Here is a 142,584-nt window from a genome sequence, read left to right on the forward strand (position 1 = left end):
TGGTGTAAAAATTCCTTAATAATCTCAATTATGTATGTACGTATTTAAATCCAAACTAATTATTCAATAAATGTTGACAAAAGTCTTTATTTATGAAAAGTCATTGAATTTGTCATAATTCTACACTGAACAAGTTTCAAAGTTGGAAAATAAAGACTTAATATTCACATTATTTTTGTAATTTGTACATTATTCACTTCAGAGATCTATTGTTAGTTAACATAGTTTGTTGCGACACTAATGCAAGGTAAATTCTCCCATACAAACTGAAAGCCCAATGGCAACACCTAGAAATGCCACTGGCTTCTGTGGTCATTCGTTTGAGATGGAAAGTTATAAAGTGTGCTGTGGTCTGATGAGTCCACATTGGTAATGGCGTTCAGGAAAAGGACCTTAAGTACGAAGTTCCAAAAGCCAGCATCTACGAAGTTATTGGCTTATGTTTGTGCTCATGGCATGGGTATCTTTCCCATCTGTAAAGACACCAGAAATGCAGAAAAGTAGCAAGACATCCAAGCAACGGCTTTTTCACAGATGCCACTGCTTATTTCAGCAAGATAAACAACATGTAACAATATTGTGCCTTTGTAGTTGTGTTTTTTTCTGTTTTTTTTTTTTTTTTTGGGGGGGGGGGTTAGCATTTTTATCCCCTTCCATACAAAGTGTCAATTTCAATGGCCTTCATTTTTGGTGGACCTTTGTATTTGTGTGCTGGCATAGTACCAATGGTCTCTGAAAGGTATATTCTGTTTCTACTCACTGTGCAATTCAGTTTGTACTTGATAGAGTGATTAAGAATAACAAAAACCTTTGTTTGCAACAAAGAAGGTTGTCTTTAATGAATTAAGTTCTTCCAGCGTATTACTTAATAATTTTAGGATTATGATCATTTCTTTCCCTCGGGAAAAGTCACATGATCCTACTGTGGTAGTGAGGCATGCACCATCCACCAAACCCCATTCCTTATGCTCGTATACTAGTATCTTTTTTTTGAAGACATATGCAGGCCACTAAAATGAGTCAAAACGTTGTTAGGAATTTAGTTGATTTCTTTTCTTCTATGTTGTTTATCCAGTGTCTCAGCAGGAACAGACAAGGAAATTTGATGTCTGAGCTGCATTTAAACACAAATGGAGTTTAGTATGTGTGTGTACTTGTGCCATCAAATTCTCACTATCCAACGCTTTTGAGGTTGCTCCTTTTTGAGTATAAGGTGGTTGCTATGTAATTATTTTTATGTGTCTCTGACTCATTACCACGTTGCTGTGCAGGGAGTCAGTGCATGTTGCACGAGTCTGAATCAAATTTGCTCTGCGCCTTTGCTTGATTGTGTGGATGTGAATGCTTTGACTTAGACAAGGGAGCAGTGTAGAACATTAGAATACCAAAAAAAGGTAAAAACATTGTGTGGCAAAAAAAAAAAAAAACCTCTCAAAGTGAATAAAAATAGCTGAAGATATGACGGAGAGTACACATATTCAAGGGTAAACATAAAAACTACTCATCAACATGCAGGGTTCTTTGTGTCTTCTTTCTGCAACACCTGCACCTATAAACCAGCTGATTAGTAATTAGAAAGCAGATGCACAACAACGACACAAAATACAAACACAGACAAACGGATCAACCAATGTAGGTTTTGAGATGGACCACCTCCTCCGTGGCGTTTTTGTTAGGATGGACCCACTAGACTAGACTGTGAGTAGGATCTTACTCGATGGTCTCGCTTGCTGTCAAGGCATCTTTGCACTGGACATTTTTCCAGCCTAATATGGCACAATATGTTATTTTTAGCACTCAGCATCAAGTGTAATCTGTTGAGCCTAGAAGGGGGCTCCTCCCACCAGCAGTCCCTTCTGAAGGTTTCTTAGTTTCTCAAATGGGTTTTTTTCCTTGCCCTTCTGATAATTTTGTTCAGGGGATGTCACTGTGTATTTATGATGTTCTGTAAAGCTTATTTTTCACCTGTGAAGCCCTTTGAGACAGCGGTGATTCAGGGCTATACAAATAAACTTGAATTGACTTGACTTAATGAAGTGCACTTGTGACCACCAGGGAGCAGTGTAATACATATTGGTAAGTAAAGAAGACAGTCTCTTTTAAACTCATAGAGATTCAATTATATCAATAATTCTTCCCAGAAGACAAAGAAAATATCCATGTTCTGTCAAAACTCAACATTGTTGTCAAAACTCAACATTTCGTTGCAGATTGTGGTAGTTCTTTCAATTATGACCTTTAAGTTGCCCTTCAGGCATGAATACCATATGTGGCTTTAAAAAAAAAAGAAAGAAAAAGATTGTGGTCATTTTGACAGTTGAATAAAGTGGATTAAAACATAGCACATTTTTTACATGAAAACATATTCACTTCATGCATAAAAACATCTTCAATAAGATCAGTTTTATTTTCGATATGTGTTTAGTTACCTCCATTAGCCTATTACTAATTGAAAAAGTATTTGAACAATGTGGAGTATGTGAACCAAGAGGGACATAAGCTGTCTAGACAATAGTTTAAATTTTGCAATGATTACATTTCAACACCATGCTGTTTTGAAAAGGCTCAGTTTGCATTTTTTCACATCTTGATGAGAATCGGGAATCCTGATTTAAAGCACTGAGTCATAAAAGGAGTACAAGTACAAACGTGTACTAAGGCTCTACCTTATGGCAGAGCGGATATAAAATAGGGTCTTAGTTTTACAGAAATATAATTATAACATTACATAAACTAAGTTGTATAATTACAAGACTGCTTTTTCAGGGGCGGCTCGATGGGAGACCCGAGTTGAAATCCACCTCGCTCCGGCCGTCATGTGTGGAGTTTGCATGTTCTCCCCAAGCCTGCGTGCATTCGTAAACCATTCGTGGCAAGTGTATAGGACTATTTGACATACTTAATTGTGGTTACGTGTGATTGTGTACATGAATGGTTGTTCGTCTCTGCAACTGGCTAGCAATCAGTTCATGATGTCCCCGGACGACTGCCCAAATTCAGCTGGGATAGGCACCTGCAAGCCAGCGTCACTTGTGTGGATAAGCGCCTATATGCTATATACTATACACGTGATACTACAAGACAAAAGACACACTATTACTAAAGATGTAACATTCTGAGCAAAACTTCAAAACATGACAAGAGTTCAGTTTTTATATTACAAGAACATTTTCATTTTACATTTTTGACAAATCAAACACTAATCAGAATGTCATGGTTAAACTAATGGGGGTGCATAAATCATTATTGTTATGAAAATGTTGGCGGTGACTTCTCTCTAAGACATACTTTCGAGGAAAGTTGAAATTTTACAAAAAATTGGTTGTAGACAGAGTTTCGGATAACATTGGGGGGGATAAAATTATATTATCTCAAACCACATAATATGAGAATTAAATCATACTTTGCCATCCATAATTTGGAGAAAAAAATGACAGAATATTAGCATACTATAAATATTATGACAACAATTCATCATTTCCTGAACATTTAATATAAGGAAAAACTTTGAAAATAAAGTCAGAATTTTTGGACACATACACTTTTAGTTTGCAATTTTGACAGAAATAAATACACACATTTAAAATGGAACATTACATTATAAGATATTTAAGTGGTGATACCGGGCCACTAAATTTGGAATAGTGTGACAAAGACATCTCAATATAGTTCAAAAATATTATATATTTGCTGCAATATTAGGAGAAACGTTCTTTAATAAGATTAAACGTGGCACAAATGACATATTTTCTTGGGTTCAATTCATCCCCAATCAGCATCTAATTTGACTCTGCATCAGAATTTCCTTAAACCTTAAAGAATAAGGTTAGATAAAGTCTTCCGAAAGCAGCTCGAGCTGTGCCAAAGGCGAACAATCCACTCTCTGGTTTGTGTGTTAATGTGTGCGTGTGTGTATGTTGGCACGAGATACAGAGGTGGCAGCTGCAGGCTCATGTGTTCCCCAGCTGTCCTTCGCAGCCTTGCAGCTCAGCGTGTGCATAACATACGCCCCCATGTACGTTGGCCACCTCCTTCCCGCCTTGATACAGCCTCATCTTCACCGCGAGAACCTTCCAGGGAAATCAGATGAAGTCTTTTGAAAGCGTATGACGGCACGTAAAGATAAACTGAAGCCCTTTCTTCTGTCTTGATCTAATGATCGCACACATTTTATTGTATTCTTACTCATTGATAATAAAGCTACTTCACCTTTTTCTGTTTGATTATAATGTATATTTTGATATCGGGTGAATGAAATGAATAATTCAAATTTGTAAGATTGAGGCTTTTTACTCACAATGGATGTCAGACCTTTGTCAAAAATAAGTAAAAACATGTTCTCTCCAAAACTCTAGCAGAATTTTGAATAATGGCGCAAGGCCTTGAAACACAAGGTTAATTCAAGAAATGTAGCACTTTGTTTAGTTTTCAGAAGAAAAAAAGAACTTTGGAATATTGTAGTGAAAGACTTATCACAACAACATTATGAAACCAAATGCAAAGAATTCAAATGTTTCTACATTCTAATTTATTGCGATTTTACAGATTATTCTGGTGAGCTCAACTGTGGGCTATGGGGCCACCGGCCACCACAAAATTCAGGCAAATCCTGAACTATTTGATCAATGAATATAATATACAATATTATTGCACTGCATATTTTTACATACGCTGAAGGATATCAAAGGAAAGCAGACTCAGGAAATAACTCATCATGAGCTCTTTCCCACCAACATACCACAAAGTGCTTTTTGTTTGACTCCTCGCCACACATTCATTTGCTAATATTCAAAGAGAGCTCAGGGTCACTGCACAGAGATTAAGGTCACCCCTAAAGGCATGACAGGGGAAAGTGGGGGGGTGTCAGGGTTAAGGTTGGCAAGGGGGTGATGGGAGATTTCGGGAGAGTCAATGTGTTCGCGATAATAAATTTGTCATTTTTTTCAAATGCTGATTCGATGCTATCTCCTGATGATTTCCAAGCCATTCGTTTTCAGGAAAGAAGATTTGACGAAATGATATCATCGCTCAAAACGAAACATTCTTACAATATCCGATTCATTGATTAATGAACATAATAATGGACAGATTCATTGATATCTCATATAATTGTCAGTTGGAGCCCTAATAAAAATGTGCAGGAGACATTTAAACCCAACTACTGCAGACAGCATGTGTAAGACTTTTATAGTGGCAACCAACAATGCTCCTACTCTGACGTGAACCATTATTCCTGGAAGTTCCATCAAGTTTGTTTAAGAATTGCTGGAGAGCAGTGACATATAACCCAGCTGTGGCTATGAAGGACACCAGACATGTTTCATATTTTCCTTCCACACGCCGGAAATTTGCTGTTCATAATCCTGCCGGACATTTTCGTCAGTGGATCAGTCGACACACGTAGACAGATCAAGAGTAGCGATGCGACAGGGAGGGAAGTGACTGAAAGAGGTGGAATGCGTAGAATGTCTGAACACGCTGACAAGCCTGTCACTAATTTGAATAACACGCACTAGTAACCAATACTCACACACACGCAGAAGGAAATCTCCATGTCACTGAACTGTAGTAACCCTCGGTTAAGGTGAGGCCATGTCTCTCAGCCAATCACAATGCATCAAGAATCAGGCAGCATGCTCTGAGCCAATCAGGTTCATTGTGATTTTTTTCCCCTTCCTCCTCCACTCGTTCACTTTTGTGGCTCCCTTTCATTATGTATGTAATACGCTTTCACAAGCCCCGTGGGCGGAAGTTAGGTTACCGTTGGTGGTGTGTGCTCACTCATCTATTGTGCTCGTTTCCCGTCTACGCTGCACTGCCGCACCATTATGTGGCATTCATTCAGTGCGCAATAATCGGGGACAAATCCCTGCGTCGGCCGGCCCATGTGCGCCACGCCGCGTCACCACCGGTGGCCGTTTATGATCGTCTCAGAAGTTAAAAAAAAAAAAAAAGGTCCCATCAGGCGTGCCGAGATGTATACTTAGATGCCGCATGAGCACAGAGTGTAATTTGAGGTGGGAACACTGACATGTGTGGACAACCGTTGCATAATCCGCATCAAGCTAAGACAGGACCGCGTCTGTTTCGTCCTCGCCTCGCATTCCCAAAGAATCCCATAACACGGCACCGAGACTCAGGTGGTCCGTTCCCATACACGGGCAAGATGGAAAGGTTGAGGGATCAGCTCCTCAAAACATTCATTGTTTGATTTGGAGAGCGTAGTTTGTGGGAAAGTAACAGAAAACGTGCCATGCAGTGTATGTTGCTCATGCCAAACAAAGGTGGTGATGGGAAAGGAGAGTTTATTTTAGTTTGCTTGACTTGACAGCAGGCGGCACGGCGGGGTAGCGATTCGCACTTCTTGTTGGACTTGAACGCATATTCTCTTGTGTGGGTTTCTCGTGGTAGTCTGGCTTTCTCGCTCATTCCGAAAATATGCAAGGTAAGCAGGCCAGCTAAGGTCCCTGGGCCTCGGGTTTGATACAGGACCTGCGAATGGCTACAAAGAGCCATTCCACTTCTCTGCCTGTGGCATATCTTGCACCTATTTCACGTTTGGGTGTTCTTTTGCAGCATGGGAGCTTGTGATGCTTCTTTAAAAAAAAAAAAAACCCAAACAAACAGGTTTTTCAGTGTTTTGATCAAGCCAGAAGAATATTTTAGTCTTTGAAATCACTAACGACGCAAGGAAAACAGTGAGTTTTCATTGGCGGTTAATGTAATGATTCATGCTCAATTTCTTTTTTTGGAGGATTTTTAATTCACTAAGCTTTGCATGTTACGGCACGCTTCAATATCAGCCGACTGCCGAGCAAGTTTCTGCAGATGTTTGGGATGCATTGTAGTATTTATTGGATTTCTTTGCCAAATATCAGCACCGTGTGATGAAAACACACCATATGATTTATTGATGCCTGAAATTCAAACCATTGAAGAAGCCTGACTTTCCAAAAGAGACTGTTACCCAATGGCATATAGCTAACTGTGTGGCATCTACTTGTTCAATTTATCATTTACAGATTGAGGTCAGTGCATAGGGAAGTCAAAGGACTTTGCATGGCATGTATGTCAGTCATTCAACGTAAAGCATATGCCACGTGATGTCCACGGGTCATGGGAGATATGTAATGTCAGTTATCTGCACCCCATGAGAAAATAGCACTCGGGCCACACGAATGGCACGTGTGAAAAAATAGTATTTTTTATTCTGTCTGTCATTCCTGTCTTTCTAAAATGACTTTCTTCCTCTCTATATTTTATGATGGCAAGTCAATTCTTTTTTTCCAATAGGAAAAATTGTTTCCAAATATGAAGAATTTGGCGGCAGTCCATTGTTGCTCTCCCTGTAAAAGTCATCAGTCCTTCATTGACCTCGCTGCACTTCACCACTGTCTTGCTCACACACAACTACAGAACATGTGTTGGCATTAAAAGATTAACAGTAAATCCTCTACTGTAGTCCTGATGAGGGATGAAGTTTGCTTTGAGGTGGGATCTGTCCTTTGCTGACACGCCACTATGTTTTTGATCTTCACATCTTATGAATCCGCCCATGTGATTTTGCAGATTAAATCCCTTCTACTGTATAGATCTGATGGGAAAGCCACACAGCGCAGCACTGGGCTGACCTAAATCCACACCATTAAAATGCCGCTCAATCCATTTGTTAAAACCAGTCATAAGCACGCAGAGAGATTAGTTAAGAAACACAGTGTACATATTATAATATGCAAATGTCATGTCAGGAAGCAGTTTATTGTAGGATGGGGTTACATTAACATTATAGAGCAAATGAGCTATTTATAAGTACTTGATTGTCCAAGTAGTTTAACAAACAGGCGCACGTGTGCGCAATGTAAAAAGGAGCATATCTCCATTTTTGGGGGGCAACAAGTCTAGTTTGCCGTCTTTAGGAATTTGGTGGAAAGTACTTAGCCACACTACATGTGATATTAGGGAGGGGGATCTTTGACTGTCTTACAATTTGCTTCTGATTTTAGGTTTCACGTTTCGATTCAGGGTTTTGATTCGAAATGAATCATTTGACAATTGTTCAATTTCCAACTATAGATGTGCAAAGAATCTGCTTTTTTTTTTTTTACATGTTTTAAGGTGTAAATTGTAACAAAAGTGCCTGTTCCCACAATAACAGCATGTGTACCATAACTGCTATTTTATTCTTTATTTGGATTAATTTACATAAGATCCGCTAGAATGGAAGGCAAAAGCCTTCTTATATGATTAGGTTAACATAAGTGACTTGATGGAACATTTATTGTAATTAACCCTTATGTGTTATATCACAGATGCGGGCCAGATGTGTGCTAACGTAGATCAACCGATAACCCTCATCTGGCACTCAAGAGACAAAAAGGACCAAAATATCACATAATGGTCATGGAAAATGTAATACCTAGCCACTAATACATTATCAGCAAATTTTATCCGTATCACTGATATGTGATGTTTTATAAATTGATGGAAAGCCTCCAGTGTTTAGATATTGGCGGAAATTAACGTTAACTTTTTTGCTTTTGGAAATGTCCGACTACATTTTAATGCAGCACAGTTAGCCACTAGCGCTAACGTTAAAGATTTGTGCCGTATCGTACAATAAGTGAAATTATATTATTACTCAAATTTACAATTTCTCATGTTTGCAGAGTTACATTTGCCTTTAATGATACTATTCCATAGTTTGTCTCCATTAATTTGGTGAAAGCACATGATTTATATTATGGGGGTCCATTTTTAATAACATTTCATCAAACATGGTTACGATTAAGGGTTGAATTCCTAACAGCATTTCAAATCTTTAAGCTACAAAAAGAACAACATTCCTACATCTAAACGCTGCTATTTCTAACTTTGATTTTAAGCTCATTTCAAGGCTTGCGGTAGCCGAAATAAAAACCATTTCAACACGCCTCCTTTCAAACTGAAGTGAGAATTACTGTACACGAATGAAACAGGTTTTTGTGTTTTCTCCCCCCTTCCAAGCTTTCTTTGCATTCCTCATATTTGTTCCCATGAGAAAGTCCCAGCCTTCTCTTCAGAGACCCAAAAAGCAGCGAAAGAGCAAACTGATAATGCTGCAGCCAGCATCTTCTCATGTGTGAACGTGTGTGTGTGTGTGTGTGTGTGTGTGTGTGTATGGTATGCACATTTGTGTGCGCGCCCGTCTTTGAATAAAGCATTGTTTCATTGACTGTGGTGGTAGTCAAATTACTTGGTTTGGAGCAAGTTTTTTTTTTTTTTTTACCCCCAAACAATATCTAAGGGACAAAAAAAAATCTCATCTTTCATAAGAGACCTATTTAGGGAAATCAGCTACAGCTGCCCCAGAATTTAAAACTTTGTCCTTTTGTCTACTTTTACGTATAATCAAGGTGAGGGTTTTAGAAATCTTTTTTTTAATAGGCACTCAGGATAAACTGTTCACAGCATAGTGTGACATTGATGTTTGACAGTTAGTAGACTAATTATTGATTCCATGATGAGTCACCTATTTAGTAAATAAAGTCACCTATTTTGAAAATAAATCCAAATTGTGTTATTAGGATTGTGTGCCCAGCACAGCAGACGCTGATCCGCCTGTCAATCTCCCAATCCATCCTACCCTCACTCGTGAACAAGACCTCAAGATACTTAAAATCCTCCACTTGGGGCAGGACCTCATCCCTGACCCAGAGAGGGCACTCCAACCCTCACTGGAAATGGATTCGACACTGCCGGAAACGTGGACCAAACGCTGACATTGTTGGTACCTACAGGCGCTACCGATTAGAGAAACCCTCCAGACCCCAAATATTTTTTGATGTGAATGGAAAGGGGGACTCAAGCTACCAGGGTACAGCGGAAGAGTTCCTGTGGTGTGAAAGGGGCTCATGGCCCATGAGCTAGCTTCTGTAGCCGGGGATCGGTGATCTCGCCCTTGGCCGCCACCCAGCTGTCTATGCACCCGACCCCTTTGGCCCCTCCCACAGGTAGTCAGACCATGTGAGGGAGGACCCGCATTGTCTCTTCAGGCTTTCCCCGGGCCCCATGGGTGCAGGCCCGGCCACCAGGGATCATGATATCCAACAATTTTACTCATCATCAAGGGTCTGTGAGCCGTGCTTCATCACCTAGGACCTGTTTGCAATGGATGACCCTACCAGGGGATCCCTGGGACACGCGAACCCCTCCACCATGGTCAGGTGACGCCCGGGCGGAGCGGTATCCCCAAATCCAATCTACAATTAATTTCAAAAAATGTTGTCCATTTATGCACAAATTACATTTCTCACCAAATAAATGGGTGTGTGCTGTATCACATGACTGAATAGTTGCATAATTCAAGAGAACTGAGTAGGCTGCTTGGAACTACTGGGCGATCCGGATGAGTAGGAGTCTAACCATTCACCAGACTTGGCCTTTTGCTTCCTTTGTGTGCAGATAAAGCGTCTGTGTTCACATGCTGGGAAAGTCACCTTTAAATCTATTCTAATAACTCAGATTGAATTAACAGATTTTACCAACACTTTCCTGTTAAGAGAATTCAAGATGACTGAAGGTGGCATGAAAAAGGGCAGCTGCAACAAAATAAAACCTGTGTAGCAGATTCCACATCTGATGCACTGCAACAGGGTACAAGGGCAAAAGTGTCCTTGTTAGCATTGCATAGCATGACTTTGTCTTGACGCTGCAATGCATGACTTTGCCTTGACGCTGCAGTAGTAAGTCGCCATTTGAATGAGAAAAGTCAAGAAAAGTCAAGACTGCATGACAAATGCAGTATTTATAAATATAATATATATATATATATATATATATATATATATATATATATATATATATATATATATATATATATATATATATATATATATATATATATATATATATATATATGTACTGTATATATAAAATACTTATAATATAATAACAATGATATGTGTAGGGGGGTTACAGAGCAACATGTGATTGCTCATGTCTTTGACAGGTCATTTGTTTTGACTGCAGTCCAAGATGACGTACAAGTGGCAGCCATAAAAACAAAAGGAAAACAACGTGACAGCACAACACTGACGTCAAGATGTGTTTGAATGCTACCCGCTGTCACGCGTATAGCATTAGCCCCCACCAGAACCAATGTAAACAAACAGGCCTTAGACGCAAGGCCGGACCTCATGGCATACGCTCCCCGATTGGTTGTTCATTGTCCAGTCAATTGTTGCTGCATATTAATAGTTACACTGCTGTTCTGTGCTCATAGCGTCAGAGTGTTCCTGTGAATGAGTGCAACAGGTCGCAGGGAGCAAGGGCATTAAATATGACGATCACACGTCACAAGGGCACAGTTTCCAGTAAACATCATGACTGCGAGGTGACTTTATACATTAAGTTTTCTTCCTTGTCTTTGATGTTGATCGTTGTGGGAATTTCGACAACGTAACATGAGTTTATATGCAAAAGCAGATATCTCGATTTTTTTGTGAATTGAGTGATTTTTTTTTTCTTTTCATTTCAGGTTCCAAGTTAAAGCTAAACGCCTTACATTGAAAGTAATTACATTGATGTAATTTTCATCACAAAACCAAGTTCAAAATTTGTACGTCATATAAAATTTCATTGAAATGGTAAAATTATACATAAAGCTGCCACAACTAAAAAAAAGTTCAATATCATGTAATAACGTGATACATGATCAAACATGGAAAATATGATTGACTTTTTGTGCTGTATTTGTTGCTATAAAGTGAAATACCTTGTTGACTCTGTGGTGACATCCTGTGCTAAAAAAAAGACTTTGTTGATGTTCGGGGTTCCTCGGGATGCTATGTCATGGTCCTATTAGCCATTTACGTGGGCGATCAGAAAGTACTTTCACGGTGTCCATTTACAGCAGCAATCTGTGATCGCCTTGGCCAAGTTTCCTTCATCCACCTTTGGACGTCTGCTCGCCGTTCCCTGGAAACGTATTCTGCGCACTTGAATCTTGCATATGGGCAAATTATAAAGGAAATGAAAGGAGCTGCTTCATTAGCAGGGAAGCAAGCTGGCTGTGATCACACCTGTTTCTAACTGCATTCATCTCGCAAAATACGAAATGAAAAAAGACCCCGCCCATGCGCGTGCTTTGTGCAAGACTTTAACTTTAGAAGACACAAAAGGTAGAAAGGTATGAACATGGTAAAAACATGTACAGTACTTTACATTAGTTTTTAGGACACAAGAGAGAAATTATAACAGTTTACTACATTGGAGTCATATGTAACCAATAATTTCCGGCACTGTGAGAAATAGAGACAGACCTTTGACTAAATTTCAGAGGAATGGCGCCTGTATGTTTCAGCCTTGAGCGAACCCTGCAATCGTCTGGTAGATATTACTATCAATATGTTATTCAGTGCCAAACTCCCCCAAGACATTGTTAACTTATCAGCATCAAGGACACTGGTATGTCATCCCTTGTTCCAAGTCAGTTAAGCATACGCACTTTAAATAAAAGCAATTTGACTGGCGCAAAATCTGACATCTTCAGAATTTCACATCCGAGCTTAATACGATAGTGTATTTGTTTAAGTAAGAGCTTCCCTCTTTCTCAACTTAAATTTCCTCGAAAATCTGTTAGACCTCCTACTTGGAAAGCTAGACTATCCATGTGATTTGAGAGCTTTCAACTCTGGCCAGGATCACACCCTTCGGCATACCACAACCACTCAGGTGGGCGCTCTGAGGTTACCACGACAGCTCGGACTTTCCACTGCGACTGTTGTCACGTTAACCATTTGGGGAAGCTGTTCAGAGTGGCTCCTCACCTGCATCCAAGACTTCCATCACTTTCGGTGTCATGCTACCCAGGTGGCACCAGCTGCTGTGATACTCCGCCCAATCTCTTTTAGGCCAACAGCTGATGCAGATAGCCCAATGAAAGAACATTTCACATACAATACCTACATCATTCTGTGTATGAGATCATAAACAGGTTGATCAGGAAGATTGTCTTTACTAATAATCACCTTTGTGTACAAACACGTCTTAACAAATCTCCTCATAGCTCTTAAATGTATGCTCATGTGAGATTATAGAAAATAGGCGCGTTCGCTGGCAGCACAGTATTAGAGCGGTTAGCACGTCCATCTCACATGCCAAGGTTGTAGGTTCAATTCTGGCTCTGGTTTGCTGTGTGGAGTTTGCATGTTCTTTCTTTCCCCGTCTAAGTTTTCTCGGGGTGCTCCCACATTCCCAACAACATGCATAATAGGTATATTGGGCACTCCGAATTACCCTTAAGTGTGTTTATGACTGCTTCTTCGTCTCTGTGTAGCCTGCTTTTGGCTAGCAACCAGTTCAAGGTGTACCCCGCCTGTTGCCCAAAGACAGCAGAGACAGGCACCAGCAAGTCCGTGACCCCTTTGAGGACGAGCAGTTAAGAAAATGGATGGATGCAAATTTTTGCCTCAGTCTCGAATTCAAATTCAGTGAGCAGTCTGTAGTTTCGCCTTGTCCTCCTCTTGGAATCTTGTTTGGATACAAGCGATCGCTTTCACTGGAATTGAATAGATTGCGCAGGTGTACCTTACGTTATGTGCGGTGAACGTTGTTCTGAAAACATTACACCTTATCTTATTTCAAGTACACAACTGAACCGCGGGATTTGTAATAGTTCATCCAAAAGCCCTTCGGATCATCTGCTTTTCCGCTTGAGGGGATTTGTGGTAACAGTATGGATCCGCTGCAACTCCCCAGCTGAGTAGAAAAATTATCAAGAGAGCAGTAACATGATATTGTGAATACTTTGTTGCCTTGTGTCCGGGTGTGTGTTGACAAAAAGAACAAATGGGCGCATCAATTCCAAAAGTAAAACTCATATACAGTATATGATACACACAGAGAGACTGTAAAATATGTTATGGCTTTATTTTCTCTAATCTTATGGATTATAATTAAGAGCTCATAAAAATGTGAACTTGTCTGCTCTCAACTTGTGTCATCATTTCACAATAAAAATAAATAAAGACTGGGTATATTGGGCCACATTCAGCCAAAGAAACTGTCTTTGGAAAATCACAATAGACGCCACATTGTAATGGAATTGCATCCAAGTGGGTCAAACCAGCACTGGTATATATGTCTATCCTGAAAAGCTTGACGCATATGAAAGTTCCATACAAATTGCAGGCAGTGACTAAAGCGTCTGTGCGGTGTGGCACATGCGAGAGGCAGATGGACTATGAAAATCACCAAAGCAACCAGGCACAACATTAAACTTAAATGTCCTTGCTTACATGGTTTGAGGGTTCCCCAGCTTGTCCCGCTTAGGGAAAATGGGTCACATGCTGCACTGTGGTGAGAATAAAGCCTTAATAATAGGAATTGCCTTGTACATAAGGGGTCTCCCTAAACTCTGTGGACTTGGAGGATCGAGTTCATGTCAATCTTGTAAAGCACATCAAAGTCAAAGTCAAGTCAACTTGTAAAGCACATCAAACTTTGCATCAAAACAATGATCAAAACTGTAGTTATATTCCAGTTGAAATAGGTGAATTGCCTTTTTTTGAAACTACAGGGGCAGTTAGGGAATTGTGAAAATAGGCAAACACTGTTTTCCCTCATTTTTCACTGTTAAGGGGGACGGAAAACCCCGCGCAAAAAGTGAAATCCGTGAAGTAGGCCCACTCCCTTCATCTCAGCATCTCAACAAGTAAACATTTTGCCCCAGACGTTTTTGCCCCGGATGAAACACCACTTTCAGACAAAAAATCTTTTGTAACGTATTACTTTGCTCTCATTTGTAATGAGTACAATATTATTATTTTTGTGTGTGTAATATATAACATTACCGCATAACAGTAAAAGGTAATGTATCAGATAAATGACATTACTTTTGTAATACATTACTCCCAACACTGGCCACCTCCCTAAGGCAAAGTTTTGTGGTTGTTTTATTCTCTTTATTTTATGTTTAGTTTGACAGCAAACTTCAACTGGGGGTGGCATTAAATAGCCTCAAGCTATTTTTAACAGATTATTCTCTACCTACCCAAATGCTGCTCTTTTCGAAGTGAGGTCACCACCATCGTGCGTGCTCGTATTACAAGTTTGCAAAGTTTGTTTGCAAACAAAAATGGGAGATTGATGACTCAGTTGTCAAAAGACTATAAAGTAGAGTCACTAATAATGTACCTCAAAGCACCACTGTGTGTTGGGACAAGTCCATTCCAAACAGTTATGTACAGTATGTGTTTAAAGTGTGAATGCAATGTAGTTCTCGAGTTACCCATGCGGACGTCATGCACTACTTTCTCATTCTAACAAGGAACTTTCCTATTTAAACGAGAAAATGTTTTCATTCTAACGGGACAGTTTCTTGTTAGAATCTAAAAGTTTCTCTGTGAAAGAAGACCTTGAACCTCTCCTTTTTCATCTATTTCATTTCAAACAACTTGGCGTGTGTGGCTCGTCACAGTTTTAGGTTGTGTTGTTTTGTTGTTAAACCTTTGCTTTGTTACAGTTATGAAGTTATATTATTTATAGACCAGGCGGCTCGATGGCGCAGTGACTAGCACGTCTGCCTCCCATTTAAAGGGGCCAGAATTCAAATCCACCTCACTCCGGCCTTCCTGTACTGAGTTTGCATGTTCTCCCCGAGCCTGCACGTGTTCCTTCTGGGCACTCCAGCTTCCTCTTCCACTCCAAAAACATGCATGGCAGGTGTATTGGACATACTTAATTGTGCTTAGGTGTGATTGGGTGTGAGAATAGTTGTTCGTCTCTGTGTACCCTGCGATTGGCTGGCAACCAGTTCAGGGTGTTGCCTGCCTACTGCCTGGAGCCAGCTGGGATAGGCACCAGCAAGCCTGCGACCCTTGTGAGGATAAACTCTGGAAAATGGATGGATGGATGTTTAATAGAGCTACAAGATGGGAAACTGCACAGTTGCATTCGCTCTTAGATCTTCAAATTCCTAATTTCTTTGTATAGTACATTGTACAGTAAAGGCATTCTACATTCCCAGTGTCACATTATTGGCTTCACAGTATAATAATAATAATAAAGGTAAAACAATAATGACAATCATAAGAATAAACATTTCAATGGTATAGTTCTTCATTTATTCAAAACCTCTAACATTAAAAAAGCAGATTAGGGTGACCCAATAAATGAAGTATTTGCACAAGGTAAAGAGAAGCAGGAATGGACACCTGTTGACACACTGAGCGTTGCATAATGTAAAACATTGCGTCATTTGTCTTCTTGGTCTTTTAGTACTTTTTGACAGGTCAAAAGGGGGTGGGGGTTAGGGGGGGTTTGATGGTCCAGTTTTTCTGGCACTGGAAAATGTGTTATAAGCAAGCATGTGGGAATGCTGTTAATTACCATGCAAAGTATAAATGTGTCTGCTGAATTATGGTAATAGACACATGAACAAACTTGAATGGCAACAAAATGCACAATGACAAGTAGATGGGAGTGAGTTAATAGGGACAACATCAATTGGATAAATTCCAACATGCGGTATTCCTTAATAAGATTTTCCTATGGAAATGCAATATTTATATGATTAAAGCTCCATCAGAACCAACATGAAAAATAAGCTTTTGTGTTTTCAGGCAAAAAAATAAATTAAGTGTAACTGAAGCAGACACTTTTGTTGCATCGGTATACATTGTCAGTTATGAGCCTTCTGCAGGTTAAAAAAAAAAAAAGTTGTGGAATTTTGCAACTCTGATTTGTACACAAAAATAACGTCAAGGAGGCAAACTGATAGGAAATTCATTTTATTTCCAAAAGGTTATTTACATTATTTACAGAAACACACCCCACGGAACATACAGTAACACTGCACAAAACAGGCATGTGCAATGAGATTGGGATCTCTTCCAAATGTACAGTGTATCAGTAATCTCACTCAGCAGCAGAAAGGCACACTTGTTGGTCACAATCACCCCACACATACAATTACTGCATCTAGAAAGCCATTCGACACAATGGGATGTGCTATGATAAATAACATTGGTCTTGCAGTGCTTCAATTTTGTTTTCCATAAATTAAAAAAAAAAAAAAACACATTTAAAATGTACAGTACAGAGACTACAAGAGCTGGTGCATTTCCACTGACAGATATTTTACCTCACTTAAAACATTCCCTAACTCTCTTGAGCGATCTTTGACAGACCGCCTTGACCTCAGTCTCCTGCTCTCCCTCTCAACGCCAGAGCAACATCTCCAAGTTTCCAGGAACCAACAATTCAGGTACACGTTAAAATGTCTGACGCCGCTAAATCCTCCCACTGTGCGCTGATCCTTCCTCCTCCGTTTGAAAAAGTGCTCAGATAAAGCGAAGGCAGTGCTTCTCGCTTTGACTTGTTGGGTCCCCGTGGTCATGGTACATCAAGTTGTCAAATGTGTCAGGGCTTTACATAAGCAGCCTGTGGACAATAAACAGAAAAAAATCATTTAAAAATGACAAGTGGTAGAAGCTGGGTTGTTTTCAACTTGAGTCACTTTATAAGATATGATAGGTAACAAAAATTCAATGTTTTGTGGCCAAAGAAGAATTCAGGCAGTGCTGACAAAAAAGAGTCAAGTTGGTGAAGATAGAGCAACACACTGGTCAAAGAAAAGTTTGATTTTGAAATTTACATTTGATTTAAATGAATGTAAAACTACTATAAGAAGCAAAAGAGTTGGTAGGGCGAACTCAGAAGATAAGCTTGTAAGCATTAGCCTTTCGGCAACATAAGTTGGCAGTATTATAAGCACGCTGGTAAAAATAAAAGGACAAAGCAACACTAGTAAATGAAGAAGCAGAATCCGGGCTCCTCATTGGTTTCTTACCGTTTCCTTGGTTTCACTTCCCAGCCGTCTCGACACTTGACAAACATTATCGATTCACCGGGCGAAATTTCTGTTTTCGACGGGTCTTGGGCACAGAAGGTAAACCTGCAAAGCAAGAGTCCATTGGCAAACAGATTTCACAGCAACTGCGTCTTCACCTCTCAACTATCACAACTCACTTCTTTTGTGTTTCCCCAGCTTTCACGCGAATCCGTCGGATTTGCAGCACAGGGTTGGAAGGCTTGGCATTCCAGGCCCAGAAGCTCTTCTTGATGTTCTTCCACACGGAGTATAAGGACTCGCTGTCACCTTCCCAACTCAGGTTGATCCTCAGCAGGTCACCGATGTCTTGCTCGGTGAACACCAAGAAGGTGTTGGTCAGGTTCAGCCCGATGGAGCCGTCGTAGCTAAGCGAGGAAAACGCAGGGAACACAGTTACACCAAGTCTGCTAATGACCAGTTCTGGCTTCGCCCCTGCAACTAAGCAATGTGGTTTTGAAGTATTTTTTTCCACAAAGTACTCACACGTCAACAAAGATGTTTTCCGTGTCGTTATGCTCTCCCATCAACTTGACGTGGAATGTTGGATCTGCGTTGTCTGCCTGCTTCCTGTTGAACACGTGCATCTTCATCTGGTAGTGGTAACCTTTAAGATAATGTCGTTGGGTTAATGATTCAACAAGTCGTTCAGGTGCAATCACGAGACTTAAGGTTAATAATAACAAGAAGCAATAAAAAAAAAAAAAAAAAGTGAGGCGTGTGCATCCTCTTTCTCATGATATTAATCGAAATGTGGTTAAACTATTTTTGTAAGAGCTTCTAGGTCTTTTTAAACCCGCCTATTTTAGCCAAAGTGGAAACAGAAACATTTATTGGTTAAAAAAAGAAAAAAAAAAAAGAAGGGAATGCTAATTTGGTAAAAGTAGGAGTACAAGCGTCTGGCAACACAAGATAAATCTACCCAGCCTGGCAATAGAATTAAAACCAAAGCTAAAGGCAAAGGCTAAAAAACGCTCATTTGCCAAAAGAAAAACAAAAATCTAACTAGTTGTGTTGTAAGTTAATGCCAAGCTGGCAAAAGGGGAGTCTGGCAAAACAAGCCAAAGCTAACCAGGCTATACACATATTAGAATCAATACTGGCACAAGCTAAGCTGTCAAAAGAATAGAAAGTTGAAGCGATGCTGGTGCAGTGATTCAAATCTATGATGGCAAAAGTACAAGCTATGAAGACAAAAGCTGAAAGAAAAAAAAAAAACTTTTCTGGCAAAAACTTGAAAATTAAATCTTTGCTAGCAAAAAATAAGTAGCAAAAACGCTGGCAAAAACATGTCTGTGCTTTTACTTGTTAGACTTGCATTCTTTTCACTTAGCTTTGACTTCAATTGCCAGTATTTGTTGTAATTTCATTTTGTTTTGCCAGTATTCGCATACTAATTATTTTGCCAGCATTGAATACTTTGCTAGCTTTACTGGAAAAAGAGGAAGTTGAGGCATTGTTGGTTTCCCGTTCAAACAAGACGTAATACAGCTATAAGGCGTATTATCAGGTGGTGACTCACCGCCAAATGGAGTGTCGGCACGAGTCTTCAGGTACATTTTGCTGTTACGCCTCTTGCGCATTTTGCGGGCCTCATAACCAATGTTGTTGCAGCGGTTCTTGCGGCAGCTCAAGCAAATGCCCTTCTTGAAGCGACCTGGGTCGGTGCACTGGTACGCGAAGCTCACGTGGTCCCGGTTCATCAAAGAGTCAACAAAAAGGTGCACCGCTCGCTCGTGCTCACATTTCATCACCTCCATGAAGTCTGGAGCAAGGAGGGAGACCGTAATTATCGAAAGTAGATCAACAAAAGGAGTTGCGCTCGCTTAGTCAGGCCACTTACTTCCAGCCATGGTCAGAACGTCGCCTATTGAGCACCCGGGTTGGACTTCGCCTCCGTTGGGGTAAATGTCCACGTCCCCGATTGGCTGCTGGATCCCGATGCTCACGCCCAAAGCTTCCCGATTGTACGTATGGAGGACATCCACAAAGTCGGCATCGTCCGGAGAGAGGCGCTTCCCCTCCTCGACGCCCTCAAACATCGGCCCTGCTGGGTCCAACCCTAAATCGGAATAATCACACGTCAAAATCAGAATAGGCTCGATTGAAATGTGTCTAAAAACATTATACAATTTATGATATAAAATGGAACAGAAGCAATTGTGTTTGTAGTCTAATGTGTTGTTCACTACACACAATTAAGGAGCAGTAAAAACATGGGTGCCCTTTCGTAAATCATGCTTTAAAATCGGAGCAAAGGACAATACCTGTGATTCTCCCGACGGACCCTCGCACATATGTCCCCGCGTAGCCTGCTACGTGAGCTCCTAAACTGTAGCCAATCAAGTGCACCTTCTCCAGAGGCAAATGCAGCTCATCCTGTTAAGAGAATAAAAAAATGACGACATCAGCAGCTGCTTCAACGAACAAACGCTTCTTGTTGGCCAGCCACGCTCAGTTAACTTGGACAAGGCCTTCTTCCACGCTACGCCGCTTTTGCCATCTGTCTTGGCGGAAGACTCTTTGTCCGGCCTTACAGCATGGATGCAGCCAAAAATCTCCTTCTGGCTTCTCATTTTGGACTGATCCCATTTTAATATGGTAGCAAAGCAGAATTTTATTGAGCCAGTATGAGTTGTCATTTCAGGGTACTGATGTGACAGAACCAGTACAGGTTACAGCCATCCATCCAGGTATCCATTTTTTAGATCTAGCCTCATCAGGATGACAGCGTACTCCTATGACTTTGGAAGCCAGGATACACCCTCAGACTGGTCACCAGCAAATGAACAGAACCGGTCAAAAGTTTGGAAACACCCTAGTAAAGCTTTTTCTTTTCATTATAACACCATTGGAATTGTGAATTACTATTTAATACTTAAGTCATTAACATGAAAAATTTGGGATGGAATTATTTGGTGAACAAAATGTTAATCAAAGCAGAATATGCTTTATAGGACTTTCAAAGCAAGCACCTTTGGCCTACAGAAAATCTTTTAACATCTTTGTATTTTTTCAGTTAAACATGCTTTATGAACTAAAAAGACATTCAGTTCAAAGCTGTGCTTTATCAAGCATTAATAAGCTTGACTTTCTTGATCTCAATGTGTTTGAGACCAATTGCCTTTGAAGGCGTTTCCAAATGTTTAACTTGTTGACAATCATACATAATGAAGTTTCCATCCTTGGACAACTTAACATTTTCATAACACATTTGGCAAACGTCTGAGGAAGTGGTGACCCAGACGTACTAACTCCAGCATACAGTGTCCGATCTTTTATTATTATTTTTTTTTTTTTTTTTTTTTTTTTTTTAATCGTGGACCTCATTAGATGCACCAAATGCATCGAGGTCCCTCGGACGTCTGACTTTTGTTATTTGTACCAAAAGCCTTACACATGAGCAGGTCTGCATGAGGCCTTTAGGTGCATTCCCGTTTCAGTTCTTCAAAATGACATTGCATAGTTTCAGATCCAGATATTTGGGACTATTGACATTGCATAGTTTCAGATCCAGATATTTGGGACTATCTCTCTGGACTCTTTACCTGTAGCCAGTCGAGCATGACAGCGATGTCCCGTCCAACGGTGTGCGTGTAGTTAACGGCGTCTGGGTACAGCTGCTGAGCCATGGGGATCCAGTCCACCACAACCACATTGGCTTCGCTCTCACGCTTCATGACAGCTGCCACCAGCTTCTGCATCCAGCTGTCAAACATTCCACTCATCTAGACAAGAAAAGAGGCACCACCTTTAATTCACTACCATTTAAGACCTCTGTTAGACAAATTGCAACAAAGAAATGTTTCAATGTACAGTCCAGCCGTGGATGATGAAGATGGTCTTGGCTGTGGCATTGAAACCGCAGTCCCGCAGACACTCCTTGTTCCCAGCATTCAAGAAGCAGCCCTCCTGGTCAAGATCCAAACTCTTCCTCATGTTGTACTTGATGCTGAGGTCCATGGTGTCACCCTCTGTTGCATACTCATCTGTAAACGTTTCAAGATAAGAGTAAGAACAAACATGCTTTGTAATCCATATTTTTCTTTTATATTCCAAAAACTCTCTTTTTTGGTGGACCTCGGCATGCCCCATGAATCAATTATGTGGATTCTGGTGAGAATAATTTTATTTTATCAGTTGAGGATTGTCAGAATCACCAGTTCCACGACACACCAAAAAAAAAAAAAAAAACAACTTCAAGGACTTATGCCCATGTCCTCTTTTTTGTCTTTCAGCTTCTTGAACAAGCAATACATTTCAGCTGGATGCTTCACAGACATGAAAGAAGCGCTTTGTGATAAAGAGTTTGGGACAACAAAGTCAAGCAGCTAGAACTGTGAAGATCGATTCCATCTAATAAGGGTTGATCATGACAGGAAAGTTTGTTGATTAGTTAAAGATTTAAAAATGGGTGGTGCACAAGTCCATTGATTTGGTCAGATGGATCTAATATTTCCCAGTACATTCATGATCCACTTAAATTTTAAAATCATATTTCTTTAAACTTGGGTACTCTTCGCAGCTGCAGCAGCCTTTATGTTTGGCATAATTACACATCATTATGACACACATGCCTGCTCTGCATTATGATAATTCCAGTTTGCATGGAGAGCGAAAAAAAAGCTATGAAAATGCAAAAAAATAGTGACTCTCCATGCAAATGCATTGAAACAAATGTGGTGCAAATAGAAGTACAGTATTACAGGGTGCTGGTTTGACTATGAAATTGTATGTGTATTTACTAGACAAACCGCTTTGAACTAGCCCAATGAACTCGATTGCCCCGCCGCTGGGAATCGGTCATAAAGAAACAGAAATGAGTTCGTGGTAAAAAGTGGATTCAGCAGGACATCTCATTTCCTCCTTAGTGTGTCAAACGTGGCGTGTCCTCAATGCACTTGTCCCCAAAAGAGACACGTCGCTTTATTAGCATCTGAATGAATCCGTTCCCTTTTTTTCTGCTCTACTCAGCCCGCCACACTTGCTCCGCTTCTAATTAACCATTCGTCCTTGGAACATAACAAAGACGATAAAGAGCTGTTTGACACACTCACTAGAAATATGAATCCACTTGAGAAAAATGAATGATCGAACGTGGAGGGATAAAATGTGCATTTCTTACCGTTTTGTCCGCGCGTAAAGGCAGCAAAGCACAGCAGAAGAAGCCACAGTAGATGTGTTTTAAAACTCATTTTGAAGCCGGCTTTTTCTTTTATTGTAGAAGCGTCTTTGTGTGAGGTGGCAGCGTCCCCGGCGTGACAAAAGACCACCGGCCTTGGTGCGTCCTTTTGTGGGTGGTGTTCGGTGCGATGCGTCCTCACTCAGTTGGCCAACTCTCAAAATGTATGAACGAATATCAAGGCGCTCATTAGTTTTAAATAGTTTCCTCCAGGGTTCAGTCATCTGATCATGGGCTGATCTCCTGCGCGTCTGATTGGTCAAGCCCCCGTTTGTTTACGTCGGGGAGTGGCTTGTGTTGAATGAAGACGTAGTAAGACTTGCGTGCTTCTCACGTTATGCTTAGAGAGGTGAGTAGTGTGTGTAAAACATAAAACTCACGCACACACCCGCGTGCGCGCGCGCTCACACACACAGGCGCACGCACACACACGCAAACACACACACAGAAAGGAAAAAGGTGTTACACTAGAAGGAAGGTCATGTATTTGTTGCCTAACTCAACCACTGTGTGGAATGAACACGCTGCTGTGGGGAGAAGGAGGTGTGACAACGTGCTTTTAACATGAAATCCCATTGGTGACTACAATAGCCGCTTACGCTTTCACTGGAATGTCTTAAAAGCCTCATATGGAAGGAAAGGGACTGGATAGTGGTTGTGGAAGGGGGGGCCTGGAAGGGCGCCCTGGGGCACCAACCCCCATGAAAGCATCAGCCCCCATCCACCATATTCATCCTTTCTTTCCATGGCTCTCTGCCAAACCATCAGCTTAGTTCACTTTCAATTGATGAGGCAGAGAATGGGAGCTACAATAACAACCGGTACTGTGTGTGTGTGTGTGTGTGTGTGTGTGTGTGTGTGTGTGTGTGTGTGTGTGCGTGTGTGTGTGTCAGTGTGTCTGTGTGTGGGTGTGTGCAAATGTATGTATGACTGTACGTGTGCAAGCATCATTTGGCAAGTCACTTGCCACTAAGTCACTACACTGCTCTTAATATGGCCTAATTGTTTGTCCAATTTCTTGTGGGCCAAATGAGGATCAATGATGCTTTATCACTGGCTACATGGGTTGGCACAAACCCTTTGAACACTTACTTGTACATCAAGGGGGAGCATAGTGGATAAAGGGTTGACTTTTATCCAGCTGGCATGAAGTCATTTCACACCCAGTGCCCCGTTTTTAGAAAAGGGATGGAGTCATGTTGTTTCACCAATGGTCAAATCAATGCAATCGTACTTTAATTGGAAAACACTGGCAAGCTGTGTTATGTTTCCTGCTGATATGGTTGCAAAGTTTTGCTGTGCCTAATTTACTAGCTAATTCCTTTGGGGAGTAATTTATTAACTTCTTTCTTGCATTTCTTGGCTAAAAACCAATCAGGGTGAAACTGTCACTTTGCGACGTGCCCATTGGTTACTTGAATGTCATCACCTATTTGCAAGAGATTATTAAATTCAAATCATATCTGAAAGGCAAAACAACACAAAAATCCTTAGTACTAAATTCTAAATATTGCTTTTTACTTTAGGTCTCTACAACAATGAATGTGCTGAGCAAGACTGTGTGCAGTATGCAGTTCAGTTCATGAAACCATGACTCTGAATCACTGCGCACACAACGGCTTCTCAGCGGCTACCTTCAGAGAGAGGAAGGTGATGTTCAGTGCAATAAGTAAAGGACACCTGCTCTCTTACAATTAGCTCCTGCATGGTAATCTTCTACCAATCAGCCAGATATTCCTTGACCCACATGAATATGCTTGCTGCCTATTTAGATTGTGTTTATGCTTCCTTGCTCTTAAGTAATGACTTTTACTGTATTTTCATATAGCTTTTGACTGAGACTGGGGGAAAAAACAGTGCCGTTTTCTGGCAAAAGAAATACAGCATATTATGTAGGCAAACAAAAAGTAATTATAAACTATGCTGGTAAAAGAAGGAATTATGGTTGTGCTTGGAAGTGGAAGAAAAGGAAGCAGTAAGCGCTCAGCTCGTAAAACAAGTTGTACATGATACGGTGGCAAAATAGGGAAAATATAGGACACGGGCAAATATACAGGCAGTACAATCTAAACTGAAAAATAAATAGAAGAAGGCATCCGGACATGAAGTTCTGACTAAAGAATGATAACAGGTGTTATCAAAGGAAAAATGGGCTCTTCTGGCAAAAGAAAGTGTATAAGCTAAGAAAGAAGAAGTACAGTATATAATTGATGCAGGTGAAATAAGTAGAAAGAATGCTAACAAAAGAAGTGGTTAAAACGGTGCTAGCAACAAAAGAGGCTATGCTGGCAAAAGAAGATGTAGAAGCTATGCTGGATTTTTTTTAAAAATGAAGAAAGGAGATGCTGGTAAAAGATGTGCTAGTAAAAGTAAGGTGATTGAATGGATGATTCTAACAACAGAAGATGAGGCTAAGTTAGCAAAAGATGGGGTAGCAGCTGTGGTAACAAAAAAGGAAAACAAAACTAAAAACAATATAAAAAAGATGAGACCTATGCAAGCAAAAGAAAATGTGGAAGCTATACAGGATTTAAAAAGCAAAGGGAAGTAGAGGTTAAAAAGAACAGAGACTGGCAGAAGAAAGCATAACATGTGCTAAAAAAAATGAAGAAATGGAGAGAAAGTAGTCGTAGAAGCGTTGGTGACTAAAAAAAGAGGTTAAAGCTGAGTTGGCTTAAAAAATTGGAAGTAATAGCCATATTGGTAAAATAAGTAGAAGAAGGAATGCTGGAAGAAAAGAACAGGAAGAAAGGTGAGCTACCGAAAGAAGCAATGGAGCGAAACCGGCAAAAGAAATGCAAGCTCTACCGGCCAAATAAGTACAATTTGATGCTCTGCTGGCAAAAGAAGGGGGACTGGAAAGGCTCCGCTGGCTCAAGGCAGAAGCGATTCTGGTTGAGAAGAAGTAGGAGTGACGTTGGCAAAAGAACTGGAAGGGGAAGCTCTGCTGGCAAATAAATATCGTTTTGTCAGTTGACATCATCCCACCATTCAACATTGCACATTTGCGATTTGTTAGGATTCGTTGCATTGTGATAAAACATCTCCCTTTTCCAGACATGGGACAGATGACTCCAAAATAGCATGCCCCAATTACACAAGGGTCAAGTGCGGATGTATTAATAGAATTTATAGCTTGTGAAATGATAGCAGAATGTGCATGCGACTGTATCTCTGCAAGGCATGAGGGTGAGGTGGTGAAATGTAATGTGTCGTGACATTCGAGTCGCTCCACACACTTACAGTAAAAACAAATGAAAGAAGCCGTCTCCAGATGACGCTCACGTTCTATGAAGTGCACACATCCTCTTTCAGTTTGACGTCATGGCACTCATTTGGAAATGTTCCACCATGTTCAAGTGAAAACTCCCCGGGGTCTGATGATCTGATGTCAGAATTTCATTTCTGTCAAGTTGAAATGCTTTTATTGGTTTTTCCAACTGGCCTCTCTGAGTAAGAATTGTACTGAATACTGAATTGAACAATGAGGTCCGGTGAGTCGTTGAGACTCAGACGTGCCAGAAGACAGCGCACACAGGCTTTCATAGGGGGAAAAAAGAATCAAAGCATAATTCATGTCTCTTACTGAATTAGCGCAACATTTCAATTTGTATACCTTAGTTTCAATTGCTATCTTTATCTTTCTGTCTATCTGTATATGGCTATCTGTAAAATTGTCTTTGTCCGTCTGTCTGAAAGAAAATATACTTGAACAACACACAATCAGAGCCAAGATTTGACCACTGAACCTTCTTCAGTTACAGGATGACCTACTGTTGGGCTCATAAATTTACATATCCTTTATGAGTTTAACTGTATTTGTGAAAACATCACATCAGTAATTCTTAAAGTGTGGTATGCAGGCTCCCACAAGTGGTAGGCAAAAGAATTTCTGCCCATATATTTCAGTTGCATTTAGCTTTATGCGATTATTTTCTGAGTAGCTTTACATCATAGGGATAGCAAATGAGCTGGAGCCTTTTAACTGACTTTGGTTGAGAGGGGGTATTATATGATATGATATATGATGTTATAATATTCTGGTGTATTCCATGATTCCTTATTTTATGATATTGTATTAATGTACAAAATAAGTTCAAAGTTCTCTCTCTCTCTCTCTCTCTCTCTCTCTCTCTCTCTCTCTCTCTCTATATATATATATATATATATATATATATATATATATATATATATATATATATATATATATATATATATATATATATATATATATATATATATATATATATGTGTGTGTGTGTGTGTGTATTTATTTATATTATGCATTTCTGTTTCTTTCTATTTCTTTTTTTTTCCACTCCATCCATCCATTATTTGAAGCCGCTTATCCTCACAAGGGTCGCTGGCTTGCTGGGGTCTATCCCATCCGTCTTCAGGCAGTAAGTAGGTGGGGGGCACCCTAGACTGGTGGTCAGCCAATCGCAAGGCACACAGTGACAAACCCCAAGGGAATCCCCCGCAGGATCTGGAAGAACATGCAAACTTCACACAGGGAGGCTGTAGCAAGCTGGATTTGAACTCGGAACCCTAAACTGTGAGACAGACATGCTAACTACTGTTCCATGGAGTCACCCCGCAAAGGAATCTCTTGCATAAAAAAATTGTTTTAGGAAAGCAAACTGCTTAACAGCAAACCAACATGAAATGTAAGAACTCATTTTGTGATGTATTTATTTTTCACAAAAAATAAACAAATCGTCTTACTTTCCTGCGTGTGATCCCAAATTTGCAAACAAATTATTGGGTTTACTCATGTTGAATAGGATATGTTGACCCATTCAATAGGTAAAACCAAGTCATTCCTGCTATCTAGTGGCGAATCGTGATAATGCAATTTAAAACTACAGTTGAACCATAATTGCAGCTCGGCATTCGCAAATTTGCATAATCACAATTTGTTTTCTCACCCTTTCCCCTCATATTTTTTGTCAAATATTTTTTGTTTTATATTTGTGGAAAACATATATTGAATATTTATCAGTTTTTTATTTGGGGGAATTTTGTTTAATTATTTTTATTAATAATAATAATAATAATTTAATTCTCTGCCTGCTATTCTATTCTATATAATACATACTGTAATCTACTATATTCACGGCTGTGAAAGTGAAAGCCTTGAATTTCAAGATTAATTTAACTTTTAAAACTTTAATAAAAATGACAGGTGACTCAGTTTGATTTACATTCTGTGGCAGCTGAAATCAGGTAACATTGTAACCAAACTTAGAAGGGAATGACCGGCGCAAAGACAAAGATGGACACAGTATATGTAGTTTAAAAAAGTTGCTTGAGAGCTCATCGGAAAAAAATAAATAAATCAAAACTTAAAACAATGTGGTCGTCACACCTTTACCTAATTATGAAAACTGAGTCCCGTATAAACTGTTCAAAAGGGGGCTTGGTTACAAAAAATGTGTGCTGTTTCCTCCCCAAAAAACTTGAAATTGAAAAGCAAAGTTGATAGTTTAGTCAGAAACTTGAAGTCATGATTAGCATTTCGCGGGCCACATAAAAGGATGTTGCAAGCCGGATTTGGCCCCCTGGGCCTTGAGTTTGACACCTGTGTTCTAAAAGAAGCCGAAATGCAAGAATTCTAATGAGTATTAATCTGTTTCGTTATTAGATGCATTTACAGGAAAACAATCGTATTCAATGATCAAATAAATCTATCAGCGACAGCATTTGAAAGCAAATCTTATTTTTTAATTGATGACTTTACGTTAATTCCAAGACTTTTACATTACAAGCTTCGTGAATAAGATCTTGAAAAATGCCACTAATCGCTGTTGATTATTGATTTTTTTCCAAAAACGAATCGTTTTAATGCATTAATTTCATTATCTTTTATACCATAACGATGTATTGAACCCGCGGTGGACGGCCGTTAGCGGGGCTGTGATTCCAAAGCAAAGACACCACCGCCACCGTGTGTTCGGATTAGCGATGAGCGGAGCGGTGACACAGCAGGAGGCGGACGCAGGGAGGGCAGCGGCACACCGGATCCTTCATGAGGGAAGAGGCCAGGGACAGCCAGCCAGCCCCGGCTTCTCCTTCTCTCCACTAATATATCTTCCTTTCGGTTTTGCGAGACAGGCCCGAGCAAGGGACCGCTTTGGGCCTAGTAGGATGTCCCGTCATGAAGGTGAGAAACGCGGCGCTGATTTAGCGAGCAAGGTCGGCGTTTGAGTGAAACGTTGACGGCGGCGGTGCTAATCTACAATATCTTACCTAGTAGTCACTGTGGCTAATGTTAGCGGCGCGGCCGCGCGATGACAAACCGGTTAACGGGACTGTCGACAAGTTTAGTGGTTCGATGATGGCTGACGCGCGTGTTATATTGGTAAATGAAGCCCGAGACGGCGCTGTCAAATAGGCGGAAGACGCCCGGGGAACGTCTGCTTAGTGGAGCTAACGCGCTAATGTTAGCATGGCGGCTAACAGAAGTCTGGCTCCGGCTTGGTTATGGTTACCAGGCTGAGCTGCGGCGCGGCGCGGTGGAGGGGTGGAGAGAATAGGCAACTGCGATTGGGGGCGAGGCTGCTCTCGCACGTCGCCGGTTTCGCTTCAGAGCGAGCCGCCTCTCTGCTCTAAAGTTGCCCCCTCAGTACCTTGGGCTTGGTGAGCTAACGTGGGGCAAATATTTTGCGCAAGTATGTCCTTGCGGCCAACCTTGCCCGGGCTTCAAAAAGTCCCTTGTTAATATTTAGACCATGAGGGGACTCGTTGTAAATGATGTTTGAAAAGCTGTACGGAAAAGCACGGTGAAGACTGCATAATCAGGCTAAGCGGCCCTACACAAACCTGCACTCACTTTTAATTCCTCTACAAGTGTCAGTACTACCTTGACAGTTCCCCCTCTACTTTGAGCTAGGATTAGCTTAAAACGAGAACCGTCAAATAAACGTATTCATTTTTGAAGCAGGTAATCTCTAAACCAGGGTTTCTGAAAAGTTTTTGGAGTTAGGGACCCCTTTTAGAAAGCGCATTTTCCAAGCACCCCCATTGCAAATGTTTGTGGAAACAAAAAGAAATTTTAGCCGAATATAAAACAAACATATCAATTACATTACATACATACGTTACAGAAATTACAGACAATATTTGACTACTGAATAACGCTTTGTTCTATACTACCTGTATGTGTTTTATGTCACATCCGAAAGAACAATCGAATGAATGCCATTGTCTAATGTTGCACTGTATACTCCATCACTATTGTTTATTGCACAGATGGGTGACCTTTTTTTCTTGTATCCACCAGCCATTTCTGTTTTAGTCCTTAGGGACATTGTAGTGTTTTGATCAATGCGATACAATGACGAGAGCCCCCGTGCAATGGTGGTTAGGTGCCATATTTCATAAACATGCTTGGTTCATTCAAGACTGAAAGTGAATGTTTGTTTCTGTATATGTATGCGGCCCCCTCCAAGGGTGTGCCTTAGCTTTTATCCAAAGTTAGCCGGGATAGACTGAAGTACCCTAATGCGGGCAAAACCAGTTTTAAATACTTGGATGGATTGATTGTATAGATTTTTAATACTTGATAAGAGGGGTAACCAACTTTTTTGAAAGCAAGAGCTACTTTCTAATGCAAAAGTGCTACCAATTACATACACACCTCTAAAATCACATAAAGGAGCCTCAAAATCTGTTAAAAAAAAAAAAAACCTGCCACCTATGGCTGATGTCCTATCTTGTTTGTGTTTTCAGGCGTGAGCTGCGATGCGTGTTTGAAAGGAAACTTCAGAGGCCGACGTTACAAATGTTTAATCTGCTACGACTACGACTTGTGTGCGTCGTGCTATGAGAGCGGCGCCACCACCACCAGACACACCACAGAGCACCCCATGCAGTGCATTTTGACACGAGTCGACTTTGGTGAGTACCGCTGATGCTAATGTGACTGTGGCTAATTAGGCTCTGACAAAATCTGTCCACTAGTCCTAAGTTTCATGTTTATTTCTCAAGACTGTGAAGCTACTGTATGGTGAGTGTGTCTTGCGTGAGATTGTTGTTTTTAAGGCCGATATCTCATTGAGGGGTGAAGGCTGCTGTGTGTCTGCAAAGGTAGCAGCTCTTTTGATCTCTTCGCCACAAGGTCGCCAGAGGTCACCGGACGTTGCTCTTGTTGCAAGGAAATTTTGAGCGACCTTGGGGCGGCATTCAGACTTCTCTTGTGACAAGAGCAGCATCTAATGACCCCTGCCGGCCTTGTGGTGACCTCTGGCGACATTGTGATTACCTCTGGCGACTTCGAACAACCCTTGAGGAGTTCAAAAGAGCCGCTACGTTCGTGGACACTCGTCAGTGTTCAGCCCTCAGTGGGATAGTGGCCCAAGCATTTCTTCACGCCTTCAGTTTTTGGTCTGCTTTTCTCTGGTTTGGTATCTTCAGAAAATTTAGGTCGAGGTTGTTAACTAGTGCTTCTAAGACTCTTAAATCTAAACTTAGAATTTTTTTTTTGTAAGGATTACTCAACATGAATTATGTGGACGATCTGTCACACTTAATATTCACTTGTTAACTCTCTGTTGGAATTATTCAATTTTTTGGGGGTCATTTTGTCTTACGCAAATGAGCCGTTGCTCACTTTTTTTACCGCTGGACTCCGGTGTGGCTGCTTTCGTTGCCATGACAACTGTGTGAGAGCCATGGAGTTGTAACAAGGTGAAAGCAGCATAAAAGCGGCCATAAAGAAAAAAATGTGTGCAATTTTCGCGTGCAGGGGCATTACTTCATCTCCTCGCTGCCATACTCTTTGCCTAATCACATAGTTCCCTAAGCCATTTTTAACAATTATAAAAGACAGAATTTTACAACCCTGGAGGGGAAATAGTTTAACATTACAAGGGAAATTCACACACTATCAATACATTATTATTATTTGTTAATGAGTCTTCCTTTACAAAAAACGGTTTCATTATAAATATATGGAACAATAAAACAGATAAGAAAAGAAAAAGCAACATTTATATATTTTTTAAATGAAAACAGTGAACTAAGTGAAAACACTTCAGGCGGTGTATTATTCTGCTCATGTCTTATCGGGTTATTAAAATTTATTGTAACAGTGGTTGACTTGTCAACCGTTAAACTCGTCCTTTTCCTTCTCAAATCATTTATTTCCATCTTATCAGTTGAAATCAATACAAATTGATACATTGTTTCAAATACATACATTATATGAAAAAAAACATACATACAATTTATGTCAATTTCTCGGCATGAAGTTAATTTGCCATTTGGTCTTTCTCTAAATCAGTTTTATACCACAACAAATTGTGACAAAAGTAGTCTGGAACTCTGCTGTAGGCACTTAGGGCAATTTGTTCTGCATTTAAGTTTGGTCTGTGTCATCCCAATAGGACACTTTGAGAAACTTTCAGGAACTGTAGACAGGAAGTTATCTCTGTTACCGAGAGAAAATAAAGAGGCCTGTTTAAGGAAACAAATACATTAAATTGAGATGCCAGTGAAAAAAACATATCCTCACAGTTTGGTATTGCACTCTATTTTTCAAAAATGATAATGCTCACTTTTACAAATTAATGTCTATTACTGCCTTCAGAAGATTGGCATAGAGTTCATTTAGAAGCATCATTCCACCTAAATACACCAAACAAGTCAATAGCGACTGCATAATACATTATAGCCCTTATTTATTTATTAGCTTACTTACTTACATGATTGCATGATTGAAAAAGTAGAAACAAGCAAGGCGGCAAGGTGCACCACAGTCCTCTCTCAAGTAGTAATCACTATTTGGCTGAACAGATGAAAGACTGTGGAGCACGCTTTGACGCCCCATCCCTTCTGCCTTCAGACCTGTATTACGGCGGCGAAGCGTTCTCGGTGGAGCAGCCCCAGGCCTTCACGTGTCCCTACTGTGGCAGAATGGGCTACACCGAGATGTCCCTGCAGGAGCACGTGGCCGCCGAGCACACGGAGACCTCCACAGAAGTGGTATGTCGCTCTCAAGATGTATTTCACCAAGTAGAGCATTATCTTTCCCAGCAGTGTAACAACATTAGTCTGAGAACGTCAATTAGATTTGGAAGGTACTGTACGTCCTCAACGTGCGTCACGCTGAGGTACTTCAGCCCCTTGACGTCAACTTGTGACTGACCAGCCAGGACGAAAAGCAGCAAAATGGCACGAGGTCGTGTGGCACCCCCCCCCCCCCCCCCCCCCAACTCCTTTTGATGCAGTTTATGCATCATAGCATTGTTTTACTTTCTGTCAAAGGTAATAAAGAAAGGTTCTACTTAATTTATAACTCAAGCATCCTGCTGACGTTAATTTTCATCAAATTTTTCTTTGAAAAAAAATGGCTTTAAACAGTAGCTTCGATTCCTCTTGAACTTTAATTTTTTAAAAAAAGGAAAACATTGAAACTTTAATTTTCAACAGATTTTTTTTTCCTGAAAAAAATGGCTTTAAACAGTAGCTTTAATTCCACTTGAACTTTAATTTAAAAAAAATAAATAAATACACACACACAAAACAACAATGAATGCAAGCCCTCTTATTAAATTTATCGAAGCACCCAGGTGAAGCCTTGAAATCTAGTAGGCCTACTTGCTCCGTTGTCTTCGGAAAGCGCACTCACAAGATCGTGAATAATGACGCTGGCCAGAATGTGAGGGATTCTGACCAATTGGAGAGCAGGATACTTGTGCAGTGGTATAGCACGTGTAATGCGTGCAGGCATTCCAAGATTTCTCTTGGAGCATGCAAGCTATCGCTCATATATTGCATTTTTTTCTCGTATTAAGAGACACAATTGTGGCCGAATTTTTACTCGTAAAGTGAATATTTCATTTACAGAAGCGTTCGTATCTAGGGGTTCCACTGTATATAGTTAAGGCTCACGGGCTAGTGGTCCCTTATTGGCTAAACCATCTTACATCATCTTGTACCATCCCATCCATTCACTTATCATCGGCATGAGTAACATTCACCAACTTTTACTGTATTTGATATTTAACTGTGGTAGTTAAGCAATTAGTTTCCTCATTCACTTAAGATGAAAGATGTAGTTCTAAGCTAAAGTCCTTTGAAACAAATACCAACCATCACAAAATGAAGCAAAAACAGGTTTCACAACATGTCTCTTTTGTAAAGGCAGCCTGGTGACAGTCAATCCTGCTTTGTCACGATTTTGTGGCAATACACAATTATTACTGCTACCAGTTAGGGAAACCTTATTCCTTTTCTTCACCTCCATCTGTTTTGTGATCATGCAGATCTGCCCCATTTGTGCAGCGCTGCCCGGCGGGGACCCCAATCACGTGACAGATGATTTTGCTGCTCACCTCACACTTGAACACAGAGCACCCAGAGACCTGATATCCTTTGTTTTTATCCCCACAGTCACAGAATTTTGAGGTTTTTGTATCAGTGGTACAACATGTAATATATACTTGTTACAACTGTTACAGCGCCCAAACAATTAATCAAACAACTTAAATAATTTTGTCATCAAAAAAAGTAAAATATTTGCCCATCATTTGGGTAGAAGAACTACGTTGCTGCTATTGCGGCAAGCTAAGAGACAAGATCGAAATGTTTGCATTTCTAACCTTTTACACTTAATAAAGATCAAGGGCAAGGCGATCTTCAGCAAAACTGAAGGAACGACAATGGCACATTCACAACTGCGAACGCTGTTTTAGATCATTTCGATTAAACCCATCATTCGTCAAATTACAGTATATATTGTGAAGCCCCCACAGGTGTTAAAGCCATGGTGGTATTTTCCTCATTGGCTTTAATGAGAGGAAATGTAATGTCAGCCGCGCAGCTGCAAACATGGCTCCGTATCACTTTGAAGGATTGGCTCGTCTGTATCTGTTTTGAATGTGACGTGCTCCGCTCTGGCAATGCTGTTGTGACCGTCTGTTGATAGAAGCATTTTGAAGAAGTGAAACGTGGCAAAACGCTGCCTCTTTTTGTGTCTGGCTATGGTGTCACGTCTTACAACTTGCCACGCTACGTAGCACAAGATGATGATGTTGCTTTCTTCTGAAAATGATGCATCACCTTTTTTGTGATATTTTAATGTTCAGCATTCACAGTAAGATCATTGTGGAAAAAATGCTTGCATGAGTCCTTAACTGCGCTATTCACGATGAGTCCAGCGGCGTGCGGCACGTAAGGCGGATGTTCCACCCTGGCCGCGGATTGGGCGGCCCCCGCGCGCGCAGGTCCAACATGCACTTTACTAGCAACACCACTGGGGGGCTCTCAACAAGTCAGAACTCCACTCAAAGCTCCAATTACAGTCGAGAGGCCATGGACCCCATCGCAGGTACGTCACAACCCAAGCCACGTTGTAAACGGGAGCCCATTTTAGTCGTGGTGAGTAGTTGGAATTTGCCCCATGGGCTCCAGCTGTGCTCTAATGAGGCTGATGGGACTCCTCGCCACAAGCTGGGCCGTTAAGCAGAGTGTATTGTGGAGCTGCCACTTCAAGTCAGTCAAAATGCGGTAGCAAAGTCCGCATGGCCGTAAGACGTCAAAAAATGAAGGCCAGAATCCGGCTGTGCCGAATTCAACGGAGTGCACGAGCCACATACGTAAATCCACATTTGATTTCTTTTTGCGCGTGATCGAGGAATAGCATAGATATTTAAAATCGTTTTCTTCCTGTAAATTCTCGCCCAAGTCAATGAAACGTTTTCGTTTTTTCCTCAGAACTTCTATCGCAACTGTCGGGCGTACGACGCTCTGCCGGCGGCCAGCTGAGCTCGGGTCCGTCGGCCTCGCAGCTTCAGCAGCTCCAGATGCAGCTCCAGCTCGAGCGGCAGCAGGCGCAGGCGGCGCGCCAGCAGCTGGAGACGGCACGCAATGCCACGCGCGGCGGGCGCGCCAACACCATCCTCAACGCCAACTCAGCCGCCGCCGCCACCAACAACCCCAACCTGAGCGCCAACCACAACAGCAACGCCGGCCCTTCGGAGAGCCTTGCCCAGCAATCGCAGCACAGCTCCCACTTTCTACTAAGCAGGTCAGCTTCTTTTTACCAGCTCTATAGTTGGATCAGAACATTCCAGTGCGAATTTCTGATCGCGATGCTTGTAAATTGGAAGGGGCAAAACCTGTCAATTTAGTGGTCGTTCAGTAGGCTAAATTAAAATGATATGTTTTTATTTGTTTATTAGAATAATGTGGAGATAGATTCAGTGGTTGACAACACATTTCTTATATTGAAGTAGTCATCTATGCTTTTTATACACGATACATAAAATTGTTCATATGCCCCTCATATTCAGTGAGCATATCCAGCAAGAGGAAAAATCACAAAAAGTAGACATGTCAAAAATACATACGTTCAAGGACACATATCACTTCAAATTTTCCATTGGCTGCCAAAACGCATTTCAAATTTTTCTTGAAGCCATGCCCTCCATCCACAGGCTGAGCGAAGCGCGGGTGTCCGAGGCGGAGCGTCAGGCGTGCGAAGCGCAGTGGGCGGACAGGAGCTTGTTTGTGACGGAGCTTTTGCTGTCCACGCTTCTGGCGGAGCACCGCCTCGATGACGACGACGACGTCGCCGACCACCACCGTCGCCGGCGCCGTCCCGGCTCGTTGCGCAATTTCTCCGACTTCCAGTCCATGGGCTGCGTGGAGGTGATGACTCTGGACGTGGCGCTGGAGAACCTCAATCTCAAAGAGAGTTCCGCTGCCCCCCCTGCCAAGAAAGAGCCTCCGGCCCCTTCCCTTTGATAGGGCAAAAAGACTGATCCCCACCCTCCACCCACTCCCTTTTTTCCATTTATTTTTACTCGTCACTGATTTTGTCATGGGCGGCTCGGTGGAAGAGTGGTTAGCACGTCCGGCTCACAGTTGAGGATCCGGAGTTCAAATCCACCTTGCTCCGGCCTTCCTGTGTGGAGTTTGCATGTTCTCACCGAGCCTGCGTGGGTTCTCTCCGGGCGCTCCGGTTTCCTCCCACATTCCAAAAAACAAGCATGGAAGGTGAATTGGACACTCTAAATTGTCCTTCGGTGTGATCGGTTGCGCGAATGGTTGTTGGTCTCTGCGTGGCCTGAAAAGGACTGGCAACCAGTTCACAGGGTGTCGCCCGCCTACTGCCCAAAGACAGCTGGGATAGGCACCAGCAGGCCTGCGTCCCTAATGAGGATAAGCGGCTACAGAACATGGATGGATGGATGATTTTGTCCCGTCCCCACATGTCCGTATGTACGTAAAATACGAGTTAGACGAGTGAATGTGTCACAGAACTATATAAATCTATTATAAAAACAAAAGCAAATCTATATGAAAGCTGATAATCACTTAACTCACACGCTGGCCACGTGAGGAGGCCCCCCAACAAACTGCTGTTACGAGCTAATACGCATGATGAAGCTTCATGTACACACGCACATCTCCCTTTCTAGTGACTGGACACACTACCGGACTTTATATCACATGCAACCATTCACTCGGACCTTTTTTTGTGATTGTGTGTGTGTGTGCGCACACGCGCGTGTATGCCGTCTCCACGCCTAGTAAATGCAAAGAGGACCTAGAGGGAGCTGAAGGAAAAAAAAAAAAAGTATGTTCTTTTATTTTTCTCGGCTAACTTCTCTCTGTGCTCCCGTGGATCTGTGAGAGGCCTCGTGAAGAAGACGTGCAATGTAGGAACTTGCCGGCTCACTTGACCTTTCGGTGTGGACCACAATAAACATGTTTTGGATGGAAATCGACTAACAAAATGCTGCTATTGCACTCTTAAGTTTTTGGATGCGTTTACGTGCTTTTGTATGTGTGAAAGTTAGTGCGAGTATGAATATGTGATATGAATGAAGTGGCTGTGAGTGTATCGTACAACAACTTGGTGTTTATTTTCACAGTGCAAATGTGTGACTCAATAAAGAGCGACTTATAAGGACTCCATATCCCAGAAGCCTTTATGCTTCTGACACCAATGGCTGTTGTATGTACAGTGAAACCCCTAGGTACGAATGCTTCTGTACACGAAATATTGAGTTTACAAGTAAACATTGGCCGAATTTTTGCGTCATAATACAAGAAAAAAATCAATACACTCGCTAACTCGCATCCTCCAAGAGAAAAGTTGAAATTCCCGCATGCGTTAAACGTGTCATACCACTGCACCGGTATCCTGCTTTCCCGTTGATCAGAATCTCTCACGTTCAATGTCATGCTCCCCTTTGGATGTGCTGCACAGTACAGCTCGCCAGTCTACAACATTCTAGTCGGCATCTGGTCACTGTTGGCGCTGGCATTTCGATCGAGGGAGTCAGGTGGAGAGAGCGAGAGCAGTTGTGATGTTGCTACGCGTGACTTCGTTTGGGTTTATGACGCGCCAATAAGTTACTTTGATAGTGAAGTTGTGTATTTCCCCAGTGTGCATCCGTCATAGGTGAGTTGGTCCCCCATGGGAGAGTTACTTCAATTTGTTTCCAAACGTGAACGAACGTTAGCATTAGCTCGCGCTAGGTCGTACGCGTTGCGTTTGTTTGGGATAAAAGTCCCAATTTAGTTGGTAATTGTGCCTTGTTTCTCTTTATAGAGAAACCACACCTATTAGCCTTTCACCATAGTGGACTTTTAATTACACTGAGATAAAAAAAGAAATGCCAAACATCGTGTTTTTCGAAAGCTAAGGTACAATATTATAAAATTTGATATGGCATTTACTTCAAGTTTGGAACAAATTAGGCAATTTACATGCAGAATGTGATTCTCTATGATGCAGGAAAGAAACTGCACTCCAGAACGGATTAAATTCGTATCTAGAGGTTCAACTGTACGAGCAAAGAGGTGGCGCATTCGAAGAATTATAAACTCAAATTAGGGCGCAGAAAAGTGTGGATTAAAAAAAAAAACTTGAAGCTGTGTGGGCAGTATAAATCACAAATTTCCTGGAAGTCTTGTTTCTCACATGAATTATGACCCACTAAAACTTTACAAATAATAAATTCATGGGAAAAGTAAATCTCGAGGATATTATATCATGCCCAACGTCCTATACAATTTGTCTTAAGTTGACTTGAGTTGTGGCTTCCTTCCATAAATGATCCTGTAAGGCTTTGCAGTCATTTTTTTATGCCTTCCGATACAAGGTCGTCAACAAAAAAAATTCACCTTGCTGTTCTTGGTCGTTTAAAAATGGCTGTATATACTTGGCCATAATGAGGTGCTTCATTTAAAGTAAGCAAGATTAAAGAAAAATCCTTGCTGTACAGTTCGGCTGTACAAAAGGGTTTGGGGGAAAAACACCTTACTTTTGAGATTAAAAAAAAAAAAGGAATACCAAAGAAAATCCTTCCTGAAACATTTTTTAAATTAATTCTCTCAGGTATGTATTTCTTGCTTCTTTTGATATTCAATCCATTTTTTGAGAGGGGGAGACTTAAGCACTCAAAAGTTATACATTTTAAATCTTAAAGCAAGATATTAGATCTAAAAGTTCGTCAAAATGATACAAAAAAATGTTAAATTCTTAGGACTCGAAATTGTCTATTGGTGTAAAAGTTGTTTGTGTGCACTCCAATTGGTTAATGACCAGTCTGGGATGTATTGCATGTGGGTAATTAATATAAGTCGGAAAGTGTAAGAACGATATGCTTAGCCATGAAGAAAAGACACAACACAGTAGAATGTTGAGTGTTCTTTGTAATTTTAATTCCCATAATTTATAGTTTAATGCAGACAGTTTTCCTCACTAAAATCTTAAATAAAGACATTACAGAACAACAGAAGCAAATCAGAGTAAGATTTTGTTGAAGCAGGCTACAGTTTTCTTTTTTTTTCGTTGTTTGTTAAATCCACACAGTTAGACATGATGCAGCGAGCGGACAGGAAGTAGCGCTAAGCATTCAAAAGACAACACGGAGCTGGAAAAGGCCGCATGTGGGCCGAGGACTGCGATCACTACGTTCAACCACGATAGCCCATATGTCATTCAGACGCAAACTGATAGTTCTGCACACTTATACAGGGGGGAGGGGCTATCACAGCAGGGCGGAGCACAGCAGGGCGGAGCTACGCGCAGAGAGCAACATCGACATTTTTGAGCAGGCAAGAAAAAAAAAACATTCTGTCTCATAAGCATACTCCAATGGCACAGAATGTCGCCCTCTATTGGCGATCACAAGGAGATGAGCGCTAAGTTGTACCTCGCTTTTTTTACGACAGGCAGTGAACACTTGGACCCTTAAAGAAAAAAATTCATAAAGCATCGATTTCTGTCATTAAACTAAAGCATGACTTGAATTCAAATTTAAAAATCCAGAACAGGAAAACATTTTTTGCTCCTTTGTGTTCACATTTGAATGAATGCTCAACTTTTCTCGAGCAAAATTTACATGAAAAATGTGTTGTGTTCCAAGTGTTCACCGGATTTGATTTTCCCCAACTTATTCACTGCTCCAATGTTTTTCCACGAGCGCCATTTATCAAATTTGTTCAACGCACACTCCTGCTAGAGGCTGATGTTTGCTATAGCTCGCGCTATGTGCCTCTGATTTTTGACAAAGACAGGGCGGTGGGAGTTCCCAACAAATGGGTGGGATGGGTGCTAGCATGTTACCAGCCCACGTTGGTTGGTGGTGAACAATCGTCTTTTTAATAGATGCTAACTAATTCCGACCACGCGTCTTTGACAATCCTGTTCCGTTATTGCTGTATTTGAGCCCCCTGCCCCCTCACAAACACGCACAAGCAACCACCAGCAAAGGTTTGTCCTCACAATCCAGTTAAACCTTTACCCATATTGTATAGCTTTTACACTAGCCTCACCATTCTGTTCCATTATTGCTGTAATTCCATAACACCCCCCCCACACACACACACACACACACACAGGCATGTGCGCACACACAAGTGGGTTTTTCTGTCATAGTGGGGACATCCCATTGACATTATGCGTTTCCTCGCCCCTAACATCACAACGGACTGCCTCACCCTTAACCCTAACATCAGCCAAAATTCAATTTAACCTCTAAACGCAAGTGTTGAGATTTAAGAGATTTAAACTTGTGGGATCCACCAAAATGATCCCCACAAATGCAAGAGGTCCCCACAAGGACATTTAAGACCAGGGATTTGGTGAAAACAAAAACAAGGCACACACACGAGTAACCCCAAATAAAATATCGTGTACTATGCCCTATCCATCTTTTACCATCGTGTACTTTTTTTCTCTCTCCATTTATAGCCCACCGACTACGCGGCTAGCGCTAGCAAGATGGGTGCGGTCCTGCACTTACAGTATGCCCCCAAGCAGAAGGGAAACAAAATTACAAAGTATGGCATAGTCCACAAATTCCAAACACAAACATGGGAGATTCTGTTTGAAACTATCGGCAGCCGTCGCATGTCCCCGGTTAAAATATTGTAGAAAAATATATTGTCTTGATGAAAGCTCTCTCGTTAAACCCTTGCAGCGTTCGAGCGACATAGCGGTGGTTAGCGCCGGCCGCTGCAGCTACAAAAATAACACGCAAAACGTCTCTCATCTCTCTCGCTAGACACTTCTGGTTCATGTGTGAAAACGGTCATTGGCATCGTGAGGCGAGTTGACTTTTTTTTTTTCCCCCAGTCATCATGATATGGATACTAGCAATGAGTGTTAGGGCCAAGCTGACAAAAAACAACAACAAAGCAAATCATTATGAAAGCTTTACAAGGGGATACATCAAGAAAAAAAAAATACAATTACAATCTTAAGTTTGATGTCCCTTAAGGTTGTTTATTTTCGGGATAATAATCATAATTTTACAAGTTTAGGGTTTTTTGTTTTTTTTTTAGGGAAAAGTATATTTGAGATAGAACCTGTGATATGGTAAATAGGGAATGCACTCGAATATTTGAGATAAGTCACATTTCTAAAACACAACAGTGTCACAAAATTGCATATTCGTTTTTTTAAACAAATACATTTTTGAGTTTAAAGCTGTATATATTCATTATTGGTCACAATCCTGTGAGAATGAAGTCCTACTTTTTAGATTAGTAGTAATAGTATGAATGCAAAGTTGTGTATTTTTTATTTACATTTTGTTTTTGACATTGTAATATTGTAGTAAAATTAAACAAATATGTCACCCTACTATCTTAAGTTGAATATTAGAAACAGTATTATAAACTTATTGCCTCCTATTTGTAGGAATAATGTTTTGAGAGTAGTAGTGTTTTCATGAGTTAATTGCCTTCTTTTCAAGACGTAATACAAGAGTAAAAGTGTTGCACTTGAAAAAAATCAGTTTATTTTATAATATACATTTAGATTGACAGATTAAAACAGCTGCATATTTTCATGAAAAAAAGTCATATTTCTTAGAGTATTTTTCCAGTCATGGTTCTATAGATTATACATAGAATATCGTTAATTTTTAAAAAGTCTCTTTAAATTGATAGGAAAAATCTGACTTTAAATCTCGAAGCGTGATCTTAACTTCTTAGTTTTCAGTATGGCCCTAATACTCGTTGGTAGTTTACAATGTAAACACCACAGTTTGTAATCACTGAGCATGGAGGAAACACGGCGTGTTACAAAAGGCAAGTGGCTACCATGTAAGTATGGATTTGTTCATGTTCGGAAATAAAGTAGGAAAAAAAAAAGAAGAAAAACAAAAACACCACAAGCAACTTGATTTTGTTCAGCTGAATCAAAATAAGATTAATGCTTTTGTTCAACTACAGGTCACATGACCCAGTCAAAACGCTGGTGATGATCAGTACAGACGACATCATTCTACTTCCTAGGAATCAGACAGCAGGTTTAGATGAGCTACACATGTGATGAGATACAGTAAGCTCTGCATATTAATATTCATACCTATAATAATACTGTACTATCGTTTCGATATGACACATTGAGGCATCTCGTTTGAGCACATTTGTCACGTGAGACCAAACGGAAAAGGAGAAAAAGGCAGATATGAGCATTTTTCTAGTGTTTTGGCTTCTGGCTGCACCTTGCACCTTTTTCAAAGTTGTCACGGCATTGAAAGTATTTGGCTTTGGCACGGTGGGTCTCGGGAGAATCACCTTTTTTTTTCTATTCTTCAAATATAGCCGCCTGATACCCGGCAGCCAATAGGTCCTCGTCTTCTTTTGATTGGATTGGTGGGTGGCAACCGGCTAAGCGGTGCACTACCGCCACCTGTAGGGTCAACTTGTTATAATAGAAGGAGCAAATAGATTGATTTCTCATAAAAATAGCGTAATCAAACATACTCTGAATATGATGAAAAGGTGCAGAGAATAACCCCCTTTCCCGACAGTTTAAAAAAATACAACAAAACACGATTCACCCCCCCCCAAATCCCCTCTCTTCCCCCCCTCCCACCCTCAAACTCTTGAGGTCAGTATTTACAGTACAGATTTACGGTATAATACATCAATTAAAAATCCATACAAACAGACACGCGCACACAAAAAAAAAATCAACTCTGTGATGAATCTTTCTTTTGTGCATTGTATCGTGATCAAAAATAAAGAAGCGGAGACCATCAGATCAGCCCTCTATCATCCTTTCCTCCACTTTGCCGGCTAACGTGAGATGGGTTGGCTGAGCACACAAATTCCCGTATAATATGAAAAATATGTACAGTTGCTTTTTCGGAGTAATAATTGCCATGAACCACGTTTGATATTTTTGCGACGTGCATACAGTACGTGAATTTGAGCTGTATGTACAGTACTGTAGGTTGTGAAGCAACCCTCCTCGCAGCCTTTTTTTTTTCTCCTTTACCTCCAGCAAGCGAGCAACTCTCTGGTCTTCCTGTCTGACTCTCGGGTCCTCCTCTGCGGCAGCGGCGGCGCCTCTCTCCCTTCTCACACGTAGGGCAGGATGCCGTACACGAAGACGGCCATGACGGCGGCGCTGAATAGGCCGGCCACGGGCACGGTGACGAACCACGCCAAAAAGATGTTCCTGAAGAGACGCCAGTCCACCGCCTTCCTGGAGCGGATCCAGCCCACGGCCACCACGGAGCCCACCTGCAGGACGGGGCGATGGAGGCGAGGTGCCGCACAAAATTCCGTCAGGGCTCACCGTATTGGAAGCGCAAAGATGTCACAGCAAAGACACTACAGAGAGCTGCAGGCTGTTTTTTAGTCTCAATAATAATATTTAAATCAGAGACATACACAATATTAGTAGTTATATACTGTATATATATCAATAGCAAATAAAAGTTACCAACAGATTTCTGGAACAGCATGGCTCAGTGCTCCATGGGTCGTATACCAACTCGCTGCAGCTATTGAGTGTTAATGCTATTCGGATACCCTACGGAAAATTTGCATCAATTTTTGGATAACATTTGTTCGTACTCAATTTCAAGTGTGTGCTTAGCAGCACGCTTCTCTCCTCCTCCAAATCTCTCTTTATCAATTTTAATCGACGAGACCAATCGGTCGCCCGAAACAGCACATCTGATTCAGCTGGCTCCGTGAAAAAGGAATCAGCGATAACGGCAAGTGTGTCAGGCTGGGTCATGTTCTGCTCCCAGTTTTTTCGCATCCTTAGTGTCAGTGTCTTGTTAGTTTAATTGCGTCCACCTGTCTTTGTTAACCCGTCCCCTTTCTTCAGCCAATCAGCTCCCTGCACCACTTGCGTCTTGTCCAGGTGTTCATCGTCATTCAGTTCGGATTGTATTTATTTTCCTGTTTCTTCCGGATCATTGTGGTTGTCTCCCACCTTGTCTGTCAAAGTCACTTGCAACGTTTGTTGCCGTCTTGTTTTCCTGAGCCCTGTGCCGGCTTTTTATATGCATTAAGATTATTCTTCCTTTTTGGTATGGTACTTTATTATTTTGGATATGATTGATTTGGTTATTACAAGTTCCTTGTTAGATATTTCCGTTTTTAGTCAATAAATGGCATTTTGGAGAAACTCCCTGACTCTCAGCTTCCATGCACTTGGGTCCTCAAGCCCCATATCCACGCCTTATCTTGACAGGCTGTCATCATCAAAGTGTGCAGACTCAATTACATTTATCACAGCGGCAAGCGCCGCTAGCTAGCCGCTAATTAATGCTAGACACAGCTGTAAAGGAGCCTGAGACGCTGGTTAACATTGGCATCAGGTGCCGTGACTGCCGTCAAAGTCGACGTCTGCATAATTAAATCGTACGTTATCGTTCTGATTGGCGTGTGAACAAAGTTGTGTTGTTTCTATCGGGAGTCGGGAGCACCGGTTGCAGCAGAACGCTGCTGGGAACAACTTTAAAATAAAAGCATGCTGAGCAATTTATGTCGATAATTTGATAGTTGTTTCAGTCCTAAAATACAATAATACTTACAGAACCTTAGATAATGTTTTATAAAAATTAGCAAATACAATTTATTGCAGACTACATTCTTAAACAATTGGCATTTTTAACTATTGTTATATTCAAAATTAAATGAAATCCTTCTTTGGATTTACTGTAGATGCCCAAAGTTGTGCGATACAGTGAAAATTACACGTGTATATTGAAATCTATTTTATTTTGATTAACCTAGATGACTTGGGAAACCTGTTTCCGCCAGCATGAACAAAAGGTGAAAGTCATGTCCTCTACCTGCCAAGTCATGAGTATTTTGGCTGTTTAATTGCCACTCAATTTGGAAAATTATGAATTAAATTGATACCCGTATTTCTGATTTATGTCTTGTAATTACGTAGTATCTTAAGTAACATGCAATCACAAATGCAAATGGACTATCCCTAATTTCATTCTCAGGTTTAATGCATCTGTATTATTCATAAAGCAGCCATGCAAATAGTTTGATTGAATTCATGCTTATTTTCCATCATGTGATAAATTGTAGCCATTCCAGCACTGTTACAACTTTTTAATTTTTCTTTCATGAAAAGAAAGTTTAAAAAACTGTGAGAAAAGGTCCCGACTATGCAACTGATTTCTATGTGTGCTAAGAGTTTAAAAAATGTGTTTTCAACTTAAAATCAGTTCTTTCTTCGAAATCGTTTCATGAAAACACAAGTGCAAAAACATCCTGCAGCCCACATTCAAACTTCAGTTTCTAGCATGCTGGTTAGTTTGAGCAAGCTTACTCAGTAATTTGTCACATGTAAAAACAGAAGGTAGAAGTCTGAAATCGACGCTCTGTTGCATCAAATTCAATGTCTTTGTTGTTTTATTATTATTATCATTGTGATGATTAAATCCAATTTCCACAACAGCGGGCAGCAGCTGACGTCAGACTTCCTTCCAGAGACAATCCCCACTTACCTTTTTCTTTCCGCCGCCACGCAATCAAAAGAGTCAAATTTATCATTTTAAGAGGTCACATGACCAGGATGTGCAATGACCGCAGGTGTGATCGCAAGCCAAGGGAGACGTGTCCGCTTTGTGTTTTAGATCAGTGTTCCAAGGGCGTGTTGATGCAATCAGAGAGGCCAAACAAGACGTGTTTTTATTTGAAGCACATGGCGATGAAGCGTCAACTTTACGTGACCTCTGTGCCGCTGACAGCCTGCCAGCGGTCATTGCACATCATCGCAGCGTGGAGCAGCTCCAGGCCTCTCATCAATCTTGGACCACCTGGGGAACCGCCACTCAAGCTGTCAACACTGCGTGCGTGCGACCATTGGTAAAAATAAAGTTTGATTGCGTGAAAATGAAATGAATTTCTATTTAACTGTAGTAGGTTTTTCCTTCAGTCTGACAACTTCAGCGGGTTCCCCAGACAAAATCATTCAATCGATCAAATCACAGGAATTCCACTCTAAACATCGGAAGAGTGAGGCATTTTGCTGTAAGTGTGTATTAAGGAGTGAGGCGGGAATATTAATGTGAGGGAGGTGATGAGCTTATTCTTAATGAATTGGCATATTAGTTAGTGCTCAATTAAATACCAGTTTTGACGTTTGTGCAGTTTGCCCCTCGCTCATCTAAAATTACAAAAAAAATCTACCAATACACACAAATTATATTAAATATTATTAAATTTCTCTCGCTATCTCTATCTCATAAGTCACATTTTGTTGAATTAAAAAAAAAGTGTACTGTCGGTTCATCCACACGTGGGTGGTGGGTTTTACAAATTATTGACCGATATCGTGTTAAAAACTGCTTTCGAACTTTCACCATGCAACAATAATGGTTAAACAACTCTCCTGAAAAAAGGTATGATATTTGAGGTACAAAGAAGGGGAACGATTTAGATTTTGATTCGGTTCAATAGGATTGGGATTCAATTTGTTATGGTGTAGGCGTAGCTTTAGTCACGTTTAAAGAACTGTGTAAAAGCTTGTCGAAGTCGAGACTATTCATTTTAATTCATTTCAAAGACACATCAAACCATCATCGGCATCAAACTGATTTAAACGGATCTCCAGCTAGACCCAATTTGATACATATGACATTTTTGATACAATTCAATAACGATACCTTTTCAAATACAACACTCTATTTTGGTCTGGCTTCATCAAAAGCAATTTTCCAATTCAAATGGGTTCTTTTTTAACTCCTAAATACAATTAATGCAAAGAAATGAAGCCACTGTAGATTGCGGTTTTTATTTTTGCGTCATTCAATTATACTTTCTATTCGAGATGTAGTCTGCCACCTTGAGAAAAACTGCACAAAGGACCAAAACGGCAACCGTGAAGGCATGATTGGCGACTGTCATCTACGCGTGAAGCCGCGACGCCGAGCTCTGTTTAAGCGCGGCTTCGCGACCAGAGGCTGGGATACCTTGCAGTGGGTGGAGCTTATTGGGATGCCCACATTTGATGCAACAAGCACTGTTAGCGCACTCATTACTTCAATGCAAAATCCGCTGTGAAGACAGATGAGGAAAGAGGGAGGGAGAGAGAGAAAGAGAGAGACAAACATGGAGAGAGATGGTAGAAGGTAAAAAAAAAGTGGAAAACAAGTTGTGACAGGTGGGCAGGGTGGGGTATGCGGAGGGGAGGGGAGGGGGGGTCTTTTGGTGGCAGTGGGGTAGGGTCTGCTTCGCAGCCAAGCACGGGAGGGTGGAGGGCCCACACGCCAAACCATGCGAGCGCTGACAAGGAGAAATGGAAAAGAGGAATGAGACAGGATGAGACACCATGCTGTTTGGGGGAGGGGGCGGGGCTCATCCAGGACGACCCGGGGTGTCCCGTTTGGTCCGCTCTGGAGCCGACATTCCTGTAAAGTGGCGGAGGGGAGGGGCCGCGCGCACCTCTGTGGGGGGCCGCCAGAATCCAGCTGCACGCAAACTTCTCGGGGATGGTCAGTGTCGTTCCTGAGACCAACGTCTGCTCCTCAACATTTCAGGAGTTTGTCATTTTACACCTACACGAATGACCTTGTCCCTTTTCCAATTCAAATTGGTGTTTTTCCTTTTTTTTTTTGTAAGCGATCAAAAATACAAGAAGGTAGTTGCGCTACGTAAAATCACATTTTGGAATGACTTGCGTTCAGCCTGGAAGGTTCAAATTAAATGAGAAGAAAAACCTAGAGTGGAATCCAGGCAAACTTTAATGATGCTCGGGTACTTTGGCCTGCACTTGTGCGCTTTTGAGCCTAATGACTGGTGACCCATTAGGAAGTGCGTGCGCGCCCTCGCCCCTGGACAAATCCTGCAGAAGTACAACGGATTGAGTTGAGGGGCCGGCAAGAGGTTGAGGGGGGGCCCACTGGGTTATCATACCTTGCAATGTGTGGTACTGACAGGGATTCCGATATTGGAAGCCAACACGACAGTGAGTGCGGACGCCAGTTCAATAGTGAATCCACTGTGGAGGGGGGAGGGAGGGGGAGGAGCAAAGAAACATTTTTCATTGAAAGGACCGCAGCGTGTGGTGTCGGGGGGGGCTGCCGATGGCACCGTCTGACCACATTCCAGCGCGAGCACGCTAAACATGGCCAGTCACGCAATTGCTATTTAAAATATGCTGAGCACGCCCACACGCAACATTAAATATTAGCTGAGCTTTCCCTCTCTCTTGGGCCTGATAATGGACGATTCCGTGAGCTCTAATGGGCGAAATATGCTTTTTCACTATGTGAAAAATGAACAAAAAAACCAAAACTATGCCGAGTGCACCATGAGAGATCATCAAGAAATTAGCCTGAAAACAATGACTTTGTTCATTTGTCAGCGGCGTCTAGAATGGCTAACGCGCCTCCTAGTAGTAGAAACAAATGACCTCCGTGTCCACGTGCTGCCATTCATACAATGGAACATAGCTTTGTGTGCATCTAAACCGGCTCAGATTATCTATATTAAAAAAAAAAAAAAAATACCTTCTTGACTATTACCTTCGATCAGTGATTTTGCAAAGCCCGCCCTAGGAAAGAGAAAACCTTTTTTGCCCCTCCACTCACCGTGCCAACTATGAATAAGATTATGTAAGAAAATAAAAAGAAAAAAAACGGTATTTTTTAACATTACCAAAAAAAAACCAATATAAATCAACAAATACTTTTTACAGCGTTTATACAGGTTACATGTTAGTCTAAAACCAAAAAAAAAAATAACCAAGTCAAGTGCATCAAAGTGCCAGAAGAAAAAAAAAAGAATGACATTCCTTTTTTGTTGCAATTACACTTGAGAAGACAAAACCAAAGCCTTTTCCCCGGGGTCGTCCACGCCTCATGCCCCACCCAGTGGGCCTCGCCCCACTGTTTGAGAAGGAATGAAAGAGCTCAAACTTGAAAACTGGCATCTACTGTTTTTTAAAACCTAGACCTGACAGCCAAAACACCAATGACAATGTGATTGTTTGATCTCGCCTGCTTGCATGGGTTTTTGTCCAGCTATTCTCAATTCCTCCCACAATCCAAAAACATGTTTCTTCAGTTAATCGAAGACATGAAATTGTCTGTGTGAAAAGTTGTTGGTCTTGATGTGCCTTACGATTAGCTGCTGGCTGGTCCTGGCTAGTATAGGCTCAAGACCGGGAGCCTATATCAGGCAGTTTACCTGGCTGCTAACCCAATGAGGATAAGTGCTTCACAAAATGGATACAGTAGATAATGAGCTGTTAATGGCCTGTTCAGACCGCCAGCCAAAATCCGATTTTCGGCCCAAGCCTCTTGAAACTGGATGGCTCGTTTATAGTCTCACATGTCCTTGATATGAACAGCAATCATAAGAGACTTGTCAGCTAACGCTTGGAGTTTCCCTGTGAAGTTCCACTGTTGCGAGGCATTCACTCAGAACCTCTGGAGCAAAAGACACAGCTTGCGGTCCTAAACAAGTGAAAAAAGGTGGTACGTGTTTTTTCGAGCACCGCAACATTGGGTAAGAATAAATACAGCCCTTGTAAGGCTCTTGTGGTTCTACTGTAGGAGCGTTGATGCTGAGTGTTTGTTCTTCTCAGCGGCTGGTTGGCAAAGCCATGTGGGAGCGGCAACAGTTGCTGACAATGAAGAAAAGAAATGTTTCCGTCTAGTAAAGTCTTTAAAAGCCGCAACGTGCATCTCCAGTGTCCGCACAAACAAATGTGAAAGCGCATAATGGAGGCACAAGCAGTCAAGCAAATTAACACACCGGCCTGCCCTGGCTCCCACAGCCAGGCATGGAAACAGACAGAGGAGAGGAGGAAGGAGCTCCTTTAAAACACCCAACCAGAGCAAATTTGCCATTGAGCGCTGGCAACACGCCGTGGCAGTGACGGAAATGGGCAGATTAGGGAAGAAAAGGAAGGAAAGAAAGAAGGTGCCAAAGAAAGAGGAGGTATGGAGAAAGAGCTGAAAATGATGAGACGGCGAGGCCGTGAGAAGGACTGGGAGTCCATGTGGGAAGGAATGACATTCAGTGGGGAGATGCGGGGAAAACTAAATGAGACAAACCCACGAGGAGGGGAGTGGGAACAGGGAAGAGGAAAGGAGGAACACCAAGCGCAGATTTAAGACATTTAACGGATCGGGCATGATAGAATGAAGAAAAGAGGAAAGCACAAATGGATGAGTCGGACAGGCATCCTTCGACTGCTACACGGATTGAAGCCGGCGCTTCCGCTGCGACGACCCCCTCCTCCTCCACTTGAACATTTCAGGTCACCCAGAAGACCAAACTACTTCCTGCAGGCCAAAAGAGAATCCTTGAACATTCATCATGACTAACGCTCATAAGGCCTGGGCGTTCAAAGAAATGCCCTTGATGGATGAAAGCGAAAAAATGTACTGACTTATTCATGAGATTTTAAAATCAATTCATGATGGAATCATTACAATGCAGAAAGAACATCTTCCGCAGTAAAACCGCTAGTCCATGATGAAATTATGTTCCGGCAAAAGAAAAAAAAGCTTAGCTGTGAATTAAAAGATAACATGATCATGCTATCTTTTCCATATCATCTTCTTACTTCTGCCTTTAACATCACGAGCAATCTTGACACCCATGGCTAACCAAAGTTGGAACTAAGCACTGAAATGTACAATAAATACGATATTGTAAGCACTCACACGAGATCAAGTTTTTAGCATGTTGGCATCTTGGTGATGCCATGACGCCGACCAATAGCAGACCAGTATCTTGATGACACGTTGCAGCACAGGCTTTTTCACACGACCATAAAATAAGAGAATTTACCTAAAAACGTCTGAAGATGGAGGCAAAACAACACAGCAGACCCCTAAGGTCGTGACAGTTGTTGATGTCGTAAAACCGTGAAAATGCCATAAAGAGGGGATGAAAAAAACCTCGCAGTCCACGTCGTGAAGTGAAAAAAACATAAGGTGGAGACGTCGTAAACCGGGGGTCCACTGTATGGGTCAATCTGGTGACCCAAGGTTGTGCTTTTACGTAAGCTACTGCTCAAAGCTATCTTGGATTACGCTATTCAAATCAAGTGAGTCTCACCATGGCACCATTTTTGCTTGGTCCCAACGTTGTCTCAACGTCGTAAAGTTTGTCAAATAAATACCACAGACTAGTCCGTGCTATTTGGTGCACTGAATGAGTATTTCTCCAGATATTTGACCTAATGGTCAATGAATTAACCTCCAGTCAACTGTGAGAGTACGATACTGGTCTTCTTTTGCTTCTTCACATAATTATCAATCATTCTAAGTTCCGATGCCTGTAAAACCTCGTCGCAATTACTTTCCATCTCTCCGTGTTGAGGCTCAAATTTTACCATCCCGTTTTCTTTTTTTGTTCAGAACGGCCAAGTAATGAAGTCCAAACGCCTATCGATTTTCCCTTCAATAGCAGGTGGGCTGGAGCCTGGAGTGTACGCAGTGTACAAAACACCCCGGACTGATTTTGGGATGTGGGAGGAAGCCGGCGTTTGGAACCGCAAACCTGAAAAAGAGGGAGGCACACGTGCCCAACGCACGGCCATCCTCTACAATATTAATAGAGTTATTGACTGACTACACTGCAGTCGATCATATTACAATGCACATATTTCTGAAGTTACAGCTGTAAATCAATACAAGATATAAGTTTTTTTATGAGTTATAAAGCCCATTAAAGTGAAAGTAATACACGAACAAAACCACATGCGCAACTTTTTACAACTAATAAATAGACAGTGTCTTTACTGAACATGAGGCGGTAAGCTAAAAGCAACCGGACAAGAATGTTCCTTGGGCCGGCACACAATTTACACGCACAACAAACCCACAACCACAAACATGAATAACGGCGAGGGAAAAGCCTAGGTAGGCATCGATCGGGAGCTCGCAGGAACACACGGTCGAGGGTGTGTGTGGACAGGCTGTTTGGGGCTCTGGACAGAGGGAGCCCTTGGGATTTTTCACTTGGGTATGATGTAAGAAGTGGAAAAAAAAACAAAGGCCTGTCACTCCCACATCATTCTCTGTCTAAAGGCCAAACAAATATTACAGATATTAGAAGTCCATTCACAAATCATTGACAATTGGAAATCTGGCTGAGGAGTAAAAATGAGTCATCCTTATTGAATGAAAAAGGATAAAGGTGTTTTTAAAATAAAATGGACTCCAGCTCCGTGTACGTTTAAGTAATGACTCATAGTGAATTCAACTCCGACCTTCAAAGGATGAGTTATACATGTTCAGAGTCATGTTTCTAGTGACTAATGTTTGATTGTCTCTATGTGATGATCTGATCTCAAAAGCAAAGGATGACTTTGAAATTGGCGGGACTGCCGGCCACAAACGAGTTTTCACAAATACAGACGGTCCTTTGTTTACGACAGGATTTCATCCCTGCACCAATATAGACCTCAAGTCTGCACCGTCGTCCATCACTAACTATGCTAACGTAGTCAAAATGACACCTCAAATGAAATGAAAATCAGGAAGAACAGTACATGCGCAGCAGGAAAATGATAGGTAAATGGGAAATTATTAACATAATTACTATATGAAAAATCAAAACATACTTCTCAGCAATAAATATGAGACAAACTAAGACTAAGCACGGTCAACCAGGGCATCTTCTGGACACAGCCACGCATGCTGGCCAATTTGCCCCCGTGCGTCCTCTCTCACCTTGAGGGTGTGATGGGAGTCAGATCCTTGCCCATGGTTTGGATGACCCGCCGGCCCCACACCCAAAGGCCAGCGCAGATGCCGATGCCGCCATAAAAGAGCAGCCAGATGGGAGTGGGCGCATCCTGCATCACACCGCCCTGGTCATAGATCATCCACAGCGCCACCAAAGGTCCGATGGCATTACTGCACAGGAGGGAACTTTGGGTTAGTTTTCCGCTGCTGTATTCACTAGTGCGGCGATTCCCAACTACTGTTAGGGATGACTGGCGCGCTGTGAGAAATTATCCAATTTCACTTGATCGCCCCGAAAATCTCATTTATTTATAATTTTGATTGTGATCAGACGATATTTGCCATCTTGTGCAATATTGGTCATCGGCAGTAATGTCCTAATTTGCCTAGCAATCAATGATGTCATTGAACTTTTTCACATCTTACATGCATTGTGAATGTTTTGAGGGGCAAAATTTCATCTTTTATTTGCACTATAGTGTAACTGTTCATTGTTCGAAGCGTCTTTGCTGTAGCATCGATTCCTTATTTGGTGCAGTAAAGTAATCTAACTCCAGAAGATAATGCATCCAATATCTCTGTCTCAATGTTCCTTTTTTAGACTTGACCGAACTTTCACTATATCAGGCCAGTTCGCGTATGCCTTCTCGGTGCTCTTGATTGCGCCTCATTTTTGCCGGCATACTTTTAAATCACTTTTAAACTACGCGTCCCTCGACCGGCCTACTCGTACTTGATGTAAGAGGCGGGGACGAGGGGCAGGGTGTATGATGTCGGTCAGCTGGCTCAAACGATAGTGAAGTATCTCGGCATGAGTGTATTGATGACTGAAGATCTCCTATTTCACATTCAAGTCAGTGAAGAAATTTTCTATAGGCCAATTTGTAATATAACAGGGGTTATTATATGTGAAAAGAAATATCGACATCTGCCTTTGCTCAATAAAAGTCGGGAAAGACCGCACTAGCGATTCACACGATGGCGATTTGGCACGCGATAAACATCATCGGCACCTGACGTCGTTGCCTCCGTGAGCGAAGGAGCCGAAACAGGCGGTCAGAATCTGCAGGAAGTGGAAAAGCAGAAAGACCTCCGACTTGTCCTTCTCCTCGTGATCCTCCTCAGCGAGGTCGTCCAGAGGCATAGGTGCGGACCCTCCTTCTTCCTCCACCCCCTCCAGCTCGGTAGCCATCTTCATTTCCACGCCGCCCTCATCCGCCTCGATCTCCGCTTCGGCCACGGCGTTGCAGTACGACGAGTAACTGTCGTAGCGGATCCGCTTCTTGGAGTAGGACACGCTGTTGCTGCGGCCGCCGCCGCCCTCCCCGACCAGCTTCTCGCTGTCGTCGCGAGACTCCGTGCGCATGAGCGGCTGCACGGGCATCCCGCAGATGGCCGCCGTGTAGCAGGTGTAGCTGTTGTTGCGACGCAGCAGGCGGTAGTTGTTGTCGGGGGGACCGGCGCCGGCGCTGGGACGCTCGTTGTCGTCCATCCGGCCCAGGTGGATTTTGTGCAGCAGGTCTTTGTACAGCCCCGAGTCCTTATGCACGGTGTGGTACACTTGGCCGTCGCTTCGCACGTGGCCGTCGAAGCTGAAGCTGCCGTTAGAGACGGGCGACTTGAGGCAACCGTTGGTCATTGAGTGGGTGCGACCTGTATGACATTTAACGTAGTTTAGTAGGAATGTAGTAAAGAGTCAAGCGCAGGGGTGTCCCTACTTTTCTGCTTTTCACAGTGTCACAAGTTATAAAGTCAAAAGTTGTACCGTAAACTCGTCCGTTTGGCATGACGCTGCCTCCGTTGGTCAGGTTGGTGAGTTCGCTGTTGGAGGTGCGCGCGTTCCTCTCGCTGCTGCCTCCAGTAAGTGGCACCACAGCCTCGTCTGCGCCCTTGGCCCCAGGCAACTCCTTAAAGACGGGGCCCTCCTCCTCCTCCTCAGGGATCTTGTCCAGGCTCTCGTCGGAGATCCTGGCCAAAGCCTGCTCCTTCTTTAGGCGACCTGGGCAAAAGGAGGGCAACAGAGAATGATACGACCCTGGACATACAATTGATAAAACACTAATAGTGACCTATAAAAAAAAAAGCTGAAATAAAGCAATTGTATATGACAATAATGAGAGACGGAAGTGAAAAACTTCAGAGTAGCCAAGTTTGGCCGTCATTCCAATGTGTCGCTCCGCCAAGCCAACTACCACGGCAAATTAAGAAACACTACTCAATCCAAATGCCATTCATCATTCCATTTGAGGCGGATGTAATAATGAGCTAAAGTCACCTATAATCCTTACGGGCATCCAGGTCATGCTGTGTTTGGTTATTTGGCCTTGTGTGCGGGGGTAAAGGTGAGTCATGAATTCTCAATTGGGAGAAATATTCACTTGAGGTACAAGTTTTGCTCTTTAGTTCAAATACGGGTACCATCTCAGTAAATTTTAGAACGGGTCATTGATTTTAGTCGCTCAAAACAGGGTAACAGCTATCAGGATATTTTGGCATTCAGCTATACTACAGAAAAATCTAATTAAATATCCAGCAGTTGGATGGAAGTAAAGTTTTTTTTTTTTCTTGGTGAAAACCAATTATAAACACAGAATTTCATATACATGTAACACATTTCCACTTAAGAATAACCAACTTTTTTTTGCTTAGCTTTTTTTTCTTTACAAAAATTTTAACTGCTTGGCAGCACACTACTTTTCATTCTTCTAAACAATAAACTTTAATCAAGTGTCTCCCCATAAATTTTAGTCTATTATACGTATTCACCGGCATAGACAATACATTTGAGTCAACATAGTTTCTTCATAAAAGATCAGTTGAAAAAGGAACTGTGTTAAGCTGTTATCATAATGTGCAGTCAGTGACGTCTGTCCTACCAGCCTACATGGTATAATGGCGCCCAAACCGCCAGTAAACACTGGCAACAGGTGCCCAATGCCAATATCAGCATAAATAAGTTGTATATTAGTGCACTGAATTTGCTGTGTTTTTTGTATCGGGAGTTAGGAGCTACACATGCAGTAGAGAGACTAGTAAAGCCGCTACACTGAGACAGGCTGTCAGGAACAATGTCAAAATAAAAGCGCACCAAGACATTCACATGGATCCCACTAATATATGCTGAATGATGGTTTCATTTTGAATTTGGCGAGGCAAGAAAAGCCTCGAGCAAATTTTTTGAATCAACTCGAGGTCTTGTTTCAGCCCTGTTCGAATACAGAACTTCTATGTTATAAATACTTCTTTCTACATGTAGTGAATCTAAAATAATCATAGTAACGCAAAGACTTCGGGGAGGCTTTGGTAAGAAACCAATGAGTCGATAGCGAGTCCAGTACACCTACTTGCTATTTTCCTCTTCATCCAAGGACAAACGAATATCCAGACTAGAGCTGCGCACACCAGGGATCCTGCCAAGGTGATGAGAAAGATGGCCCACACCGGCAGCATCTCTATCCCAAGCACTGCAACCGGTGAGCGTACACCACAGTCATGAGGAAAGAACATGATGCCAACACACGACATATCTTCACCTCTCAATAATTTCGTCACACCCAGAGTAGGAATTTTGAGCGAGCAGATCAAAGTGGCAGCATCGGCTCTTATGCCCGATGTGATAATTTGATTGAATGCTGGTGTCAGACTACATGCGGATCTTACATGGCGCTCCCGTGTACATGATGGAGAAGGTGTTGATTCCAATGGTGGTGGCATAAAAGAGGGGCAGTGCTCGCAGGCCATTGGGAACAGAATCTTCCTAAAGAGATGAAGAAAAGCACATTTTCTGATTAGAAGTGATCATTTGCGTCATATTGTCGTATTAATCGAGGGGTGCTTGATATCACTTTTTTTTCTTTCAGACCGATACCGATGAGTACTCAAGACCTATTGGAAAAAGTGGTTTTGGAACCTGCCTTTTGTTATTCAAAACAGTACCTGTTTTGTTGTTGTTTTTTGTACTTAAGCAAATTCAATGAAAGTATTAATTTGGGGCAATCCTGTGGTATTGGGGGCCAAAGAAATGAGAGGTATTCTAACTATTGAGTGACCCAGTTTACCAGTTTGTCAAGGTACAAGCTCTCGCTTGGCCGTGTCTTTGCTTTGACTTGAAGCAAACTGCATAACAAGAAGCAGTTTGGCAAATCAATCCATTGAAAAAAAAAGTGTCTTATGAATTTTGCAACTCCAAGTAAACGTTTACTGTCAAACTGGAAAAAAAATGAATTACTCATGATGTATTTAAGATACGCCCTAGGAAAGGCTGCTAGCTTTATGCTAACACAATGCAAAATGCTTTTTAAGGAGTAAAAATTTGAACACAATTGTAGCAATATAAAAAATATATACAATACCATCCATCCAACTTTCATCATCTTCTGTGAAGAATGAGCACTGTTACAGCTTACTCTTTTCAAATGTTTCTTCGTCTGTGTCTGTCACAGATTCACATCTCACAACCTTCATGATATCAAAACAGAGCCCAAATCTCTGTCAACTAATCCATTGGCAACACCAGTGGAATCCCACACCGCCCCGCCTCTGCTGACTCAGATCAGCCGATGTCAGAGCTTCTCCGATGTCAGAGTTGTTTAGCAAATAGTTGTCTGACATTACTGCTAGTTGGACTCTTTTAGCCTCCTATTGTTGTTGAAACACAGAACTGATATTCTACCACCGCCATGCGTGTTTCACCACGTGAGAGTCGGTGGTTGCATGTACAGTACCTTCCGTTTCTGCTTTAAAGGAAATGCAGGAGTATGTGCCTTGTGCAATTAACAAAATACCTGTAGCATACTGTAACGTCCAGCCTCCAAAAGGTAAAGAACAAGAACGTCTTTGAAAGGGAGTTTGCTTATCACAGAAGCAGCAAATTTAGTCTCCCACATAAATGCAAAGCACCCAGCTGTCCCTGCAGCCAAAGTTAACGATGGTAACAGAGACTCCGATTTAGCAAGCCATAGCAGACTAAACACAAGAATACTAGCGTTTGAGCAAGTCTGTGATGGGGACAATGTTTCATTTTAATGCTCCTCTCTAATTAATGACTTATTCTTTCTAATAATTTCCAAAAGGTGATTGAAAAGAAAACAGCAACACTTCTCCTGATGGATGAAATTAATGGTTGCAGCCAGCACATGGTACTGGTCTCAAAATCAAAAGGTAAATGCTTATGACAGCATCTGTTCAAGTCTGTAAAAGAAACTACTGTTTTGGTGTTGTACATCAATATTTTGATCTGCCATCATAAAATGTATCGTATGTATCAATGTAACAATGTATCTTATTAAACAGAAAATCTGGTTGACTGTCAGAAATATTTGAGTTAGTTTAAAAAAGAGATAAGGTTACAAATCTTATGAATTAATCTCAATTAATAAAAAAACAAAAACAATAATGAGCCTTTCATGTATAAAAATACTTGTACCGGTATAGAAAAACTGTATTGAAAATCTGTATCGAAAAACACTCAATGTCATGAAGTTTGTCAAATAAAAGACTCTGTAAATAAAAAAAACTGAGTTGGACTAGCTTTGCAAAAACCAAACTGGTTGTGAAATTGTGATAACAATATTTCTAAAAAGAGAAAACACGGCAAATAAAAGCATGAATCACATGCGCACAGCCGGCCGAAAGACAGACAAGTTCATTCTGAATTTGACCCGCCGATGCCGTCTGTCTACACACCGATTGAACCAATCGTGCGGTGAGTCATTCATGCTGCGATCACGCCGTCGTGACCTTACAATGAGCTGCCACACGTTTTCTTTCCTCGCCCGCCAAAGATTGCCTGTTATATAATGCGAGGTGCGTTGATGTTGCCAAAGCAAATGGATTTTTATCTGTGCTGAAGCAAGTTTGTGTGTGCGGTTGTGCATCTGCGTTCCTGTGTGTCAGTGATTTTTATGAAGACTCTAAGCCAGGCTGACAGTTTAAAAAAAGATCTTAAAATCACACACGTTGTGATTTGATTGAGAACACTTTCAGAGAAATAATAGCTTCTCGCCAAAAGCGGTCTTACGTAATTGTCAACATCAATTTCTCAAATTGTTTGTAACAGACCCAATTTGAAATTTATTATGTTGAAATGGCTTTTGTTAAAAGATTTGTCATGTTTTCTGTCCTGGCGGTTTCATGCATAAGATTTAGTCAATTCAATCTGATGTTTTAATAAAAAAAATCACAATGCTGTCCGGTGGGAGCGATCAATTGTTACAGACACTATGTACTACTAGAGTGGTAAAAAAAAAAAAAAAAACCCCCACAAAAACCAGGTCTCGATAATAAAGTCAACTCAAATGAAAAATGTCCCTAACAATTGATAATTGAAGATTTTACATTTTTGTTGCATTCAACCCAAAAGTACTGATCTGGCTGAGATCAGAGCTTGAATGTCATCTCATTTAAGCACGCCTGTGCAGAATTTTGACTGTGCGCTGGAGCGGTCACGCTGGTAAGTGCTCCCACAAAATCGCAAGCACACAAGTACTTATTATGTGCTTATTTCAAAAACCCACCTTGTTGAGAATGGTATTCCTGATTAGAAGGAAGAGAACCCCAGACATGAGTCCGGACAGCAAGGGGGAGATGAACCACGACGATACTGCAAACACGGAGAAGCGATCAAAATAGTAACACACACTCAAAAGTAGCAATCGGAAAATTCTTATTGTGTTTCCGTTCAGCCCGCATTAACTGGGGGATCAACTCATTATGCATGTTCCCCACGCCTCTGTAAACAAACCCGCTAAACCACATGGGGGAGGTAACTCTAGCAACTTGCTTGGCTGTTTGTCAATAGAAAAGGAAATCTTTACAGCGGGGAGTTGCATAAGGCCTAAACCGACAAATTTTAAGAGGATTTATATTACCAATCTTCACCAGCTGCATCCACTGGACACCCTTGGTACCTATGGCGACCATGGAGAACCCGATTGTAGCGCCCACAATGCAATGGGTTCCGGAAATGGGCAGTTTGAGGAAGGAGGCGATGAGCTGCCACACTGCCGAGCCTGTAAACACCGCACAGACGTTCATCAATGGATCTATAGAAAGCGCTAAAGATTTAAAGGGATAGCTTTACGTATGTGTGCCAAATAGCCAATACAGTAGTTCTCACAGTAAGATGAGCTAAAGTGGATGAAATGGAAACATTCACATTCGATATTTCAGGACTTAAGTCATCTGTTTGTGTGTGGCGCTCATGATTTGAAGCAATAATTTATTGCTATTTCCAATGCAGGAAAAAAAAAAGTCCTTAGGGATACGGACTACCTAATTGTAGCATTTAAGCTAATTATGCACGTGCTACAAATAGCTAGTTTTTTTGTATAGGCTACAAATGTTAGGTCATAATTTTATTTCACAAATGATGCATCACACTTCACCTTGTAACTAACTACCTCTCATGTGCTGCTTTGAATTATGTCTGTGCACTTAATGCATGAATGTAATATTACTGCTAATATTCTCATTATTTTGAGTTTATGTAGTTGTTTTGTCGCATGCGATAATCCAAATCACCCTACAGGTAAAATTGAATAAAGTGAAGCTTTCTTGAACATACTAGCAAGTGTTCAGCATGTTATATAGTATTGTCTTGTTTGCGTTTAGCTTGTTAAAACTTTTGTTTGTGCCAGGTATTTCTCTGTTAGTATATGCAAAGTATATGCATTGAAAAGTACTCATTTGCATCTAATTAACGTTTTGGATTGAAATGAATAGCATTTGTAATTTGATTATATGACTGATTTAATCTATGTAATTTGTGAACATTTTTCTACATTTCGAACATGTGGTGATAAAAAGATTGGGGACCCCTGCTGTCTAGTAATGTTCTGCATTACAACAAACTACAATCACAACAATAAACATATTTGTTAAGTGAACAACTCTCTGACGGTGTCATCAATAGGGAACACTGTCTTTGCAGATATACAACATTTTACTGCTTCTATATTACACATAATTCTATTGTAAAATTGACCATTACATTCCAGCTGGTCGGCGTAACTCTAGAATGTCTGAATCAGATTAGATGAGAGTCGCCGCGCACTGACAGAAGAAACCTTTATGGACCCAGCAAGCAATCTGTGCCTATGGTCAGTAAATGGGTACCAAAGTAATTGACTTTCTAATGGCTGCAGCCCTACACCTGAGCTCACTTACCGACCATGGCGCTGACTTCGCCGGCCATGAGCACGGGCACCGTGTCATTGTACAGGTTGACGTCGATGATGCCCTTACGGATGGTCTCGCCCACTTTAGCCCCCAGCAGCATGGAGCCCAGCGTCTCAAAAATGGAGGCGAGGATGCAGGCCTGCTTCAGCGTGACCACGCCGGACCCTACCGCCGTGCCGAATGAGTTTGCCACGTCATTGGCGCCCACCGAAAAGGCCAAAACAAAGGCGATGATGAAGCCGAAAATGACCATCCACAGATACGAATCCAGATCCATTTTGATATGCTTTCACCCGTACGCAAGAAGAGGATACAATCTTAAATACTCTAAAAAGTGACAGTGCTCCGCATATATGTTATTGAAGGAACTTGAAAGGCCCGCTCCTTTTCTTCGCCTCCTGGTCGGAAAGAGCTGGAGGGGTGGCGCACAGCTGTTAACTAAGCTTTTGGATGGAAGTCCAAAGATTGGAGACTAGTGTTGGTGGGTGCAGAGAGCATTCCATAGTTTAATGTGAGACAGCCTGTCCACACGTTCCTTCACCTGCAAGAGAAAGGAGAGATGGGTATTAGAGGAATGAACCATGACGCTTTTTTTGCCAGTCAGATGGCGTAAACTCACAATTCTGACAATACCCCCCCCCTCCCCACACACACACACACACACACACACAAAAAATCAAAGCAAAAAGGAGAAAATGAATGACAGGATTGCATTTGATATGAATTAGCACATCTGACTTGAAATAACCACTGTGGCTCTAATTTGAGAAAGATGATAATAATTTTAAAAAAAAAGTTTTGGAACCACCACGCCAAAGAAAATGCATTTCCTTGGCACTAATGCCAGTGTTAACAACTTGGGGCAGACTTGTCCAACAATATTATAGATCACTTAAAAGTGTACATTTGGTGATCAGAAGGAAAAATATACAGTTCAGGGTTAAAAATTGCATCCTAAAATGTTTTTCGTTTCGCCAGTTGTATTAATGCAAGCCTACAATGGCTCTGACTAATTGTTCACAGACAACATGCGTACAGCCATACTTGCCAGGAAGGGGCGGAGACATGGTACAGCCTTACTGACAGCCATTTGTCCCTCCATTCAAATCTCATAAATGTCCAGTCAGTGCTGACCAAAAATACTTAAAACCATCAGTATTGCAGCATTGACTCTGGAAAAATGTAAGTGTCAGATTCATCGCAATGTGAACAAAAAAAAAAGACACATTAAAAGCGAGATTAATGGAAGGTAAGAAAGCTGCAAATGGGCCCAACTCTCAGCATTTTGACACAGTCTGGAGTCTGGCCCTTTTGGGTTTTTTTTTTTAAATCTGACAGTTGATGGGTCATCGGTTTAAATCTGACAGTTGGTGAAACATCAATTTAAAACTGAGTTTACTTCATGCAACTAATGATTTAAAAGTTTTTTTTAATGAGTCATTCTAAATACTAAATAGAGAAGGTAGCATCAGCAATATTAACTTGGTATTGCCTTGCCATAGATTTAGTGAGAGACTTTCACTTTTGGACTTTCATACAAACGCAGGTACTAGACCATAGTAGGAACAAAGACCAGCATTCACCAAATACCCCATCTAGTATATGCTATTTACTGGACTTATGTGTATCTTGTGTATTTTATTTCTCATATTTTATATCTCGACTTGAGGATACTGCTGGAAATGTGAATTTCCCTACGGGGATGAATAAAGTATCTATCTATCTATCTATCTATCTATCTATCTATCTATCTATCTATCTATCTATCTATCTATCTATCTATCTATCTATCTATCTATCTATCTATCTATCTATCTATCTATCTATCTATCTATCTATCTATCTATCTATCTATCTATCTATCTATCTATCTATCTATCTATCTATCTATCTATCTATCTATCTATCTATCTATCTATCTATCTATCTATCTATCTATCTATCTATCTATCTATCTATCTATCTATCTATCTATCTATCTATCTATCTATCTATCTATCTATCTATCTATCTATCTATCTATCTATCTATCTATCTATCTATCTATCTATCTATCTATCTATCTATCTATCTATCTATCTATCTATCTATCTATCTATCTATCTATCTATCTATCTATCTATCTATCTATCTATCTATCTATCTATCTATCTATCTATCTATCTATCTATCTATCTATCTATCTATCTATCTATCTATCTATCTATCTATCTATCTATCTATCTATCTATCTATCTATCTATCTATCTATCTATCTATCTATCTATCTATCTATCTATCTATCTATCTATCTATCTATCTATCTATCTATCTATCTATCTATCTATCTATCTATCTATCTATCTATCTATCTATCTATCTATCTATCTATCTATCTATCTATCTATCTATCTATCTATCTATCTATCTATCTATCTATCTATCTATCTATCTATCTATCTATCTATCTATCTATCTATCTATCTATCTATCTATCTATCTATCTATCTATCTATCTATCTATCTATCTATCTATCTATCTATCTATCTATCTATCTATCTATCTATCTATCTATCTATCTATCTATCTATCTATCTATCTATCTATCTATCTATCTATCTATCTATCTATCTATCTATCTATCTATCTATCTATCTATCTATCTATCTATCTATCTATCTATCTATCTATCTATCTATCTATCTATCTATCTATCTATCTATCTATCTATCTATCTATCTATCTATCTATCTATCTATCTATCTATCTATCTATCTATCTATCTATCTATCTATCTATCTATCTATCTATCTATCTATCTATCTATCTATCTATCTATCTATCTATCTATCTATCTATCTATCTATCTATCTATCTATCTATCTATCTATCTATCTATCTATCTATCTATCTATCTATCTATCTATCTATCTATCTATCTATCTATCTATCTATCTATCTATCTATCTATCTATCTATCTATCTATCTATCTATCTATCTATCTATCTATCTATCTATCTATCTATCTATCTATCTATCTATCTATCTATCTATCTATCTATCTATCTATCTATCTATCTATTTTGCCTCACCAACCAATTTTACACAATGAAATTTAAATTCCCCATTCATCAACAGGTAAATTGCAAAGCCCAGTCTAAATTAGTAAGATAATGAGAAAGATGCTGAAAATGATTGTGAGCTGATGCGAAATTAGACGCACAAACATAATGCAGCTTTAATGAGGAGGCAAATGCACCATTGCCTTCTACGGTTGTGTCAATTGTTCACAGGGAGCATTCCATGTAAACAAGTTGATTAGCTCAGCATGACTTACCAGCTTCCTCACAGGAGAGCTCCACTTGGAACTACTGAGGTCACACACTATTGTTCATACCCCATTGGACCACAAGGACCACTGCACAAACGCTTAAGTAGGTTTGATTGGGTTCGGGTGAAACCACATTGGATCAGTATGTGCCATCTTCATGGATGCGCATATCGATTTTATTCCTTAGTTAACTTCATATCTGAAGCGTTTAAACCCAACATCTGCGCAGAGGGTTGTTCAAAGCCTGCCTGGGGTTTGCTGTCAAACATCTTAAAAGTCTGGGAATTGAACTGACAAAAGACAGCTACAGTATTATTACCTTTCCCACAGTAGGGATCACGGGAAAGGATCTGTGGACCCACTGGGCGTTAAGAGGCTGCAAATGACAATCTTGTCAGCCAAGGTGATTGCCACTAAACCACATCAAATTGAATAATTTACAAGTAGGTAATAACACAGCTCCCTCGAGAAGGGTACAAACCTTCCTGTTAAATAATGGCGGAGGACAGAATGCTGTTGCTCTCCCTGGGCTCGGAAATGCCAGACATATGCAAAATTGTTATCTTTATTGGATCATGCCGACCGATGCATCCTGACAACACCTGACCGCTCCAATATCGCCGCTTTTTGCTTTTTTCTTGCCTTCTTGTGCTCTGAGCTTCTGTGGCATATTTATCGATTTGACCTTGTTTTTTTATGCTAGCAGCTGTCCTGCAGCTACGCTCTCTATCTTATCATTCCAACTACATTTATGCTCATGTGATACTGACACTGAATTGGATGGAAATTGCATTAGGGGACGTGAAGGCCGCTGCAGTGGAGCTGATCGCTTATAGGGAATTGTACTGTTTACGCCACAGTGATGAAGGCCTGGGCTTGACAATCTTTGAGAACGACTAGAAGACCGTCAATTAGGATAAGTACTGTACGTCAGAGAAAACTGAATCCTCGTATCAACGTGAGAATCATGAGAAGCCCCCCCAACCCTTAAAGAAATGGACTTCAAAGACCTCCATAACAAATAAATTAAAAAACTACTCTATCACCATCTATCAGCTTTCATCAGGGATTGATACTTATGGCCTTATTATATCAACTCAATATTTAAGTTTATTCAATATTATTACAATAATTTTATTTTTTTCTGACATCCTGACTGTGCATGGTAAAATATGATGGACGTCCACATTTTCCGCTGTATGTATATTTTTTGCAGCCTTGGTTTGCCCTAGGGCCTTTTCAATATTACCAAAACAGCAATTCTAAGTAGGAATCAAATAATAATAATAATCAAATTATTATGTCAGGTCCTAAACTGCTACGATGTGTGAAACACTAATCAGTACATTTCAAATTGTTTTGCAAAGACTAAATGCTGCATATAGACTAATAGTCTCTGCTTATAAACCAACAAGCTCCGGATGAGATTCAACATTCCCTCGCTTCTGCATAATCAGAAGAAAAAAGCATGAGACCCATCATCATGCCGCCTTCGTCAGGGTTATGAGATAAAGTGAATATATTCAGCAAATTCCAAAATGGTTTGCCTTGAGCACAATAAGCAGCACCCTCACCAACATAGCAATTTGTGGGGTATGTGAGGTTAAAAACATGTTTTACGTATGCTTTGAAACATCTGAAATATTTATGCACATGTTTAGATAAGTCAACAAATGACGAGGTTTTAGTTAGTCAAGGCTGGGAATACAAATCGCCAATTGGTAATAAAACAAAAACAAACAAAAACCAAAGAGTAAAATTTTAAAAAATAAAATCAAGAAATATTTCACTGTGTGTGCTATGAATAATAACATTTTGAATCAAACTACTGAAATAGATGAAGCCTAGGGATTAGACAAGTTTTATCGAGCAGCACCTGTATATAGACGTTCTGCTGTGTGGCCTCCCTATTCAAAGAAACTTCAGCAAACTGAAGGTCAAGTCGCATGACTGACGACTTGATGAGTCATTGGAAATAGTTGGCTTTTTGAATCATATTTATAAAAATAAAATAAATGAAAAACTTGTGCAACCACCATTAAGGCCATCCTTGCAAAATATAATCCGCAAAATACCAAAAACAGAAATTCAGCCAGCAGCCTGAATAGTTGTGCCTTGATTAAGAATGCAATGTAACGGTTTGGCTGGCACTGAGGCAGAAAACTCAAACATAAAGCAACTAAAATAGAAAACAAGAAAAATTGTCAGCTAAATTATAACATTATGCACTCACTGGGATAAATAGTACATTTACAAAAGAATGAAAGGTTGTTAAATAAAACCTCTCAAACAGTGCCCCGCAACACCCAATATCATTTCATGCACAACCACTGTCCGAGGTGCTGATGCTGACAAAATGCATGTTTACCCAACACAATTGTCATGATTTGGGTGCGGCAGCTGTTACAAAAGGCAAAGCTGATTATCCTGCAACCATTAGCCACTGCATGGTTTTGCTATGATATTCGCCACGTATGATTTTATCATGTGTCGAGTTAAGCGGCAATTGCCGAAAATCAACTTGTCTGTTTGTGAGCCAATGTTTACACAGTGAAGGTCGTAAGGAAGGATTAGCCAAATGTGCAGTTTGGCTAGGTTCACACTGCGGGGCTTAATGCTCAATTCTGATTTTTTGCGAGGTTGTTCACATTTCCAAATAAATGTGACCTGTATGTGACCTGTGCGTGAACTCTAAACAGCAAAAAAACTGCCCCGCTTGCGCATTGAGGACATTGTGACGTCACAGTGTTGAAATGTCTTTCAGAGAGAAACCTGAATATTTTCAATCTGTTAAATTAAAGGAGTGAATTAAGGAAGGGAAGGGTGAGGTTTTCCTTGCTCTCCCATCATTAAGTTCTCTTCACCTCATCAGCTATCGTTGTTTTGGTTTTTCCAATTTGTTGCGGACAATTTTATGCGCAGAGTTGTGATCTTTGTCGCTTTTTTGTTAAGTGCGAATCGGAATAATGTGACCTGGTGGTTAAGACTGGAGTCGCATGTCATAAGATTGAAGATTTATTCACATACCCAAGTGGCCTCTATCACATTTGAAAAAAAAAAAAAAATGTCATCTGTGCCGTTCGCACTGCCATCAACAGATGAGATACGGGTCGGATAGGGGCAAGTTAGACAGAATAAGAACCACTTGAAGTGACAACAAGCTGTTGAGAATTATTTTGGGGAAGAGACAATTCCTTCCTGAAGGTCAAAGAAGAGACAGGCGTTAATACACCCAACCGAATATGATGTGATCTCATTGTTCATCCACTTTTTGCAAGAACATTGACAGGAAAAGGCTCAAAGTTTGGAAAATCAAGTTGTATCTCTGCTTCCTCAATGTTGCAGCTGACAGTTTGGCTGAGAGCTGCCAATCGCACCTTTTGCCCTCAATCACACTGAACCACAAGAACTCAAAGAGCCTCAAAACTCGCTTAATTTGCCCAGTGAGTGTATCCTAACAGAAAATGTTGTCCTGATCCCTGACTAGCACGTTAAGTTACAATGTCAACCTTTGGAAGCATGCGCTGTGTGAACAATGCCGTCCCTCCTTTCACTGTTTGCGGCACAGAACTCATTAATCTGCCTGAGATGCCACTGCAGCACCGCCACTACAGCTGGCGCGAAACACCGTGTCACGAGCTTGGGGCTGCATTGGCACGCGGCGGCATAAACCAGCCCGGCCCCGCCTCCCGTGGCTCGAATGTGGCCGGACGCTGAAAGAACCAGAAGCGGAAGTCGCATGCAGCACGAGATAATGACTCACGGCATCATTGTGATACACCTGACGTCCAAGGACACCGCAACAGATGGCTGAGTTACGACAGGGATGAGCGGGGAATCCTGAAAGTCATCTCCACTCACCTTCATGTCTACCTACGTCTGTGTCATCTCCTACGTCTGTGTCATCTCCGTCACGAGCAAAGACCGCACGGCAGCGTTTGGGGGTAAAAGCCACACTGTGTGGTGGTTGTTTGTAGCGGCTAAGCTGGTAAAATGAAACCCAAAAGGAGGCTGAGCGTGTGACTGACAGAAGAGGAAATGGGCAGAGAGCGCAGCTGATGACAGCAAGAGTGAATGGAGGCAGGACAGAGTGGTGAAGAGAGTCAGACTTCAGCAGGTTGGGGGGGGGGGGGGGGGGGGGGCAGAGGGAGAGCGAGAACGAGAGGTTGAAAGTGGGAGTGAGAAAGAGAAAGGGAGAGAGAGAGAATCGGAACCGAAGCGAGTCTAGACAGCCTTTCCAGAGGATAATCTCTGCGTTGAGAAAAAACACGCTGGCCAATGAGTGGCTGTCGGTGTGCAGAGAGGGTGGACGTGAGAGGAGGCGGCAGCCAATGAGGGCCAAGTCGCGTAAACATGCCAGGTGATTGTCTGTGTGGATAGCGCGAAACGCTCGCTGGATCAAGGACATTGAGAGCCGCAACTTTTCATTCTAAAAATAAAGCTGGATCACTATGAGGATGGTAACATTGTGGCTCGGTTCAAATCTGCAGTTGTTCAAGTACCATTATAGTCAACTTGATGGTGTGGAACAGTGTTCATTCATTCTGTCTCGAAGGAGAAAAGTGAGAGTAGTACTTAGGGTCAAGCAGCACATGCGCTGTACAGTAGTTCACTCAACGAGTTCTCATCTAAAAAACAAAAAACATCTGCAATGGGACGGTGCGCTTCGGCTTGAGTCTGGGTAGCACTATTCTGCTCAGTGAAACAATATACTGTACTGTAATGGAATTGAGAGCTCTGAACATTTTATCTCTCTACAGAAGAATAAAGGGAATTCGCTCATGCTAGCAGCAAAGACACTTGGGTGTCACCCCCATCAAGACTGAACAATGCAAAAATAAATCATTCATTTTCATATATAGCAAGTCCATACAGTTTGTAATTCCCTAAATTTCAGGAAAGTTAAAAAAAAAAGTCAAAACAAAACTTTGAGTCGGCATCTCTGACCTAAGGTCTAAAATTTGACCAAAAATTTCAATCTCTGCCCCGAAGGTTTGCAGTGAACACAGAAAACTATGCACTACTTTGTGAAATTTAAAAAAAAGGTTGCCATGTTTTCGCTGAGCCAGGAGAATCTGTATGCACCCAAGACAGAAAACGTCTAAAGCTACGAACAAAGTCAAATTTGCTTACTGCCAACTCCCATGTCACTCACCAGACCAAACTTCACCTTTAATGCCACAAACACTTATCATGCCACAAATATTATCATGTGGAACGCGAGGATACCAACCCCAAGCAGCCATCAAATGACATGCATCTTCTATATGCACTGTCTTGTTAAATGAAAATAATTCTATTTGATCAAATATACTCAATTTTTCAAAGGAAGAATATGTGGAATATAACAGTCTAAAAAATGTAGAGGTTGCAGCCCAATGGTTTTTCATTTTAACTGTAATTCCGACAGTAGGCAAAACAAAGTCATTGAAGGAGGTGATGATGATGATGTTGCGCCATGCAGTGACATTGTCTTAGTTACACAGCCTCATTGCACACGACCACACACCATCTCCGCCACAATTGTTCCTTTCAATCACACGTTGAGAACAGTGTGCTTCTATGTCGCGCCGTTTTGTCGAGCCGACGGGGCCTGAGTCACAGCGGGATCGACATTGTCCAAACAAAAACAGAGTTTCGCCAAATGCTTGACAATATATAATATAAGAGGAATACTTCACAGCTTCTGTAAGAGCCCGGCATGATTAACTAACCAGGCAGAAGTGTGGGTTTTATCCCCCCTTTTCACACCGCAACTCTGTAATATTTTACAATTCATGACGGAGAAAAATTCATCTAATCAAATGAGTTATCCCCCCCGGCTGATCATTTCACAACTTCCACACAAACGTCATCCCAATTCATCCATGTGATTAAACTCAAATCTGTTACTTACATACACGGCTGAAGCAAAGGTATTCTTAAAAGGTCCGGTCTCGCCTCGCTCCTCTCAGCCGTTATTGATTTGTCAAGTGTTTCTGAGAGTTGTGAGACGGTCTTCCCGTGGCTCCTCTCCCTCTCGGTGCCCCAACTGGCCCTGCCTGCTCAAAAGCCTTTCTGCGTCAGCTGCACCTGCTGACTCTGACTCTGTGCTCCGCAGCGGGGGGGCGCTGTCGCCTACAAGCTAAGTGCGCGCACGCACGCACGCACGCACACACACTGCGTTGTGTTTTGATCAGTCAAGGAGGAGGAGAGGTGCTGGGGGTGGGGTGTTCAAGAATGACAACAACAGCATGCATGACTGCAATGAGCATGTCTGTTTCAACACCACCTCCAAAGCCTGAAGAAAAACACACACACACTCTCAAACACGCAAATGCAAAACTGCCTCAAACTTGAACTCACCACAGCCACTTGACTTTGCCCAGATATTTTGTTGACAACTTTCCTTCTTTATAGCGGTGCAGAAAAGGCTTTTTTTTTTCCATACCTGGTGGACATATTCAACCTTGCAACAAAACTGGGATGCAATTGACAAATTGCAAATTTCATATACAGATGACAGCTCAGTCAGAATTCTACATAAATGGAAAAAAAACTGCTTCCACGTGGATAACTTAATATAAATACCGTTTACTATTGTGACATTTGACACGTGAATGAGATGTTGGCAACTGGTGGAAAGTGAACTGTTCCAGTAAATGTACAAGTTGCTGGAAGGGCAGTTACGCAGTGTCTTTCAACGTTTTTTGAGACAAACCACACTTTTTTTTTTCATTGGAATAATCTCGAGGTAGACCGTCTCCAGATTTTTTTTAAAATTGAAACTCTGTAGCCTATATTAACAGTATAAAGTCATTCTAATCAATGTTTTATCAACGGGAATTAAATAAACACCATTTAACAGCCTTGAGATCTTGTTTCAAAGAACTGTGCTGCTGGTAAAGACTACTTATTATATAATTAAGCTGCAACACACTACTCTCACCGCCATGGCACATTATTTCCCCAAATTAAAATAATATTGTGAAAATGGATAATTTTCCACCGCCCACCTGACTGAATCTCAGCACAGTAGTTGAAAACCACTAAGTTACTCTATTACTGTTTTGACTGTGACGTTCTTGTACATGCCCACGCTGAACATTTTGGAAACTAGAATTAGATACAAATGATAACGCTAGATATTTTATCCTTCAAACTTCAAGATTGCCTTTGTCAAGTAAACAGGTGGCCACACAACATCCAAGTTCACATAATAAGTGTCTTCTGTGAATGTACCCCCAGAATGAATAATTAGCGGTAGATTTTGACAGTCTTTAAAAGGGTAGTCTAAAAAGTTATTTCCAATCGCTAGTCTAAACACAGTATTCTGATTAATACTGGGATCATGGAACAAGATTTCAGCAGCAAAATGCAGCCCTTTTTATCACACAGGGTGGCCATTTCGTCACCTGCTGTTCATTGAAAATGACATCACACTGCCAAAGGTGAATCGGTCACATGACCAAACACACAAAACAAGGTGAGACATGATTGGCTGTTTTTAAGTCGACCTGACCGCAAGTGGCAAAAGTGGCCGCCCCAAAAAATTAATTCAAACACCACCAACATTAATCAGAACACTGTGCTCAGACATTTGGAGTTGCATAAAAACTATTATTGTTAAGACCATTTTTTATATGACTTCCCCTTTAATTATCTGATTGACACACTAACTAGGATTTTAAACTATGCAATCCAGAAGATCCCATAACGCAAAAACTCAATTTTCCCAGCAGTCCCACAGTGAATCACTTTCCATTATCATCTTTCTCAATATCTAGTTCCATTTACAAGCCGGCAGGCATTTTTATGGAGCTGAAAACGCTCTTGCACCAGGACCAGTCCTATTAAGCCCATTAACAAACACATGTGAAAAGCATCCCATCCATATAATGGATAAAACCGAAACGTGGATAATGGTTAGATGGCAGATCATTTTCTCACTACCGCCTTGTTATCACTCTGCAGGTACAACCCCAATTTTATTTTGAATTGAATTCATCCAAACTTCCTGATAGACTCCAACAATACATACATTTTGCGTTTTTACATCTTACATGAAGAATGATATCAAGTTGTCAATGTATATTTCAAGAAAGTACCTCTGGTCCGTCGATTATAAACACAAAGGGAAGAGAAAACATCAAAAATGAAAGTTTGCCGTAGTTTTTATGTGGCCGTATGAACGGTCAGGCACCAAACAATGCGCCAATCCTGACAGCCTTAGCAACGAACGGCGACGCCAACAACAACAAACAATCAACTCGACTCCAAAGTGCTGAGTAAGTTATGTTAAAATAGTGTTTTAAGGTCAGCTCTCTTTGGTTTCACTCGCCGGTTCCGAAATGGCAAAGTGACTTCTCACTTTCGACTGCTTTAAGCGACAGCACTGTCCTGACCCTGCGTGTGTGTATGCGTTTTTTATTTTGTTTTGTTTTTTGTTTTTTGCCACGGTGTTTTAAAGAGCATCCAAAATAAGAGGGTGCACACAGTGAAGTGGAACCTTTAAAGTGGAACACAATCTACTATGGGGCAATGGGTTGACCATCTGTTTGGATTTAGAAGCAGTGTTCAAATACAAATGTAACCATTTAATAAATGTATTTTCATGATTATTAGTCTTAGCCGTATAAGAAAAAAAATGGTACTCCATCAGTTATCAAAACTAAGATTGATAATCTATGTGATAATAAATGTGAAGTTTGGGTTTTTTGAAGTAAGGTCACACGAAATATGCTCAGGTCATGTGATATTTGTTCGCGAGAAATGTGGGGGCCATGCTATGTTCAGTTGGAAATCTGGATTTTTGAGCAGCTTTAGGAGACCTATTTTTCCAGAAAATGCAATTTAGTTTTGGCTTGGGATTGTGAAAACAATGTGTTTTTTGTCTTAGTTACACTGTGCAATCATTTTGCTTACGACACATCACAAAAAAATAAATAAATAAAAATACTGCTCCGTACACAATTCTTATCCTCTGAGAACAAACGCGGCTGACTTTAGGTATTGACCGACACTGCAGGCTCCATTCTGTTCGTGGGGCAACCGGCACAGTTTATACCTACCAATAATTCGGCCTTCTTAAAAAACGAGGGTGTCCACTTTTAATCTCGTTCCCGCTCCTGCTTCCGTGCTCCTGCATGTCGGAGTCATCTTACCCTGCGATCTCTTTTCTGCTTCGCCGGCCTCTGTCGCCACAGTTCGGTAGCACTTGACTTCCAAGAATCAGCAGCCGTACCAACTGGAAAGCTTCACGTCTTCAACCCCTGTCCTCCTCGCTAACCTCTCATGAGTAGGTTTTGTGTGCAACGGAGAAATGTTAATCTGGCTCTGGGCTCACAAGTACAGCAGCGCCAGGAAGTTCAGCATACCAATGTGGTTCTCCGGAGCCGAGACAGGTAATCTAGGATCGGCGAGGCTCAGCGTGAACATGCGTTAGTGGGACAAAGTGGCCTGCGGAGAAAGTGAGGACGTGGCACATGGAAGATGAGGTGCAACGCTGAATAATGATATATCACAGTAATGCTTTGGGGATTGAGGGAATCCCCGTCCACACATAACTGCCAAATGACTTCTTCATGAGAAGGGACTCCTAAATGTCTTTACCGAATGTTAATGTATGGCTGTCATGTTACATAATCCAGACAACTGATCCGCATGAGCAGAGTATTACTTGAAAAACAAATACCAACGGATTGTCAACTTTGAAAGTTAGAGCCACAGTACTCTCCCAAGCATGAGATCCACACACTAGGCATATGTCTTCATTCTAATATCTCTCACAATGCCTACCGTACTTAACATACAAAGAAACTTGCCGTTAATGGATATAACTCATCCACGCATGTAGGGAGGAAATTAATTTGAGTCATTTGACTACCTCAGGTCAAAAAATGCGGCTACAATTGTTAATGCTCTGCATAACAGTAAAAAAGGCCGGAAATGTGGTGAAAAGGCCTACTTCAAATTAAATCTTAGTTTCAGCCAACAAATTCATCGCATAGTTCAAATTTTTTAGGGGAGAGATTCTAAGGAGGAGGGAAGTAGTTAGTAGTGGAGCAGTACAGAGGGAAGTAGGATAAGTTTATGTAAAACAAAAATAGGTTATCAAAAATTTATAAAAGTTGGTCTTTCATAATTAAGTGGAAATGTTTTGTTTTGTCTGTGTTTATGGTTATTTTTCACACAGCAAAAAAGTACCATTTATATTTTAGTCTGAATAATATTTGAATTTTCTGCAGGATATTTGATAAATAACACAAATATCAGCTAGAAAAACAATTGTGACTCTTCGTTTGTCATATTTATTTTCAATTTAGTTTTAATATTTATAATATTTTGAGTTTTTGTATTTTATTTCCCACATTGGGTGAAAAATGTATATTTCATGATTATCAGTGAAGATTTTGTTGGGTTAAATAAATGTTTTAGATTTTTTCCAGTGCATCTTAATGAGTTCCAATCTTCATCAACTGTAGCAATCAGTATATAATTCTCATAAATTCAAACAATTTCCAAGATCTTAGCAAAACTCCCAAAGGATCGAGATTTCCAGTACTTTATAGCGTGCATCACATGCACGTATGTAGGATACCGCCACATGAAGCATACTTAACTTCGTAGCTCGGCATTAGGGGACTCTGATATCTGCATCTACAAACATACGTCGGAGTAAGTGAGAGAGAGAAGGTTCCCTGCTAAGATGGATCTATTGGCCTGTGCCCTCCTGCTCCTAATCCTGGCTTTCAGCACATGACCCAGCTAATGGTATTAGAAGGGGCTTTGATTAGGCCTGCTGCTGTGAGTAGAGAGTGAGAGAGCAGGCAGGGGTAGGCACAACGGGTCCCGTAAAGCGCAGCAATGGCTGCCCTCAGCTCAGACGTAGGCGCACGGCCCATATTAACTATGCATTTAACCTTGGCGGGCAAGGGCCTCCGCGGCCGTTTAGGCACAAGGCCGGTCGGATTAGGTTCGCCAGTCAGTGAGTCAGCGGATTAGCCGCACGCTGTTATTTTAAGTTAAAAAATAAGTGTAATGCTCAGAAACGTGCGGCGAGGACAATATTAGCCAAATTGAACGAGTGGCAGTCACAATAAGGAGGGGAATTTCACAACTGTCGCCGGGAAACTTTTGTCATGTGAAGGGGTCTTCGAAGCGAGCGGTTGAGGATGAGTGTTCATGCTTAAAACACTTTATATGCATGTAATTAATTTAATTCAATTATTTGATCCTGGTTCAAAATGGCATTTGTATGACTGACACATACAAAGCCAGAGCATTTATACAGGATGAAAAGAGGCTATACAAACCTGGTCAAATTAGATATTTTTGGCATATAGAAAAAAATGAGACCAGGATGAATAATTTCAAAACTTTTTTTTTTTTTTTTAATAAACCACACCAGAGACCATTTGCTCTTGAACGGATATGGTTTAAAGAGATGGTCTGAGCCCGAGGGGTCCAAACTAACTCTTACTTGAGCTCACACGTGCTTGCTGCATGGACCAAAGGCACACACTGGTGTTAATATGACAGCAAGGTGGCGATGGCAAAATAAGCCCAGTTCAAAATTTTTGTATTAGATCCTACAGTACATAACACAACATTAACACGAATGTAAACCCTATTGACACGTATGTAAACCCTGAGTGTATTTCTATCTATGGTAAATTTTAGCGGTAAAAGTATGCTCCTTAAATTGACCAGATTCAGGAGGGCTACCGACATTTCCTTTAGTCATTCGTTTTGAACCGAGGATCAATTGAATGACAAAATCAAAGTGAAGGATTTTGAATTGGAGACTTGCGCCCACCCTGGTTGTTATTATTAAGAATTGTGGCCAGGAAATAGCCCCTGAAACTCAACAATTGCAGTCCTTTATAATGACATTATCAGTGTGGCACAATCGCAAAAGAATCCTCAAAGGAATGCACTGCTAATCCTCGCAGGAAAAAAAACAAACAGCAAGCAACCCAATCCTCAGTTGTCATCTCAACACATCCGCACATTGACAGGAAAATAACAGTATTTAATTTCATTTAGTACTATGTGTAAACGTTATGTTGACAGGCTTGAGGCAAAAGCCTCCTCAGCATTAGCAGTTGTGGTCGTTTCCCGGTGAGCGGTGGCACCATAATAATAACGTGTGAAACATTATGAAGATGTCATCAGCTGTTCAACACGGGGGGAATCCTGGAGAACTTGCACGACATTCAATCCTGCTCTCTCACTTCACTTTTACCTCAAAATAGCGCAGTCACAGTCAAAATAAAACTGTTTGCTCTTGCACGCTCTCTGTTAGCCCTGACTACAAATATATTGGTTATCAGTGTATTTTCCAGGATGTGTTCCAAATTGATTCTAATAACTATGTTTGGAGTGTCAATTATGTAAATTAACAGCATTAATTGAGCTAAGTGAGCAAAAGGAAACATGTCATAGTCTACTAATCATACAGTTAGTTCAGTATAAATGTCCTTTTTAATTCTTATTACAGAATTGGCCAATAATAGACTGAGCTATTTAGAGCTTAATCACATGATTCAGTGCTGGCAAACGATCACAATAGTGTTCTCAGCATGCTACCAGTAAGCAGACGGAAAAACAAAATTTCCTTGGAAGCTGAGTGTTTTGGAGCTGCATTTTCTATTGGCAACAATTGATTCATTCCTTTTTCTAGAGCCGCTTATGCTTACAAGGTTCGCAGGCTTGCTGGTGCCTATACCAGCTGACTTCGGGCAGTAGGCGGGGGACACCCTGGACTGGCTGCCAGCCAATTGCAAGGCACACAGAAACAAACAACCATTCACGCACCCAATCACACCTAAGGACAATTTAGTATGTCTAATACACCTGCCATGCAATGTTTTTGCGGTGTGGAATGAAGCCGGAGTGCCCGGAGAGAACCCACGCAGGCTCAGGGAGAACATACAAACTCCACACGGGAAGGCCAGAGCGAGGTGGATTTGAACTCAGGTCTCTGAACTGTAAGACGGATGTGCTAACCACTGCGAGCCGCCCTATTGGCAACAATATTAACCCAAAAACGGTTTACGGAGAATAACCAGACAGACACCGTGAGACCAACAGATAAGAAGAAAACGTGACCGTGTCATGTGTTTTATTGCCACTTGTACTGAATGTTATAAAAAAAGAATCTTCCTTCAGTTTGATCTTATCTTTATGGCACTGTAACATCTCATCTGAGTTCTCGCGGGATTGCATAACAAAACAGAAGTCCCATGTGGCAGCATCTGTTCCACAGGTTTTTTGGGGTTTATGTGTTTCTCAAGCGTACCTTTAAGGGGTTTAGATGATAACACTAGTCATACTCCATGTTTCATGTGTAATATAGGCAGTGACTCATATGCCACAGACGTTCTGTAACATACACGCTATGTGATATATGTGATGTAAGTATGTGTGGACAGTTTAATCATTTGAATAAGGGGGCGATTGAAGTGATCCCTGCTGGCTGTTAGTGTGAAAAACGTTGATTTGTGTACATGTTAAAATTCAACTATACCCGTCATTGCAGACCGCATAGCTTCATTCCTCCCTTATCTTGAGTCATGTGCGATATATTGATCAGTGTGCCACTGGTCTACCATGCAAATCCCCAGCCTTCAAAGTTGACTCTAGCTCCCCAGACAAACTGCCCCACCTTCTAACCCCACCACTGCCTGAGGTGTCGCATGTCTGTCACTTGCGTTGGTTGCTAAAGACGTCGGCGGAAGGAATGATTTGGCTGGAAATAGCAGCGTGACATGAACACTGACCAGCGAGCCAGCTGCTCATCCTTACATGGAGCCCTGCCCTGGCCCCTACAGTCAAATTCAAGCTGGACCAGTACCAACATAGCAGTATGAATCAAAGGAGGCACGTCTCATAGCTCGGGGTATCAAATAAAACAGATTCATTGCAATCCATTGATTACAGTCGTAGATTACATGTAATTTTTATTTATAGTAATCACATTAATCACATGTTTAATCTCTAACTTTATGCTTCCTGTATACTGAGAAGATCTGATTTTATGCATCAGGCTTAGGCTTGAGCTGTTCAGGGTTGGAAAACAAAGGTCAAGCACACTCTGAAATGTACACTGATTGGATGTCATTGTGCTTGGCATGGCCTGATATAACTTTTTGTGGGTGTGAGGGAAAGTTCAGGAGCATAAGAAAGATGTGAAAATGGAAGAGCATGAGAGAATTGTCAGCCTGATGAGTATTAAATTTAGGCTTTAAAATGCACCAGCGGCACCTCCGATAAGGGTAGAGTGATGTGCATTGTTTGTAAGAAGGATTTTGCTTAGCACAGAAGCCTATCACATAAATGGAAAGCACCCAGTTGCAACTGCAGCCATTGCTAATGACAGCAATAAAGATTCTAATATTATAAATAATATAAATAAATTCGAGCCCACCCTGCACTTGAGCAAATCTGAGCAAATTTGAAGGTTTGAGCAAGCAAATGAGACTAATCTCAAATACAAACGGAGATGGTTACAATTGTGTATGTTAAAAGTGTTAAAGGAAATGACTAAAGGCACTGTTTTGTTGTTGCATATCAATCTTTTGATCTGCCACAATAACAAGATGTATCTAAATGTGAAAAAAACAACTGGTTGAGGGTTTTTCACAATTTATTGAGAATAATGGTTCCAATCTTCCGCTTGATGTTTCTAACAATGATTTGCTACTTTCCCCCCTCCCTAAATACTCAAAATAACCTGGAGCCTGAATGATGAAATCATGATTCATCTGAGTCAACCAAGCCCTGGGCGCTCGATAACAAATATACTTTAGAATAAAAAATAAGTCTTCCATACATAAAACTGGATCGGCTTAGGGTTCAGACCGAGGGCTTTTCATTAGCATGGCTAGCAACACATCGGCAGGCTAACAAAAGACGCTCTATGTGAACACGCTTTGATGGGGACCATGCAATTCCCAGAAGGGCAACACTAAACATTGCAACAGAGCTCTCCAGGACCCAGTCAAGCAGTTGAAACCGAGCCAGAGACACAACACGAAAAGATGGCACAAGGGAAAGAAAAAAAAAAATCCTCCTTTCCTTTATTATCTAGATGAGCACAGTAACAAGGAACACAAACAGGAAGCTAACAGTCGCCAGCATGAAGACACATCTACCTGAGTGATTACAGTCATTTATTGTATTAGGCCAGTGAGAGGGACACACACACGTATACACACAGGCACACACACATTTGAATCACCAAGCAAAAACATCAAGAGCGATAGTAGGAACACAAACAGTAGTAATGGACTGTTAACTGGCCACTTAAAAGATTTCCTGGAAGCAACGGTATGTGCAAACCACAAATATTTAACTGTCTTATAAAAAAGCCCATTGGAGCCAATCTAAGTTCACGGCAAAACGGAATAGGGACTTTGAAACAATTGATTTGCGAAGATGGTTTTGATTGCACTGGTGGCCTGACCCTGAAGTCACTGCAATGAAAAAGTTGCGAGTTCTCATTGTTTTCAGCCACTTTCTGTCAGCACTCACACCTCGCGCCTTTCTTGATATGCCATCCTCTCAAGATGCTCTACCAAATCAAAACTTGACTTTTGTGAGGATGACTTTTCCAAAAGTCTGCTGAGAGAAGTTCATTTAAAAGCTTTCTCATCCCATTTGATTGTGGTACGTGCAACCGCAGCTAAAAACAGTAACTTGCTATTTTTTCGGCCTGTTCAACATAAGCAAAATTACAGCATTGGAAATCTGACATTTAGAAAATGTAACCGTTGATTTCAGGATTCAACTGAAAAACTCAAGTTGTGAGTTTTGCAAAGAAAAGGCAACACATTGTTGTTGTACTTTTTCTGAAGAGGACAATTTTTAGGCTTCAGATTGGATGAAATAATCGCATTGTTAAGTGGTCATGATATAAAACCAACTGTTATTAACAATATGTGTATGCCTTTTCACAGATAGACGTTTATGGTTCGAGGTGAAACGACTAATCAATAAATCGACGTCGAATCAACAAACAAACTAATCGATCATTATTTTTATTCATAGTTTAGAGGCTTGAGTGTCCAAATCCTCAGAATTTCAGCCTCTCTATGGTTAATATTATCAAATGTCAATAGTCCTTCATGTAACAGGCTGATTATTATTGTGTTTAATCAAACTGAAACATTTACAAATATTACCTTTTATTTTGAAAAACAATGGTCTACATTTTGGCTATTTTCTGATGTGCTATTCACCAAATCAGTAACGTAATGATAAAAATATAAAAAAATATATGCGTATACAAAAAAAAAAACTATACCAAAAAACCATCTGTGACTTGATAACTAATCCTCGTTTGGAGAAAAAAAAAACGAATGGAAATTAAAATATATATTTCAAATCTGATTAATTCATTAACAAACAATACTCAGATTAATTAAAATAATTTTTAAAAATAATTGTCAGTTGTAGCCCTTCATTTAAAAAACTAAAAACGTTAACAAACGTGCTTAACAGTAGCATGACAAATCTAAAACGACACTTGTTTTGACAGTCTTGTTGCCATTTCCTTCAACTTATAGTAAACCTTCCCTTCTGTCATGTGTTTGTTTGACCTTTGGGGGCAAAAATGCAAAATGCTATCTGATCTAAATGAGCAATGACATCCGGAAACAAAGGAATGTTGTCATACGCATGCACACACATACAGTGTATAAACATACACATAGCATGACAATTTCCTCTCTGCCTACGCTGTCATGTGATGTTGTCATTGTGATGACAGGCAAGGACATAACAGCACGATTGTGCTCCCAGGACAAGGTGGGACGACCAGAGAGACAGACTGTTCCGTGACGCTGCCAGACACGAGCAACAAGAAGCCTGCAAACATCCCGCAGCATTGTCATGGAAACCAGAAGACAAATCCACTGCCTTTTCTATACATCTCCTTTTCTTTCCTGTTCTAGATGTATCAGTCTGCAAGGTCAGCCATGTTTTATCTTATGCTAAGATAGCGCACGACAGCATATAGCAAATGGTCCACACAACCAAAATACAAGATTAAACGAAAACCTCTATGTCAAGGAATCATTCTAAATACAGTGCTATTTCACACCGAGCGAGCAAGTCACTGAGTCGTTGACACTATAATGTGTCCTTGGTGTCCCCAAAAGAATCACGCAGTCATCATGAAAACGTAGCAAAGCGATAAACATATTGTCAAATTATAAGTGGCAGAACAATTTACATATGCACATGGATATAATGGCATTTCTCTCTTTTCTTGTTTTACCATTTACCTGGAAATGGATGAACATTAAAAGACAGCTGGGATAGGCTTCAGCATGCTTGCAACCGTCTTAAGGACAAGCAGTTCAGAAAATGGATGGATGGATGGAAGATTTTACATCCCACGCATTGCTCTACTACAATACTAGCGTTTGTAAGAAGTGAATCAAATTGAAACAGCGTGGGAGGTTGAACAAAACACTTTCTAACAGCATAACAGCTACTTATTACATTGAAGATAGATTTAAATTGAAAATCTCATTATTTTTTTTCTTGTCGGTGAAATGCAGGTCTCAAAGGCAACGTGTTCCTACTGACTCTACTGGTTAATATTCAATGCAAAAAAAAAGTCCAAAAGTAACAAAATGATGACATGGTGCGTTTCAGCATCACAGTTTTGTAATCCCTAAAAAGCAAGGCCAACGTATCCGTTTCACAATCAGAGAGGAAAAGAGCTACAGGTCTATCCGGACAAACAAGACTTGTCAGAGCAAGTAATAAACAGAAGATAACTGTTTTCAAGCACAGAAGTTGAAGTGGCTGAGGTTGTATTTCCACACTTTTCAGATTTGGTTCGGCAAAAACCAACTCTAGTGCGATTGCTCGCGATAGTGTGGTTTGTCTGGTTAATGGGCCTGGCTCATGCTATTTTTCCACTTTCCACAGTTTAATACTGTATATGCACATAAATTCAATTTGGGCAAAATGGTGATTTAATTTCCTATTAAATATGAGATTTATTGTACCGATATTTCTAACCAGGAAGTAAAACACATTTTCCCATGTTGCCGCCAAGCCCCATTCATTTAATGCCGGCCATCCACATAACATGCATCCATCATCTTAAGTGCTCATCCTCACAAGGCTCGCGACTGATGGAGGCTATTCCAACAGCGTGAATAACGAGGCCCAAATCAGGCATTTTGTTGACATTAAAATGAAAAAATGGTGTCAATATGCCGCTCTAACATGCGTTCCGCCTTTCAAATCCGTCCTCACGGGAACCCAGTATTCACAGCAAGAGTTCCTCCCGCGAGTGAATTCTTTACTACTGATGTAGATTGTCCAGCTGTATGCTCCCAAACACACATTTTCACCTCTTTAGCATTTTCTACAGTAAAACATTGTAGCTGATAGATGAAACATTGCTGTTTATTTGGCAGAATCTGTGCAATAGCTCTCCTTCGGGACCGAAACAAAACTAAAAGATGTGGATAAGGTTGATATGTATTTTCTTTGGCACAGGAGGGAAGGGCAGGTGTAGGGAATAGGTACGAGGTACGAAATTCTCCTGTCGTACAGCATTTTCATCTGCACGGGCGGCGTGTGAGATCAAAATATGCAAGAAAGGTTTAGAATGTTCCAATCAACATTGGAACATGGTTAAACGATCTAAAAGGTTGACTTTTCTTGATATGACCCTTTTATGTGTGAATTTTATCATCGATGAACATGAGAAAAAGACAAAGTAGTGTGTTGCTTGACTATGGAGTGTAGGGGAAGTGAACAGAATAAGAATTTTATTGTATGGTATAAAAATACTATACATATGACAAATAAACTCTTGAATCTTAAATATAACCAAATGAAAACACGTATGGTATAAGAATGACATCAGCATGACTCGAAACAGCAATCTCTTTGGAGCGTGTTTTTAAAAGCTTTTTTTAAAATACAGCTGGTGTTTTGTGAAATTTTGGTCGGGCTGCAGATAGCAAACATTTTCAGAACCGAGTAGCCTACTGTACCTATTTTACCAGCCATTCATATCAAACTCAATAAATGATTGATTTTGCATTGTCCTCAAGTTTTGCATTGCAGTATTTGTGACTTTCAGAGCTTACCCCAGCGTATTATAAGCTTGGCGGTCACCAGTCTTTTGTCCCCCACCAGAGTAAGTACCTTCAAAATGGGTAGCGACAGGTAACCAAATAGTAACCGTTCGTCCTCAGCCCCATGTGACCATGATGAATAGCAAATAGTAACTGTAGTTGTAATCGTAACCATCAACATAAATATTCTCCCCAAATGGATAGCAGCAGATGACCACCGCCCATGCTGAGCAAGTTTTCGAAGGGAAACCCTGACTTTGAATGTGCGTTCAAGGGCAGGGTCCCTCCCGGTGGGTGATGCGTGTGTCAAAGTATGAAAGTGTGGTTGATTGTTGTTAGCTCACATTAGCAGCAGGCTATTAACTGGGTAAACACTGGCTAGTCTAGTACGTGTTGAATGGGCCATAGAGGTTTTACTGTATGTGTTTATTTTGTTCGATAAAGTGACTGAAAATTCACCAGAGATTATATGTAGACATCACCAAGACTTTACAATAATAACTAATAAGGCCAGGCTTTGACAAATTAGCAATATTTACATTAACTTGCGTGTGTGATCATTGATGTGCTTTGTGAAAGCAGCTTGGTTTTTAGTAGGACATATTTCAGTATTATTAAGTGAAAATTAATCCTGAACTTTAAACATTCTGTCTTTTATGGACCGCTTCTTCCTGGGACACAGACTTCTCACCAATGTATTGTGTATGAATTAAAAGTAACATTTCATGAGGAAAACTGATCGCTGTGAAGCTTCAGGGCAGAGAATTTGCATCGTTTTTTGTTTTTTTTATATAATTTAATTGTCTGAGCCGTTTTTATTATTAAATTGTCTGAGTTAATTGTTTCAACCATACAGAACACATAAAAACATCTCAGTATTCTATTTCAAGTATACAGTATGTAAACTATCAGACACCATTTATGTTTAATAGATTTGCATATGAAAACTGTCTAAACAGGTGGGGACGAGACTGAGCAAATTTTAGTCCAATTAACAAACAAGTAAATAAAGTCTATGTACTTTGCTAACAAGCAGAGACACAAATCTTGCCTGGAGTTAAAATCAATGTTTGAGCAACCTCAGGAATCAAGCCTTACGAACTGTACTTCCTTGAGTGAGCAGACAATGTGGCACCATGGCGGAAAGTTCCTCCGACGTGCCAGCATGCAGGGTACTGAGAAAGCTCACCTCCATGAAATCTTGTCTGACTCTGCATTCTCAGTGTTGTATTTAACATCAAAACATTACACAATGTGCACTCAGCACCTGGCCCTGCACATGTATTTTTTGTTACCATTCGTAAAAAAATAAAAACTACCAAAAAAAATGACAAAACCATTAAACACATCATTATGTTGTTGGGTCTACCAATAAAACTGCCAATTGAAGCTGTGTGTGAAATATTCAACCTTTTTTGTCTTTACAATACAGTAAGGACAGAGAAGAGTCAAATGTAACTCCAATTAGTCTCTAGCGCCTCTGTGAATCAACTTTGATCTCACAAGATTGGAATTTTGAATAAGTATTAGTGAAAATGAGGCCATCTTGCAGCTCTATTTAGTTGAAAGAGTGTAATTTTAGTGATACTTTATTAGACTGAGATTATAACTTTATCTCTCTGTTCATATACAGTATGAAATGCAGGAACTTTCAAATGAGATGTCATTACAATACGTTAATTTCTACATGTAATACAAAATTAATTATACTTACACTACCTGTCAAACTGGTTCTGGGAACTAATTAAAAAAAATAAAAATCAAGATTCCAAATTAGATTAATTTCCATTTATAAGGGTTTAGGGGTACTGCATATAAAGTAATGATACAGAACAACATTTTCTCATTAAAAAAAAAAAAAACTGAAATGTTACATTGTTAGAAAATAAGCAGTTGCTCATCCATTTGACAAGTTCTTTAGATCCCTGCAATATTTTTGTCATTTAGTGATCCTTTATTTAAAATAATAAATAAATAAATAAATATAAATAAATATATATATACATATATATACATATATATACATATATATATATATATATATACATATATATATATATATATATATATATATATATATATATATATATATATATATATATATATATATATATATATATATATATCACGTACACACACACACAGTTAGAGGTATGAATACACATTGTTAGATATCAATTTCTGTCTAAAAAAATATTTAGGTGAAACCTTTTAAGTCATATCCCCCTGAAATGAAACTAATTATAATTTGAAATAAAAAACAATAAACAATATAAAAAGAGTAAAATATGAAGATAAAGTTCTACAGGTATCCGAGCAACAAAGAATATGTAACTTTACATGTGACGTCAAATAACTTATTTTTACACTTGCGCCATAAAGTCGTAAAGCACATACTTGACAATTGACCTGCAGTTCATAAAGGCTTTATGATGGCTGTAACATATTGTTTACTACCTGAATACTAAAAGAAAACTCCATGCATGAGCACAGGCTTAGAAAGCATCTGGGCAACTACAAACTTTTTACCTGTGCACACAAAGAAAGGATCTGCTCAACAAACACAGGTGGCAGGGTGTGGGTAAATGCAAATACATCCATTATGACTTCATTGCTGTTGAAGAGATTGATGTTTTGCAGGAAATGAAAGGAAAAGGGCAACAGCGTGCCCCTTACATATTAAACTCAGTCACATAAAGCATATGTGTGTGCGTGTGCGCGCGCGTGTGTATATGCATGTGTGCCTATAAAGACGGAAATCATTCATCTTCCTATCTTATCGGAATGCGCTTTCATGTCCGCTTAAAATGTTTACAACTTGCCAAGAAACAACAATCTGTCTCACAGTCCGCTGAAAGTTTCCAAGTAGCCTAAAACATTTCTTTCTTTTCACACACCTTTTCTTTGGTGGAAACAGCAGAAAACTCCCTCTTGTGTTCTTTCTTGCTCTCTTATCATTAGATGATGATTAATTATTAACTCACAAACTTCAAGCTGACCACCACTTCCCTCTGCAATTGCAGAACTATTTTTTTTGTTATTCTGTATATGGACAATAATAATAGGGAATTTTCTCTATTTCATTTGATCAAAACATGACCATACAGTGTGTAGCTTTTATATTATTCAAATAAATAAGGAGTGAACAACTCTAAATACTTGAAATGTTAACTCAGCCATATGACTTGCAACTAACATAGGGTGTGTCTGGAAAAGTTCAATTTTGTTTCAGCCAGTGCGGCACTCTGTGTCTGCTTTGTTTATCCCTATAGAATCGGACAGTAACATAGTACAATAGTTTTGCTATCAATAGGCTGTAATATTTCTCCGTTTTGTGATTTTCAAGCCACTGTTTGATGGACTGTGATGCAGGGTGTTCCTGCTATTCTTTCCACCTCCTGCATACTTGCTCCTTTTGTGTAGTGGAAAATCTATCAAGTTGACAATGGGATTGGCTCCCTCTTTGGTAGGAGCAACATAATGTGTGTCTGGCTTCTCACAGCAAACAGGACTCCATTAAAAAACAAGGGAACATGTAAGCAGCTGTGATTAAGTGATGCATCCCAAAATGTTAGAAGAGCCTATTTCAACAGCACACAACTGTGCCATGCACATCTATTGGACCTGTTCAGAATCAATATTGATCTAATAAAATCACAAAATGTCATAAACGAAAACATTATACGAAGAAGATTGCTGATGTGTGCGTATGTGGACACTACAGGAATTTTTAACTAATTGAATTTAGTTGTAACAAATTTTGCTCTGGCCAAATCAAATGACAAAACATCTAGAAGCGCAGCTGGAAACTGTACACTTGTCGCAGGAACAAGGTCTTCTTGTGTCTTTTACATCCCCGCCTCTTTCATGTCCGTTTCTCTTTTAAATACGTTTCTTTTTTCTTTCATCTGTTTGACCGCTTTAGTATCCATTCACCCATTCATTTCCATAGCCACTAATCTTCATTAAAATGACAGCGTGCTGGTGCCTATCCCAGCTGTCTTCGGGCAGTAGGCGGGAGACACACTGAACTGGTTGCCAGCATCCATCCATTTTCTTAGCCGCTTATCCTCACGAGAGTTGCGGCCGTGCTGGAGCCTACCTTAGCCTTCTATGGGCAGGAGACAGGGTACGCTGAACTTCTCGCCAGCCAATCGCAGGGCACACACGGACAAATAACCATTCATACTCACAAACACACCTAAGGAAGGCTGGAGCCAGAAAATTAAGTGATATTAAGTCATCTCAGTTAAATAAAGTAAGTTACACTGTCACTCACAACTCGCTCATTCCATCTTCTTATACATGTGTGATCACCAAATGAAATGAGCGAGTCGTGAGCGGCAGTTTAAGTAACCGCTTCACTCAAATCATCGCTACAAAAGCAGACAGATAAATGAGAAAAGAAACTGAAGAGAAGATGTGAAAGACATCTTGTTGCTGCTATAAAAAATGCTCATTCAAATATAGTTTCACAATTTTCACATGTGCTATGTATCTACCAAGGGCTTATCGTACATCTTTTTATACAGACAAAAAAGTGATGCTGTGAGAAAACTGGTAACATTTACATTTTTTTTCTGAATGCTGTAAAACATTTTTGGACATTTTTGCAAAACTCGAAAAACAAATCAGAAAGTCTATGACCAAAATAGCCAAACATTTCATTTATCTTGCAAAAACAAATAAACACTGCTTAACTCTTTAAACGTTAGTTTTTGTATCAAACTAACACAGGCCCTCATATTTTGTTTAAATTGTAGTAAACAATTCTTTGAGTCAACCAATCAAATATTAGTAGATTAATTCATGGTTCATATGATCTATTTTTGCATTATCTTAACCTATCTGACCAAGACGTGTATGGCTAACAGATATGAGATTGTTTGTGTTCTAAATGTACCGCTTGTGTTTGTTAAACTCAACATGGGAAGAGGACCTTGAGAAAATAGCATATTAGATAACACTATTGGAAGAAGTGTGTGTGTGTGTGTGGGGGGGGGGGGGGGGTCGCAATTACATATTGTTTTCACGATTGCTCAGCCCTTGTGTTTAGGCCACCAGAAAAGTGGGAAAACGCGACAGTGTGAATTAGCGAATATGCGGGGGGTGAGTGAGTATTGGGCAATGGCTTTGCTATCGTGCATAGTGTCAGAGCGCATGCGCCAAAGTCGACTGCCTCGTAGCGGAATACTCTTGCGGCTGCAACTGGGTAAAAAGAACTCGTGTGATAAATAGTCAAACGAACAGGCGCCCCATGAAAATAGAAAAAAATGCCGAGTGTTCGCCCTTGACTACATCGTCCTTTTGCACGCATGTATTGGGACTGGCGGTCGGCACAAATACCCGAAGCCGGCGTTTTTCTCCCAAATCTGCGCTTTGTGGAAGCACACACGGATTTGGGAAGTCCCGCACGTGCCTGCGGTGGCGTGCTTTACTTGCCACGGGACACGCGGACATTTACTAGCTCGAACGTCTCGAAATAAGCCACCAACGTGTCACTGAGCGGCGAAAAAGCTGCGTGACTTTGAGCCACGGCGGCTGATTTGTAATACACACGGCCCAGGGCCCCGTTGCTCCTTCAACGCAGAGCGGACACACAACAAGCTAGCTCCTTATAAAAGCAACACTCCCCCGAGCAACAATGGCGGGTTCAAGGGAAGCTCGGACAATGTACTTACTGACCAAAGAGATCAACACCTCGAAGTGGAGACTAATTCAATGACGAGTCTCCCTCTCTCGCCGTCCGTATGTTACCCCTGGAGAGGTTTCGTTGGGGAAAAAAAAAATGTCACAGATTCCAGCGGTCGGCCTGTCGGGTCGGTCACCCCCCCACCCGTCCCGTGTCTAGCTCCTGTCTCGGGTTGAGTGATGTCTGTTTGCCCCTTCTCTCTGAGCCTCTCACGCCACCATGTTGCCAACGCCGCTTATGTCGCTCGGCTCTGCGCTTCGACTCTCATCCGGGCGTTCAAGGGACTGAGCCGAGCACACTCGGGATGACAGCTTTGGGATGGATGGAGGAGGAGGAGAGGGTGGGGGCCGAACGTCAGAGGTGGAGACCGAGTGAGGGGTCATTTTACTCTAATGAACGGTTAAATAAATGCACATTCAATGCGTAGTGGGGAGTCGAATCCGATTCGCTGGGGGGGAGAAAAAAAATCACTGTCTTTAATTCCAAGCGCCTCAGAGGCTGCAAAACACGTTGTCACCCAGTGGGTCAGTAATGATCATGATGATGATGTTTAATCCTGCTAAATGTACCGTGCGGCTATTGTAGTAGCAAGCATGTGCACAGGGGCTTCTTGTGTTACGTAACCAGTCCAACCGGCCCACTGTGTGCGTGTGTGTGCGTGTGGTGGTGCGGGGATACTTGCATGGTTAGCAAGCAATTAAAGCAAACATGAAACAGGCTGAACGGACAGCTTCAGCGTGTATTTATGAAATGTACAACTTATGACGGAGGGGTACCGTAGACAGTTTTGCATGAAGTGCATGCCACAATTGCATTTTTGATGCAGGAATAGATCAAAATTTCCACATCAAAACTCTTATATTTTGATTCTTTTTTTTTAGCCAGTTACTGTACAATAATTACTCCCAGTTTATTGAAGCGTTTTTGTTTTCTAAACAAAATGGCAAAACATCATAGCTGATGTCAAATTCTCAACCTAAAAGAGTAAAAATGAGTGATGCGGACTCTTGAAAAATATCCCTCTGCCTTTCAACTGTACAGAGGCAGTATCTTGTTGAGGCATGACTTTGTTCCATTCAAATGTTGGGTGGAACAAATTACTCGCTGAGTTTTCACCCACGCCTGTAGGCCCAGCATGTTCCACACAGGATTCAGGCTCTTAATTTGTCCAACTTGCCAGGGCTACGGCCAAAACACAAGGATCAAAACAGATCCTTGTCCCAAATTGTATTGAATATACTGTAAGTGACAAAACATATTTACTTGGGCTGGAAAGGAATTGAATCCATTACAGGGTCAAACTGACAGGATGTTGAAGCTTATTAACTGTGTTGTTACTTCAAATTTAATTTAACAGCCATTGACTCGTAAAATATTTTAAATTGGATTTGTTTATGTTCCAAAACAAAAAATACCATAAGCAAAACTTACATAAAATAAGGTTCATAAAAAAACATGTTTCTCACCAGTAACGGAGTGTTGTTTTTTTTTCAACTGAATCCTTTCACTTACTCAAGTAGTTATTTTAAGTACTATTTACTTTCGTTATATTAATATGAAGTAACAGTTCTCTTTATTGAGATTGTTTTTGGCCACTTTGCTCAACTCTGACGATTGAATAGTAACACAAAACAGCAGAAAAAGAAGCTGAAACGGTGTCCATTATTTTCATGACACTCCATTTTTATGACGTGTTCTTTTTTGTTGTTCTTCTTTCTTCTCAGCACTACAAGTTACTTTCAAATGAGCGTCACCACTAGTGACTTCACTGATGGATTCAGTCTGGTGGTAAGTCAACATCAGTGACAAGTTGAGTTCATATGGCCTACTGGATGTAATCGTATATGCATGTGGTGCCGAAATGAAGAAGCCACGTGATGTGTCATGATGTCGTGCACCTCCCAACTTTAAAAAACAAGGTCTCACTAATCTGTATCAACATGTCAAAAGGCAAATGTGAGTCACATTCTCAGTGAATTAATGGGTTGCCAAATATACAGTAGGCTAAGCTATTTTTCTTGTAAGCAAGTCTCAGCTTTCCCTGTTTACTTCAGTTGTTATAAAGGAATGTCACGTTTTATTCTGGCCCTAACACTACCATATGAAAAAAATAAAACCACTGGTGAGGTCACTGCAGTGTCTAAATGAAAGGCTGCATGAAACATAAATGCAAGTGCATGCGGTCAAATCATTCGGAATTTAGATATCTGGAAAAATACATGCGTAAAGTTGTACAGATTATGGATTTAAAGTAACATAGATAGCCTGCTAAGATTAGCGCATACTCTTAAATGACTTTTTGCACATCAGTGATGTATGTGGTGCCATTTTCTAGGTTTTTACTTTTAACAGTTTCATTATGAATTGTGACTTACTTTATTTTAAAATTGTCTGAGTGTTGAATCCTGAAAGCATTGCATGTAGACTTAATAAATATTTCAGAGTGGCAACAGTTTTATCCTGAAAGTAATGATTTCTATTTCCGCAATTTCCCTTGAGAGAAAATACCCCAACATACAGGAAATTTACTTCTTTTTGTTAGTCCTGATCACTGTTTTTGAAGGCATATAAAGTTTTGTTGTTGTTGTTTTTCTGGCAACTGTAGGGTCTCATTTGTTATGAAGATAATTCCACAGGCGATTTATCAGCAACTGCATTGCAATGTCTCCCTTTGAAAGAGAAATATGAAGGGTTTTTTTTAATCATGATTGTGATCCTTTACTTGAGCACACGAGGACAAATGCTGCCAGCATCCTGTATTTGAATCTTGTTGAGGCAAGCCCTTGGGGTGTGGTGTTTATCATGGTTTATCAAAACAACCTCCAGCTTCAAACAAACCTCACAATGGACAGTAATCATTTTAAGCAATTTGTTTTCTCTCTGTAGTGAAATTAACATTTTAAAGACCATTTTATGAATTAGGGCAGCAATGCTGGACTAGTGGTCAGCACGCCTGGCATACATACAGTAAGAGGTTCTGGTATTGAATCCGTGTGTCGTATGCATATTTTCCCAGTACTCGCATGAGATTTTTCCCAGTAATCCATCTTTCCTCCACATGAAAAAAAATATGCACTTTATGTGTATTTATAATTCAAATCAGCCAAAGTGAGTGTGAATTGTGTGTTACGGGTGGTATTATAGTACCATCTAGTGGATGTTTGATATAACTGCATGTTATGTCAGTCGAGCAACCTCCCGACATGCATTGCGTGGGCGCCGTTGTCGATTCACTGTACGCTGAGCCGAACAGTAAACGGATGCTCGAACAAGCTATAAGTGTGGTGCTTTATTAATACAACACACACACACAAACATGGTGTCAGAAGTGGACGTACATCGGCGCTGACGGCTACATGGCGCTAGCGTATGAGTTTATTGTGCTTTACAGTGAATTTCTGAGACTCTGGTGCTGAACCAGGAAATAGGCATGGCCGCTAACATTCCCCCTCCAACTCCGATGACACTCAGCGGCAATCTGAGTGCGAACTGGGACATTTTCCGAGCGGAATATGAAGATTATGCTTTAGCAACGGGGCTGGTGAGCAAGCCCGGGGAGGTCCAGGCGGCGACCTTGAGGAGCATTATGGGAGCTGAATGCCGGCATGTCTACAAACACAACCTGACGCTGACGGACGTGGAGCGGGCGGACGTCTCTGTCATTCTGGATTCGCTGGAACAGTACTTTAAACCTGCAAAAAATGTGATCTATGAGCGCTTCATGTTTGGCTGCTGTAAACAGGAGGATGGTGAGCCAATAGACTGTTTTGTGACTCGACTCAGAGAGAGAGCTGCTGCCTGTGATTACGGCGCCTTGAGGGATGAGTTGATCAGAGACAAAATAGTTATTGGCATTGCAAATGAGAGCACACGTAGACGGCTGCTACGGGAAAAGGACTTGACGCTTGCCAGCGCTATCGAAGCATGTCGAGCAGCTGAGTTGAGTGATCTGCAGTTGAGAGCTATTGAGCAGGAAAGATCTCACTTGGACAATGTCAACGCCGTAGGAAAACATACCTTCAAAAGACAATCTAGCACTGCGGAGAGAACGAGTGCTCATCCTAGATTACAGGATGAGAGTCCTTCCGCATGCAAATACTGTGGCACATTGCATGGGAGAGGAAAGGAACATTGCCCAGCATATGGCAAGAATTGTAATGCTTGTGGAACAGCGAATCATTTCGCAAGAGTTTGCAACAAAACGAAAAGAAAGGAGGGAAAACTACACATAGCTGAAGGACTGAACATGGACAAAGATAGTTCCGAGATGGAAACAAATGATGTGTATGCTGTGGAAAGCATTGGAGCTGTGAGGACAAGAGGCAAAAAATGGTTTGTCAAACTTCGGCTGAACGGAGCATTACAGAAATGCCAGATTGATTCGGGAGCTACTTGCAACGTCATGAGTCTCAGAGATAAAAAGAGACTGGCTCCAAAAGAAAAACTAAAGCGGAGCAACACCACCCTCAAGCTGTATTCAGATCATGGACTTCCATCATTAGGAGTTTCTACTATGGACTGTGAGGTGCAGGGCCACACATACAAATTGGAGTTTGAGATTGTGAATGCACGGCAGCTGCCATTGCTGTCAGGCTCTATGTCAGAAAAGATGGGGTTCATACATTTCACCATTCCAGAGGAGCTCAGAGTGGAGGAGCTCAACACAGTCATGCACAGTCTCGCCAAACCTCTCGCCAAGGAGACAGTCATCACAGCATATCAAGATGTTTTCACGGGTAGGGTGGAGGCACTCCCCGGAGAAGTTCACTTTGATCTAGATCCAGCGATTCAGCCAGTGCAGTGCGCGCCACGCAATGTCCCTGTGGCTTTGAAAGACGCTGTGAAGGCCCAGTTGGACAAATATGAAGCAGAAGGACATATCACGTCTGTCAGTGAACCGACAGATTGGATCAGCAACATGGTCATTGTCAGGAGACCAGATAAGTTGCGTATATGCTTACAGCCGTATCACCTCAACCGCGCACTCAAGCGATCGCATTATATCATGCCCACGTTGGAGGATGTGCTTTACAAGCTACCTAAAGCCAGAGTTTTCACACTGGTTGACGCAAGAGATGCCTTCCTGCAGTGTAAGCTGGATGAAGCCAGCAGCTTCATGACCACGTTCTGGACTCCTTGGGGGCGGAAGAGGTGGTTGAAACTTCCGTTTGGCGTGTCGGTGGCTCCGGAGGTCTACCAGAGGAGGCAGCACGAGCTGTTGGCAGGGCTTCAAGGAGTGGAGCCTATAGCGGATGACATCCTGGTGGTGGGCTGCGGTGACAGCGATGAGGAAGCAGACAGGGATCATGATGCGAAGCTAGTAGCCCTTCTTGACCGCTGCCGTCAGGTCAAGTTACGCCTTAGTATCAGGAAGCTTCAATTCAAGGTGTCTGAAGTGCGTTTCCACGGCCACATATTGTCAGCGGTGGGTCTCAAGGTCGACCCAGAGAAAGTAAGGGCTGTTTTGGAAATGCCAGCCCCAACAGATGTCAAGAGTGTGCAGAGACTCATTGGATTTGTTACGTACCTGGCCAAGTTTCTTCCACAGCTATCAGAGGTTTGTGAGCCTCTGAGGAGACTCACTGACAAGGATGCAGTGTGGCACTGGTTGTCAAAACATGAGACAGCTGTCAAGGAAATAAAAAGACTTGTGACTATGACTCCAGTGTTGCGGTACTACGATGTCACGAAACCCGTCACAGTGCAGAGTGACTCCAGTCAACATGGCCTGGGTTGCTGTCTGATGCAGGAGGGTCAGCCCGTCGCATTTGCGTCAAGGGCGCTTACGCCCACGGAACAGAACTATGCGCAGATAGAGAAGGAGTGCCTTAGCATAGTGTTCGCCTGCCAGCGTTTTCATCATTACCTTTACGGTCGAGATATGGTCACGGCGGAGACGGATCACAAGCCCCTTATACCCATCTTCGGCAAGCCTCTTCTGAATGCCCCCAAGCGCTTGCAGAGCATGCTTCTTGCTCTCCAAGGCTACAACTTGCAAGTGGTTTACAAGCCAGGGCCGGACATGTTTATGAGCGACACACTGAGCAGGGCAGTTGTGTCCAGCTCACACCCCAGGATGGTGCGGACGGAGCATACAGTATGCAGTATGGTGGATGAGCAGCGTGCAATTGAGCACATAAATATGGCTGACTATCTCAACGTCACGGACAAAAGATTGGTGCAGATACAGAGGCACACAGACAAGGACGCACAGCTGCAAGCTGTGAAAGCTATCGTTCTGAACGGCTGGCCAACGATTAAGGACGACGCTGAGATGGCGGTGAGAGAATACTGGCCCATCAAAGAGGAGTTGAGTGTTCAAAATGGTGTGTTATTCAGAGGGCAGAGAGTTGTGATCCCTAAATCACTGCGAGCTGAAATGCTGGCCAGAGTGCACTGCAGTCACATTGGGGGCGACGCTTGCTACAGACAGGCACGGGAGACTTTATACTGGCCTGGCATGCAATTTGACATTAAAGACTATGTCAGTAAGTGCACAATATGCAATGAGTACGCTGTAGAGCAACATAAAGAGACAATGCTGAGCCATGAACTGCCTACGCGCCCGTGGCAGATTGTGAGCCTGGATCTGTTTCAGCACGGTGGGAAAGAATTCCTGCTGGTGGTTGATCATTACTCAGATTACTGGGAAATTGATGTACTGCCGGACCTCAGTGCGGAGACGACGATTAAGCGATGCAAGGCTCAGTTTGCCCGGTATGGTCAACCCGACAGGGTCATCACTGATAACGGGCCTCAGTTTGCCTGTTCTCAGTTCCGACGGTTTTCAGTGGAGTGGGAGTTCGAGCATGTCACCTCCTCGCCGAGACATCCTAAGGCCAATGGGAAGGCGGAGGCGGCTGTGAAGATCGCTAAGAATCTGTGCAAGAAAGCCCTTCGTGAAGGAAAAGATGCTTGGAAAGCGATATTACAGTGGAGAAACACCCCGACAGAGGGGATGGACAGCAGTCCTGCCCAACGTCTGATGGCACGGCGCCTGAAGTCGGCTTTGCCGGTGGCTTCCGCGCTGCTCGAACCGCGGGTTATTGTGGGCGTGGTTGACAAGTTGCGCCACAGGAAACAAGTCTCCAAGCTCATATACGACAGATCTGCAAAGGACTTGCCTGAGCTCTCGGTGGGTGAGGCAGTTCGAATGAAGCCGCTGCCGGGTGACAGGACGGGCATTTGGCGCAGGGGGGTGTGTCTGCGGAAAGTCGCTCCACGGTCCTACCTGGTGGAGGTCGAGGGTGCTCTCTATCGTCGCAATCGGGTCGACTTACGGATGGCGGAGCCGGTGTCTTCGCAACACTCGGTGACTGGTGTGGAGGAGTCTGCGTCTGGAGGCATTGGGGTTCGGGCACCGAGTGAAATGACTGAGGATCAGTGGAGGTTTTCTCCTCAGGTGGCTCAGGGCCGGTTTCCCAGCAGTTCGGGTGCGCCAGATTCTCCTAGGGTCTCGGAAACGTCATCTGTTCCATCGTCAGCGCCATCTCTGTCCCCTGCTCTGTCGCGTTATGGCCGCCAGATACGGCCTCCCAGCAGACTGGACCTGTAGGTTCACAGGGCCTACAAGGGCGGCTGGGGGGGGGGCGTTCTGGTTGTGGAGGGGGGGATGGAAGGGGAGCTGTTCTACTGTTGATGTTCTACTGTTACAATGAAAAGTTTATTACTTGTCCGGTTCGTTAATGATATTATAAAAGAGTTTGGAGTTTGGGGTACTTAAAGAAAAGGGAGATGTTACGGGTGGTATTATAGTACCATCTAGTGGATGTTTGATATAACTGCATGTTATGTCAGTCGAGCAACCTCCCGACATGCATTGCGTGGGCGCCGTTGTCGATTCACTGTACGCTGAGCCGAACAGTAAACGGATGCTCGAACAAGCTATAAGTGTGGTGCTTTATTAATACAACACACACACACAAACATTGTGTGTCGACTCTAGTTCACAAGCTACACGAATAAAGAAAATCCATTAAAAGAAAACATGTTTTTTTTTGTATCAGAATACAAGGAAATGAAAAGTCGAAGCAACGCAAGATGTAAAGCCATATCCTTAACATAAAACAGACCGCTACCTTTGTGTAATTGGATGAAGTTTGCACTGAACATTTTTTTTTTTTTTTGTCGTGATCAATAAATCTTCCTGGATTGTTTCAGCCAGATAATTGAATTGTCACTTTGTTGTTCTCCTGGGGAATGAAAGCCAACATAAATATATCCTCTGGGCCATTTGAACTGATAGTGTTGACAAAATTGTGTTCAGAGGGGACACCTGATGCTCCAGGGAGGACTAAGATCGCACTCCGTCGAGACAACATATTTGTTGCCATCTAGTGGGGGGAATATGATTTGTCCAGTATTATACTGAACGAAGATAGATAGCACAGTACTCGTAATCTTTTGAGGCTTTTTTTTTTTTTTTTACTGTACAGTTCGGGGGGGGACACATTGATTTTCATTTTCTGCAAATAAATGGCCTGAATGAATTAAAATGTGTAAACAAATAGTTTACTCAATTTAAAGTGGTTTCTGAAGACAAGTATGTATGTCTCCCAGTCTATTTTATTCGTAATATTGCATGAAATTACAATTTTTACTTAATCTATGGTCACTCGTGTTTGAGTGTTTTTTTTAATAATGATAATAATAAGTAACTTGCCTAAGTCTATTATAGAGGCAATGGCTTATTTTATAATTTATCAACAAATGGCTTAATTTTAATTTAACCATTTGCTTATTTATTTACACCCATGTATTTTTTATTTTACGTCTCATTATATATAATCTTCACCAAAAAAAAGACGAATGCTTGAAAGTTTCAAAATGATTTTTTTTTAATTGTTTTTTTTTTTTTTTCAGCTAGCATGCGTTAGCTTCCCGGTACTATGTCACTATGACAACGCTCACGCGCACATACGCGCGCGCAAACATGGCCGCCTCAGTATCGCCGTTACGCTCTTACTGGGCGCTTTGTAGCAGGCTGGCAGACCCTCACCGCTCCTGCCGAGCCAAGCTGCGGATACACAGAAAATGGGAGAGTCAACGGAGACACCTGCAACAGTCGGCGACGAGGTGAAGCGACTCAAAGAGTCAGCCGTAGTCCAGCTTTTTTAGATAGCATGCGGACGTTACTTTGGAAGCGGAGGGTGTAGTGATGGGAGCGGGGTTGGGGGATGGACCTGCGAATGACATGCGGCATCACCGCGGATACCGCAGGTGCTGTGATTGCAGGCGAGTCTTAACATGATCACCCTTGACAGCCAAACATTACATAAGAGCAGTGAGTCTGACCGCTTGACGCGTGAGAGAATACACCGACCGCGTTCACTGAGCCGCATGGATGCAAACGCTGTCAAAAATGAGTGATTACTGCGGGGGTCTGGATCACAGCAGAAACCGTTCAACGCTGCGAGATAACCTGGGCTAAGTCAAGTCTTCATGCTAATGTCGTTCTGCATCGCTTGACCTTGTATTGTTCTTTTCTCTCAAAAACACGGATAGATGCTTACATGTACAGGAAAAGCTGCTGCGATGTTGGCAATGATGGACACAACACTTTACAAATCATTCAAACGGGTCAGCCTGCTACTCTGTTGTTTCCCAGTTTATCCGAACAAGCAGATAAAAGCAGACAAAAAAGTTTCATAATTTTCAATAACTGTAGATCTGAAGCTTTTTACGCCAAATAGAGCCTCAAAAATATTTAGCACTGCAAGTTAAACCACAATAACAAACATTATATTGCAATAGCAATATAGGCCAAGCGTTGATAAAAAAAAGAGGCATGGATTTTTTTCCCTCAAATTATATTTAATATGTGTTTTAGTCACTGTAACATTTGAACAATAACTGCGTTTAAATGGGAAGTCACGGAGGGGGGGGACGTTTTGCCACTTGCTATCTACTGAAAATTACATCACAGTTGGCCTAGCCACTCATGGCTCACCTGGCTGTCACATGACCACACTTAGACACCCCCCCTTCTCTCCCTCAAAGAGAATCTTTGAAATGTACAGGTATGAACTGTTGTTTTAACTTGTAATATTGTCATTCAGCACTAGATGGCAGACATGGCTAGGTTTATCTTCTTCTAAAACATGAGGTTGAATAATTTTCCCCCAATTTTTAATATGCAGGCAGGACAAATACTGTACAGTACCTCAATAATGTTAACATTTTCAATGAACTGATTGGAAAAAAAAAATCACAAAATGATTTGGTTTGCTGTTCAGCAATTTTGTACCTTTGAACGGTGGTATTTTTGCAAGAAATCCCTTCGCACTTTACAGAAAAGAATCACATTAAATGGTTTGCGTAATAGCTTTTGTTGTTGCGATAGGATAGCGATAAATACATTACATATCATCTTTATACATGCATTGAGAAATGAATTATGAAAAAGAAACTATTTTAGGAGCACGTATTTTGTTGATATTTTAGATCAAATCAAATCAAATTTTATTTGTATAGCCCTAAATCACTCAAGTCTCAAAGGGCTTCACAGATGAAAAGAGGTCATGTGGAGACCTCTTTCGAAAAAAGAAGTCGTACAGAGACATCTTTTCAGTGTAAGGTACACAACAGCATCCCCTGTCAAAGCTCCTGTCAAAGCTCCCAGAAGGGGAAGGAAAAACTCAAAAACCCCAATTAGGGGAAAATCAGAAACCTCCAGAAGGGACCACAGGTGGGAGGAGCCCCCTTCCAGGCCCACAGGTTGAAGTGGATGCTGCATGTACCAAACACAGACATACACATTAACAATATAAATTACAGAAAACATATTGTGCTATATAGTGCAGTGATGTCTTGACAGCAGGCAAAGCCATTGGGCAGGAACCATCCCACATTCCAACCAGGTGGACCGCAGAGGCCCCATCTCCTAACCCGCAATGGTCGATCAGCGCAGGGCCCATTGGAGGCGGTCAAGTCAACCCTTACCATCTAGCTAGCCCCCTCTCTCAGCCGGAAGAGGGGGGCAGGAAAAAAGAAGAAAGCTGCAGACAGGCTCAATTAACTAAATGCTTTTGAATATAAATGTGTTTTTAGTCGGGATTTAAAGATTTCTACTGAGGTGGCTGTGCGAACTTCCATAGGTAGGGCATAGTACTGGCGCGCGAATGGAAAATGCCCTTGATCCCGCGGACTTCTTTTTAGCCCGTGGGGTCGATAGCAAACCGGCATTTTGTGATCGAAGTTGTCGGGACGGAACATATGGTGATACTAAGTCGATGAGATAGGAAGGAGCTAAACCGTGTAAAATTTTCTAAGTAATTAACAGCACCTTAAAATCACATCTCACGTGTATTGGAAGCCAATGCAGGTCAGCTAGAATCGGAGTAATATGATCGAACTTTCTCGTCCTTGTCAACAGTCTCGCTTCTGCATTCTGTACAGACTTCAGGCTTTTAATGTAGGACATGGGAAGTCCAGAAAACAAAACGTTTCAATAGTCTAGGCGCGACGTAACAAATGCATGAATTAATGTTTCTGCATCGCTAAGAGAAAGAATAGGGCGAATTTTAGCTATATTGCGGAGGTGAAAATACGCCGTTCTTGTCATGTTATTAATATGCGTTCGAAAGGAGAGAGCTGAGTCAAATATCACGCCGGGATTTTTTGCAGAACTACTTTGGGAAATAATACAGTTTTCCAGGTTCAACGTGGTATTCTTAAGCAAGTGCTGATGATGAGCAGGGCCAATAAATAACATCTCAGTTTTACTAGGGTTGAGAAGCAGAAAATTGGAAGACATCCATTGTTTAATCTCGGCAAGGCAGGCCTCCAGTTTACTGCACTTGCACGGATCCGTTATTTCTAAGGGCATATAGAGTTGGGTATCATCGGCATAGCAATGAAAACTAATAGCATGTTTACGTATAATATCACCAAGAGGAATCATGTAGATGTTGAACAGTAAGGGACCAAGTACTGACCCCTGCGAGACACCACATGAGACGGAGAAAGATTCAGAGATTGCATCGCCATAAGAGACACTATGCGTCCTTCCCAGGATGTAAGATCTGAACCAAGAAAGTGCTGATCCCGAGATACCAACACATGATCTAAGACGTTCTATAAGAATATGATGATCAATAGTGTCAAATGCGGTGCTAAGATGGAAAGCTTCTTTGTCTTACATCTGAAAATGAAGTGTCTGGTCTTATGTGGTATGAAGGCCCAAAACTGCCAAAATTAAAATCAACAAATAAATGTCACAATAAAAATAAAGATAAAAATAATTAAACAATTAAATACAAAAACAAAATATAAATCGAAATATGTACATTTTATTTTCTATATATATATATATATATATATATATATATATATATATATATGCTTTTATTTACTGGTTCATATTTAATTGTATTTATTTTGTTTTGCCTTTATTTCCACTTTTTAAAAGAAAATTCTTTTGATTTTTGTTATGAATTTTGTGTTGCATAATTTTTATTTAAATAATGTTGACTTATTTCTTATAAATACATCAATGCACAGTTTACATTTTTGTAGTTTTTGTTTCCTTTTGTATTTTTTTTAAATGTTATTATTATTCATTCTTTATTTATTTTGGCAATTGGCCCCCCTCCAAGCATTTAAGTTGCCCATCCCTGCACTACATCCATAACAATGCAGTTCATTTATTATATTGCCAGGAATGCCGCTGTTGTGATTTCCGGCACGGCGTTGGCTCGTCAGCTCCACAGAGAGATCCAACGTGACGTGGAAGAGCTCGTCGCTCAGGGTAACATGCGACCTCATCTAGGAGTGGTCTTCGTGGGGGATGACCCGGCCAGCAGGACTTACGTTAGGAACAAAACACGTGCTGCCAGTACTTTGGGTCAGATGTCACACCTTTCTAAACACTGCATGACTAATGTACAACACTGAGATGAAAAGAATACTGCTGTTGGCATGCTTGGACATGACAAATAGTCATAGATCCTCATGGCTTTTAACAGCAAAGCTAATCCACACCTCGAAAATATTTCCACACGCTTTTTGCAATCTAGGTATTTCCAGTGACACGGTGTTGCGGCCTAGCTCGGTCTCTCAGGAGGAGTTGCTGGAGCTAATAGACAAGATGAACCGAGACTGGCGGGTCAGTGGACTGTTGGTGCAGCTGCCACTTCCTGGTAAACAGACAAAAACGTGTGCTCACACAAAGCTCATTACTTACGTTCAGTATCATGTGTATGTCTTATATGTACCATCCTGTGCTTTATAGCGGTGATTCCTAAGTTGGGGAGCAAAGCGTTAGAACATTTCTGGTATCATTCTTTAAAGTTTTGGATGAATTTACATGGCAAGTTAAGACGAGTAATTTTGTAAATAATAGGCATAAATCTGAACATTTTGTTTTGTCATAAGAAAACAGCCCTTCTATGAACAATAACTTGAGCGGATTCATTTGTAAGTATAACAATCCAGTTTCAATTTATTTCTAGAACCTATTAATTATTAAATGAAGAACACCATGAGTGTTTAGTTAAGTACCATCCTTTCTTTCAAGACATCTACGAAAATCGATCAAAAACTACCAACAGTGCCAGTCAAAATGTAATTTGGAATGCAAGACAATGCTTGGCATTGTTCGAAATAAAACACCAAGACTTAAAAATTAAATAAACAAATACAATATAGCGATGCCTCTTTTTTTAGAGCACATCAATGAAAGAGCAGTGTGTAATGCCATTGCTCCAGAGAAGGATGTGGACGGCTTCCATATCGTGAATATCGGCAAGCTGTGTCTTGGCCAGAGATCCATGGTGCCTGCCACACCTGCAGCTGTCTGGGAAATCATCAAAAGATCAGGTAAATGCACACCTCTCATTTTTCATTCTTTTACAACCTTATCCCTAAATGACATGAGATTCAGATTAAATGTTACACCTATACCCGAGTAGAGTAATTGGCTGATGCCCAGTGTAGGATGTACCCTGTCTCTTGACCAGTCTTTCACCCAGAGTTTTATAAGACAATTGCTACAAAGGATGAATGTCGAAATAAGGTAGAGTGAAAACTTGGCTTCATTCACCCATAGATTTCTTCTATTTTACCACAAGAAGTCCACTAGATGGCGACTAACTACAATTGATCACCCTGCAGTAGGCACTGAATTTTAAGTTGTTGTTTTTTTTCTCTATTTTCTCTATACTCGCAAAAAGGAATATTACACCCTTGATGTCTTAGACGTATCATTATTTTAAAGTTCCAATCCTTTGTAATAATGTGGAATTTAATGTTTTGTATATCGTTTTCGGTTATATATAGATTGATATTATGACCACAGTATGTGCTCCTGATTGGTTGTGAAAGCAATTTGAAATGTGCTATTATCCACAAAAACTGCAGTCAAACCAAAATGACTGAGTATCCATGTGTTTTGCATCTCCAAAATAAGAATAATTTGCCCAATATACACCTGAAGATCTTAAAGTCCATTTAAAAGGTGATTTAGTTGCCAAAGTAATAAGAATTAAGGCCAAAGACTTTGACGAACAAGGGCTGTCAAGCCCATTTTTTCATAGTCATCAAACTTTACGAGCCGACAAATTGCAAGTTTTTGCAAAATTGAGCGAGTCTCCGGGCAAGTTGAAACTGAGACAAGTTTGGTTCATCGAAAGAATAAAATTAAAGAGCGATTCCAAGAGGGCCTGCACAAGTACATGCTTGGGTCCAAATAATGTCTGCCCAATGATTGATTGGCGAATAGTACAATCCAAGGTGTACCGCACCGCTATACCCTGGGATAGACTCTAACCCTTGACCCTGAACAAGATAGAGTATAAAACCATTGAAGAAATATGACAACTTTTTTTTATAGTACAAACTGACAAACCTCTTGCAGACCTAAAAATTGCATGATAGTTATCCAACAGCTTTTTTTTTTAAAGTCTTTGTATGTGTATTTTAAGTACGGAATTATTCAGCATATGCGATGTGCAGCAGTCATTGGATACTTAACATACCCCTCATCTTTCATCCTTGAGAGGAAGGACTAGCAAAAGAGAAACACATTACTTCATCCCATACAAGTTTCGAGTTATTTTCTCCCTGACGTGCTAAGCATAATTCATTCCCAACTATTTTCCCTTGAAATTGTGCTGCGCAGGTATTGAGACTGTGGGGAAGAATGTGCTGGTTGCTGGACGCTCTAAAAATGTCGGGATGCCCATCGCCATGTTGCTGCATACCGATCGTAACCATGAGCGTCCTGGTGGTGAGTGTGTGTGTGTGTGTGTGTGTGTGTTTGTGTGTAATGTGCATGTTGTGTTGATGTAACTCTTATTGTCACTGACAGAGAGCAACATAACATGAACCATCATCCCTGATTTGGTGTAAATCATAGTCTGTGCAAATGTGCCAACGTATTGCAAGCCTTCTTCACACTCAAACCTAAAAAGTCATATAAATTGGAACACAACCCGTTACACACTGAGCGAGGCAGTCAAACATGACTGATCCCATGTCCCTTATCCTTGAATTTGGCAAAACAATAATTTAAAGATATTTAGCTCAGAATATAGGGCTTGAACTCACAACCTTAAATTTAAGAGGCTCACATGCAGCTGTGGTTGTTTTTAAAGTGGTCTTTAGATAAATTTGATTCGTGTTGTGTTAAATTTCACAATGATGCATGGTCCTGACCTTGCTCTTTCCTAACCTGCCACTTTTCGTTCATGGGTGTTACAGCCAGAGCACTGAGTGGAACATGGTAAATGAAAATAGAAGCAAACCACTTTTTCCCCCACCACAAGATGTTAAGCATATCTTTAGTCATTAAGCCCATAAATTGTGCATGAGCATATTTGTCCACTCTGGAGTTAAAGTGCATTAGACACTTGTGTAATTCACTACAATTAATCATACACATTAAATTTAATATTTCAACATTGGCTCTGTTTCATAATTGTACGCTTGCACTTGCGCTGCCGGATGTTTACCAGAAAGAAACACTAGGGAGTGTTTGTGTGTGAGGGGAGACTCAAACGGGTCAGACGACCTTATAAGGTTGCCGGAAGTTGGAAGAGGTTGGAGACGCATTTACAGGAATTAACCTTTGAGTATGAAGCAACAAGGAGATGTGATTTCAAGATATCGCACTGTTACCACTGCTATCATCTAAGACGTTGTCTCTGGGAAACCCAAGACAGAAGCGCTTTGCAACGTACAGGAAGCATCTTAAGATGTTGCGATGATCAATATCCCTGTGAACAACCCATGTTACCAACATGGGTTGGTCGCATGGTAGTTGGTGACATGCGTCATTTTTAGCGACTTAGTTGGACCTGACTGAAGCTCCAGAGAATTTTGCCCTAACACGACAAGGCAACAAAAAGTCTGATGATAGTTAAACAACATTGAAGATTTGAGATCCCCAAAGTATACCCTTAGCCTAAGACCCCTTGAACTTGTGAAATCCAACTGAGACCCGCGCTATAATTAATGGCTTGTAATGTATGTATATATGAAATTGACCACTTTACCAAATTGTAATTCATGAGGTTTTGGCACGATGCCTGCAATATGCATAAAATGGAATAAACACCATGAATGTTCTTTTACTTTTTAAGTTGTTTTCATGTTTTGCATCACTTATTAAAAAAACAAAACAAAGGGAATGACCTCAACAACGACTGTTAATGACTTTGTCTCAATTTTTATCACATTAAAGTCTAAACTGAAAAATCTTTATGTTCAATACCTAACCTGTACACTGATGAAGATTTTATTTTTGCAATAGTCATGCTTGCGAACAACTTCTTCCCTTATTCCTAATGGGGAGCACATTCTTAAATCCGATCTTGTGTTCATTGTTTGTCTTTCCTTTCCACTACAATTTACAGTACCATTGAAATATCTTAGTCCAACATTTGGTTTCCTGCGTTATTATTGCTGTAATGACTGTAGTATACAAATAGCCAGTAATTATAGTTTAACAATGATATGATAGCAATAATAGTATAATAGTAAGTTGTTATTCAGTAAAGCACATACCAGTACCTCTTCCGTGGCCCAAGACATTTGCACAACACAGTACATATGAATAGCAATAGTTCTTTTGTATTTTTACATCTTATGACCCGCCCCCCACTCCCCACACACAGGTATTTGATGTGCTTCAACTTGCCTCTTCCTTCCGCCACATTTTATCAAAGTCTCTCTTGAAATTCTCTTTGTGTTACCGCAGGCATGGCTGCAGGCATGAACTCCAGGTCCCTGCTCAGCTATGACTGAAGAACATGCATACCAATGAGAAAAAAAAAGGCATTGCTTTCACCGCAACCGTTGTGCTATTGTGTAAACGTTTGTTGAGCCGTGTGTACGTAACGATGGATCGGTGCTTTGAGAATAATGAAAACAGTGACATATGTGTGTTTATTTGCAGATAAGAGTTTTCCTTCACTTTCACTCAAACTGTCCTGGTTATGAGTTGGCATGTTGTGCACACCACTGTGGCATCACTTAGGACCATGCATGGCATGGCTTGCGCCCATATAAAGACTTCCCATTTAATTTAGACCGCCTCTTACCGGTTTCCCTCCCACGTCTGTACAAGCAGGACTCATTGTTCTGTTTTGTGCTCTGCATTTCAGGCACTACGTCAATGAACAATCTCTTCGTTTTTTTGAGTCAAAAATAACAGTCTATAGATTTTATTTAGAAAAAACAGTCGCAATAAAGTGAATGAAATGCAATATTCAGATAGTAATAGTGTTTGAAAACTGCTTAAGTGCTGTAACAAAGTTTGTACTCCTTCAGGTTGTGATTGTCAAGAAGTTAATTGATTTTAAAATATCATCAGGATGTCATTGGTTATTTTGATCAATTGTACAATTGAACAACATTTTTATTACACATGAGTGTTGCAACATATTGAAGCAGCCTTATACCACAGCAAACAAAAAACACAATAATATACAGTACTTGTGTAAATTGTTAAATTACATCTCCGACGTACTTGAGCTCAATAGATTTTATTTTTTTCTCTAAGGGATAAGAAAGTATAACCATCTATACCTGGATTCATGTTGTCATAAAGTGATCCTTAGTCATCCAAAACTCATTTTATGTATTCCTTTTCAGGCGACGCTACGGTGACCATCACTCACAGATGTACACCGAGGGAGCGGCTCAAGGAACTAACCAGCCTGGCAGACATCATTGTTTCCGCTGCAGGTAATAGAATGACCACGTTTGCGGAAAATGGTGCTCAACCATTTTTGTGGCGGTGCTCAATAAGTATTATATTTGTGACTTAGTTATATAGTTGAACCCCACCGGTAATTTAAGTGAAGCAGAGAAAGTCAAGATGTTGCTGTGTGAATTGAAAGACTTGAATAAAATACATCGTACAACGTATGTCAGTGCATACGCTGCATATTTCCACCTCAGTGCCATAAGAGACTGAGTGCTTCACGGAACTTCTGCGATGGCGGAAATGAAAACAATCTGATCTTTCATCACTTCATGCTATTGTACCATTGTGTGTGTAGGTGTTCCTGGTCTGATCACAGCAGACATGGTGAAAGAAAGTGCGGCTGTCATTGATGTGGGCATCAACCGCATTGTGGATTCCAAAACGGGGAAACTGAGGCTCATTGGTGATGTGGACTTTGAGGGTAATTGATTCATCTGAGTTGATACTGTTGAACTCACTCACTTACTTGTTATAGTGAGAAACGAAACCGGACCACAAATTGCAAATGATAATTTACGAGGTATTTGATTAATGCAGAGAGCAATTATGTCCTTTCCTAAAACTCAAATGTAAGTCTAAATGTTTTTGTAAAGTTAAATTGTAAAGTTCAATTCCTTCTTTTCCTTTTTAAGCACTATATAACACAAGAATAACTACTAAGAGTATAAAGAATAACCACTCTGTAAATATGACGGGTTCCACGGGATTCTTCTCGTCATTGTCAAATGATGACTGATTGGGCTTCGAGATGACAAATTGTTAAAGAGGGATAATCCTTGGAATGATTAATAGGATAAACAATGACGTAGATATATATATATATAAAAAAAAAAGAAAGTTTGTGACAGCCCTAAAACTGACCAATAAGGGTTTTGAAGTAATTTGGATTTTCTGTCAGTTATATAACAGGGAAGGGCGAGTTCTAATAGCAATTTTTGTTCATGAGACCTACCAGACTTATGTTTAGTTATTGGGCACTCAGCGAGGCTGTCGATACAAGCCACCGATACTTAAGGCAAAGATTCTGTGACCGTTTTGTTTGTTTGTGAAGGGTTTTGTTTGCAGTGGTTAGTCATTGTTATATTACATTTTCAGTATCAAAAGTCGAATCGGTATTTGCATTGATACCTGTATTCATACCAATACAGGGCTAAATAAGGGTTAAAAAAATAAAAGACAGTACAGTATAATCCCTGGGGGTAATTTTTAGCAACTGAGTTGGACCTGATTTAAGCTCCAAATAATGAAAAGGCAGGTCGTCTGGGCTCTCTGAACTGTGGTGTTTGCCGTGTGTTGCAGGCGTAAAAGAGAAGGCTAGCTTCATCACTCCCGTTCCAGGAGGCGTGGGTCCGATGACGGTGGCCATGTTGATGAAGAACACTGTGACGGCTGCCAGAAACGCGTTGATGCATTAGCACGATATGCAGACACGCACACACTTTGCTAAGACCGTTTCACCACGACGTCACATGTACTTCCGGGTGGCAAAAACTCAAGTGATTTCCAATTGCACCGCGAATGAGCAAACCTTGACAAGATTATTTGAGCACGGCAGAGAAGTTGAGAAACCAGGAAAAATTGGCTTCAGGTGTAGCCTAACATCGCAACTTTAACGTGTGGCTTGTCAGTCGAAAATTACATGCGACCTGGGATAAATCGCTTCCAAAGGACAGCGATGGCAGAATTCACTTCAAAAGTAGACATGGTGGACATTCGGAAACATTTAGCATTCATGGGTTCATGAACTTTTCTGTTATTCCGACTAATGCTTCTAACAGTGAAGTAGAAAGACTGTGGTCAAACTCAGTTTAGCAAGCGGACTAGCAATTATCATTTGCTAACATGCGCGACGCAACCTAACATTCTCTACCTACCGCTGCAAAAATGCCAATGATGGTTAGGTTCCAAGTCTGTCCCCTCTTTACTGTTGTTATGACATCTAATAGATCTGCTGGATTGAATTTTTTTTGAGGTAAATCGAAAAAAAACGACCTTTTGGTTATATGTTTTTACTTCAAATCAGTGGCGGCCAATTCTTTTCTGCCACCCGGAAGTACCCTGGTGCCTATTGTTTACAAACACACGAAAAAGCTATACGAGCATCCAGACACCATACCTGCTTACTTGACACATTTCTACCATTCTCCTTTTAGTTCCTTACTTGTATTTACATACAGTATTTATTTCTTCTTACAAGAGTTCATATTTTTTCTACCAAGGACTTTTGGATCACTTGTGGATCACTTGTGGAACGTCGCAGGTTTCACAGGAAAGTGAAAATGAAATAAACCGTGCTTCGGATGCTTTCCAAAAGGAGTCTTATGTGTGTCAAAAGTGGTCCTACAGCGTTGAGACGAGCCTGCGGGCCATTCCGCCCCATTGCCACTTGCATCACTCTCACCCGAATGGACCTGTCCGTGCATGCAAACTACCTGGGAATTAAGGAAGTATGATGCAAGGGTTTTTTTTGAGTGGGGGTTGAGGAAGTCGTCTGAGTTCCTTTTTGTTTTTTTTCCCCCCTGATTACATTGGTATAAAAAAATCCCTGCGTTTGGGCGCACGCTCTATATAAAGTTCAGAAGATGTTCTGTAGCACTGCATTGAAGCAACGATTTTGAGAGTGAGACAAGATGTTTATCCAGAGCCTCAAACAGGGTGAGTTCTTCGTTCCAGCGATTTATTAGTTATGAAAGTGATATATTGTGAAGGATGGAATCTAAGCCATGTTTTTCTTTTTTTCTTTCAGGTGTCCTCTCAGCTTTTCTCCTCCTCCTGGCAGCATCGGGACATGCGGCACAATCCACAACAAATCCCAATCAGCTTCAAAACAGTAACTATCAATCCACCTACATTCCATTTGAATTTCTTATGCTATCACAATAATCAGCATTGTTCAACACATATTTGACCTGACAATGGCAATTAAAGCAAACATCTGTGCCATACTGAGCTTCAACTGTTGTGACTCACGGAGGAAAAAATAGATGACAATAAACCATTTTCAATGAATACCTCTCTGACAGTTTGGATCAGAATGGAGCGATTCTTATACCGCTCTTGAATTGTATCTCATCACTTTGATAATGTGATAATCTTTGAAGTTATTTCAAGACAAATATAATTTGGACTGCCATGGGAGAAGTAGAAGTAAGAAAAGTTGCTACCCCGGTAGTTATATATTTTTTTATTTTTTTTTCTTTCTCATTACTTTTGGTAAACAGAGAAAATGGACCATGTTTCTGATTACATTTGAAACATTTTTTTCACACACTTACTTTTGTACACCAAAGCAAGTTTAGTAAAAGGAAATGTAACTTTACAGTTTACAAATAACCCAAAATGCATTTTACACATATGTAATGCTCACTTTAACGGTATTATTTTAAGAACATTTATTATGTTTCTACAAGCAAATCTTGATTATTTTAAAATCATTATTAGCCATCATTTACATAGATGGTAAGTTGATTAAGACGATCAATGTTTGCTTTTGATTAAGACATTAAACAGTTTAATATGTTAGTGTTATTCACTAAGCAATATTACAACACTATTATAATACAAGCAATATTACTGCCCGAAGCCAGCTAAGATAGGCACCCGCAAGCCCGCGACCCCTGTGGGGATAAGCGGCTCTAGAAAATGGATGGATGGATAATTTACTAGCACCAAGGGAGCGTCACAATATCATTAAAGGCAACAATGACACAATGCAGTAATGTTGAAAACTACAACTTTTATAATACCATATTTGAAATGAATTAGTCACAAAATCACACCGCATCCAGTAATCCTACACTGTGAAAATTAAGTACCAATGTACAAAACATCAGTTTCAGGACGATGTACTGTATCTTGATAGTACGTATATCTTTAGGATGCACTTTTTTTCTCCTCCTCAATAAACTGCCAAGGGACAATATCCAAACTCTGTATCAGCACACCTTCGAAGTCAGCCGACCCGGACTTGAACTCTGGCGCAAAATTAATGTGATCGGGACGTCGCTTCATTTCAGTTAGCTGTCATTCACATGATGTTTAATATACATGTATGGTGGCTAACGTTACAATATTTGCTCTTTGCAGGCAGCATGGAGGATCCCTTACTTCTCAGTTCCCACAGGCCGTGCGGAAGCCAAGACCAGCACTTCTGTCTAAACGGCGGCACATGCATCTACCCCCAGGATAACACCAAACCCTTTTGCATGTGAGATACCAAACACGCACATGAACCAGCACGCCGCGCTCTCCTTCGTGCTGGTTCATGTTTTTGGCGCTTTCTCTTTCTCTCCCTGGAATGCGCTTACCCACATTCTCTTTGTAGTTGCACATCTGGCTTCAGCGGGAGTCGCTGCCACTACGACAGCGAGGTGGACTCCATGTCCTCCCGGAGTCACATAGCTGTGGAGCACCTCATCTCACTCAGTTGCGGGGCGGCCGTCCTCGTTTTCGTTCTTGTCTTCATCACTTTCTGCGTCGCCCGCAGGAGGTGAGTTTCTTCAATTAGTTGACATTTTATCGATTCTTTGATTTATACATGGAGCGTATTCAAAACTTGGTCCCGGTCTTCCAAATGTCCCAACTCATCCAATTGAATGAGACAAAATTGAATGTGTTTCTAAGGAATGTTTACGATTGTTTATTAAGACCATTTTTTAAAGCATCTCCTCCTCATTGGTATGCTGTTCTTTAACTACTTATTTTCAAGACGTAATACTTGTTGTTTTCAGGTGTATGAAATCAGCAAAACAAGTGAAATCGGCACCACCTGAGGTGACAGTCTGACATCCTCCTGACGCAGTCTTCAACCGTCTTCATCGCTGCCAAATTTTAGCATAGACAACAGACATGGAAAGGAACATTTCTTTTCATTTGCACAAAACCGACCATCTGTAATGTTTTGTAGTGTCACAAAACAGCCAAGAGTAACACAACACTGTGCAATAACTCTTTGAATTACATGAAAAATGTCATTATTTATTGTCATAACTTATTTTATGTAGACTTTATTTTTCTAATAAATTAATGGTATTGTAAATGTGTGTATCTTTTTTTCACAGCAAAAAAACATTCATATTACAATTTGACTAGCTGTGTTTTTTTTGTTTGTTTTGTTTTTAACCTTTTCCTCGGTTCTCAATGATAATGAAATTTTTCAATATACAGTATTAGCAATGAATGGGCCAAATTTGTGAAGTACTTTGTAGCCTCTACGCTCCATAAAATCATGATTAGAAATGAGGTTTTCGAAAAAATGTTTTAGTGATTCTTAGGAGGGTCCTCCTGTTGACCTTGAATTGTATAAATCAATATGACTCGATTATTTACAACAACACCATTGCCAATGGCGCATTGAATATTTAGTCACAGTTGAAGGGAAAAACGTATGACAAAGATCTTGCTAATCTCAAACTAGCAACCTAAAAAAAAACTTAAACCGCAATTAGTAGTTACCTGAGCCCTGATCACGTGATCTCTTCACCTTGAAATCTTTTAACGATATTCAAATGTATTGATACGAAATCGTACGTGTTAATTCATTTTTAAAACCTGTCGTTCTTGAGGATATTCAAAATCTGTGTGAAAATTAACTCCAAACATCCAAATGCATAAAACCTGAACAATATAGATATATTAACAATGTAGTTAATGTTTCTTTACATACACGAACCTCAATACTGTGATTGTCAAATTTACCTCTGATGACAGCAAACAAAAGTGAGCGTTGCTGTCTTTGTTACATAAAAAAGATCATTTAATCTGTGGGATGGGTGGGTAGTGAATGGAATGCGGCCAAGATGTTTCCAGTCAATTACGGTAATGTATTGCACAAAGCATGAATGGTGGTTATGGCGATGATTATGATGATGACGATGGCGATGCCTTCAGGGCCCGTCTGTATCTGTGGGATATTTGAGACTTGTAGTAATCTAAACGAATGACAACATGCCTTTCGACCGCACCCACTTGGCCTCATGAGCTCCACTCATTTCACCGTTAAGTTAGTTGGTTAGCGACAGCCACTACAACACAACATAACACCGAAAACGCGTCAAAGACATCGCGCACATTTCAACAGAGCCGCACTGCCGCACGTCAACGACCCAAATGGCAAAAGTCTCTGCTCTTCTCTCAATTATCGGTAAGTCCGAGGTTCTCGAGTATGCTTTTGGGAGGCGTTTTACTAGACCCGACTGTTATCTTGATGAGTGCAAAAAATGTAACAGTCAAACAAACCGTATACCCTTAAATTAATTGACTTACAACTTGATGTAAATTGCTAAAAGCCGTAATTTCTCAACTTCATTTTAAAGTTACGTTTCTTCAGTGTGATACCTTATCTAAGTTTAGAATGTTGGATTTTAGTTGCTAAAATGGTCATATTAACGTCACTGTATATGTTACATTTTTAAAGTAAGAGTTTAGATAATTGTAATATGGAGGCTCAAGTTAGGAATGCTTATTGGTCACCTTAAATAATTTAAATGATCTTAAATGTTAAGTGTCTTAACATTTACTTGCTTAGACGTAAGTTTAAACTCAAATGTGTGTTCTAATTCATTTATTTGCGTTTTTCTCACCTTATACACCACAGTAAATAAGCACTTGTTCAATACAGTACAATTTACTAAACCCAAATGATTTCAAATCAGTTGTGTCAATTTATTTCAATTTCACATTTATTAAACAAAAAATAAAGTACTTTTTATATGGCCAGTCCTAACCATGTTCTATTGTAAAAGGCTTTTTTTTTTTCTTATGTCATATTCAGATTTGTTGAGGTGGTGGATTTAGAGTTTTTGCTTGCTGTAAGCAATCAAAAAATAATTGGGTTTCGCTCACTGTTGAATAAATATAAAATATGAGGTTTTTTTTAATTGAACTGCCCAAATTAAGGTTTTCCACTTCCACTGTATTCTAAACGATATGTGTGTGTCAATCAAAAAGAGCATTTCTTTTAGTTAACTCAGCAGCACATTGTAGTTAATACTGTACACTGTGAACCCCCTCCAATGACACTTTCAAGATCCAAATCCTTCCCTTGTATTTTCTTATCATTATTACAGATCTGAAAAATACTAATACTGTATGTTCATGAGTGTCTTTTGACTTGCATCAGTAAGGCACTACTAAAGGGTCATGTGGGGTCATGTCGCAGAAAAAGGGCTGGTAGTATGTAACTTTCTTCCTCAAATTTCTCAAACAATTGATCTGCTCCTTATCACTTTGCTGTTTTTTTGCTCGTTTGCGCTATCTTAACCTTAACATCCACTTGCTACATCACTGAAATATCTGCGTCCCTCTCCACAGTCGATTTTTTTCCAACCTCATCCAGTTCATCCTTAGAAATGTTGTTTCTTTTACAAACTGGTGACTACAGCTTGTTCGCACACTAAACAGGCAACAATAATAAAATATACATCAATATAGCACAATAATATAAAACGAACTTCATTGATTTTTGAATGAGGGAAACTATCAAAAGCAAAAGGCACTGATTGTCTGGACCTGTAATGAAAAAAAATGTGACAAAAATGTGGAAAGCCTGAGAATGATGTAGTACCAAATTGTGGCAATACGGCTTTCATTTAAACTGTTTTTCCCTATTCAGTTTCCAGGTTTTGGGGGTAATGGCTAAAATCGCACCCAGTGACACACTTTGGTGTCTGGCATGAGTCGCCAACACTATCTAAAAATGCCTTTAGAGGCCTTTGTTCTCCTCAGTGGTTATTTGGTAATTGCAACTTGCTTAGATTATTACTAGGCACGAGCCTGTTAGCTAGCTCGAGCCTACCACCTGGCATCAACGTAGATCAATCCAAAATGGTGCCGTGGGATAGCCTGGAGGCTTTAAGCGGATATGTTTTTGTGTTTTAAACATAGGGATATGTTGGAATAAGAACGATACTAAACAAAGTTACATTCATCTTTCTGCTTTGCGTGGTTTCACAAATTCACCGGAAATGCCCGCACCGCTTGCGAGAGGACTCGAGGGTTTGATTTTTCTCTATTTTGGAAGCCTGATTTTACATTTAATTCATTCCGATTCAGAAGCGTTAGCACTTTTGCCAAATTTACTCAGCAATTTTTTTGAAAGTGTATGGGCACCTGAAGGAGGTTTTGTGTTACCTTGTGGGGACCTCTTGCAGTTATAGGGACCATGTGAGTGGACCCCACAAGTTCAGACCTCCTTTTGAGGGTAAAGACTTGAATGATTCTGATTGAGGTTAGGGCAGTGCTTCTCAAACAATGGGGTGGGCCCCCTGGGGCGGCGCGGATGACCCTAGGGAAAATGATTTGTTTTTGTCATGTCAAGTGTAATTGTCATAAAATAATATAGGCTTTGCAAAATATAACTGAGAAGCACTGGGTTAGGGTTAGGCAATATGTTGTGATGGTTAAGGGCTAGGAAATGTATTATGTCAATGGTGAGTTCCCACTACGCTAGATAAACACATATAAATAATAATATAAATACTCCTCTGTGTTATTGCGTGTGTGTTGCTGTGTTATTACGTGTGTGTTGGTGGGGTGGGGAGGAATCATAGGAGACCAGTATCTACAGTAGACAAGCCATACCAGAATGATCTGGTTTTTCTGGCGTTGGCCAACATCTTCAGGTTGCACAAATAAGTCTCCAGCATTGCCATCAAACAAGTAAAAACATGAACAGGAGGCAACAGGATATACTGTATGGGGCAGCAAAAAAAAAGGGGGAGGGGGCGGGGGAGTAGTTTGTCTTCATTGCAAGTCATAGATGCAATAATTCCCAAATGCATGCTGATAACCTGTTGCAGTCTTCTCACTTCATCACTAAAGGGCGCTATAACACATGCACTGTTACTAGATCGTCACCCAATAGAAAGGGGATTTACAAATACCGTAGTAGCATCCACTTGTTGCAGCAAAATTAGTAGAAAAACTTCATGTCAAGTCCAGTAGACCTTTCTTCTTTCTCTACTTTGACTTCTTTTTCACTAAAAAGTTGGTATAACATGTTTGCATGGGACAAGCGTGTCATGAATAAGAATTACTATTTGAAATATTATGTCTATTAAAACAACTGTTTCTGCAGTTATGAGACAGCAATGAAATAAATAATACAAAAAATGATATTTATATGGCTTTTCAACTGTTTTAATTTGAAAGTTAGTTTTGTTTTGGAGGGACAAAAAAATGGCATTTTAGTGGCTATTTTTAAAACTACAGTATTCTAAACCCTCATTTCTCTTTTTCTTTTTTTTTAATTTGATCTGAAGACACGTACATTTACTCAAAAGCTATGTTTTAGTATTTTGTATGTCGGTTATTTTAAAAAATTGGGTGGCGGAATGTAAAATCCCTCCATTTCTGGAATGATTCTTGTAAACATAAATGGTAGTAGTTGAACTTTGTGTACTTGTATAAATAGTTGCATTAACAGCAGCAGTGCGATAGTAGTAGTGCTACAATTATGGTTGTAGTAGGAAGATTATCTGTACAGGTATTGATAATCGAAGTAGTATATATTGAAGTAACAGTCATAGCTGCAATAGTTGTAGGAACAGAATTTTAATGGTATCAGTGGTAGTAGTAAATAGTGTACATTTTAATAACAATCACGGTACTAAGTTATGATAGCTGTTGCAGAAGTACTAGTATACTGTTATACTTGTATTAGTGGTACTGGTAATAGTTGTAGTAGCTGTCATACTACAGTAGTAGTTGTAAGTAGATGTTGTAGTTGTAATATTAGTAGTACTAAACCATCCATCCATCTATTAGGTATTGCTTTATCCGAGCTCAGGTAATAGCTGTAATAGTTATTGGGTGAAGCACCGGGAGTTATTGTAACAGGAATTGCAATGTATTTTGTAGGTGGGCCTTCATATATAAAAAAAAACAAAAAAAACCCACAGTCGTCATTTCACATCATAATACATAGGGAAAAAAACACCAATTATTGTATGAGCCACAGTGGAGACTCATAATGAAAATGTCTTTTGTTCTGGTAGCTACGGTACATTGTCCTAACCTGTCCACCTGTGTGTCATTTCCTCTTATCTTGTCACACCTCAAGCGCCTTGTAATTAAAAAAAAATAGCTAACAGTCATTAGTATTTATTTGATAGCACCTTGATTCACTCATGTGCCTTTGCTAATGTGACTCATTTGATAATCACCTAAGATCATTTTTATTATTAGTGATAAAAATGTCACCGGCTCATCTACTGAAGTGAAAAGAACTCCAACACACAGTGTCTTGATACATAATGTGAAAAATATTTTCTCATTCAAGAATGTGACCTGTGACGACATGTACAAATCATTTTTTTTAATACACCACAGTATTACATAACATATAGTATCACGTATGTACTGTATGTATTTTGTGTTTAACAGGTGTCATGCTGTTGTGGCCTTTTGTTCTGACAAGGAGCATCTCATCCATCCTTCACACTACTCACGCTGACTCCATGTCTGCAGGTAAACTCAATAAATGAATAGTTAGATGAGGATATAAAAAAATCTACACAACCCTGTTTAAGTGCCATATTTTCGTAATATGAAAACATTCAACTAAAGATAAGCCATTCCAAAAACCTTCCCCCTCCACAATGTGACCTGTAATCTTGAAAACGCAACTGAAAAAAAATACGAATCAAATCCTGCAATTGGCCTCTTCCTGGATCGATATTTCGAGTTAAAAAACATAACGTACTGTACGTTGCTGCTCGCTGCTCAGGCCAAGGAGAAGAGCGCTCCCACATGGTGAAACGCTCCACTCAGAATTGCGACTCCTCTTTTGCCAACTACTGCATGAACGGAGGTCAATGCATGCTGCTTGTGGATGTCAACGAGCACCATTGCAAGTAAGTGTATATGTGTCATGTCAGCTGTACGTGTATGTATACATATTGCCTGTATATATACAGTACATGCACCTATATGTATTTACTTCCACTCAAGTTTGTATGACCCGAACGTACTCGGCAGGTGTCACAGTGGTTACTACGGCCCCCGCTGCAGCAACTTGGAGCTGGTCTTCAAGCCAATAGGAGAGGAGCAGATCGTCTTCATCATCTTCTGTGTGACTCTAGTCGCCGTGGGCCTGGCCGGGGCGCTCTACTGCTGTTGCAAGTGGTGAGTGTACTTACCGGGATAAGCGCAAACTTCTGTAAGAGCTAACATACTCACAAGGATCGATTTATGTCAATAATAGTAAGCATCATCATGCAGTTTTCAAATGCCCTATTGTTAAATATTCCTACATTAAAAAAAAAAAGTGTGTGATTGAAAGAGTTAATTTAACCTTGGTGAAAGATTTGCTTTTCAAATGTTCCTCAGCAAATGCATTTGTGTCAATAATCCTTATGTGTTTATTTTCCAGGTATAAGAAGAATAAATGCCATCCCCAACAGAAGCGACAAGGCTACAAAGGAGTTCAGACGGCGTAGCGCGTTCACACTGGAAATGATTTTGTGAACGCTTTTGTAACGTTTGAAAAATGTGTGCGTTTTTCATTTAAAATTTGCACTTTAGCTGCTGGCGTAGTGTAGCTTGTATTTATTTTTACCTTTCTCCATTTTCTAACCCCGAAAACTCACAACGTGTTTAGTCAGAAAGGATGTTTGTAATTTATTCTTGAAAAGATTATATATGGACACTGGACGTTCAGCCACAAACCAAATAAAAGTGTACATCTCACACTGATTGATTTTGTAAGTGCCTTGTGTTTTGTCTTCACATTTCACCAAAAACAGTTCGACTCTTACAGTGAGGCATCCACTTTGACTTTTGTTATTTCTTTGGATTTTACTACTTCCAATGAACTTGATTCAAAAGATGATTTGCAATACAAATGTTGCGTTACAAGCGAAATCGCCATACCAATTGTACTACAATATACAGTCATGCAAAACGAGGCATCATGGCGTGCGTGTGTCTCGTTAATGTATAAGCACCATTGTACGCCACACACCCTTATTAGTTTGTGAAGCAGACCCAGTGAGCTGTTTCAAACTACTGAATCAGTCGTCTAGGTTTGCCCTCGATGGTAATTGGACCCATAATGACACATTAAACATTAACCCAACATCTGCAGCATGGTTCCACGATTCCATAGAAATGTGCTATTCCCTGTTGTTCATAGACGCTGTGGTTATGAACTCATCGGTACGTGTTGTTAGGTTAGTCAATGGAAGCTTTGCACAATCAGAATTTTTGCATATTTCCTGACTCCGTTAAAAAAAAAAAAAAAAAACATCTTACACGTGCCAACTCACGCACGTTTTGGATTAAGCTTCTGGCATATGATGTTGACAGTTTGCAGTTTAAACCAGAATATTGGGGCAATATTTGTGCTTTATACACTAGCACAAAGGATGTGGATTAAAAGAATGAAGTTGTATTTTTCAATGTAATTTAGCAAAATGGTATCAAAGTCAAAGTTTAATAAGGGAGCCCTGTTTTATAAATAAATTTCAACGGAAGACAACTTTGGTTCTTGTATTAGAAAAAAGGTACCATATCTTCAAACAATCATTGGTGTTCTTCATTCAAATACCACACAGTTTTACAAAATATATCACCAAAAATACTAATAACAAGACTGTTATAACCTTTTAAGTAATTTGACCAAAAGCACTTCTGTTATTATTAAGATTTTGATTTTTTTTTTCTCATTATTTATACCTGTGAATTTATGGTGTAATCCCTCTGTGGTGGACGATTTCGTGATGACATGATGTTACGCGTCCATGCCTCTGCCATTCTCGCTTCCAATGCGGCTAAATTAAGAGAAATTTTGGAGCCACTGTCAAAGGACTACGCTAATATGGCCAACGCTGTTTAGCGTGCTAATTGGGACACTCCTGAACCAGGCCTTTCACTTTCGTTTTGCATAAGTATTTTTTTTTCTGCATATTTCTGCATTTTTATTTTCCCTAAGACAGAGTTCAGCAATGCCACAACGTAGGATGCTTCTGAACATAGATACCAAAAGCACACCTGGTGGATGTAATGACTGTGTTTGTACTATATGTAATAACAAAGAAGCCGCAGTTTCCCACTTTGTCCAGAGAGCTATTTTTACATTTCGCCTTGAGATCTGTGTGTGTGCGTGCATGTGTCAGTGTGCGTGAGGGCGGCTACTGTGAAATGGTTCCCTCCAGGCTTTGTGTCAGACTTTCCACCCATGTTCATATCAAACAGCATTGGCACGTAACCCACGTTGGGATGAGAAAACAAAACGTGCCGAAAACTCCCAGCATTCCGCACAGCGGGATTCCAAGGAGACACCGATGATGTGCAGACACAACAACAACAGCAACACTCACACCCTTCCCGTCCATCCCAAAATGTACAGAAATAGAAACGCAACACTTTGGATCTTGAAATACAAATATACACACACGACCAGACCTTTATATTTTGTATATTTCAGCCACCGTATAAAAAATAAATAAAAAATATCACCTTACGCATGAACACGTTTAAGCCTTGAAGATGTAGCCACCAGTGGCTGAAATGAGGCTCTCTCATGCATCCATGCAAGTCATAGAAACGCCGCTCCACATTGGCATCCAGGTCAGACGTTTTTATATGTTTTCCCTCTCCCTCATTCTCGTTCAATTTTCTATTTGTGATTTTTTTTCGTACTTGCGGCACGAAACAAGGCACTCACTAATGGCCGCAACTGTATTCTCTGAAAGGAAAAGCCATCGTCAGGAAAGTTAACGAGCTAATCACATATTGCGATTGTGCCTGTAGTAAGGGAGTATAAAATATTGCTTAAAGGCACAGTGTGTAAGATTTTGACCATTTTTCATTATGAAGGAATCAATTAAATGATTGTAAATTTCAAAAACTTGCAAATGAATTTATTCTTATTGGGTATGTTTGAAATATAATCACAGATCTGGTTACCATTAAATTAAAAGCCAGGCCTCATTCTTGATGAGCAGGCCTACGCCACTAAATGTAAAAACTTAGAAAAGGAACCCTTTTTTATAACTTATTAAATGCAGTCTCCCGGATGACTGCGCATGCTTTTCACAGACGAATGCCCACCGACAAGTGCCGTTCCATGACCGTATAAGGAAAGAGGAAGTCGTGACAATTAAGGCGGGAAGGACAAAATGTGTCCAGCGAGTGTTTTAATGGCCAAGAGAGACCAAACGGAATATATGAATGTAATATAAACTGCTTTACATTCATGAATGCCGCGGAGATGCCTTTTGTGAAATTTGTTGATGCACAATGAGTGTGTCGGCCCAGGCTTGTTAATCATTACATACGCATACACACACACACACACCCTTGTTTCTCCTTGGACTGCAAAGCCAGGCGTGCGCCTATAAAGGCTGCACACAACGCCAGCAGGGGTTAAGTGAACACATCCCAGTCCTTCACTCAACTTGTCGGACTAGCAGACTTGCCGGCGCGCACTCTTCGCCCTGGGATATGAACACCTTCATCCTCACCTGCCTCCTGTGCTTCGGTAAGTCCACCTAGTCTTGATGGCGCAAGGGACAAGATAAGAGGGCCAAAGGGTAAAAATTCGGAATGCGGATGCAAGTGAAGGCTTGTACTCAACAAGGACGGAATTTAGCCCTTGTGACAGCGCCGGGATTGAATGGCAAATTGGCTCAGACAGACCACGTGCTTTCCACGATGTCACATGCGAGATATATGGACTGAAGCCATCTTCAAATGTTTCTTCAAAAATGTTTCTTTATGCTTTTATGACATTTATAGAAAGAAATTGGATATTTTCTAAAGAACCAGGAGACGTAGAACTAGATACACCTAGTTTGCGGTATGTATGTATACGTTCCCTCCACAGGCCTTCCCAAATGTGGCTGGAAAAGGGTGCTGATGGGCAGAACTAAACCTAGAAGTCAGAAAAAAATGTTCTGTGACAAAACTATAGGAAAAAGATGTCGTAGTGTAACGATGAGTGGATCTGGTAGTTTTGTTTGTTGTAAGAAAAGGATCATGTTAATTAAAGGATCAAAGAAAACAGTCTCAAACTAAATATTATTTTTTATTTGATGATATTAATTTCAAATTTTACTCAAGTAAATACGGTATCTTATACAGTTCATTGAAAAAAATAATAATAGGGCTCCATAATAATGGATGGATAAATGGTTATTTAATACAAACTGTTGTAACACACACAAAAAAATCTTTGGAAATACAGTACCATCTGGATTCTCGGGATGTATTTACCATACACATCGGCATACACTATGGCTTTCGAGGTCGTTAATTAGGATGAAATGCAAGGATTTTCTGTTCAAGTGTGTCCCCACTTACTTCTCCTCTCTGTTGCTTCAGTACTTTTCAGTGTTCTCAGCGCTCAGGGATCAGAAGCATCATCCTCCGGCGAGCTCGGCAGCGTGACGGTGGGCTCGGCCTCGGGCGAGCTCCTTCATGTTCTTCAAGGCAACGCTTACGACGACGTGGACTTTGAAGAACTTGCAAGTATGTTTTAAAGCAATTGGTTTTTCTATTGAAACTTGTTTCTTTGCGGGAATTCCTAGCACTCTTTACCATTGAAAACAATAGGGTTGTTTGATGACAAATAATGGGCGGAGCAGGGCCACACATGCAAAGAACATTATATTCAATAATTCAATCATATCAAATTCACAGTGGATTTGTGTTTGTGTTTTAAACAAACGCAAAGGCATCACAAATGACTAAAAATGACATGCAATCTCATTCTTCCAGGTGAGTTCCTTAGAGATGACAGGAAGAAGAGGAAAGGCAAAGGCAAGAAGAAGAACAAGCAAAAGAGCAGGAGCACCACGGCGTTCAACCCCGAGCATTCTTTTTCCACGCAAGGCCGCACGTCGGCAATGGAGGCCACCCGGGACCCCTGCACCTCCACCCACCTGGGCTACTGCATCCACGGCTACTGCCAGCGCATGGAGGGCCTGCCGGAGCCTGTGTGCATGTGAGTCCAAATGATATGTTCCTGTTTATGGATACGATCATTTCAGCAGGCGCCAAGTAACAAAGAGCACATTGCAAATCAAACGTAAAGTGAAATGTGCATTTGGGTTGTCTTTACATGGCGGCGGTTAGATTTTGCACTGTTAAGAAATGAAAGATCGAACGCTGTGATTGACTTTCTGCCAGTAGGCACGGCTCTATTTTCGTCAAAATCGTGCGCGCAATCTTTTGTGGGTCACCTGATTACTATCGGGACAGTTTGTTGGGTCCCGAAGCATGTTGCAGGCATAATTTGTAATGTCTTGCTCGTGATCGTAAAACAGCTCCAAGAGAGCTGCCGATCCTTGTATCACTTTCCGTCACGATACGTTTAAACAAGGCCAGGTATCCACCCTATATCGATTTGCAGTATCGGTACTCAGACATTCCTACTTCAAACATTTGCTCGCTAAAAGTGATGACAGACATATATTCTTTCTACTTGAAAATTGACAGACTCATGAGCTGAATTAGCATTTTTATTCGTGTGTTCACAAAATGAGTGAGTTAAAAAAAAAAAAAAAAGCAAGCAGCTTCCGCTGTTGGGCTAGCCCAACAGCGGAAGCTGCTTGCTTTTTTTTTTTTTTGCTTGCTTGCTTGTTAGGTATTAATACCTAACCCAAGTTTGGGTAAAAGTAACCCAATCTGATCAAAATGCACAGTTGCACAGTGAGTGGTTTAGGAAAACAAGCTACCATTTATTCATATGTGCTTAATGATTTGGAAATATTCGCAGCTGCATGAAGGGCTACGACGGAGAGCGCTGCGGGATCCAAACGTTGGAGACCATCGGGACCGAGTCGGAGCGCAGCAGCGACATCGAGTGGGTCCAGATGGCTTTGGTCATCACCGCCTTAGTTCTGTCCTTGATCAGCTGCGTGGCAGTCGTTCTCATGGCCTGCGCACAGTGAGTACGCCACAACGTCATCTGTTGGATGTACCAAGTGTCCCTTTGTGGCTTTGCCACTGGTTAGACACAGCACATGCAAATTTCTTCAATAATGTCATAAAAATAGTCATTTGGGGAAACTACATTTTTTGGTAGGCTTATTATAGGCTACTTTTAAATACATTTATTATTCAATGTCTTTATTTATATGTATTATATTGGTTCACTGAGAAAATGTGCATCTATAATCATCGTTTAAAAAAAAATTCTAAGAATTCTTTTGAACGAGTGCCAAAAATAATAAGAAATAGGCAATCTATCCGAAACTACTTTTTTTCCCCACACAGAGCAGCGCTACAGTCACTTTTGAGCATCCAATTTGCAGAGCAAAATTTGCAATTGTCTTACAAAGTGTTTACGTCAATGTCTCCACACAGCTGATATGGCTCCAACTTTATCTGCTTGGAATTTAAGCCGGGCTGGTAAAGCGGTATCATTATCATAGTATCAGAGCTTTTTTTTAGCATTCAATGAACTAGTGGCTCACCAATAAAAAGCAGCGGCTATCTTATCTTGCATAATTTGTAATTTCCATTACAGCTGTTTTGATAGAGCATTTATGTCTTGTAGGTGACTGTGACAATCATTATCGTCACATTTATAATAATGGCATAGCCATTGTTATCGTATTTATTTAATTCAAACAGTATTTTCTTCATTTTTTAGGTTACCTTAGCAGTATAAGTAGAAGCCAGTGTTTTTCTAAGCCCACTCAGAGATTTTTTTTGAATGAAAATGATTTGTTTCAATGGCAAAAATCTGATTAAATGTCACTACAATTTTGCCTTATAATTACCTTTAAAAAGTGAACCAGCCAATGTATTGTCCAGTCTTTGAGGAATTTCACAGAGGACTAAAGGATGAAGCAATGTGGAATGACCGATTCTGTGTAAATGTCATCAGATAAAAAAATCCAAACATCCGAGCCAAATCACTGAGATGGGCACGCACATCCTGTGAGTAGTCATCTAAACACGCTGACACATCATAAAGCACACAGCACGCCCTGGGGCGCCGTCAAAGGAGGGCCTCATACTTATTTCATTTGAACCCTGAGAGTGATACAATTTGTGGGATAGCGTGACCGCTCACCTGCAATTATCTCATCAATATGTAACCGAATCGCTTCAAAGCAGATCCAAAGTCTGTGTATATAGATATGTAGTTTATGACTCAATTGAAACTAAATTGATTTGAATAGGAATTTGCGCTGATGATGAAAACATCACGAGCTGGGCGCCACGTCACAAAGTAGGTGAAGATCATAAAACTAAAGTAGATCAAATTCTACTTGTAACGTGAAAATATTGTATACCTCAATACAAGGATGTGAAAGAAAATTCAATTATGCTATTTAAGGTGCCATTTTTGTGGAAATCATGCAATTTTACAAGAAAAACAATGTCAATTGTTTGTAACTAAATGATATTTTTCTTGATAACTGTATTGTGATTTTTTTTTTGTAAATACATTTCAGGCCTCACTTTTGATGTGTTAAAGATGACATGATGTGTTCTGTAGTTACAGGTCGCATAAAAATTTCCTGGCGTCTTATCTGGGGAGCTGGTCTGAGCAACAGAAGCTGCAGAAGCCCGCCAGTGATGTTGTGGTTTGAGCGAGAGAGAGAGAGAGAGCACAGCATGAGAAGGTAAAATGTGAAACATGTTGGCAAGTTACTTCAAGCAGTTTTTTACTGAAGTGACCCACATACACGTCCGCTTGCGTGAATCCGCCGAGTTCCATCTGATGAACATCACAAAACAAACCCGCACGTGCGCTGGCCGTGCAGGATTTTTCTTGTCCAGGGTGGTGTTGAGCTCTTGTGAGACAAACAATAAAGCAAAAGAACATTTAGCTTTTCAAATGAGAATCATTGAAACGGATCATCAAAAACGAGGCATAGAAAAAAAAGTATATTCGTTATTATTGTAAGCCAGTGTAACATTTTGCACAGTTTGATTTTTTTTTTTTTCTTTTCTCAGACAGCATCACATCCTACAGACGAGGACAGAAGATTGGATTCCTAGTTCATTAGATGGAATGTAACCTCTCTGTAATCTCTTGGCCAATTAATTTATTTAGAGTGATTATTTATATGTATGAGTGTATGTATTTTAAACTGTTGTTGTTATTTTGAGTATGATTACACAAATGTCTGTACTGTATGTGGGGATGTTGAGCATTCTGTTGACAGACAGTGAGTTGTTTTTATTTATTGCACTGCTCTTTTGATAGGTCAGAGAAACTGTCGTCATCTCGTTGTGGGCAACAAAAGAGATGGCATTTTATTTAAATAATAAAGTGTCTCAGTGTTACTTGGGTCCGACTTTTGTGTTTGTGTTAATTATATGAACGTCCTTAGTTCCATTGTGGTGGATTTTATTTTCAAAAAGCTATATGATTAGTCAGTCCACACATCCTTACAAATGATTGAAAATGTTGAGACCGGCAATACAACGATTCTCCCCAATGGAAAAAACGCACACGCAGTATAACGTGCACCGTATGAGTATCATAAACCATAAATTGTGTGTGTGTGTTCGTGCGTGCGTGCGTGCGTGCGCAGACAAGCATGTGACCCCCGCGGCATTGGCAGTTGCTGAAGTTACTTTCATCCACCTGATAAAATAGGTTCATGTGGGTGTGGTGAGAGTGGGCCTTTGAGCTTTTGTGTTCGTCACCATGGTAACCAGGTAAACACAGCAGCTATGGCCGGTCACTCCAAGACCATTCAGCACAAGTTCAAGCAAAGGACACATGGAATTTCCAGGGTGTGGTTCCGCTTTTATCTCTCATTCATTCACCCTTTTTTGTTAAATGGAAGCAACTTTTTTTCTGTTAAATCGCACTTACACTATTGTTGTTTTCCAGGTTGTCAGACACTTTGTAAATAGTGTTGATCTTTAGCTCTTTCATAATATGCAGTATTTAACAAAGATGCATTTACTGTATGTTTGTAAAAAACTACTATATATATATATATATATATATATATATATATATATATATATATATATATATATATATATATATATATATATATATATGGCCACAAAGAATTTTCTTATATTTGTAATTTGCCCAGTGGACAATGGCCAGTGGTGACATTGAATAAGCGCCATTCAAGGGTCCAAAATTTTGCGAATTACATTTCAAGGTAATAAAAACGAAAACTGCTTTTGCATGAGACAGAACATTTTGGGCTGGGGCTCAAAACTGTGATTTCAACCAGAGTGTGACAAGTAGGTATTCAGTGCACTGTAATTTCTTATGTATTTTGACAGAAGCATGACAACTTAACCTTTTATCAATTCACCTGTAAACTGTTTAAAATTTTGGAAAAATTCACATCATGCCATCGAAAACACCAAAGTGAGGCATTATAAACATCCATCCATTTTCTTCAGCCGATTATCCTCACTACAGGCGCTGGCTTACTGAGAACCCGCGCGGGCTCAGGGAGAACATGAAAACTCCACACAGGAAGGCCGGGGCCAGGTGGATTTGAACTCGGGACTCTGAACTGTGCAGCAAACCTGCCACCCACTCCTCCACGAGCCGACTCAACAATAAAATCCTCCATTTCAATTAGAATGCATTTGAAAAATGAATGTTTCATTTGCCATAATTGATCATGTATCGTTTTTGAACAGCAGTCTTTGCTCCTACCATTTTGAAGCAGATATCCTGCGCACGGTCTCGGTACCAACCAACCCGACACTCCAGTCATTGTGTGACGTCATCTCGGCAGACCACGACCACTATTTTTCCTGCGCGGTGCGGGCCTCAGATCTTGAGAACGTCAGATTCGCAGGGTTTACATGAACTCCAGTTTTGTTACACGCAACTTCAAGAAAGAGGAGGGAGGCTTAAGATCTGCTAGTATTTGGGTAATTCACAGTCTGAGTACAAAAGAATGCCTGTAAAAGCATTTATCAACAGTAAATGGTATTAGGCCCGTGAGACTAAAAAAAACTATATATTAATAGAAATAGTGTAATCATAACATATGAATTTAATTCATTCAATGTTGGTGCTTAACAGTAGTTTAACTCAAATTTCAGCTCAACCTATTTGAAGAAGTTAAATGGGTGTCCAATTAAAACCGTACTGATCACAGTGATGAATCTCATCAGTGTTGTCATCATGCCAGTGGGAAAGAAATGATATTACACATTGCTGAAAGGACAGGAAACCGTATGAATGTTCAAAGGAAGTCTCCCCCACACAGTTTTTTCTTCTAAAAGCACTTATGGTTTTGTTGACCACAAGTGAGACACAGCATCCCCTTGATGTGCTTACATTCAACGAACGAGAGCTTGTTAAGGAGCTTGAATGCATTCAGTCCCCCAAATATTTTTGTAAAGAACATCGACATTTAAAATGAAGATTTTGACCCATTGATTTATTCCAAATTCTTAAAATGAAAGGTGATTTCCGGGGGCTAGCCTTTTGTCGCAAGGATGGCATGGTTGGTGAACTGCAAGCATAACGGAAAGTGGCAAGGGTGACATGAGTACCATCTGTTTTAGGCGCGCATTCTTAACAAAGTGGAGATGCGGGAGATGAAGGAACTTATCTACTCCTGCAGTGAAGATTTGTCTAACGCTGCGGTTTAAGGCAGGATATGACCTTAAATTGTCTGGAAATATCAAAAACATGATTTCTGCATACCAAATACCAACTCAAGGTAACATTCAAGGGAAACTTTGATACACCCTACTTGCAAATATTTTAAATATGTCATAATCAAAATGCCATATGCAATTACCGCACCACAGAGGTTCAGACTTGAAAAAATGTGTGTCACCATTTCCAGATTTTTGATAATATTGTGAACGAGTCAAAATTGATGATGATTGTCATGAGCAGATTTCAATCACGCACAATCGTTTTAGGCAAAATTTCCCATCTCTTATATATATTGTGATCATTTATTGTAAAGCTGTCTCGTGGCCTCAAGATATTTTTTTCCTGCCACTCACTAGCTACACAAGGCCGTCATGACAGGAATTGTCAAAACCAGAGTGAGGGATGTGGCTGTTTTGCTGATTGGTGTTTGTGTATCCCCTAAGAGTATAAAGTGTGTGAACCAAGGTGGGCTTACAGGAAGACTTACAGGAAGACAACATGTTCTTGATTGGTTTTCTGTCTAGCGCGGCTCTTCTCATGGTCCTGCCAAGTGAGTAATGCCCTTTGCACTAGATTGATAGTAACTGATGTGCAGATTTTTGATATATTTGATTTTACAGATGAAGCAGCAGAGATTATCGGCGGGAAAGAAGTGAGGGCCCACTCGTTGCCTTACATGGCGCTTCTCCTGAGACAAAAACCGCACTGCGGGGGTGTTCTCATCCATCCGCAATGGGTTCTTACTGCTGCCCACTGTAATGAGTAAGTCAGGTGTTGTTTTTTCTTGTTTTTGTAAAAATGTGCACCCGCACCATTGATTTATTTCTTAGCACATTGGCATATATTGTTATTATTAAAAAAATAACTACCTACCACAACCAATTTGATTTGCACACAAAATACAGTGTTGAGTATGTTGAAATGATTTTTCATGTACTATTAATAGTTTTCAATAGACATTTCGCTACTCGCCCTTGACTGAATTGACAGCACGGTTGCTCGAGGCTCGGGTGACGAACGATCGTGGCTCATGTTATGCTCACAAGATGAGCCATGATTGGTGAGTTTTGAGCACATGTCATTTTCACTTGAAAGCAAGTGGCAAAATGTGTTTTTGACGGTATTAAGTGTACGTAAAAAATCATTTAGTTATCACGTTGATTATAGACAAAATACAAACTTTTCACTTCTGAAAATAACTAAATACAACACTTTTAGACAGCCAATATCACAATACTCACAGGCATACATTATTTATCTGAAAAAAAAAAGATCAAACTACCTATTTATGAAAAAAATATTCATTTACTTTAAATAATGTTTCTATGTTCAGTTCTTTGTGTCACCAAAAAAAAAGACATCCTTCTGTCAGTATATATACTTACTGCATTCATGACATTCTGGTTTGCTCTCCTTTTTTTGTTTTTTTTTAGGAACAAACACTGTTATATTTATGTGATTTGACGTTTGTGTTTCCATTTCTCATTTGGTTCCTGGGCATTCAGCACAAAGAGTGTTTGGCTTGGAGTACATAACATTAAAAAAAGTGAGACGGCATCCCGCCAGACGAGAAATGTTCAAATGAAAGTTCCTCACCCCCTCTACGTTCGTACGACAAAGGTTAATGATCTTATGTTGCTCAAGGTAAGACGCATCCCTGCACTGGTTTTTCTTTGACCACTGCAAATGCAACATTTTTCATCACGACGCACACAATCCTGTCACCATTTCTCAAAAAACTACTTTGTTAAAGAGGCAATGTTTGGATAGTATTAGTCAAAAAATAAGTCTTTTTTTTAAAACGCTTCAAAGAATGTTACCCATTTGGATATTTACACTTTTTAAGCATTAAAAATACTTTGTGTAACTAATAGATTATTTTTCATGTACAAATAATACATTGCATTTCGTCATTAGCTGTTTTCTGAAAACGTCATTACAATTGTTCAGGCGCAGGTTATGACCAATCACAGCTCAGCTTGCAAATGTCACATGACCAAACTCAGAATCCATGATCCATCAAGCCCTGAGCATGTCATGTTAGTTTCAGTCGACTGCAAGTGGCAAATTGTGTTTTTACAGTTTTAAGTTGATTTTCCTATCAAATTAATAACAAACAAAATATTTCTATTTATAAACTACACCAACAGGACATGACAGAAATCAAGTCAACATGGCATTATATTTGAGTTCAAAAACCTGAATATTTCTCATTTTTCATGAAAAACCATCCCCTTATTTAACTAGTCAAACTGATCAGTAAATATTTGTTGTTTTTGTTTTTAAATGGCGAAACATTGGATCACGTTGTCCTAGGCTGAAAATTTAAGAGTGAGAAGCTCAAGCTGATTGGCCTTCTGATTTGGAAGTACGCAAATTCAAACGGTTGAAAGAAGTCTTTTTATCTCGTTCTCATCTGCCCAAATTCCAGCTGGACAAACCCGTGAAGGAGACCAAGACGGTGAAATGTTTGGCGCCACCTAGGAAGGCCAAAGATCCAAAGCCCGGTAGCCAGTGTTTGGTGGCTGGATGGGGCTGGACGAGCATGAAGAGCAAGAACATGTCCGATGTCCTCGTGTCTGCCGAAGTGACAGTGATCGACAGAAAAACGTGCAACTCTGCCGATTATTACAACCGAAGGCCGGTCATCACTGGGGGCATGATATGTGCCGGTTCCAATGGCAAAAAGGCGGCAGACACCTGCAAAGTACCTTCCCCACTTGTACTTGTGGCCTGGAGTTAATCGGATGTCCACCTAATGTGCGATCTTGATCTTTTTTTTTTCTTTAGGGAGACTCGGGCGGTCCGCTGGTGTGCAAAGGAGCTCTCGCCGGGATTACTTCGTTCGGACCCTTGAACTGTGGCCTACTAAAGCCCCCTGGAGTCTTCTCGTTTGTCTCAAAGAAACAACTGCAATGGATAAGAAAAACTATCAACGAAAATGAAATATAATTGTCACTTCATTACGTCTTCCTTAGCATTTCAATAAAGTTGAAGCAAAATATGATTGTACTGGTATGCTATCTGGTTTATGGAAGCATAATTTCCAGTTGGTGATTGAGTGAAAGTGAAAAAAAAAAAGAAAATATTTACAATTTACCACAAACTAATTTTGACAAAATGGATTCAGTACAAATTGGACCTCTAATGGGAAAACAGTTTGGCATCCATCTCAGCCACAATTTGACTTTAGGCACCCATTTTTTCAATAAAACATTCTGTATCTGCATCTATGTTTCAAAATGTTAGAGCTTGAAAACGGTTTGCAATAAAGGTACTATACTGTAAAGGTTGCTTGATGCAAAATTGCTCCTTTGGCACTTAAATGGTTAAGGAATGTGAATATATATATATATATATATATATATATATATATATATATATAGTTTCAAATATATTGTTGGTCAACAACACATTTATTTGCAAGTTTTTGAAATGTATAATAATTTAATGTATTTATTTTTAATGAAAAATGGTCTAAATCTTACAGTGTCACTTTAGGTAAAAAATGTTGATGATCAAAAATGTATCAAAGTTGGAAAGCAAAGTAAAAATGTTTAAAAGTTTTTGTTTGGTCTTCTGTGGTCAAAATTATTTTTCACAAAGCATAAAAAAATGGAGATAATAAAAATGATGGTAGTCAAATATTTTATTGCAAGCTACATTGACTCATATGTTTCAATGAATATCAAAATAGAAATACAGGCTGAAATTAAAATACGGGCTTCTATATATTTCATATTTGACACTGAACAAGTCAGTTCCTCACCACTCATGAATCGCACCGCACGTCACTGATTCAATGAGAAAGCAAAGCTGATGTAAAACGAAACCCTGACAGAGTGACATTTTCAGATGTATGACCAGAGATGACTACATGTATTCCACAGGATACCATCTATCAATGCCTTAACGGTAATGACAGATTACTACATGGATTAGGTAAAATGTAAATGGAATCAACAGCTCAATCTTCATTTTGAGGTGCACTATGCCCATAGATGATTACATGTATCCCACCGCATCTCTTACTTTGTGTTATTCCTAACAGTAATGACAGATTACTACATGGATTAACTAATCATCTGACCAAATGCAAATGGCATCAACACTTCAATCTTCATTTTGAGGTGTACTATGCCCGTAGATGACTACATTGATCCCACCGAGTATCTTGCTGTGTGTTATTCCACTAAATGACTTATGGCAGAAATTGAAGGGAAGTGTAAATGACATTGACTAAATGTCACACAGTGATCCACGATATGCTATGTAGTCTTTCAGCAATTGATCAGAAATGTCCTAAGAAGACACTATTTCTCTTGGAGACGGAGACAATCGCTTTATTCCACAATGGACACATTCACAGTACACGACGTAAACACATACTGTATTCTCAGTCTTGAATCTCAAGAAAATCTCAACCAAAGCTCCAGGAAGAAGTGGAGTTGAAACCTTTCATTTTTAGAAGCACGCCCAATAAAGTACATTTAAAATCTTCATGTAATTCATCCTGATCACGCAACTTATGTTGTGTTCGTTTGTACTGAAAACATTTTCTAATTAAACCTGTAAAACGCCAGCAATGTCATCGGAATAAGAAGAAACTCTATTTTACAAAAGTTACACTGCACAAAAACAAGTTTGTTTTTTTTGTTTAAGCGCTGCCACGTTTTTCAAAAGAAGTCTTCACCACAGTTTTTTTAGCCACCCGTGTGGTTTGTTCACCCACAGGTGACACAAACGCCGCTTCCCTTTGAGATTGGTAAATTCAATGAAAAGGGGACCTTTAAAGTAACATTCAGTGGTTATCTGTTAATTGGGAAACATGAAGGCTAAGATTAAAATTAAGCTAAAATTAAGTAAAAAAAAAAAAAAAATATAGATGCTTCCCAGCATTTTCAATGGAAAAACATAGTACAGGACTCTTTAAAATAAGAACTGAATATTTTTCCCCCCTAAAAGTGTCTATACAGACTTACTTTTTAAGACAACATGTTAAAATATTGATCTATTTCTCACTTGATTCAAAATGAGAGAGCTTTTGGGCTGCTTGGAATAATGCAAGCCTTTGACACAAAAACGATGTGGTTAGCAGACTGCAAACATTGACGGAAGTGTGCATTTGTAATATTTTTCACAAGGGCTACAAGAGGACCGCATACTTTAAAGTCGTGAACTAAGAAATGACGTGTTCCACATGTGAAGGCACTGATCCGCTCCTGCAGTGAACAATTGGTTAACGTTGTTGTTTGATGCCACATGCAGAATGCGACCTGAATGACCTGTAAAAGCAAAAACAGAATTACAAAATGCCAACTCGTGGTGACCTTCAAGGCAAACTTTGATAGCTTTGACCTTTACGTTTCAAGTATTTCATAAATAAAACAATTGGCACATTTTTTACACCATAGAGATATGGATTCCAAACTTTGGAAAATGTGACCTCATACCATGTGTCTTCTTTTGCAGAATCTTGGTCATTTTGTTAAGAAGTCAAAACGATAAAAACCATCAGAAGCAGATTTTCAAACGAATACCATAAGCCACAAGTGGTATGCTGACACCCTCTAGTGGTGCATTAAAGGATCTCTCAAAATTAAATATTCAAACTGGTTCAAACTGTACATTGTGATGAATTAGAGCCCATACATGAACACGAGAGTGAATGTTTGCTTTTTCGTTCATTTGCCGGCTCAACCGTGACCATAGCTCAGGGTTCGGTAACCTATAATAATCGACAAGTTGGGGTCCTTTTTTTTTTTACTTCGATTTGAGTGCACTTTTCTGTGTTTGTAAAACTCCAACTTTCCACTTTCCTTGAACGGAGAGGCGTTTGACCAATGTAGAAGGCTCAGAAGACCTCTTGGTTTGGAAACACACTCATTGTAAATTTGACTTTCAATTCATTCTCTGGACAAATGGGGGAAGGGGGCTTAAACATGTACAAAAATGTGTGAAAATTACATTAAGTCAATCATAAATTATAAATCATCATTAGAGAGTCAGAGCAGAAGGATAAAAGAGCCCCGGGCTGCAGACCGCTGTGATAACGAAACAAGCACTAGGGAAAACAGACGGCTGAATGAACTGTTCTTTTACCTGTAAGGTACAATGTGGGCCTAAGCGAGGAAAATTCACAGTCCCAATAAATGGCGCTGTGATGGGGACGGCCATGCCCGGTCACTAGGTGTCTGGTGGCCTCCACCCAGTCCAGAGAGCAGATCTGTGGTCGGTCACCATCGGATAGTGTCACGCTGACAGCATTTGTATGATGTTCAGGATATTGAAGCACACCTGTGAGTCGGTGTCAGCGGAAGCGACACAAGATGCTGACTGCGTGTCCCAAATTCGAAGCTTCCCATCTTTCCATCCTCCACCTGTTGCCATCACATTTCTTTTCCATGGACACCATCCCATTGCCTGAACACAGAGCGCATCGTTAGATTGGTTAGTTAAGATGTTAAAGATCAATAGGACCATGATGAAAATGTTTTTTGTTTTTTTTTAACACCTTGACAGCACTAGGTTGCTTCATTGTGGCGATGGGCCGAAGTGACCCCGTGACGTCATGGTCCCAAATGTAGAGGAGGCCTTCCATGGAGCCGCTGGCCAGCCACTCACCTCCAGGGGACCACTGAAGGTTGCACAGGCCCTCCTCTTGAATGGCCACACCCACGAGTGGAAAAGGTGCCCGCAAATCATTGTGATGGATGTGTCCTAGGGCGGAGCCACTGTCAAAGAATCAAAGAGGAAAACAAGCTAAAAGTCCTGCTACCATTGTACAATTTGGGAAAATGTGCAGTATATTCAATTCAAAAGTAGGAAAAGAAGCCAGTGTTGTTTCACTGTATTTGGACATCTCTATTAGTACAGTATATAAATCCTTTCAGTAGTTCATTAAATCACTCAAAATTTCAGGAGGTCACGCTTATGTAAAATCGCTTCCTTTATGAGATTAATGAACAAGAAATTGATGCAGCTCTGTGTTGAAGTTGAAATTATGTCAAAAAGGCTAGTGGGCTTTCCATAATGTTCATGCGAAGTTGCCACCTGCTGAGACATTGCAGTTTCCAGGAAAGACCTCGAACCGCAGACAGGTGTGAAGACAGCGTCCTCACATTCTGCCGCTGCTCAACGTCCCACAACTGAAGAGTCAACACATAAACATCACACATCTGATTCAACTTGGTTGCACACATCCATCTCATGTCCTCAGCCCCGAGCATGTCCTGTACCTGTACCTCTCCTCGCCTGGTTCCAATACTGAGAACGCGGCCGTCCCCACTCCAGCTTACGCACGAGATTGGCTGGCAGGGCGCGCGACCCGGTTCTGTACTCGGGTCCAGCCGTCCCAGCAAAGAACGGGTTTCTGAATTCCAAAAGTAAACAGAAGAGTCCAAAGCTAATGCAAGGATTCCTTTACAGCTGCAGTCTAGAAGATGTGCATCTGTAAAGGAGGAGATGGGAAATTCACTGAAATCTAGGTTAGTATGTTGGTCTGTCAGTCAATAGGTAGGGTTAGGGTTAGGGGTTGTCATTTGGTCCGTCAGTCAGCATATGGGTATGTATAGAGGGGTCCTGATGGTCTAAATGGTTAACTCATTCAACGCCAGGAATGTATTTTCACGTTTTTTTTTAAGAGTTCAGACATTCAGTCCCAGACACATGAGTATCGATTGATTACTTCAGCATTTGGAAATGAATGTCCTATATGTACTTAAGTATCGATTTAACACCTAAGTACAGTATCTGGGATTTAATTTCCAGAGTCTTAAAAAAAAAACGTGAAAACACGCCCCTGGCATTGAATGAGTTAGTAGTATCTCTAGGTGGTTTTTAGAGAAGAAACAGATAGGTGGCCTTACAGTAGTCGTTTACCAATGATGGTGCAGCTAACTTGAGCGCTGACTTTCCTTGCAGACTTGCTGAAGATGCATTCAGAACGGAAAACGGCTTCGGATCGCTTGTTCTTTCTGAATGTGCGTAGACAAAGATCTTTTTACATGGTTGCCAGCCAATCGCAGGGCACACAGAGACATCATTTCCGGCTGCACTGTGCATGCATTCCAATGCAGTTCAATGGATGTCAATTAGATTTCAATAGAGTAGATGACAAACAAACACCAGCGCCGTATTCACAGAGCTTAAGGTCAGCTTAAGATCCAAACGCTAACCAAAACACACTTGTACTTTGCAGCAGTCTTTTTTTATATGCCGACTGGTCCAACAGACTAACACCTTTATCGGCGACATGGTGATCTCTCCGTATCATGATACGCAGAGCAAACTTTAATGTTCAAAAAAATGCCAGTCACATGAGGACATCACCTCAAGCTGTTTTCAAAGTCGAAGGGCCGTAAATCAATGGCGATGAGAACTCTGGTAAGGAAATGTTCAAATTGAAACAGAAAAAAGCAGTGAACTCCGCCCCGCAATATGCCTGTTTGAGAGAGTTTTTAAATAAGTAAAAATAAGTGAAAAAAAAACAAATGAGTAGAAAGCTTGTGTTCCTTCTATATATACAGCAATTTTATGATGAAATTCTGATCATTTAAAGTGCAGGAAAGAAGTGTGGACTGATATTGTTTTAGGCATGTACTGTTGCATAGCTTGTGTAAGCAGGCTGGGCTCTAAGATGGCGGGAGTCAATTCCGTGAATATATGGCGCTGTGTTATGCCTGCACTGGATTCTACACCGCATCCATAATTTAGGTTGCCCTTCCCTTACGTACTACTCAAATTGTGTCCCGTTCTGTTATTGTGTTTAGTTTAACGCCAAGTAAAATTTCGGGGAGCCTGTACCAGTTGATTGTGCATCTCCATCTTCATGCGCGGTCCAAATCCATTCCTGAAAAAAAAAAGATAAATATTCCTAAATAAATGTTCTCATCGAGTCAATGCAGGTGGTGCCCCCCCTCTTTTTTCCCCCTCTATAAACAAACCTGTTTTGGCACATTGAACATGAGTGAATATCTTCCTGACTTTGGGATGTTGCATTGTGTCTTTGGTGTTGCGTTGTTGGTGTCACACACATTCAGTCTTGACTCTAATTTAAAAAACAAACAAAAAAAGGATCATTACACTTTTTACATGAAGTCCTTGAATTCAACTGACACTGTGGTGTGATAATTGCAGTAAATAAAACAAAACAGGGTGGCAGAACTGTGTTTTTGTCAATGTTTGTCCCACCTTCCATTTGTTAAGAAAACGGATCCATTTGTAGCTGCATGTGAACCGTTTGCATGTGACCGCCGAAACACAAAGGTTTGCTCCGCTGTATTGACAGTACAAGTCTCGGGTGCCACCCAAAGCTTTGAGGCGACCCACAGTTGACCCTGTGCACCTTGAGATGTTGAGCCAACGCGCTACGAATACATTCAAATTGGGTTTGCATTTTGTTCGTGTAAGAATAATTGTATATATGTATATATTTGTTTTTTGTTTATTTTGCAACATGTATATTGGTACACATGGATGTTTTCTGTTGGGGTTGTTTGTAAAAAAGGTCTGAGGAGCTGACACATCTCCAGCAGCTGTCGACAGAAAGTAAGCACCGTGACCTGATCAAAGAGCGAAAGAACGTGGGGTCGTTCTTGATGTTCCTGGGAAAGAAGATAGCAGCATGAACTCTTACTTGCATCCCCCACTATCACAAACTGATTGTTTACGTTGTTTGCTTATCTCTCCCCTAAATCTTAAGGGCAGCAATGGCTTCGTAACTAGGGCCAACCCAAATATATAAATGAGAAGTGGACGATATGTGCAGTTAGACCAGAAGGAGATCTGAGAAGGTGCAGGGTCCTGTATACTATCCTCGCAAAAAAAAAAGCTACTTGTCTTCCTTCCTGTCTGTTGTTTATTAAATATTCTGGGTTGCCTGAACCTAACAGATAGCCAAAGTCCTTTTTGAACATTCAGAAAACTAGACATATTACAGAAGAAAGATCTGAATGAAGCATAAGTCAGCATTGCCTATGATACATGCTTACAATTGTGGCTCATTTTAAGAGTAAGCATAAGATTAGTATGTGAAAGTCATGCAATTTGCCCCAAAATAGTGTCTTCAAACCAAATGAAGGAATCAGGGCAGGTAGACATGGTGATTGGAACTAAAGCAGTACTACATGTGGGTTAGCCTGAAACTGGAATTGAAAATATGCACACACAAAAAAAAAAAAAAAACTGTCATCCATAGTAACGAATTGGTATTAATACAATACCGACTTTATTATCGATACTTGTATCGATTGGCACTGCCCTGCTTTGGTTTAGTGACAACTGTTTTTTTTTTTCTTTCTGAGAGGGACAACGCAGTAGTTTGCCTGGGCTGTGTCAAGGAAGACCCAGTGATTTTTTATGCGTTTTTATTCCTCACCAGAAGACACCAAATTCATATGAATATACATGTGACTACCTTGTTCTGTCTGTGTTGTTTTCTTGTGTCTACAAGGAGAATCCAGCTCCAGCCTTTGACAGACGCCGTCTAAATTAAAGGTGGGCCTACAACGCCTTCCGGTGGCCAAAGGCGTACTCGCAGCGGGACTCTCGCGACTGCGCCTAAGGACGAGCCACGTCTTAAAGCGCTTGTATGACGTCACATGTGCGTCGGCTTCCCCCTGCAAAAAGAGTGAATGTTTAATGCACCCCATTCAATCTCATATTGGTGTCCTACGAACACGGGGAAATTCAGTAAAGAACGAATATGAAACAATTGTATTTTTGATCATCATTAATTATGGTAAAATGTATATTATGGGTTTCGGTTTTCCGACCAGAGGCGGGACATGTACACGTTTTACATTAGGATTAAATAAATAAATAAATAAATAAATAAATAAATAAATAAATAAATAAATAAAATGATAATTATAATAAATTATCGGTGAAGATCAACCTCTTCCGGCAGCAAGGCTCCAGCTCCCCTCAACAGGATGTGGTAGGGAAATTAACGGCTTATAAACGTACATAGTTTTATTAACTGATGTTTGCCAATAACGACTGACAGAAAAGCAAAATACTTTTTCACCGGAAAGATGCTGTTTAACTGATGTACCTAGTAACCTGTGTTCTTTTATGAAGCATAATAATAGCAATGTATAACCAAACATGCACAGGACACTCAAAGACAAAATTGCAGTTACTAAACACAGTTTTATTTGTGTGGGATGCGAATCTGCGTAGTAACACCGATCAAGTGATACATTTCTTTCCGGAGTGCCACATTTTTTGGTCTTATTTTGAAGGTACCCACGTATAACACAAATTGTTGCATTATATCCACTCAGCTTGACTACGCTCGGACCACCTCTTCATCACCTCGCCCCCGCCCTTCTGGTTTCGTTCTTCCCTCCTCCAAGATGGAGGCTTTAGGGGGCTACCCCGTCAAGTCCTCCGGGCCCAAAGTGAAGAAGTTGACGGTCCTGCTGAGCATGACAGTCGGCGTGGGCTGCTTGTTCCTGCTTCAAACGCAGCTGCTGAAGCCACGTAAACCGGCGGACTTTTATTCTTTTGAGGTAAAGGACGCGAAGGGGAGGACGGTTTCACTGGAGAAGTACCGAGGAAAAGTAAGTCCAAATCATCAACGGGATTGAAATGAACTGTTAGCAGAACCCCTTTGTTGTGTTTTAAGACGTGTTCATCCCGTCTCTGGTTTTCCTATTTCTTTTTGTTTGTTTTTTGTTTTTCCATGACAATACTCAAACTTTTTTCCCTACGCAGGCTTCTCTGGTTGTCAACGTGGCGAGCAACAGCGAGCAGACGGAGGCGGCTTACGGGTCTCTCCAAGAGCTCCACAGGGAGCTGGGTACGTCTCATTTCAACGTCCTGGCCTTCCCCTGCGGACAGTTCGGCGAAACGGAAACCGGAACCAGCAGTTTCATCGAAGCCTTCGCCAAGTCCACCTACGGTGTCACTTTTCCCTTCTTTGGCAAGATCAAAATAATGGGCTCCGAGGCCGAACCGGCCTTCAAATTCCTCACAGGTACGACTACCTGAACGCATCTCGTCAAGGGCGGTTCGTTTTATGTATGCTTATCTGAAAACGGTTAAAAAAAACATCTTTAATACATGTATCTTTAATACAGCTCTGCTGCTGCATGGAAGAAAAACTATGATTTCAGAACTTGGAAAACATAAGTTAGGATCATCGTAAACTAAAGACCCCTCTGTGTTGGTTCCTGTATGGTTCCTTTTACCCTCATGCAAAATATCTTTGTTTTTCAGATTCTGTGCAGAAAATTCCCAAGTGGAACTTTTGGAAGTTTCTGGTGAATCCTGAGGGCAAAGTGGTACGCTTCTGGCGAACAGATGAGCCCATGGAGAGCGTTCGCCAAGAGGTGGCGGCACTTGTGCGAGAGATCATCGTGAAAAAGCGCGCGGAACTATGATGGTGTCTATCCAGAGTTGCTGATTGGACTTGCAGCCTACCATGTCCTGTGCCATGATGACCAGGACCAACAGGACTGAACTGTTAAGCTACACTGAGCAAGGTTGAATCAGGACTCCAAATAGTAGGATGATTTCACCTTCAGTTTTAGCCAATAGAAGCAATATGTGGTCCTTAACAGTTTTATGTGAAGGTTTACATTTGCGGCCATTGCATTGGATAAATAAAAAAAGACAATCATGTATCATCCCAGGCGAACAATGGATGTTAAGCCACTAAAGTGTTAGCGTTGTCCCATGCTCTTGTTGTTTATGTTTTGTTTTTTTAAATAAAAAGTCTTTCCACATTGATGCAACAATATCTGTGACTTGGATATTCTGTATCACATTACTGGAATAGAAAACTTTATGCAATGTAAGATTCCCTTCAGAAGATTCAAGAGATTTATTGTCATATGCACTGTATAGTTGTATAGTACACAATGAAATTCTTATTCTGTTGATTTGCCCAAGCAGCAGACTACATTCCATAATCGACCAATAAATAAATGGCAATAAACAACATATTGATATTGATCGGAATGTAGAAAATATTTACCACTAATGAGATACACCAATGATGATTCGCAATTATTAATTTTGCTTTTGCCTTTG

General features: G+C 40.6%; 10 protein-coding genes and 1 long non-coding RNA gene across 17 annotated transcripts in view; 8 read left to right on the plus strand and 3 right to left on the minus strand.

Annotated features, from left to right (window-relative positions):
* Positions 1-16,753: 16,753 nt before the first annotated feature.
* Positions 16,754-23,230, minus strand: lipg (lipase, endothelial). The gene is made up of 10 exons (XM_088414520.1): positions 22,995-23,230; positions 21,686-21,858; positions 21,418-21,597; positions 20,137-20,248; positions 19,713-19,931; positions 19,392-19,634; positions 18,356-18,476; positions 18,010-18,237; positions 17,831-17,935; positions 16,754-17,421 (listed from the first exon to the last, which is right to left on the minus strand). The coding sequence occupies exons 1-10, from the start codon at positions 23,062-23,064 to the stop codon at positions 17,409-17,411; spliced, it is 1,464 nt and encodes a 487-aa protein (XP_088270646.1). The 5' UTR covers positions 23,065-23,230; the 3' UTR covers positions 16,754-17,408.
* A 5,804-nt stretch (positions 23,231-29,034) lies between these two features.
* Positions 29,035-37,976, plus strand: LOC148429547 (E3 ubiquitin-protein ligase KCMF1-like). The gene is made up of 7 exons (XM_088420174.1): positions 29,035-29,214; positions 30,783-30,950; positions 32,896-33,035; positions 34,319-34,420; positions 35,202-35,382; positions 35,769-36,081; positions 36,491-37,976. The coding sequence occupies exons 1-7, from the start codon at positions 29,199-29,201 to the stop codon at positions 36,798-36,800; spliced, it is 1,230 nt and encodes a 409-aa protein (XP_088276300.1). The 5' UTR covers positions 29,035-29,198; the 3' UTR covers positions 36,801-37,976.
* Positions 37,977-42,736: 4,760 nt separating this feature from the next.
* On the plus strand, positions 42,737-44,952 carry LOC148429548 (uncharacterized). Its single transcript, XR_015866232.1, has 2 exons — positions 42,737-42,861; positions 43,813-44,952. It is a non-coding gene; the product is annotated as an uncharacterized LOC148429548 (long non-coding RNA).
* Positions 43,734-90,043, minus strand: slc20a2 (solute carrier family 20 member 2). 5 transcript variants are annotated; one of them, XM_088420049.1, is made up of 11 exons: positions 89,764-90,043; positions 61,664-62,216; positions 60,367-60,507; positions 60,013-60,098; positions 57,158-57,254; positions 56,842-56,961; positions 55,263-55,496; positions 54,511-55,150; positions 53,483-53,668; positions 47,762-47,846; positions 43,734-44,054 (listed from the first exon to the last, which is right to left on the minus strand). In XM_088420049.1, the coding sequence occupies exons 2-11, from the start codon at positions 61,950-61,952 to the stop codon at positions 43,890-43,892; spliced, it is 2,043 nt and encodes a 680-aa protein (XP_088276175.1). In that variant the 5' UTR covers positions 61,953-62,216; positions 89,764-90,043; the 3' UTR covers positions 43,734-43,889. The 5 variants fall into 5 exon arrangements, with proteins under 5 accessions (XP_088276175.1, XP_088275861.1, XP_088276099.1 ...); XM_088419735.1 differs by lacking the exon at positions 47,762-47,846 and adding an exon at positions 48,705-48,789; XM_088419973.1 differs by lacking the exon at positions 47,762-47,846 and adding an exon at positions 48,705-48,789 and having other exon boundaries at positions 89,760-90,043.
* An 8,634-nt stretch (positions 90,044-98,677) lies between these two features.
* Positions 98,678-109,995, plus strand: LOC148429550 (bifunctional methylenetetrahydrofolate dehydrogenase/cyclohydrolase, mitochondrial-like). 2 transcript variants are annotated; one of them, XM_088424490.1, is made up of 8 exons: positions 98,678-98,845; positions 102,430-102,614; positions 102,787-102,909; positions 103,436-103,588; positions 104,889-104,996; positions 107,864-107,956; positions 108,274-108,399; positions 109,278-109,995. In XM_088424490.1, exons 1-8 carry the CDS (start codon positions 98,703-98,705, stop codon positions 109,391-109,393), a joined length of 1,047 nt encoding a protein of 348 aa, XP_088280616.1. In that variant the 5' UTR covers positions 98,678-98,702; the 3' UTR covers positions 109,394-109,995. The 2 variants fall into 2 exon arrangements, with proteins under 2 accessions (XP_088280616.1, XP_088280608.1); XM_088424482.1 differs by lacking the exon at positions 98,678-98,845 and adding an exon at positions 98,950-99,004.
* Positions 109,996-110,206: 211 nt separating this feature from the next.
* epgn (epithelial mitogen homolog (mouse)) lies at positions 110,207-113,016 on the plus strand. The gene is made up of 6 exons (XM_088424514.1): positions 110,207-110,425; positions 110,553-110,633; positions 110,725-110,808; positions 112,065-112,185; positions 112,303-112,467; positions 112,709-113,016. Exons 2-6 carry the CDS (start codon positions 110,609-110,611, stop codon positions 112,761-112,763), a joined length of 450 nt encoding a protein of 149 aa, XP_088280640.1. The 5' UTR covers positions 110,207-110,425; positions 110,553-110,608; the 3' UTR covers positions 112,764-113,016.
* A 933-nt stretch (positions 113,017-113,949) lies between these two features.
* On the plus strand, positions 113,950-119,672 carry LOC148429552 (proepiregulin-like). The gene is made up of 5 exons (XM_088424501.1): positions 113,950-114,120; positions 118,362-118,445; positions 118,705-118,831; positions 118,956-119,102; positions 119,350-119,672. Exons 1-5 carry the CDS (start codon positions 114,087-114,089, stop codon positions 119,414-119,416), a joined length of 459 nt encoding a protein of 152 aa, XP_088280627.1. The 5' UTR covers positions 113,950-114,086; the 3' UTR covers positions 119,417-119,672.
* A 2,623-nt stretch (positions 119,673-122,295) lies between these two features.
* Positions 122,296-127,226, plus strand: areg (amphiregulin). Its single transcript, XM_088418444.1, has 6 exons — positions 122,296-122,460; positions 123,303-123,449; positions 123,699-123,924; positions 124,699-124,869; positions 126,433-126,559; positions 126,894-127,226. Exons 1-5 carry the CDS (start codon positions 122,424-122,426, stop codon positions 126,524-126,526), a joined length of 675 nt encoding a protein of 224 aa, XP_088274570.1. The 5' UTR covers positions 122,296-122,423; the 3' UTR covers positions 126,527-126,559; positions 126,894-127,226.
* Positions 127,227-129,448: 2,222 nt separating this feature from the next.
* LOC148429554 (granzyme A-like) lies at positions 129,449-132,550 on the plus strand. Its single transcript, XM_088418443.1, has 6 exons — positions 129,449-129,601; positions 129,987-130,093; positions 130,164-130,305; positions 131,049-131,187; positions 131,975-132,250; positions 132,334-132,550. The coding sequence occupies exons 2-6, from the start codon at positions 130,042-130,044 to the stop codon at positions 132,493-132,495; spliced, it is 771 nt and encodes a 256-aa protein (XP_088274569.1). The 5' UTR covers positions 129,449-129,601; positions 129,987-130,041; the 3' UTR covers positions 132,496-132,550.
* A 1,320-nt stretch (positions 132,551-133,870) lies between these two features.
* The window catches only part of LOC148429555 (cell division cycle protein 20 homolog B-like), a 10,699-nt gene continuing 1,985 nt past the window's right edge, over positions 133,871-142,584 (minus strand). The window contains exons 3-12 of one of the 2 annotated variants that reach the window (XM_088434645.1): positions 139,961-140,162; positions 138,489-138,592; positions 138,349-138,394; positions 137,412-137,519; positions 136,788-136,993; positions 136,597-136,691; positions 136,058-136,277; positions 135,841-135,966; positions 135,646-135,769; positions 133,871-134,828 (exon numbers count right to left, since the gene is read on the minus strand). In XM_088434645.1, coding sequence (XP_088290771.1) covers positions 134,710-134,828; positions 135,646-135,769; positions 135,841-135,966; positions 136,058-136,277; positions 136,597-136,691; positions 136,788-136,993; positions 137,412-137,519; positions 138,349-138,394; positions 138,489-138,592; positions 139,961-140,162 — 1,350 coding nt within the window. In that variant the 3' untranslated portion in view covers positions 133,871-134,709. Of the gene's footprint in view, positions 134,829-135,645; positions 135,770-135,840; positions 135,967-136,057; positions 136,278-136,596; positions 136,692-136,781; positions 136,994-137,411; positions 137,520-138,348; positions 138,395-138,488; positions 138,593-139,960; positions 140,163-142,584 lie in introns of both variants that reach the window. The other variant, XM_088434635.1, reaches the window with a different exon arrangement.
* Positions 140,794-142,291, plus strand: gpx8 (glutathione peroxidase 8 (putative)). Its single transcript, XM_088434658.1, has 3 exons — positions 140,794-141,110; positions 141,265-141,526; positions 141,769-142,291. Exons 1-3 carry the CDS (start codon positions 140,904-140,906, stop codon positions 141,930-141,932), a joined length of 633 nt encoding a protein of 210 aa, XP_088290784.1. The 5' UTR covers positions 140,794-140,903; the 3' UTR covers positions 141,933-142,291.

This window comes from Hippichthys cyanospilos, chromosome 1, assembly GCF_059441005.1.
Source record: "Hippichthys cyanospilos isolate Australia breed blue-spotted pipefish chromosome 1, RoL_Hcya_1.0, whole genome shotgun sequence".
In the NCBI taxonomy this organism is placed as follows: Eukaryota; Metazoa; Chordata; class Actinopteri; order Syngnathiformes; family Syngnathidae; genus Hippichthys; species Hippichthys cyanospilos.

Coding starts and splice junctions, on each gene's coding strand:
- lipg (XM_088414520.1), bottom strand. CDS start 23,064: ATGAGTTTTAAAACACATCTACTGTGGCTTCTTCTGCTGTGCTTTGCT. Junction 21,859..22,994: donor CTTTACGCGCGGACAAAACG/GTAAGAAATGCA, acceptor AAACGTTTACAG/ATGAGTATGCAACAGAGGGT. Junction 20,249..21,417: donor TCATGCTCGACTGGCTACAG/GTAAAGAGTCCA, acceptor TTCTCTTAACAG/GATGAGCTGCATTTGCCTCT.
- LOC148429547 (XM_088420174.1), top strand. Junction 30,951..32,895: donor TTTGACACGAGTCGACTTTG/GTGAGTACCGCT, acceptor TTCTGCCTTCAG/ACCTGTATTACGGCGGCGAA. Junction 36,082..36,490: donor TCCCACTTTCTACTAAGCAG/GTCAGCTTCTTT, acceptor CTCCATCCACAG/GCTGAGCGAAGCGCGGGTGT.
- slc20a2 (XM_088420049.1), bottom strand. CDS start 61,952: ATGGATCTGGATTCGTATCTGTGGATGGTCATTTTCGGCTTCATCATC. Junction 55,497..56,841: donor GATGAAGAGGAAAATAGCAA/GTAGGTGTACTG, acceptor CCTTTTGCCCAG/GTCGCCTAAAGAAGGAGCAG. Junction 55,151..55,262: donor GCCAAACGGACGAGTTTACG/GTACAACTTTTG, acceptor AATGTCATACAG/GTCGCACCCACTCAATGACC.
- LOC148429550 (XM_088424490.1), top strand. CDS start 98,703: ATGGCCGCCTCAGTATCGCCGTTACGCTCTTACTGGGCGCTTTGTAGC. Junction 98,846..102,429: donor CTGCAACAGTCGGCGACGAG/GTGAAGCGACTC, acceptor TTATATTGCCAG/GAATGCCGCTGTTGTGATTT. Junction 108,400..109,277: donor TGGTGATGTGGACTTTGAGG/GTAATTGATTCA, acceptor CGTGTGTTGCAG/GCGTAAAAGAGAAGGCTAGC.
- epgn (XM_088424514.1), top strand. CDS start 110,609: ATGTTTATCCAGAGCCTCAAACAGG. Junction 110,634..110,724: donor TATCCAGAGCCTCAAACAGG/GTGAGTTCTTCG, acceptor TTTTTCTTTCAG/GTGTCCTCTCAGCTTTTCTC. Junction 110,809..112,064: donor TCCCAATCAGCTTCAAAACA/GTAACTATCAAT, acceptor TGCTCTTTGCAG/GCAGCATGGAGGATCCCTTA.
- LOC148429552 (XM_088424501.1), top strand. CDS start 114,087: ATGGCAAAAGTCTCTGCTCTTCTCTCAATTATCG. Junction 114,121..118,361: donor TGCTCTTCTCTCAATTATCG/GTAAGTCCGAGG, acceptor TGTGTTTAACAG/GTGTCATGCTGTTGTGGCCT. Junction 118,832..118,955: donor GTCAACGAGCACCATTGCAA/GTAAGTGTATAT, acceptor CGTACTCGGCAG/GTGTCACAGTGGTTACTACG.
- areg (XM_088418444.1), top strand. CDS start 122,424: ATGAACACCTTCATCCTCACCTGCCTCCTGTGCTTCG. Junction 122,461..123,302: donor CACCTGCCTCCTGTGCTTCG/GTAAGTCCACCT, acceptor CTGTTGCTTCAG/TACTTTTCAGTGTTCTCAGC. Junction 124,870..126,432: donor GTTCTCATGGCCTGCGCACA/GTGAGTACGCCA, acceptor TGTGTTCTGTAG/TTACAGGTCGCATAAAAATT.
- LOC148429554 (XM_088418443.1), top strand. CDS start 130,042: ATGTTCTTGATTGGTTTTCTGTCTAGCGCGGCTCTTCTCATGGTCCTG. Junction 130,094..130,163: donor TCTTCTCATGGTCCTGCCAA/GTGAGTAATGCC, acceptor TTGATTTTACAG/ATGAAGCAGCAGAGATTATC. Junction 130,306..131,048: donor ACTGCTGCCCACTGTAATGA/GTAAGTCAGGTG, acceptor CTGGGCATTCAG/CACAAAGAGTGTTTGGCTTG.
- gpx8 (XM_088434658.1), top strand. CDS start 140,904: ATGGAGGCTTTAGGGGGCTACCCCGTCAAGTCCTCCGGGCCCAAAGTG. Junction 141,111..141,264: donor TGGAGAAGTACCGAGGAAAA/GTAAGTCCAAAT, acceptor TTCCCTACGCAG/GCTTCTCTGGTTGTCAACGT. Junction 141,527..141,768: donor GGCCTTCAAATTCCTCACAG/GTACGACTACCT, acceptor TTTGTTTTTCAG/ATTCTGTGCAGAAAATTCCC.